The 121,896-nt window shown below is 37.2% G+C and overlaps 1 protein-coding gene and 1 non-coding gene across 2 annotated transcripts; both read left to right on the forward strand.

Annotated features, from left to right (window-relative positions):
• The first annotated feature begins 62,979 nt into the window (after positions 1-62,979).
• On the forward strand, positions 62,980-114,534 carry eif4g2b (eukaryotic translation initiation factor 4, gamma 2b). Its single transcript, XM_067389389.1, has 22 exons — positions 62,980-62,988; positions 66,136-66,280; positions 105,393-105,501; positions 106,210-106,275; positions 106,353-106,478; positions 106,704-106,806; positions 107,674-107,805; positions 108,309-108,375; positions 108,478-108,629; positions 108,727-108,837; positions 109,997-110,179; positions 110,311-110,449; positions 110,535-110,698; positions 110,794-110,904; positions 111,211-111,339; positions 111,474-111,578; positions 111,677-111,892; positions 111,984-112,242; positions 112,409-112,613; positions 112,717-112,925; positions 113,040-113,161; positions 113,272-114,534. The coding sequence occupies exons 1-22, from the start codon at positions 62,980-62,982 to the stop codon at positions 113,335-113,337; spliced, it is 2,928 nt and encodes a 975-aa protein (XP_067245490.1). The 3' UTR covers positions 113,338-114,534.
• LOC137023575 (small nucleolar RNA SNORD97) lies at positions 110,948-111,128 on the forward strand. The gene has a single exon (XR_010895569.1). It is a non-coding gene; the product is annotated as a small nucleolar RNA SNORD97 (small nucleolar RNA).
• Positions 114,535-121,896: the final 7,362 nt, after the last annotated feature.

Genomic DNA, 121,896 nt, shown 5'->3' on the forward strand with positions numbered 1-121,896 from the left:
CTTAAGGCAGCAAAATACTATGCAGGTCAATAGGTGATAAATTGAATATTCATGATCAAAAAGGAAAAACATGGTGAATACTGTGATGATTTTAATGCACTTATTACTCAGTATTCTAAAGAGCATGTCATAAGACTCTTCTTTGCATTACAAGTATCAAGGTGTTTTATAGGGTCTCTTGTCTAAATTTCAGTAGCAAAAACGGTGATACATTTTTGTGAATCAGTTCAAATGGTCTGTGAAATGAAACGATTGAAAACATATTGTATATGATTGGTGCATATACATTAAAATATCATTAAATCTGGAAATGAATGGGGAAAAATAAGCTTTTAATCATTTATTACTGTATACTGAATATCATTAAAAGCCTGGAAGATATTAAAATATATTTTCTTAGCTATATCACCAATCCCTATTACACTCTCAGGACACAAAACAAACAACATAAATGTCAAGGTGACTTGTATTATACGCCACAAATGAATAACCTTCTGACTCTAACCATGACCTCACAAGTCGAACCACTTTCATAAGAGGTTTTTTTTTCTTGATTATTCAAATGCATGTAGCTTTTATGAATTTCATGGGCTTGAAAGCAATCAAGTTTAAACAAAACCCTGAATGCTGAAATGAGTGCAATCACATAAGGCTATTGCTCTGCAGTTTAGTAATCTACCCTATTTTCTTCATTAATTTCAATAATTAAATAATTTGGGTTTTAAATCACCCTCTATAAACATCAAACACCAAAGACCAATTTAGAGAACGCAATAAGAAGATTTGAAATCCCTAACAGCCTGGTTTAAAATAATAAGCACAAACAGGGAAAAAACAGAAGCCAAATCCATGGAGAAACAAAACACTTTTACCCATTTGCTTTATTTAGCAGCCGTGACTCATTTGAATTATTCTGCCTTGTTTTCATAAAGATGTGCATGCATGTTACCTGTGAAACCATAACATTGTATGCCAAGAATGTGACTCAGTAAGTTGAAAGTGAGTTGAAAGTAACTGATAAAAGAGAAAAAGTGACCTTAAGTTATCGTGGTACATGTATATTTGGAGTGGCGAGGCTTGGTCGAACTCCACCACAAAACTGGATTTTAATAAAGGACATTTTAGGCCTTTTATATAGTGATTCGCTTTTCCCCTCTATTTCTCCAACACTTCCTGTGGCGATGGCTGCCTCCCATGAAGCTATAATGTATGAGATTTGTCAGTGTCAATTTTACAGCTAATCTCTCTGGTCCACCTAGGCCCTCCCATTCCCCGCCCATTAATTCTGTAGCCTTGTACACCAGATAGTAGATGAAACAGAGCGAGAGAAACTGCTACGCTTTCTCTAGACATGTATGTAGTGGAGTTATGTGGTTTGTGACACTGCAACCTCACAAAAACACTCCAAAAGGTAAAATTAAAGGAATAGTTTACCATAAAATTAAAGATCTATCATGATTTACTCACCCTCATGTCGTTCCAAAACTGTATGGCTTCCTTTTTTTCTGTTAAACACAAAAACAGATATTTTGAAGAATGTTGGTAGCCAAACAGTTTCGATTCATTGTATTTTTGTCAATGGAAACTGAAACTCTTTGGTTCCCAACATTTTTCAAAATATCTTCTTTTATGTTCCATAGAAGGAAGGAAATTATACAGATTTGGAATGACATGAGAGTGAGTAAATAATTCATTTTTGGAGTGGACTATCCTTTAAAGAATACACAGTTGTTGTGAAAAATCTTTGCTTAAAAGATTTTTACAATACTAGATTCCCAGAGTGGACTCTTAAACTTCTTCCAGTCACCAAACAGGTATATTAAAATTTTATTTTGCAAATGGCCAAGAAAGTGGGATCAATATCTCACAGGTGTAATATTCCTCTCATAAAGACTGTGTTTGCAGAGAATGAAATTGGCTGGTTGTTTGAGCTGATATATATTACACATCAGCAAATGCATAGTACAACCTGATAAAAATCCAGGTCTATTGATCTTCAATTTATATGAATATTAAAGCTTAAAAACACCCAATTTTTCATTTCCTACCACTTTTAACTCAAAGTGCAATTCAATAGACACTTACAAAGCATTTATACACGCACACACATACAATACCTCTGTGATCAATTGTGTTGTCAGGGTGAACTGAGGTTATCCAGCAGGGAGTTACTATGTACTTGGCCCAAAAGAACCACCTGACAAACACAACAAGACTTGTTTCACAGAAACTGAGCCGTATCCATGCATGAAATAAAAATGTAGAATGGCTGATGATACAATGATTAAATTCATGCAATGATGAGTTGCAATGATGAGTCACGCTTTGATTTTAATCAGCACACCATGCTGATCTAACCTTTATCCATACAGCAAAATTAAAATTATTACACAAAAATTATTATTGCACATTGTTTCATTCAAGTAAAGAGAAGCAAAAACATGGTTGCAAAGAAACAGTTGAAAATATACAAAAATGAAAATACTTTCATCCTCTACTCAACCTCCAGTGTTGTGTGACATTCACAATAGAAAGCCATTTAAATTTCAATTCAATTCCTAAATTTGAATTGCAATTCAAATTTGAATGTAAGGAAGTAGAATTAAAATTTATTTTTCTCCATATAGTGGATTTCAATGGGGACCAACAGGTTGAAGGTCCAAATTATAGTTTCAATGCAGCTTCAAATGGCTTTTCACGATCCCAGGCGAGAAATAAGGGTCTTGTCTAGCAAAACGATGTCATTAAAAAAAACAAAAAAAAAAAAACATTGTCTATATATATATATATATATATATATATATATATATATATATATATACATACAGTACAGTCCAAAAGTTTGGAACCACTAAGATTTTTAATGTTTTTAAAAGAAGTTTCGTCTGCTCACCAAGGCTACATTTATTTAATTAAAAATACAGTAAAAACAGTAATATTGTGAAATATTATTACAATTTAAAATAACTGTTTTCTATTTGAATATATTTGACAAAGTAATTTATTCCTGTGATGGCAAAGCTGAATTTTCAGCATCATTACTCCAGTCTTCAGTGTCACATGATCCTTCAGAAATCATTCTAATATGCTGATCTGCTGCTCAAGAAACATTTAATGTGTACAATTGTACAAAATATTTGTGTACAGTATTTTTTTCAGGATTATTTGATGAATAGAAAGTTCAAAAGAACAGTGTTTATCTGAAATCTAATCTTTTGTAACATTATAAATGTCTTTACTGCCCCTTTTGATTGATTTAATGCATCCTTGCTGAATAAAAGTATTCATTTCTTTAATTTCTTTTCAAAAAAATAAAAATAAAAATTCTTACTGACCCCAAACTTTTGAACGGTAGTGTATAATGCTACAGAAGCTTTGTATTTCAGATAAATGCTGTTCTTTTGAACTTTCTATTCATCAAGGAATCCTGAAAAAAAAAGTACACAACTGTTTTCAACATTGAAAATAATCATAAATGTTTCTTGAGCAGCAGATCAGCATATTAGAATGATTTCTGAAGGATCATGTGACACTGAAGACTGGAGTAACGATGCTGAAAATTCAGCTTTGCCATCGCAGGAATAAATTACTTTGTCAAATATATTTAAATAGTACACAGTTATTTTAAATTGTAATAATATTTCACAATATTACTGTTTTTTTACTGTATTTTTAATTAAATAAATGTAGCCTTGGTGAGCAGACGAAACTTCTTTTAAAAACATTAAAAATCTTAGTGGTTCCAAACTTTTGGACTGTACTGTATATATATAAGTTTTAACCACAAATGCTCGTCTTGCACTAGCTGTGTGATGCGCCACGCATTACGTAATCATGTTGGAAAGGTCACGCATGACGTAGGCAAAAGAACCGTTCCAGTGTTTACAAAGCGAATGTGCAAAGACTAAGTAAAACGCCCTTTAAAAAAAAAAAGGTAAAACAACGATGGATAATTCTGAAGTTGGTGGAGAAAATTAGATTTTGTGAGTTTTTCGCCCTACCGTGGTACTTCCACCTATGTCACGCATGACCTTTCCAACATGATTACGTAATACGTGACACATCGCAGAGCAGTCCAAGATGAGCATTTGTTGTTAAAAAGTATATAATAATAATAATAATAATAATTTGTTTATATAGCATCATTTATATAGCACTTTTCTGGGTACTCAAAGCGCTTTACATATTGAAGGTGGAATCTGCTCAACCACCACCAATGTGCAGTATCCACCTGGGTGATGCGACGGCAGCCATATTGTGACAGAATGCCCACCACACACCAGCTTATTAGTGGAGAGGAGACAGAGTGATGAAGCCAATCAGTGTATGGGGACAGAGGCCAATGGGCAAATTTGGCCAGGATGTCGGGGTTACACCCCTACTCTTTTCGAAAGTCATCCTGGGATTTTTAATGACCACAGAGAGTCAGGACCTCGGTTTAACGTCTCATCCAAAGGACGGTGCTTTTTGGACTTATAGTGTCCCCATCACTATACTAGGGCATTAGGACCCACACAGACCACAGGGTGAGCACCCCCTGCTTCAGTGGGCAACCAGTCTTGGGCTACAGGGTGATATGGCTGCTGGCCATAATGTAATGTAATGTAATATAAAATTACTTAAAAAAAAAAAAAAAAAAGGACAGATCATTTCACTAGATAAGACCTTGGCTAGGATCATGTAGAGCCCTTTGAAGCTGCACTGAAACTGCAATTTGGACCTTCAACCCAATGGTCCCTGTTGAAGTCCAATATATGGAGAAAAATCCTGGAATGTTTTCCTCAAAAACCTTAATTTATTTTCGACTGAAGAAAGAAAGACATAAACATCCTGAATGATATGGGGGTGAGTAAATTATCAGGAAATTTTAATTCTGAAATGAACTAACCCTTTAATGTATAACTATTTTATATACAAACAGACAGAAAGAAAGAAAGAAAGAAAGAAAGAAAGAAAGAAAGAAAGAAAGAAAGAAAGAAAGAAAGAAAGAAAGAAAGAAAGAAAGAAAGAAAGAAAGAAAGAAAGAAAGAAAGAAGCAAAACAGACCATCGATACAAGATGCAAACAAAAACAGACCACCGTAGTGTATAGAAAGTGCATGTTTATAAAGGCTATATGGAAAATTGGTGTATAAAAAGATTTTCAGAAAGCATATATCCTGACCCAAGGAGTTTATGTGCAATTTATATTCTGTACCCACCAATAAATGAAAAATAACACCAGAGGCTGAGGCAAATATGCGCTTAGTGGCCACTGAACTGTACCTAATCCACATGTAAACAGCCCCAGTCAGTGGGAACCACTAACATTTACATGTTCAGCATTCAGCAACCGTACAAGCTTTTTATACCGCAGATAAATTAGCATTTCACTCTTAAAGGTCATTGCTCTTTTCACTCTCTGTGCTGTTTTCCGTTATACAGAAAGACAAATATCAACCTGTCTATGAGATGTCTTAGACCTCTATATACCAAGCACCCACCCACCCACACAACAGCTGCATTTTACATCAGATGTATACAGCTTGAAAAATACACATTAGTTAGCACTCAACTCAGAAAAGCCATTTGCACAGGAGCATATAGAAAAGTGTGTCCATTAAAATTAAACGTGATGGATGGTCAATGGTGCATGAAATTGTAGTTTAGTCATTTCCCTGAAAGCTGTAGATACAGTTAGTATGAAGAATTTTAAATCTATAAAGTTCAATAACAGACAACTGTAATTAACTGTAATTATAATGCACATTAGTACAGAGTGGCAGAGTACATCGTGGCATACTGCATATTTTAAGAGATGAAGTTTTGTACCAAATTTAGGATTCCCAGGACCACCATCAGGACAGCTACTTAAGAGCATGTGAGCAAAACAGACCAAAAGAGGCTTCCTGTGCCTTTAATATATAATGAATGTGAAGTCCTGTATTGCTTAACTAGCAGCACTAGAGAAAGCAAACTATAGGCTGCACTAGACCTCACAAACCCCAGGGATCAGCACTATTCCTCACATATCTAGCAAAGACATTCTGCCAGCAGTCCAATTAGGAGAAAACAAGACTACCTGCACTCCCTTCTGCAAAATGTATGTCTTTGTAAGGGGGGAAATGGCAACTTATAGTTAATGTGTATAGAGATGTTCAAGAATATTTTAGTCTTAAATACCTATGGCTAAAAAAAAAACATTTCAAAAGTGAAAAAGGATGGCAATATTTTAAATGTTTTTGCAATTTTTCCAAGTGATATGAAACATTTTGAATATTTAGATTATTTTATTGTATTTTTGGTTTGGTTTAAACTAAATATATTATCACGTATTAGTTTAAACGACCCATTTAATGAATGAATAGTTTAATATATGAAAAAAGCAATGCTTTAATTCTATTTTAGAAAAAAAAGTTTCTGTTTATATTATACTTTGTGTTCATTTAGTGAAAAATAGTCTTAATAGGAAAACATGCCTTGACTATATTTAAAGCAGTTTTCAGTTTTTACTGAATTTTACATTGTCAAAAGACACATATACTGACCGTATGTGTTTTAGCTTTATCGTCCAGACCCACTCTTAAGCATTTACTGCATACAGTATGTTAACAGACTGTGTATAAAATAGAGATGTGTGAAAATTGTGGCAGGTGGAGAAAAGCTGACCTGGCGTAACCCACTTCTCACTGATTTATGGCGGTGGCCTGCCCCGCAGACAGCGCTTTGCCCTGGGTGTCATCAATCTCTCCAGATTTCCGATAACAGCCATCAGCAACACCCTGATCCAGCATCGGACCACCACACACCTAAAAACGTCCAACCTAAAGCTAAAGAGTACCTAACAGTGAGTAAAGCTCAAACTTTGCAAAGATAATGATCAAAATAAGGACTAAATGTATAGTTAAAATGTACATAAATACTCAAATGCATTTACTCTTTACATGTGAAAAGGGGTCAAATTTTCAGTTATTCACTGAATATCTTCTGAAGACTCAGAATATAGTGCATATAAGTCATATGTTCTACTTTTATGGTACCTTTATGGTGGGTTTGTCTTTTTTGGAGCTTGACAGTTATGGTCACAATGTTGTTATATGGAAAATAACTGCATGTTAATCCTTCAAAATTATCCTTTTGTGTACAACAGAAAAAATAATAAATCAGAAATTATATCATAGAGAGTAAATTTAAACAAGTTTAGAACAATTTTACAATTTTGGGTTGAACTGTTCCTTCAAGCAAACAGTATAGAAAAAGAAAGCTGAAGAAAGGCTGTGAAAGGGGTGTAAGTGAGAGGGGGAGATTTCCCATTCAGAGCTTAACAGCATCACAGCCTGAACTGTGAACACACAGGAAACCCATAACTTTTATTCCATCACAGAGAACAAGACAGTGAAGTGATTCCAAGAACTGTGGTTTGTGTATCAAAAAGAGTGATGGAGTAAAAGAGTGGGGGTAATATGTGAGAAATGGTCAGAATGCAGGAACAGGAATGCTTATAGTCATATATATATATATGTATGTGTGTGTGTGTGTGTGTGTGTGTGTGTGTGTGTAGCTCCCCACCTGCCTAAATGATCTCCATGACTCACACAGGAGCAGATAATTGGCTCACAAAAAAGTGCAGCAAACATTCATCATAATGGCAATGGCCTGCTGAAGCGAGCAGACACTCTTCTCTCAGTCTCTCTCTCCCGACTTTCTCTCTAATATGCACTCTTTCTGTCTCTCTGACATGTGTGTGTAAACCCTGCTCTTCACTGGCTTTCCTCCTATAGCACTTCATGTGGTATTAAAGATACAGTGCTTATCTGGCCCCTGTGGATTTTAGAATTAACCCTGATGGGACTCTGAACACTATGTGCTTAATTGGTATCAATAATTCACAGGATTCATTTAAGCACTGACAAATGAGTGTCTATAACTGGGGTCAGCAACCTTTTTGAGATGAAGGGCCAATTTGAACAAGAAATATTGCAGCTTTTAACCATTAAACTACATCAAGTAGATAAGCGATTCACTTGTGCAAAGTTTATTTTTCCACTGAATGTTTCGTTTCTAGTTAGGCATGTAAACTACAATCAATCAATCAATCAATCAATCAATCAATCAATAAATCTCTCTTGGTGGGACACATACCAAAGTTGCTGACTCCTGATCTAGAGTTGTGGTTGCCGTTTGATTGTGGTTGATTTTAATGCCAAGGACCCTCAAACAGAAAGAAAGCTTCAAATTTTTAAGTATAAAAGTGCCATTTATATCAGGTGAGAAAAATGTTAAGAGTGATGATAAAAAAGAATAGTCTTTTCATATTGTCATTTTGCTAAAGCCAAATGAAATGGTTAAATTGGTAAAATATAGTTGATATAGTAGTAGCATCTTAAAATTTAGTTGCTATATATGTGACCCGTGCTGGTAAAATGAGTCGGAATGCAAACAGGCTAATTTCGAGCTACAGGCAAAACAAGTGAAAAATGTCAATTTTGAAAAATTGTTTTGATTTTCACAAAAATTAGTTTATTAAGCCCTCATCTAGCAATCCCAATGCTCCAGATAACAATTAAACATCTAAGGGGCTGTTTACACAACATCGTTTTCAACTAAAAACTGAAAACGTTTTATGTGTTTTGGCCATTCATTTACACGATAATGGCATTTTGGGGGCCTGAAAATGCAAACTTTTGAAAATGGGTTTCAAACTGCATGTTTATGAAAACGATACAGGCATGCGAGTTTGGTGCGAGTTATCTGTAAAAGAATGCGTATGTGCGCAGGCGCGTAATCTTTCTTTAAAAAAAATGACATCGCCAACTACTTGTCTGGCATGCGTAATACAGCGTCATTTTCGCGAATCCATGTGAACGGGAATAGTTTTGATAACGTTGTCATCTGTACAAAGAAAAAACATTTTCTGTTTTTAGTACTTTTAGTACCCTAAAAGTATCTTTATTTGTACGTTTTCTGAGAAGAATACCTTTCCTTTGTCCATGAAAAACGTTTGGTTAACTTTCGGGGAAAAACATCTGATGTTTAACATAACATCATATTAGATCTGTTTGGTACAGTAGGTCTTAATATATAGGCCGTCTGTCTCATTAATGTTAAATCAAACAATTGTGGTATCATGGTAGATTAAGTTGAATATATATTTTTCCGATAGATGTGTGTTTTGACTTGGTGTGCGCCAAATTTGGAGGTATTACCATGGATTTTAATGTATATTGGTTGCTAGATGATTTTGTTTTGGAACCTTCAGAAAACTTTAACCCGATTTTTCTCAAAATTTACTTTGCTGACTCTATGGACTTCAAACAGGTGTAGCTCAGACATTTTTTGTCGAAATCATACATCATATTGAAGTTTTTTTTTTATTAGAGATTGAGAGAATAACAATCGCTCATTTTTGAAAATGTGCTAATTGCGACTCATTTTGCCAGCACGGTTCACATTCTGTATATTTAATATTACTCCAGTCTTTAGTGTCACATGATCCTTTAGAAATCATTCTAATATGTCGATTTGGTGCTCAAGAAACATTTCTTAATATCAATGTTGTGCTGCTTAATATTTTTTTATACATTTTTCAGGATTTTTTTGATGAAAAGAGTTCCGCATTTATTTGAAACTGAAATCTTTTGTGAAATTTTAAATGTCTTTACTGTCACTTAGATCAATATAACTCATCAGTGCTGAATAAAAGTATTAATTTCTTAAAAAAAATATATCTTACTGATCCCATACTTTTGAATGGTAGTGTATATAAACACTATATTTTGGAAATCTACATTTTTTTTTAGAACGAACAAACAAAATCTGTCTTGAAGGAGACACATGGATCTCCGCCATTTCAGGTAACTTACATCCTGCCCCTCTTCTGTCGATGATGATGCATTTATTTCTGAAGCAGTGTCTACGGAGCTGCAATCTAAACAGCTGTTGCCGGAGATTTGGCTCTTCAATAAATAACCGTTTCCAATATCCCACCCCCCACAACAAACACAGTTTTGCCTTTGTTCTTTCTTTCACTTCGATTGATGCATATTTCATGGAGAACTTTTACGTGCTTCCTTTGAGTTGAGAAGACAGCTCTAAGCTGACAGGCTGCCTATTACCAGACATTACAATCCGCACTGTCCCCATCGCACGGAACATCTTTCTGCTCCAGATAGGCATGCATTAACTTGTTTTTGTGAAGGTAATGAAATAGCAATGAAATAGTAATGAAATGTCTCTGTGCGACAAATGAGATACTAGCGTTTTTCATTACATTAGCCTAAATAATGTGGCTACTGATTTAGTACTGACAAGATGAGGAGTTTTACTGAAAAAGCAAGCACATCTTGGGGATATGTTGTGTCTGTTCTGCTGACTGTTACCTACAGGCACACATGTTGGGATGCAGGAGGGTTGGAAACGAGACAGCTCTTCTGAGCACGCTCACCTCTTCCTTTCATGTAAGTGCCAATACCCAAAACCCCTGAAGGCTGGATAGAGTAATGCATGGAATTAATGTGCTCCTTAATGGGCTACCTTTTGTAGTCTGAATACATTTTTCCTGATCATGCAAATAAAAGCCTTTTTACATGACGCAGACTGTATTGAAAGCAACATAATTTTGAAACTGGAACTACATAAATATACTGTACATTAGTATAAATGAGCAACACAAAATGAGAGGATTATTGTCAGTTTTGGAGATGTTTGAGATGAAAACAAAGAGGTCTATAGAAGTAAAAATTTTGCCTTACATTTTTAAGAGTTACAAGTTCATGTGCCATATTATATGACACTATAAACAAAAAGTTGTTTTTTTGTTTTGTTTTTGTCATTTCAACGAAACAATTGCTACAAAGACACCTTTTAGTTAGACTGAGATTCAAGATTTATCTGATTAAGACATTATTCTGATACTCTGTATACCAAATTTAAAAAAATTGCAGAAACACTTTACAATAAGGTCTTATTTGTTAACATTAGTTAATGCAGCTATGAGAAATATATTTTAACAGCATTACCTTTGTTAATGTTAGTTGGTAAAGTACAATGGTTTATTTTTTGTTCATGTTAACTAATGCCAGATACATCTTTTGATTTTAAAAAATGTAGTAGTAAATGAAGAAATTAATATTAGCTGTAGATTAATTGCTCATTGTTAGATAACCAATATTAACCAATTTAGTTAAAGGGATAGTTCACCCAAAAAATGAAACTTCTCTCATTATTTACTCCTGCTCAATTTGTCCAAACCTGTATACAGTGGCATGAAAAAGTATGTGAACCCCTTGCAGAATCTGTGAAAATGAGAATTATTTTAATAAAATAAGAGGGATAATAAAATGCATGTTATTTTTTGTTTAGTACTGTCCTGAGTAAGATATTTTACATAAAAGATGTTTGCATTTAGTTCACAAGACAAAACAATAGCTGAATTTATTAAAATAACCCCATTCATAAGTATGTGAACCATTGATTCTCAATACTGTGTGTGGTTACCTGATGATCCACGACTGTTTTTATGTTTTGTGATGGTTGTTCATGAGTCTCTTGTTTGTCCTGAGCAGTTAAACTGAGCTCTGTTCTTCAGAAAATTCCTCCAGCTCCTGCAGATTCATCAGTTTTCAAGCATTTTTGCATATTTGAACCCTTTCCAGCAGTGACTGTATGATTTTGAGATTCATCTTTTCACACTGAAGACAACTGAGGGACTCAAACACAACTATTAAAAAAGGTTCAAACATTCACTGATGCTCCAGAAGGAAACACGATGCATTAAGAGCCAAGGGGTGAAAACTTTTGAATTCAAATATCAAGATAAATTGTACTTAATTTTTCTGCCGGGAAACATGCAAGTATCTTCTGTTGTTTCTGAAGGGCAGTACTAAATGAAAAACAATGATATTTAAACAAAATAAGAAAAACTGTGACATCTTCATCCTGTTCAAAAGTTTTCACCCCCCGACTCTTAATGCATCATGTTTCCTTCTGGAGCGTCAGTGAATGTTTGAACCTTTTTTAATAGTTGTGTTTGAGTCCCTCAGTTGTCCTCAGTATGAAAACACAGATCTCAAAATCCTACAGCCACTGCTGGAAAGGGTTCAAATATGCAAAAATGCTTGAAAACTGCAGATGAATCTGCAGGAGCTGGAGGAATTTTCTGAAGAACAGAGCTCAGTTTAACTGCTCAGGACAAACAAGAGATTCATGAACAACCATCACAAAACAAAAAAACAGTCGTAGATCATCAGGTAACCACACACAGTATTGAGAATCAATGGTTCACATACTTATGAATGGGGTTATTTTAATAAATTCAGCTATTGTTTTGTCTTGTGAACTAAATGCAAACATCTTTTATGTAAAATATCTTACTCAGGACAGTACTAAACAAAAATAACATGCTTATTTTATTAAAATAATTCTCATTTTCAGAAATTCTGCAAGGGGTTCACATACTTTTTCATGCCACTGTAAATTTCGCTGTTCTGCTACACAAAGGAAAATATTTGGAAGAATGTTTGTAACCAAGCAGATCTTGCCCCCAGTTGACTACCATACTATTTTTTTTATCTACTATGATAGTCAATGGGAGATCTGCTTGGTTACAAACAACATTCTTCCAATTATCTTCCTTTGTGTACAGCAGAACAAAGAAATGTATACAGGTTTGGAACAACTTGAGGGGGATTAAATGATGACAGAATTTTCATTTTTGGGTGAACTATCCCTTTGTTAACAAATGTAACTTAAAGTGTTACCAAAACTACTTATTTATCCCCTGACCCATACGCTAGTAAATAATAAAAAAAATTGCCACCAAATAGTTGCATGTGTAGGAATACAACCAGCTAACCAAGGATTGTTGATTTGATATTATGCTACTGTAGCAAACGAGCCAATAACAGAGGGATGTCATGTCTTGTCACTCAAATGAGCAGCAGAAATAAGTCACACTGATGAGTCAGATACAATGAGTCACCTAAAGCAGGACACTACAGTGTTTGACCAAAACAACTGGCTGCCTTTTTCCTTCTGCAGCACTTACTACAAACCACATATGAAAGAGCCACTGAAAAAATAAAATGTTTCCATTGTGTAAAGGTACAAAGGTTCAAAATGTACAAAATGTATATAATAAGCGATCATGAATCCATCTTTCAAATCATGTTTTTATCTTATCCTTACCGGCTACAATGTTCTTTCGCAAGACGAATGCAATTTGGTTTCTTGACCGCTAGAGTTACATAGTGTACCTTTAATAAAACGCATTTCTGTCCAGTTTCTGTAGCACTTAGCGTTGCGTAAAATATAATGTACCGTGATTTGTGTCAGTGAACATGAGCTCTAAGAAACCAGGTTAAAATTCTACCTCCCACCTCAATTCTCCATTGTCTAACTTTAGGACAGCCAAGAGTATCTGAATTCTAATCTAACTCAGATCTAATTTTATCTAATCAAGAGCCCTTAATGTGCAAAACGATTAATTCCCTTAGACTAATAAAATAAACATTGTCATCACTTAATAATTGCCCCTCGTGTTGGCATTCAACACTGAAAACAAGATAATCATGATTAACAAAATAATCAAGGTCTTAATTATTACCCATGCTCAAGAAGCAATAACAATGTAAAACATCACAAAGCACAGTTTTTCAGACTATACCAAAACAGCTCAAGAACTGCACTGGTTAAGACCCATCCTCTCTCTTACCTTTCAGCAAACATGCCAATGTGTTAAAATTAGTTTCTGTGCTTTTCTCAATGCTACGAATGTTCATAGTACATAAACGTTTTTGTATAATACCCAACTTATCATTAAGATCCATTGTTTTTAACTCTCTAACCAGAGTTACCTGTTATCAAGGACAGCATAACTAACCAGCTATTCAAAGTCTTGCTTAAATTGCCACAAAAAGTTTACATTAGAGGATCAGAAGCAGCTAGCTAATTTGCAGTTAACCTTATACCTAATTTGCCCGCACTATTTGTTCCTACAGCAAGACCTAGTTAGTAGGTCATAAGCTCTAAGAATAGTAACATGCAGTCGCATAATATGATGTTTACCTTTATTTATCCAATAAGCAGCCTTCAAATCTGCAAACAAAAGTAGTGTTGCAAAGCCTGTTTAAATATTGATGCAGTTAAATATGTAAATAATAAATATTCAGGAGCTGTATGTAAAATTAATGAGGGGCACGAAATAAATACTAAACAAACTGGGAAAACCGACATTTATTTAGGAGGAGAAAGTGCACAGTTTAGATTCGTATCACCATTCATCACTTATCAAATGTAAGCCAGAGTAAATGTTAACATTATCAAATACTGTATGTAGGCCTGTCATGATCATGAATTTTGTGCTGACGATTAATTGTCATACAAATAATTGTGATTTATTCACGATCTCTGTTTTGATTCTGATCTTTTTGATGAAATCTGAGAGCTCTCTGTCTCTCCATTGTCAGCTATGCAACTGACATTTTGATGCTTCAAAAAGTTCATAAACAGATTGCAAAACTAATCCATATGAATTGAGCGGTTTAGTCCAAATTTTCTAAAGAGACTCGATTGCTTCATATTATGAACAGATTGAATTTAGGCCTATTATCTTGTAAGCCAAAATTTCAATATCATCAACACAATGTTTGCAAATCAAACAGACAGAGCAGGTTACTTGGATTAAATATGAACTTTGTCTTAAAAAGCGGAGACAGATTGTGAAGCCAAAGCACCTCTCTGACACTAACAAATCTGGCTTTGGCTTCAAGTTTCACAACAAAGCCTGTTTGAGCGCTTGAACGACGTCATCATTGCCCACAAAATATTACTTGCTAAGTCTAACAGATGGCCCAGATTCCTCCCACTTTCCTCCTCTTATGACTATACAGTGACTCTGCTTCTTCCTCACGCTCTCTCAGTCTGCATTCATCAAAACCACCGAGCCAAAACCTTGCTGCTTCCTCCCCATGCGAGGAAAATTAAATTCACCTGTCCTGAGAGTAATTTCACCTTTCACAGAGTGGAAGACAGACACAATTAACGCCTGCACATGCATCACATCAGTAGTCTTTCAACTGAACTCAGTGCACCCAAGCAACACCTTAACTTTGTTAAATCACACTCTTAAACAGAAAACAGTTCAAATCCTGGTTTAAGAAAGCATTTGTGATCTGTAAAAGTAAAGTTGAGGTCAAACTGGACTTTGTGCTCTATTCACTTTCATTTATCTGCAAATGCTGGAGAATGGAAAAGCAAGCTCATGCGAAGAAGTCTAGTATTTTTCTGTGTTTGGTGAACTATGATATGTGAATTTTTATAGAGAAATTTTTTTTTGACCAACATCACACAATGACCTCTTGGCTCAATACAAAGATTTAAAAAAAAAAAAGAAAAAAAAGTGAGCAATAGCCTTGTGGGCAGCGCTGACCCGAGTTCGAGTCCTGGCTTGAGGTCCAAAGATTTGTAAATACCTCTTCTCATTGGACTTTGTGTTCACGCGCTCATCAGATATGTCTATGATTGGCTACAATGATCAACACACGGGAGCGTTTGAATTTGAAAGCGGGAGTGAGAGAATTTGAAACCATCTGTATCTGTGTAAGCGCTCGGTGAAGAAATTTTACAGCATGTTTTTAAAGCATTGATTATTGTAGCCAATCACAGACATATCCGATGAGCATGTGAACAATTGCCAATCAGAGGTGCTTATGACTTGGTATAACGGTTGGTAATTTTGACAAAACTACACTATACTATCTATAGAATCTAATTGAGACATAAAAAATATAACTTAAAAAAAAAAGCTTCATGACTTGAAGAAAGTAGAACAGATGCTGTATTTTTCCACGTATTGATAATATAACTTATACATTTATATTATTATGAACTATTAGTAGTAGTATTACTACTAATATATGAACTGTTAGTAGTAGTAGTAGTAGTAGTAGTACATTACTCATTTATAATAATATAAATTAATGATGACAATAATAATTCAACATTACTAGTATTATAATTCAACATTACTAGTATTTTATTATTCTAAAATATATAATAATAATAATAATATAGTTATATATTTTTTGTGATTTATTATGATTTAAAACAGAAGTCCTACACCATGACATCATGTCCTGCTAATAATTGTTGCAGAAAAGTGGAGAAGATGCCATATTTTTCCATTTTTAATTATCATTCATTTAAATTAGAAATTATTGTTAGCAGTAGTAGTCATAAAATTATATTAATATTAATAATAATCATAATTATGATTATTATTATGTGATTTATTATTTATTTAAAGGTGCCCTAGAATTAAAAATTTAATTTACCTCGGCATATTTGAATAACAAGAGTTCAGTACATGGAAAAGAGTTTCAATCACCATTGTTTCCTCCTTCTTATATAAATCTCATTTGTTTAAAAGACCTTCGAAGAACATAATACCGACTGTTACGTAACAGTTGGGGTGTACGCCCCCAATATTTGCATATGCCAGCCCATGTTCCCAACATTATGAAAGGCATTAGACAAGGGCAGGACGTCTGGATGAGCACAGCTGAATCATCAGACTAGGTAAGCAAGCAAGAACAATAGCAAAAAATGGCAGATGGAGCAATAATAACTGACATGATCCATGATATCATGATATTTTTAGTGATATTTGTAAATTGTCTTTCTAAATGTTTCGTTAGCATGTTGCTAATGTACTGTTAAATGTGGTTAAAGTTACCATCGTTTCTTACTGTATTCATGGAGACAAGAGCCGTCGCTATTTTCATTTTTAAACACTTTCATAAACACAACTTAACATTCTTTATAAATCGCTCCAACAGTGTGTAATGTTAGCTTTAGCCACGGAGCACCATCAAACTCATTCAGAATCAGATGTTCTCTGAGTGAACTTTGTAAATGCACTGTATTATAGAGTCGCGAGCTCGATGGGCAGGGAGCATGAGATTTAAAGGGCCAGCAGCCCCTGAATCGGTGCATAGTTAATGATGCCCCAAAATAGGCAGTTAAAAAATTTAATTTTAAAAAATCTATGGGGTATTTTGAGCTGAAACTTCACATACACATTCAGGGGACACCTTAGATTTATATTACATCTTGTAAAAAAACGTTCGATGGCACCTTTAACACAGAAGCCCTACAACATGACATATGATTAACTCTAAGTCAAATTATGACAAATTTTTAGTAGTAGCATTAATAATTATTTGTAATTTGTTATTTATTTCAACCAGAACCCCTATAGTGTGACATCATATCATGTTGCCGATATTCAGATCCAAAAAAATTTGCATGCCTAAAGCCCAGTGTGCCCGAGTCAACGCACCTTTAGTCGCAGGACAACAGCTGCTTGAGGTGAGCATTCTTAGCGCTGAAGTGCCCAATCAGAGGTCAGTACTAGAACAGCAATGAAAACCGTGAATACACGCGAGAGCAGGGTGAGAAAACGTTGACACACCTTTTCCACCTGCTACACTTATTCACAGACACCTTAATCCTCTACCGCAGTCAAAGCCTAGCATCCTCATGTCAAAGCACATCTATAGTGGATTAAAATAGGACAGCTAATTACCATTTACCTCAGCAGGATCATGGCTGGATGTTGGGATTCTAGCTTTCGTAATGCGTGTAATTGTCTGTTGAATAATGCCGACCCACGCTCTTTATATCTGACTTGGCTCGCTCACTCATGAAAAGACACTCATGAGTTGATAAGCGGGATGCTGCAGCTTAAGCCTTTCGAGAAACACTAATGCCAAGTGCTGGTGTGGGTCCCCCATACCGTGTGAAATGCAGTTTATTAAAACTCCCTCAGGACTCCCACCGGTACAATTAGTGTTGAACTTTGCAATAAGGTAATCATATTTGTTTTCTGAACTTTCCTAAAACAACTTTTCCTCTTAGCAAAAGAAAATCCATCATATATAAGAGCATAATGTAAAACTCAATAAGCTGATTTTCTATGATTAAAGGTTTAAATCCAAAAAGCACAGCACAGGCCCTGAGTTTAACACAGAAGAGCTACTGAAATATACATGGTCTATTTTTCCTCAAAAAGCTTTGGATGTTACGGTGGCATTAATAACCTATGAGCCACACACTTCTAGTATGCCACATACTGAACATCATAACTTACACTTACATATCTAAAATCATTTGCTAATAATGTCATCCTTCAAAATGTTACAAATCTGAAAAAATAAAAGAGATAAAATTCATTACAGAACATCACTGTATACTATTAATGAAGGCTTTGTAGCTTTGATAGCCCAAAAGTGAGCTATATTTCTGTCTGAAATGAAAGTAAAATATACGGAGGGATTCGCTCCCTCTGTAAACCCTTCTTTTATTTAATCTCAGTCTCTCTGAGACTTTTACTCTCACAAAAGGGCTTTACTGCATCTAAAATACTATTCTCATTAGAAATGTTCTCTCTGAGCCACTTCTCCACATTCAACAGTCGAGGAGGGTAGAAATGCATTAAACATGGGCACCGGTTCCCAATCTAAAGTGCACGGAGTGCTTCTTTATGTCTGAATTGGTAATACTGCCCACAGGTCAAAAGTACTGAGGACAGAATAAGGAGTCCGCAGAAGACATGTCTTGCAAACCCCATCTGTTCCTTTAATGATATCATTTATCACAGTGCTGCTGTTCACTAACAAATCGTAATATCTTAATCATGATTGTTATGATAAGATATAAAGATATAAAATGTAACCATTCATTTGGCAATAGCAGCTTACCTTACATCTTGTAACATCATTTAATATAAAAGTATTGAATGTAGACTACTAAAAAAGACTGAACTTTTCATAAAAAATACCTGACACCTGATACGAGATCTGTTGAATTTGATCAAATATAGAGAGCCTTGACAGTATGATTGTATCTGTTGCAATGAATGATTTACCCCACTAGGGGAGGAACTAGTGGTCCAAAAGGCTCAAAGTATTTCATATGCTGATCTGAGGTTATGACAGGGCATTACCTTCATATAATTTACTGTGAAAGCTGGGTTTATTATAAACTATGTTTAAGACTGTAAATGGGTTGCTCACATAAAACATCTCCATTCATTTTTTATTATTCAACATCAATACTTTAAGATAAAATACACATACGTGTAAGAAAAAAGTATATATTCCCTGTAACAGATTACATTTAAAATCACGGTCTTGCTTTAACTTACTCATTTTGAATGGTCCTGCAGTGTGACAAATGAACTACCCAAACTACAGCCATTTTAACTTCTGATCTATTTAGTGAAATCTTAAACTAGCCACATTAATGTTAAGCCCCTGTTAAGTCACATTCACATCATTCCCAGAGAAATATTTGTCTAAAAAATCCATTAAGCAAGCACTTCTCTGACACTACATTCAGTTTCCACAAAGAAACTGAAGAAAAAACACTTAAAACGTAGAATTAGATACAGATAAACAGTATACAGAACCTTAATAAAGTTCATAATTCTCTAAATAAATCTCGCCCATTATAGCCATCAAGCTTCCAATGCCTTAAGGGCAATATGACACATGTAGGTTATATCTGTCCTTACTTTATGCCAGTTGAGTCGCCTATTATTTCTCTTAAAATATCCCAGAAGTCAACAGCGTACAGAGGAAATCTGACAACTTTGAGGCTTTGGGCATGAAACACAACACAGACTCGTGCAAACGACGGAGACTGTGGTAGATTGTTTTGATAGGAAGAGATTACATACACAGGTATGAGTAGCCTACCTATATGAAAATCAAGTTGGTAACAGTATTTGAATTCTATCATAATAAATACGTGTTCTTACCGTCGACCCAAGCGCACAGATGATTCAGAGTGGCATCTTCAACTTCTCCGCACGTTCACACATACTGTACGTGTGTGTGTGGACAGCGACAGTGAATGAATGCTGCCCGGAGCGCGCACGAACGCGGTATGGTGCCTAAAAAAGCTGTCTAGGTAGGCAGCTCACTAGATAGTCTGACGTCTTGCAGACTCCCTTTCCAGCCACGTTGCCTGCCCCGTGTTAATTAAAACAAAAAACTCGGATCCCCGTGCTGTTGCCTATATTGGTAGAAATCTCTTTCGGGTTGTAATTGTCGCGGCGCAGTCGGTTCTCTGCAGCCGCCGTGTCCTTCCTCTCATGCCGACTGAGGATGTGAGCGCAGCCGCCGAGATGCTCGATCGTGGTGCGACCCTAGGCAGCTTAGAGCGGTCACCCAATGTGATGAGCCTACTAGAAAGAGAGCGAAACAATGAAAACAACAGGCTGTTAGATCGTCTCATCCACTGACATGACAGCATGCTTGTTGTTAATTACAAAGGTGAGGCAGCGGCGAGCACATTTACAACGTTAAGTCAAAGTGATTTACACACGAGGAGTAGAAATAAAAAAGAAACAAGCTAAAAGATTTTTTTAAAAATCGTTTAAAAGAATAAAAACAAAAAACTCGGATTATATATATATATATATATATATATATATATATATATATATATATATATATATATATATATATATATATATATATATGTGTGTGTGTGTGTGTGTGTGTGTGTGTGTGTGTGTGTGTGATGAATATATTTAGTGTGTGAGGTATTACTAGTTCATCCAAAAACTACATTTTTCATTGTTTACTCACCGTCATGGCGTTCAAAATCCGTAAGACTTTCGTTCATTGTCGGAATTCAAATTAAGATATTTTTAATGAAATCTGAGAGATTTTTGTCCCTCTATTGACAATCTATGCAACTAAACGCTTTAAACAGTTCATAAAGAGATCGTAAAACTAATCCATAATCTGGCGGTTGAACAGCGAACATAAACTGAAGCTCAACCGTACTTGCTTGATGTGTGAGGGCAAATCAGAAGCTCAAACCAGAGCCGTGCATAACATGAGAATGAACCTCATTGGTTCTCTCACGTCTCGCATGTCACACATAATAATTTTTTACCATAACTGATGTGTGTTGATGAATGTTAATACGTTTGTGAATAAAAGCCTAAATTAAATCTATTTATTTTATAAAGTGATCGTGTCCATTCAGAAAATTTGGACTAAACTGCTCGATTCATATGGATTAGGTGAATAACGCTAATTCGAAGCACCTAACCCTGGGTGTAAGCCTAAACATGACATAAACTGTAAACCTGTCCTTCAAATCTGATTGGAATGTTGTTCCAGGATCAAAAAAGATGATCCAGGAACATGATGTACAGTAGGCTACTTGGTGAAATCATGTACCAAGAAATATATATATATATATATATATATATATATATATATATATATATATATATATATATATATATATATATATAAAAATAGTATTAAAAAAAACTTCTGTTCAGAATCCTGGCTGCCAGCAGCATTTTGTGAACTGCAGATGTCTAATGGTCTTTTTGGGAAAGCAGGTAAGGAGTCCATTGCAATAGTCCACCCTGCTGGTTATGATTGTGTGAATTTTTGTAATGTCTTGTTTGAATACAAAGCACCTAATTCTTGCTATGTTTTTTTAAATGATAGGCCTAGTAGCTGCTGAAATGGCTGCCAAGAGTTCTTTCTTGAAATAACATGTAACATGTAACATCAATTCAAATCACTTTTCCTACCTAAGTGTGCAGTTTTTGTCCAGAATAAGCTTCAGACTGGGTTTTTGTCAACTCATAGCTCATTTTAAAATATTACAGCACATTTTGATGATGTATTTGCATAATAACCTCATTGTGATAACAGTACGTTCTCAGTGCTTGATGATCTTCTATTATAATAAACATTGTTATGCTCTAAAACCATAGACATTATATAAAGAGAATAAAAACTCAAAATTCTTTGCAGAGATTGAGGTTTGACTCTCTGTCTCACCCTCTGCCTCTGGACCATTGTTTCTAAACAGGTGAATCACGAAATATACTTGCCACCCTTGCAAAGTCCTGTCCTTTTTCCCCCTACAGCCTCATTTGGAATGCGTCCACCAAAATATCTAATCAACAGATCAGTTTTATTCTTGGCCAGAACTATTCATTTCCACAGGCTATCACATTGTCATCAGTGTGAATTAGAGACCTCTTTAAATGAGGAAGTTTAATCATGCTCCCTCAAACCTAAGACACAATAGTTCAACTGAATTGAATGTCTCAACAGTCTGGGCACATCAAGGACACAGTCGACTACATGAAGAATGTACTGTATGTGTGCATGATTCAATCTCATTAGAACTAATGAGTTTAAAGTGCTATCGACCCAAAATAGCTTGCCCTCTTAAACATACAGGGGTCATAGGTCAATTTTGTTCAAAAGACTTATTTCCTTCTTATAACAAGCAAAAAAAAAATAGTATATGCAGTCATGAAACAGACAAACAATACGTGGTTGATAAGACATACAGCATCTTTTGAGATTCGGAAGTGTGCAACCACTGGACAGTTTGCTATCCCATAAGGCCACAGGTGCAAAGAAGCTGTCAGATTCTAAAATAAATAATAAAAAAAGCCAGAGAACTGTAAGCCGAGCAGCTCTTTTCAAGTCTAAGCACTTTAGGTAACATACAAGTTGTGCCTTGTTGCTAAATTGTACTTATTTAACAACACCAGAGCAAATACTACAGCTAAAGAATGTACTACAACAGTGAAAAATCTGAACATAGGGCACTTTTGGTCATTTTAATATGGCAAGTATGCTTTGCAGTAAATGATTTGAGTCACCTTTTATCGGAATAAATCCTTTTATGACTATCTTTTATCAGCTTCAAAGCCACTTTCCAACACCATGTTCCCTTTCCAAGAGTTTTTCAGCAAAACTTTGCTGTTGTTTGTTTGATGTTGTCTTGATTTGGTTTATATTCGTCCAGAAAGCTATGGAAATAATCTGTTTGAACCTCAACTTGCTTAAAAACAATCAGGGAAGTAAAAATGGCATGTATTCTCCCATGAGGCCATGTTCAAAGTATCTTTGTCCCACGAGTATATAAACCCAATTCATATTAATCCCAGTGGGGTTTCAACTAGAAAAGAAGTTTGCGGATTTATTTTTGAAACATTTTCTTTATCTACTTGAGAACAGTGTGCTATTAGTAGGGATGTTTTGATCATGGCCTCTTTTTACACAGGTAGGCCTATGTTGTGTTCAGTTTTGCGATTTCAATCTAAATATTTAATGATCTGTAACCACTGTCTGGATATTGTCTTTTCCATTGCCATTCTACTGAATTTGCAATTTGCTTTCCAATTATGTAAACCAAACTTTTGCAGGAACTGAAGTTTAATTTGGAAAAGCACATCCGTCATCTGCTTGTGCAGATTGTATGCTTCAATAACTCCATGCACTTCAAATTAGTCTAATGTTGATGAAGACAATATTTTTAATGACTGTAACCACAGTGCTAGCAGGTCGTACTGCTCTCTTGCCACCCCGTGTCCTTGTGTGTGTCACCCACAGCGGGAAAGGGTGTTGGGAAGGTTGGAGTCAAAGGTTGTGCTGGAATCATGGGTATGAAGATAATTGGCCTATTTGTGCAATGCCTACAAATTACAGAGTAGGGGAAGGCAAAGGACAAACCCTTTGGCATCTGATAACCATGCTGCTGTCAAAACAAACTCAACCCATGCAAAACTGCTTTGGAAAGGTACCAACTTGCTGCGCAAAACAGAGAGATTTATACTAAGCTAGTGCTATTTATATACTATATAGTGGGTGTAACTGTCACATTCATGTCTTGTTTAGTTAATTGATTCATTGTAATTTTCTGTTTAGTCACCGTTTGCCTGAGTTCTACCAGAAAGAATCAGGAAGCAAAGAAATGTTTGAATACAATTCATTCAACAGTATGAATGTAAATATCAAAGATAAATGATAATGTTCTTTGGCGTATGCCCCGTCCATAGTACAATCCGGAGAGTAGCAGACGTTTGCAGATCCTGCCTGAAGATGAAGGCAGGGGCGGAGCCTACCCCCGATTTATGGATAGGGACCGACCTGGTGGTGGTGGGGAGGATGGGGATGAACGCCGCCGATGGTATCTGCGAACACAATAGTGGGTGGGAACTGAACTTATATACTCAGGTGACGTGTTATGATTGGTTAGATAATGAGCAATGACGTGCATTAGAGTCTTCCGGGTAGAACTCCCGCTAAACGCTCCCATTTCTTGTTCATAAGTTGGTTACCATGGTTTCTAATTGAGTTACGCACCTGTTTCTTGTTCCGTTGATCATTCCATCTGTGTATTTAAGCCCTCAGTTCATGGTTCATGATCATGGTCGTCAATGTTAATGTGTAGTGTGTTTTTTGTTTCTTGGTGTTTATTAAAAGTATCTAACGTTCACTCTGCGTTACGCATCTCGCCTTTGGATTCAACTACATGTACCGTGACGGAAACACTGAAGATTGAAAACTACCATTCAAAAGTTTGGGGTTGGTAAGACTGTTTAGTGTTTCACCAAGGCTGCATTACATTAAAAATAGTAATATTGTGAAATACTACTAAAATGAAAATAACCGTTTTATATTTAAATTTATTTTAAAATGTCATGTATTACTGTGATGGCAAAGCTGAATTTTCAGCAGTCATTAATATAGTCTTCAATGTCACATGATCCTTCAGAAATCTAATATGTTGATTTGGTGTCTCCTAATTGTTCACTTGGTTACAGGTTAACTAAACGAAAGGGAGTATGATGTACAGCTGTAATCATGACAACTCATATTTACATATTAAATGGGAAGTTTACATGATCTTTCTAACATAATGTGTGGCTTCAAAAGCACATTTCTCTATAGCAAAACACAATGTCAATGTGAAATTAATTCAATTTAGTCCTTCTGTCCTCTAATACAGCTTAAAAATATGTACACTCCCTGAAGAATGACACCGCTTTATTTTCTCATCAGCTAGTTTATGTGTTGTTAAATAGAACAAGATTCAGTTTATACTCCAGAATGTTCTATGAGACAGTATAGCTATAAATTTCAGGTAAAGATTTGTCTGCAGCTCAAAAAAAAAAAAAAGATACAAACTGTTACTAAAATTAACAAGACGCAGAGGTTGAAAAACCCTTTCAACACATCACCCACAACCTTGACAGAGTAAAGGAACCAGAAAGAATTGATCCCAGAGGGAAACCATTGAAAGGAGTGTGAATATGTGCTATACCAGTAGAATCTAAGAGGTTTTAGCATTGTAGTTCATCTTAAAGATTGTCATTGATGCTCTGTAGTCCACAACATTCCCTGACAACAAACCCAATGAGCTCATGTTCCCAAGGGTATATGTGTGTGCATATATACGCCTGTCTGGGCAGGATTTCCCAGCATATTTAGAAAGCTAATGAATACATTATAAATCTCTAAGAATGTAAAATCTACAGTGGTGAGCGTATCCCACTAGAGGGCAATTTTATTTGAGCTATGCAGCTCGTATTGATTCTTCACAGCCATCGCTTTGCACAAAAGTACAGCTGGATGGAGGAAGTATCATGTTACAATGTGCACTATAATTACTTTAAAAACATGTAAATTGTAACACAGAGACATGCAAAATAAGTGGGGTTGTTCATTTGACAAGCAGATAAGTGATGCAGATCTTCATTTTCACCTAGTCAAGGGAAGCTATGAGGCTTTAAATTAGTCATGCACACAAAACACACTTTTTAGGGAGTGAGAGAGAGTGTTTTCGCCAACTTTACAAGCAAAATCTTGTTTTCTAATCACAGTTATACAGCAATCAAGACACCTCACTGATGTTATTATCTGTCAGTGTGTGTTCTTTAAAAATGTCACGGAGTGTGAAACAGATCTCATGCTGGATTTAATTGGGGGAGTTGTAACACAGCCTTACTGGATGTTTTAGCTTGTGAACAACCACAGTACATTTATAGGCACTTAACTGTTTTAAAGAGGTTATAGTTTTTACTGCTGATCGCTTCTGCTTGGTAGTACACCGCAGACTTTGCCGAATCATCATCGTTATTTAGGTCTAAAAAATGAGAGTGTGCTAGGTCACATCGATTCGGGTTTATCTAACCCTGTTCTCGGCGGGCTTGAAGATGAAGGTAGAAATTTTCAGGATTTGGTCAGAAACACAAAGCCTATTAAATCCAGTGACACAGGGAGATCGATACGCTCTTAAAGTGTTTACGCTTGTCCTTTGAGGTTGATATGCTCTCTGAATGCATTTGCATTGAATCGTGGTAGAGAGACTCGGAACCATCATTTGCTTGTCATTATATGGATCAGCCCCAACCCCGAGTTCAAACGCGTGCTAAGTGCCAAGTATGCGTGCTTAGAGTTTTATTCTCTAGCATTAATTAAACAGGGATGCAATATGGGGAAATCTACAGATGTGTATGCAACGAGAAGTTCTGGTTTTAGGAGATTCTATATGGTGAGAATGATGAAGGTGAAACATCTGTAAATAGGGTTTAATGACAACAGTGCCTTACAAATAAGCCAAACGCTTATCTTGCTGGTTGCACATTTGTCTCTAATGGGATAGACTGCTGCTTTTTTTCATTTTGAAGTGAACTCACATAACATTCTCACTTAGAACAACAAGCTAACTATCAAAATTATTTTGTCTCACTTTATCTCTCCTGCCAACAGGGACGATTTCATGCCAGATATTTGTTTGTCAGAGTTCCTTGACTCAACTCCATGTTGCCCAAGCCAATTCAGCATGCCCATCTGTGCTCTGCAGTAATCCACACTGTGCAGCAATGTAAATCAAAAGAACTAATTGTCTTAATTGCCAGAAATCTCTGTTTTCATCAAGTTTCTACTCTCTTGGATAAACCCTTTGCAATTTGATCTGCCTAATTGATTGGAGTGCTGAATTCTGCATTCTGAATTTCTCACGCATCACTATTTTGTTTGATAAGAACTTTTGCAAGTTACATACAAATTGCATTATTAGTGCGTAATTTCACAGATTTATTAAAGGGTTAGTTCACCAAAAAATTACAATTCTGTCATTAATTACTCATCCTCATGTCATTCCACACCCGTAAGACCTTCGTTCATCTTCAGAACACAAATTAAGATATTTTTGATGAAAATATAACCACCACTTTCAAGCTCCAGAAAGGTACTAAAGACATTGTTAAAACAGTCGACGTGACTGCAGTGGTTCAAACTTAATTTTATGAAGCGAAGAGAAAACTTTTTGTGCGCAAAAACAAATAAAAAATAATGACTTTATTCAACAGTCTCTTGTCTTCCTGTCATTATCCTTATGCAGGTGATGCAGTAGCGCAGTGAGGGCTTCCGTGTTTATGTCCAGTGCTTGGTTATACAGTACGTCAGAATGCCGGCTCAGTATTGGGTATTGGCCAAAGCTGATCACGTGGGCAGCTTGACGCATGTGTCTAATGCTGATGCAGGAGCCAGCCAATAAGGAGTCGGCATTCTGATATATAACCTGGAAGCGCTGGATGTAAACAATGTATGAGAATGACACAGAAGAGAAGATATTGTTGAATAAAGTCATTATTTTTTTTTTGTTTTTGTGCACAAAAAGTATCCTCATCGCTTCATAAAATTACGTTTGAACCACTGCAGTCACGTCAACTGTTTTAACGTTGTCTTTAGTACAAGTGTTGATTATATTGCCGTCTATGGACGAGTCAGACACCTTTCAGATTTCATCAAAAATATCTTCGTAATCCTCTGAACGAAGGTCTTATTAAGGGTGTGGAACGACATGAGGGTGAGTAAATAATGAAAAAAATTCACATTTTTGGGTGAACTAACCCCTTAAAAAACACTGATTCATTCAGGAATGAAACAAGTGAGTCAATGAAACACTCATTCAACCGATTTGTCCAAAAACATTGATTCATTCAGGAACAAAACATATGACTGAGTTACTGGCTGCGTCCCAATTCAGAGGCTGGATTCGAGAGGCTGTCCCAATTCAAAGGCTTCTTCAAATGTTGCCTCCAAATACGTCCTTAAAGTCCGCTTGAACCGGAAGTTGCAAACAACTTTTCTACAGTGTTGTGACATATTTCCAAGTGAAACGAAATATTGAATTCAGGGCAGGGTTTTACTTTAGCGCTCCTCTTCTCCATCTCTCGCTCATAGCAGACTAATGGTGGGAGGGGAGTGGTTTAAGCGATTTCAACCCAAGCCGTCATTTTCAGATTTTGATTAAATATAACGAAGCCAAACAATTTTTCTTTGTGTGAATTGACTTGCACGGATGAATTGTTCACCACAAAATTAGCAATTTGAGCTAACAAAATAAATAGGTCAATTTTGATTTCATGTGTACTTTAATTTCCCATGAAATGAAGGACACAACAGATGGATCCTTCACGGCCTTGCCTAACCCAGAATTCATTGCGCACCGGTGATGACAGGACAGAGCAGTACAAACTTTACTGCCATTCATCAACGGCATCTGTCACAATTGCTAGGTGACAAGAACAACTTAACAACGCTCGTTCTGACCTTCGTGGCCTTCAAAGGCATGGACTTTGAAGTCTGCATCCTTTGAAGGATGCAGCCTCTGAATTGGTATGCTGCTACTGAATAAGTCATTCAACTGTTTCAGTCAAAAACAGTACAAAGAAACAAATAAATGAGTCATTGCATCAGTCCTTCAACTGATTCATTTAAAAAGACCGAACTAATCAAGTGTGTGAATCATTGAATCAGAAACAATGATTCTCTCAGGAATGAAACAGTATACTGTACGCTGTGTTGCTTGGTGAAGCATGAAGGATCTGCTGCTTTTTTGTTAAGAACTTTTTGCTTTGACGAAGCAAAAATAGATAAAGTAACTGCAATATTGTATCAAAAAAAATGTCTTAGATCTTGAAGTGCTGCTATAAGCAATGTCATACTCACAATCGTGCTGTTTTGAGCCCTTAATAATTTTTAGCACGTTCTTGTTTTTTCTCACTTGTGATGAAGTTAAATGTACACAACATTAGTGTGGCTGTTCTGAGAATTGGCCATTATTTACATAACATTATGCACCGTCTCAAGCTCTTTTGCTATCTTCCTCAAATTTCAAAGAATATTACAGATATCAAAGCAAAACTTCCCCTGCTTCTCTTTATTTTTCACATGACAGACTCAGTGAGACTCAGAAAAGAGATGCGTATCAGCATCTTTAAAGAAATAACCTGAAATGCCATTTTTTTTTTCTTTTCACATTCTCTTTTTGAAGTAAGGTGTTTTGAAGTTAAAAGGAAGAGACAGTGTTAGCTCTGCCTGCTGTGTATGTGGCCTGCTAAAGGGATAGTGAGGAGACAAACAGACATGGGAAGCTGGGTATATTTTTCTGTGATTCACATTTATGTCCTTCTGTCATATCCAACCGAATGGAATATTATTAAGCTGATTTTTCAGGTCTTTTTCAAGATTATTCTGTGCTTTGTTATAAGATATTATAAAATCTCCTTTGATATAGCCTATGTATATACTATGGACTGCTGTGATTCTCTTCTGGTAGTAGTGGGGAAAACAATGCTAAATGCATCCATAGTGAAAATACCAAAATTTATAGGCTTATCAACTTCCAGTATCTTTTGTTGTTGACGTCAAATTCATCTGTCACTTGGTAATATGGCTAATACTAATGCAGTGTTTGTTCTCTGTGCTAGGCTGGTAAAAATCACACTTCTGCTGTTGTTTATGCATTTATAATGGCCAATGGTAGCAATTTTGCATATTATTGGGCCTATTTGTTCATGGAAATAAATTTCAGTGCTTGATTTAAATTAGACTTTTTGTTCTTTTTTATGCTAAATAAATGTAGTATGTTTTATCGCTACTTGATGTAAACAAAACCAGTAGAGAACCATAGCACTAGCAATAATATAAACCAGTAGACAGACAGGGCTCAGTCATGAGGAAATGGAGTAAAGTGGACGTCACATGTGCTCTTGCATGATGGATGGGACTCACCCAGGATGATAGCTGACTTTGAACTCTATTGTTTTCTTCCATGCAGAGCTGGAAAGCAAGACAACACAGCAGCTCTGGCGGCCCCCATGCTCTCTGACGATGGGAGTTTTGCCCTTGAAAGGTTGATAGCGATAGACAGAAATTCTGATACAAATTTCCTTCATGTTATTCCAAATCCACTACCCATTTCCCCTCCAAACATGAGAAGTGGCATTTCTTTCTGATGAATTCCAGCACTATCTTTTGTTTCGTCTTCTCAAAGCTGAATCCAAACAAACAGACCTAATTAAACACACGGAAAGCAATTAAAATCCCTCTATCAGCTATGAACAGCTTTGAGAGCTTTGTGAGACATGACACACACAAAGACTGTGTATAGTGTTCAAAGCCTGATTGAATATTTGTGTCAAATTTTTGTATTTTTCATGAAGACTGACAAAATATTCTCTGTTTTGCAGAAATTAGGGGGTATAATTTGACATTATTATTGCAATTGACTATGAAATTGGTCCCATTTTAATATGTAGGGTAAGGTGGGGGAGAAGCCCCTTCATGTACAATGCATTTACTGCTAAACTGCATATTTAAAAATGATTAGGACTATCCAATATATTATTTAAAGATAATAAAAAAGAAACATTTGCTGAATTCTCCCAACTGTCATATTGGCATACATATAATCTTTACAGAACATGTAAAATACATATGATCTTTTGTTTTGTAAAAAGGTGGTATAAATTAATGTATTTGCAATTGAGTTTGAATTAGCTAAATAATGTCAAATCCATTGACAGAATCCCAGTCAAAGAAACATATCGGAATTACACCAAATAATTCTATGAGTTACATATAAGCATATATTTTCAATGGAAAGGACTGTCATAATAGCAAAACTCAGTTGGCATATGGGTTATGATAAATAAATGTTTAAAACCTACTTCTAGATAGAACCCCAGTGTTTCTTTTCAAGTTTTGTCTTACACGGATGTATGTTAGGTGCTCATTCTGTTCTCTGGTTTTCTGTTCTGGTTTCGTTATTATTTATTTTTTTATTAAAATTATTGCGTATGGATCCAGCTGTTTTTTTTTTTTTTTTTTTGAGTTCACCCAGAATTACAGAAGACTCAACCAGGAACACAATAAACATTGGTGTTTAAATACACAAGAGGTAATTGGCAAACAGGACACACCTGGAAACAATCAAAGAACTAATCAACAAGAAAAACTACAAATGACTACAAAATATGCCGCAGAACAACAAAAGTCCACACAAGACCAGGGGCCTGTACCATGATGGTAGATGAACAAACTAAGGGTTATAGGATTAGTTTAGAGTTGACAAAGCCAAACCACTCCAATCCAGCTTTGTTGGTACCATGATGCTGATCATCAACTTTCTCTGTCAACTCAGGCTTTGATCCTGAGTTTGTGGAGCGCGTGCACATGAATCCGTGACATCAGTGGCAAACAGCCAATCACAAGCCTTGCAACAGAGAGAAACAATGATTCACTTCTTGTGAGAGAGCCAAATGATTCAAAACTCCTTTGCTGAAGATTAAGAGATTGAAGAAAATGAAGAATTTAAACACATTTACAAATAAAAGAAATGATCTTGCTCTGTCAGTGCAAGTGAAACTTGTGAAAGTTACTTTATTTAGTTGATAATATATAGTGATAGAGACTCATGGTCAGGTCACATGTAGTCATATTTAAAGTTTATTTACAGCTTATTTATATTACACATGATCTGTATATATTAATATTCATTGAAACGAAATAATTAATAATAACTGTTCAACTAAAATCACTTGTGTAATGGATTAATAATAATATATATCATTGAATTATTATAGAAATCATATATAAATCATAAAATCATTCTAAGTAATTATCATTAAAGCCAGACAATTTCATTGTTGAATTTTTTTTCTTTTTACTATATAGTGACCTTTAATTTGGAGGAAGAGAAACTGGGGGAGTGACTTTATTGCGTTGGATGTGTCAATGTCACTTTGCTCACATCTGATCGGTCCAAATTCATTTTGAGATCTCTAAACCAGAACATAACCTGCCCTGGAGCAGGTTAGCCGTGGATCGTAAGTTACAATGGCAATGAACACCACTAAAAGCCAAGTCACGGTACCTAAAACCCAGAATTGGTGCAAACTAATCTGAATCTTACCTGGCTAGCCAGCTAATCTGGCTTGGTACAGGCCCCAGGGGAACGCAGGCTGAGATCATGACACATGAATTATAATATTATTAAATTTAATAATAAAAACACCAGAAACAACATAATAAACAAATAAATAAATGAAACTACAAATCGTAATGACTTTCTAGTATTCTAGAGTCTACAAATGAACAAATAGACATGAAAATAATATTCAACATAAAAATAAAATTCACAGATCACACCATACAATAACAAAAGTCAATTTTTTAAACCTCAAAATACTGTTCAGATGGAATAAATCTTACAAATGTTAAAGGTGCCCTAGATTGTTTTTTTTACAAGATGTAATATAAGTCTAAGGTGTCCCCTGAATGTGTCTGTGAAGTTTCAGCTCAAAATACCCCATAGATTTTTTTTAATTAATTTTTTTAACTGCCTATTTTGGGGCATCATTAACTATGCACTGATTTTTTCAGCACGGCCCCTTTAAGAGATGCGTTCCCTCTGCCCCACGAGCTCTCAACTATACATCGCATAAACAAAGTTCACACAGCTAATATAACCCTCACAATGGATTTTTACAAGATGTTCGTCATGCATGCTGTATGCATGCTTCGAATTATGTGAGTAAAGTATTTATTTTGATGTTTACGTTTGATTTTGTGTGAGATTGAGGCTATGCTCTGTGGCTAACGTGTAATTCTACACTGTTGGAGAGATTTATAAAGAATGATGTTGTGTTTATGAATTATACAGACTGCAAGTGTTTAAAAATGAAAATAGCAACGACTCTCGTCTCCGTGAATACAGTAAGAAACGATGGTAATTTTAACCACATTTAACAGTATTAGCAACATGCTAACGAAACATTTAGAAAGACAATTTACAAATATCACTAAAAATATCATGATATCATGGATCATGTCAGTTATTATTGCTCCATCTGACATTTTTCGCTGTTGTTCTTGCTTGCTTACCTTGTCTGTGCACAGATCCAGCCGTTAATACTGCCTTTCCTTGTCTAATGCGTCGAATGGGCTGGCATTAGGCAAATATTGGGGTCATACATATTAATGATCCCGACTGTTACGTAACATTCGGTTATGTTGAGATCCGAGTGTTTTCAGGAAGTCTTGTAAACAAATGAGATTTACATAAGGAGGAGGAAACAATGGGGTTTGAAACTCACTGTATGTCTTTTCCATGTACTGAACTCTTGTTATTCAACTATACCGAGGTAAATTAAAATTCTGATTCTAGGGCACCTTTAATGGGTTAATTTGCAGATGTCAAAATTAGAGTGTAACCATCTTACCCAATATGCAATCAATCCAGTGCCACAGTTTAATTCAATGAATTTTTACCTTCATGACATTGTTAAATTATTATATACGAACAGATTAAGCATGTCTAGTAATTTATCGCATAACTTGGCATTAAATGTCAACCTGATGAATGCTGAGTTATGCCTGTGGTGGTCAAGTAAGCTTTAGCTTTGGTAGGCAGCCATGCAGGGGTGGGCAAACTCAGTCCTGGGCTGCGTTCCAGTTCGGTTTTAGACACGCACTCGCAAACTTCCCTAAACACTTCCCCTCGGGGGAATCCCTGCCGCCATTTTGAAGTGCGTTCCACTTTGTGAAGTGGACGAGGGAAGTTTATATGGACAGACCCTCGCTCCCACGATTTTGACAGAGGGAGCGAGTCTACTTCATATGTACACTTCAGGCAGCTCCATAACCCACAATGCAACACGATTGTGACGTCACCGCATATCGCATTTAATTTACCCCACCCAAAACAACTCTATGATATATTAATTATTTTTTAAACATTTAAAACACACATATATACATATAGAATGCTGTATTAAACAATTTTGTAAGGGGAAAAAATAAATAATAAATCAGCTCCATTGCGGATTCCAAGTGATCAAGGGCTTAGGACGTTCCAGTTCAGCCCATACAAAGGTTCCGCCAGAAGTGGGCACTCGTGCAACGTAAGCAATGACGTACATCCGAGTCAACGAGACCGTAGTTGTGTCCCAAATGAGGCACTATACACTATGCACTTATACACTATGTACTTGTGCACTATGCACTCATTCATGTAGTGCGTGAATTATATAAGGTTATTTTGTAATTTAACAATGGGGTCCAATCCTCCCTTCCCCTCCACTACGTAATTAAAGCTGCGACAGTTGAGTGCATGAAGTGTCCAACATTCCACACTTCGTTTTTTCCGTTAATTTAGTGCGTCATCCAGGTATTTAAAGTGTACTTTTTCTTTTTGGAATTTTCAGTGTGAACGCACTACTCACACTATTTATACTTAAAAACGTCATAGAATAGTGCATAAGTACGCGAATTGGGACGCACCTCGAGTGAAGTTAGCGAGGGAAGGGCATTTAAAAACCGAACTGGAACGCAGCCCTGGAGTTTTGCTCCAACTCTAATCAAACACATCTAATCAAGGTCTTCAGGATTACACGCATGTGAGTTTTATCAGGGTTGCAACTAAATTTTGCAGGGACAGCGGCCCTCCAGGACCGATTTTGCCCACCCCTGCTCTATAGGAACAATCATGATGTTCACTTACCCACCCAGTGTGCATTTTTTCTGTGACTGCTGTGATGAGGTTACAGTGTAAAGGGAGCTGTTTTACTTCAGGGTGGACTTATCTTCTCCAAACCTCAATTTAGCTTTACTCAGACACATTTTCTGAACAGGGAGGAGCTGTGAACAGATCTGTAGTCGGAAAATCAGCGTTAGCAGCGAAGGTGTTGGTAATATTCAGTGTTAGTAGACTTCCTTGAAGCTTTCTCGTAGTCTTTGCTGGCTTTCTTATGAGCTCTGCTTTAAATAATTCTTGCCTTGGGGTTTTGCTTGAAGAATGTAAAAAAACATTTACTTAGTTCACTGCTTGCATAGATTGCGGTTCAAAACAATGGCATTGGCTTGTGTTCTATTTGTGTTATTGGCTACTGTAATTTCCCCTGATCTTTGAGGCCTGATTTGCATATTACTTAGCCATTGGAATTCCTTTTAATGCCATTGCTGTTCAAGTCTCTTAGCTCAACTGCCCTTGTGTGATATGATGAAAAAATACCATAAAAAACAACAACAAACTTATTTGCTACTGAACAGTGTGATGTGGTGGTATAACAGATATCTGTTTTCAGCTAAAATTCAAATCCTAGAAAAAAAGCAATACATGAGTTAGTTAGATATTCAGTCACCATAGTGCTTCAACTCACATCAGATTATAGGCTTTTCCGAAGTAGGCTTGCCTAAATGTCAACAAACATAGATGTAGAGTGTTTAATCAAACCGTGTGACCTTTTAAATTGAAGTTTTAAGCTGACTTACAGTGCCATGATGATTGGCAATATGAAAACACTTTTGGTGTAAAATTGTTTTGATGTGTTTTTATTACATCACACTCAATGCAAACTGTAAACTCAGGAAATACAGGGAAACTTTTAACATGGTACATAAAAAAACAGGGCCTAAACTATGCTGTTGCATAAGTTAATTCAACAGAACGCAATGACACAAAGCACTAAAAAAAGCATTGAGTAAAAGATCAGCCTTGTAATTTTACAATTTTAACGGTAAAATGAAGATCGCAATTAATTGAAAAATCAATATTAATACCCAGACCTACTTAAGGCTTGACATTCCAGCCAGTGGGAGCCTATACCTGCAGTCATAAAATCACAGGAAGTAAGTCTTTCACGGCAGCTACAGTACAAACTCTCTTTTCGTGAATAAGAACGTGTGTTTGTGCATGGTGTAAGAGCAATTTTATTCTGGCTTCACTCAGTAATTACTTCTTTCTCCTCATTGCGATAAGGTTTAGGACAATTTCCTCCAGATTCATTTAACAGTATGTCTCCATCAATGGAAAACTGCACTTGAGAGGTAAATTGACTGAAAGAACAAAGAAATTCAATGGGTAATACCAAGAAACGTCTTAATATATTTTCTCAATTAAATTTTATGCAAAAATTACAGGACTAATTCACACAAAAATGAAAATTCTATCATTTACTCACCCTCATGTCGTATAAGACTTTTGTTCATCTTCAGAACTCAAATGAAGATATTTTTAATGAATCTGAGAGATTTCTGTCCCTTCATTAAAAGTCTATTCACCCTAAACTCTGACGGTTCAAAATGTTCATAAAGAGATATAAATCCATATGAATCGAGCAGTTTAATCCAAGTCCTCTGAAGAGACACGATCACTTTATATGATGAATAGATTATAGGCTTTTATTCACATAAACATTGATCAGCAAACAATGTTAACCGCATCTAAAATTGGTAAATGGCTTGCTTTATGCACAAGAATCAATGAAGTTCATTCTCTCCTGTTTGTTCCCATGCATTAAGCAATTGCGGTTGAGTTCTGTTTACAATATTTGAGTGATCTGTACATTCGCTGATCAATGTTTATATGTAAATAAAAGCCTAAATTAAAGGGTTAGTTCACCCAAAAGTGAAAATTCTGTCATTAATTACTGTCATCCCACACCCGAAAGACCTTTGTTCATCTTCGGAACACAAATTAAGATATTTTTGATAAAATCCGATGGCTCAGTGAGGCCTCCATTGACAGCAAGATAATAAACATTTTCAATGCTAGGGCTGGGTAGAAAAAAAAAAAAAAAAGATTTTTCGATTAATCGTTTTTTAAAATGTGGTCGATTCAAAATTGATTCTCAAAATTCTCAAAGATTCTCTTTTTTTTTCCATATTTATTTCCGCAAACATTGAACGTAAGATTAACGTTAATCTAATTACGAGTCTTCTCCACTAGATGTCACCCTTCTTTTTTGCCTTGCGCGATGTCACCAATGAGCGAGAGGCGAACCTGTCATTCATTCATTCAGTGCTTAAATGGCGGTTTCAGGTGCTTTGTCAACGCTGATGCCACCTTCACATAAAATTGAATCGAGAATCGAAAATCAAATCGATTTGAGAGCTTGTGAATCAAAATCGAATCGATCTGGAACATCTGAATCGATACCCAGCCCTATTCAATGCCCAGAAAGGTACTAAAGACATATTTAAAACAGTTCATGTGAGTACAATGGTTCAATCTCAATGTTATGAAGTGACGAGAAAACTTTTTGTGTGCCAAAAAAATCTAAATAACGACTTTATTCAACAATATCTAATGATGGGCGATTTCAAAACACTGCTTCATAAAGTTTCGAAGCTTTACGTATCTTTTGTTTCAAATCAGTGGTTCAAAGCGCGTATCAAACTGTCAAAGTCACGTGATTTCAGTAAATGAGGCTTCGTTACAACATAGGTGTTTCGAAATTTCAGTGGTTCACCACTAAGGGCCATGATGTTGATATGCTCCAAATCACTGATTCAAAACAAAAGATTCATAAAGCTTCGAAGCTTCATGAAGCAGTGTTTTGAAATCGCCCATAACTAATGTTGAATAAAGTTTTTTTTTTTTTTTTGGCACACAAAAAGTATTCTCATCGCTCCATAACATTAAGGTTGAACCACTGTAGTCACATGAACTGTTTTAAATACGTCTTTAGTAGCTTTCTGGGCATTGGAAATGTTAATTGTCTTGCTGGCAATGGAGGCCTCACTGAGCCATCGGATTTGATCAAAAATATATTAATTTGTGTTCCGAAGATGAACAAAGGTCTTACAGGTGTGGAACGATGTGAGGGTGAGTAATTAATGACAGAATTTTCATTTTTGGGTGAACTAACCCTTCAAGTCTCTATTCATCACATAAGGTGATCGTGTCTATTCAGAAGACTTGGATTTATCTTTTTATGAACACTTTTACCATCAGAGTTCTGGCTGAATAGACTTCTATGCTTCTATTCTACGAATAATAATAGTATTTAAAGCTTAGTATTTTTTTTTAGCATGCTATAACTGCTTGAATTCAGAGTGCATTCCCAGCACTGATGCGAGATACTGAGATATACAAGATCACAGTGGACAGTCTAATCTTCCAGTAAACATACACTTCACCACCACCCCAGAAAAAAAAAAATCTCTCATTATTTGTTTGCTCCTGGCGGCATTCTGTCGCAGTTTTCATTTTTATTTTTATTAAAGTCTCCTCACAAAATGCTAGCAGCAGCCTGCAAAGACCCGACAGCATGCTGGCACAATCGCTAATGTCATAAAATCACTGCAGAGGGGGTTGTCTTTTTGGACTTAGGATGGCTCTGGGGGGTGACGGGGCTGAACTAATGTGAGCTCGTAGACAGGACGCAAATACCTGACACATCAGTTAACACGTCTCTCAGCAGGGAGCTGTTCCAGCCCTGACACGGCCAATCACGTCTCTGTACTTGCTGACTTCCGGCACTGGCACCATTGCACCCATCATCTATCATTTACTGGACTTTTCTCAGAATCAGCAGCATTGCACCCAACCACCGGGCCTAGACAAGCCCACCGAGCCTAATCAAAGAAGGTGGAAGCCATATGGGTGCCAATAACAGAGAAAAGGAGATAAGTTGTCATGGTAGCCCAGTAATGTAATGGCTCTCTAGAATCAGAACAGACCTTGTCTAATTGTAATGGCAAGCTTTTAATGACTTCTTGCACTTTCGAACTATTACTTAAGAATAAAAAGCAGTTCACTAAGTTTTAACTAATAATCTGACTCCATATTGAAGTTACAATTACTACTATTACCAGCAATCATATGGAGAGAGGGGAAATGTTCATTTAACTACCTTGTAGAAAGCGTTGGACCTAATATCCTACATATCGCATAAATAGGCAATGAAACTCTTGCTAACGGCTTTAGAAACACCAGTGCAAAAAGAGTAAATAATTACCCCTATACTAAGTGGTTGAAGTAATGTAAAAATAACATAAGAAGATAAGCATTAAATTATAAAATTATACCAAACATGACCATAAAAAAGTTCCTGGTTATTAAGGCTGTGTCACACCAAGCCTAGTGGTGAAAAACGCTGACTATCTTGTCGCCTCATGTTAGCTGCGTCTCGGCCAAAAAGCTGTGCTAGAACACACCACAAAGACTACAGGTGACTGTTTGTATGTGAATAAAAGCCTAAATTCAATATGTTCATCATATAAAGTGATTGTGTCTCTTCAGAAAATTTGGACTAAACTGCTTGGTTCACCGATGATGTGAGGAGGATCCTATTGTAATTGCTCAGTCAATTATTCTTCTTCTCTCAACTGATCACATTTTTAAGGGCCTAAACATGCCTGAAAACTCATCCAGATATGGGTTTCAGAATAGCAAAATGGCTCGATAGCGCCACCTACAAAATTTCAATTAAGCGCCTTTCACACTACGTTTCACATACAGGTATGAAATTCGGTAGACACATCTAACAGCCCAATACCTATAAAAAAGTGTGCAAAATCTGTAAACCCAACAGGAAGTAAGATATTTTTAATTTTCTCTAACAAATTTGTGCAGTTTTTGCCATTTCCAGACGTTGTACTTTAATGAACTCCTCCTAGAACTTTAATCAGATCAATGTCATATTTGGTCAGTCTAATCTAAAGGCCTTTGTGACGTTAAATTGCGAAGATCTTGAGTTTTCACTGAAGGGCATGTCCGTGGCGGCCTGACAAAATTTGATGTTTCGCCATGAAACAGGAAGTTGTTGTAACTCAGGCATGTGTGTCTGATCTGCCCCAAACTTCACAATTTATTAGAGTCCTGGCCTGAAGCCACATGCTAATATTGAGTTACAGTAATAGCGCCACCTGTGGGCAACAGGAAATTACATGTTTTACACTGTGATTAATTCCTCATAGAGATTTAACACATTAAATCATGCCACACTTGGCTAAGTGCTAACGTTTGCGATTAACACCACGAAACAGGAAGTTGTTGTAACTCAGGCAAACGATGTCCGATCTGCTCCAAACTTCACATGATCGATAATAGTCTTAGCCTAAAGACACCTACATGGTAATATTCAGTAATTTGGAAAAAAAATTTTCCCTACTCATCTTTTCTGACTGTTATTCACTAGTTTTGCTAGGGTCAATGTCACTACTGGTAGCATGAGGCGATACCTGGACCCTACAGAGGTTACACAGGCAGTCCAACTCCTCAAGGATGGCACATCAATGCGTGCCATTGCCAGAAGTTTTGCTGTGTCTCCCAGCACAGTCTCAAGAGCTTGGAGGAGATTCCAGAAGACAGGCAGTTACTCTAGGAGAGCTGGACAGAGACGTAGAAGGTCATTAACCCATCAGCAGGACCGGCATCTGCTCCTTTGTGCAAGGAGGAACAGGATGAGCACTGCCAGAGCCCAACAAAATGACCTCCAGCAGGCCACTGGTGTGAATGTCTCTAACCAAACAATCAGAAACAGACTTCATGAGGGTGGTCTGAGGGCTGGACGTCCTCTAGTGGGCCCTGTGCTCACTGCCCGGCATCATGGAGCTCGATTAGCATTTGCCATTGAACACCAGAATTGGCAGGTCGGCCACTGGCGCCCTGTGCTTTTCACAGATGAGAGCAGGTTCACCCTGAGCATGTGACAGACGTGAAAGGGTCTGGAGAAGTTGTGGAGAATGTTATGCTGCCTGGATTCCTCCTGGTGCACGACAATGCCCAGCATCATGTGGCGAGAGTATGCAGGCAGTTCCTGGAGGATGAAGGAATTGATACCATTGAATGGCCCCTACGCTCGTCTGTCCTAAATCCAATAGAACACCTCTGGGACATTATGTTTCGGCCCATCCGACGCCGCCAGGTTTCAGCAAAATGGACTAGCCTGCTACATCATTTTTGATTACTTTGATTTTCGGGGTGTCCTTGAATTCAGTCCTCTGTAATTTGATCATTTTCATTTCCATCAAACGATGTGGCATCCTTTCATTCCTAACACATTACCCAGTCCATATCACTATAGATATGCAGCATGATATTTTCCCCATTGAGATCTGATGTGTTTTCAAAGTGTTCCTTAAATTTTTTTGAGCAGTGTATATTAAAATGGAAAATATTTCATGATATTACTGTTTTTGACTGTATTTTGAACAAATATATACAGAAAAAAGAGAGATCGGTTGCCGAGGACAGTGGTTAAATAAACAATTTATCCATTATTTATAAAATAAAATAAAAAATCTGAATAAATATTTCAGAGAGCCATATAATAATACTTTGTATTTGTACATGATGGTTCTCTATTAGACTTTTTTGTATAATTATATACTACAGCTAAGTCATTCTTGTAATTACTCATGTTAAACATTAAAATGACCAAGTTTCATCATTGTTATGCTGTGCAAGTTTCCCAACTTGAAGTGAGTCGAGGTCTAGACCTCCTGATGGTTCATTTGCTTTGCCCTGTACTCTGATTTGGACTCAAAAAGTATTATCTGCAAATCAGCATCTTAATTAAACTGGCATTTAATTAAAGGAGCCAAGGTGTTTACATTATCTCTCTCCTTCCTATGATAATGAGGAAAAGCAATTTAAAGGAGGATGAATGTTGGTGTGTAGTTAAATGGTTGAATGCAAATCACTACATGATTCTCTACTCAATACTGTGCGCTATTGGCTGGCATTACATTATGAGATGACAGATAGATTGGATGAATATTCGCTGAAAGAAACCTTGGCAGTCTGTCAGGTTGTAGCCTTTCTGATTTCCTGCACATATTAATGAACAGTTACTGTAATTAGTGCAAATGTAATTTGACATGTCTCAATAAAATATTATTTGCAGGCAAAGGGTACTAATGCAACTTGCATTACCATGCCTATTGGTGTCTTTAATAGGGGTAAATGAGCTAACATTAGCTGCACAGTGTAAAGTCACCTACCTTACCAATCATGACTTCATTCAAAACAAACAGTTTTTTATATAATGTAAAGTAAGGCATCTTAATTCAAATCAGTTTTCATGCTCTGTACAAAGTGAAACATGCTGTTGTTAGGGCTATTTCCACCTGATGTGGCCCATAAAAATGACTTTTGTTGCTGTCACCTAATGAAGTTAGGTTGATGCAGTAATATTTAATATCTGACTTGAATAGAGTTTTGTTGCACATCACATGAATCACATTTTCAAGTTTCAAGTGTGTAAACCTGTATGTCTTTCTTTCCACTACAGAATGCAAAAGGAAACATATTGACACATTTCTTACAATCACATTGAACAGGCTGAAGCTTTCAAGCTTGAAAAAGGACATAAAATGAAAGTATCTTCAAAGTGGTCCATACAGCTCTTTTGCTATATGTCTTCTGAAGCCATGATAGCTGAGTGAGAAAAGGAATTAAATTTAAGTTGTTTTTCTTACACTCTATCTGACTCATTTTTAGTTGGATTTTTTAAATTAATCTGTTGATTTGGTTCACAAAATCATGAATCAGACTGTTTTTGTTTTCAAGTTCAACTCACTAGCTGTTTCATTCCACCTATTTTAAGCACATTTTGGGATACTGCATAAAATACGCTATGGAAATGCCAAGATTTGCATAAATTCTAAAAAATATGCATAAAAACGTATGCGCTCAATTGAAGTGGATATATTTTTTATCGGATAAGAAGGAAAGTGCATAAGCTACGATGGAAACACATTTACCAAATAAATCCCTCAATGCGCAACAGAAAACTCGTGATTTTGCTTCAACAGAGGATGTGATTGGATAACTGGACTAACTAGAAGACCAATCGCATGTCACAGCATCTCAAAATGTTGGTCTGATCAGTCTAAAATGCCTGAGCCAATGTAGGTCATTAAAATTATATGGTTAAATTCCCTCCCAGAATCATCTCACATGATTGCATTGCCAAACACCAGGCATCCAAATGCAAGATAACAGGACAGTATTTATTGCATTTTGTCTGTGACACAAGTCATTTATGATCAAAACACATAAAATCTACAGTGGCTTCCTCAATTGCAGCAACTTCCATTTTTATTACAGATATTTTGCGCCAATTTCCCAGGAAGTAACGATTTTGTTCTCTTGAACACCTGGAATGGAAACAGTGCTTTATTTGCAACTGGTTAATACTACATTCCAATTTTGCGCATAAATTCACAACTTTGGATGGAAACATAGCTACTGACTCAATGATCCGGTGCCAACAATTAAGATATGTGACCCTGGACCACAAAACCAGTCATAAGGGTCAATTTTATTAAACTGAGCTGCATAAATAAGCTTCCCATGGTTTGTTATGATGGGACAATACTTCGCAGAGATACAACTGTTTGAAAATCTGGAATCTGACATTCAAAATATTCAGAAAATCGCCTTTAAAGTTGTCCAAATGAAGTCCTTAGCAACGCATATTACTTAAAAAATTAATTTACAAAAATAAATTTACAGTAGGAATTTTACAAAATATCTTCATGGAATATGATCTTTACTTAATATCCTAATGATTTTTGGCATAAAAGAAAAATCGATAATTTTGACCCATAGGCCTAAAATGTATTGCTGGCTATTGCTACAAATATACCCGAATGACTTATGACTGGTTTTGTGGGTCACATATATAAGGAATATTATCAGCGAATAACAAATTTCATCAATTTTTCAGATTTAGAATATCTCTTATATAGAGCCAGAATATGGGCATATCCCAAAACCAAATGCCAAAGCAGACCATTTGGTCTAGAAATTGCAGCTAAATGACCAGATCAGGGTCACTGATATACTTTAGAATGGAGAGCGTGGACATTGGCAACTGAACTGTGGAAATTGAGGCTTGTACATCAAAATAAGCTGTTACAGAATGTTACACTCATGCGTACTTCAGAGGCGACTGAGACTTTGCTCTGCAGTAAAGTGCATGTGTGCAACTCCACAAAAAGGAAAAGAAAAATGCAAATGAGATTCTAATAAGAATGGCAAGGTAGCAAATGGAAAAATTGCTTTTGTTCTGGTTGTTTTATGTAGCCAAAAGCAATGTCAACGAAAGTTGATGTGTTGAAATTCAGAGAAAGCTGATTTTCTGACGCAGTGCCACTGCCTCAAGCTCAGAGCAAAGAGAACAACAGCACGCCACATTACGCATTGCTCCAGGTCAACTGCCGGGTGTTCTACATCTCATCATTATGAGTGGGTGTGATCAGCCTCACCAAAGGGCACAGGCATCCAGCCATGAAACTAATACTTCACAATTAGTGGGAGTGCCCCTTCCTAAAACAGCAGTAAGAGACTTTGAACTGCTTATCTTAATGCAAGTGATGTGTGTGTGTGTGAGTGTGAGTGTGTGTGGTTAAGGTGGGTGGTATGACTAAAATCTCATACACTATCAGTCAAAAGTTTGGAAAAATATAATGAAGTCTCTTATGCTCACCATTCCTAATAATTCAGCACCAATAATAATTGATGAAGGATCATGTGACACTCAGCACTGGAGTAATGGCTGCTGAAAATTAAGCCTTTGATCAAATAAATGCAGCCTTGGAGCATAAGATATTTCTTTCAGAAACATAAAAAAAAATTATTCTAAATTTTGACCATTAGTATCACAGTTTTTTAAAGTCATTTTATATCATGATATAGTTATTTTTGCAAGAAATTCAACCCTAAAATGAAAACAAATGAATAAGTCAAGCAAAGCTACAAAAATGACTTGACATTATGTGACTCTAAAGGTTAAAAACAAGCCTTAACCCTTAAATGCATACCTCGGGTCTTTAGTGACCCGGGACGTCATTCACTACCCTCCTCCTCATTCATTTTTTAAAGTTAGACATCAACCTTCTTGGTATTCCTCAATCAATTCATTATAAAGAATATAACAAGAAAAAAAAACATAAAAATGCCTATTTTTGTATTCATTTTTTGTAAAAATTTTATAGGGTCGCAAACGACCCGAGGTGTGTATGAGTGTACGTATATTTTTCTGCACAACAATAATTTAATCTTAGATGACGGAATAAGTGCGATTCACCTTTATTCCACAAGGTGGCAATGTCTGATATACAATGCTAAAGTGACGACTCATTTAGACATAAAACGAAATAATAATAACAACATGAAATGGCTCAGCGATTTACTGCAGAGTAAGTACTGAACGCAATCAAATATGACTGTAACTGTTACTGGATTGATCTGGTGAAGCTGTTAGTGATAGAAATATTGATTTTGAAGATGTTGAAAATGAAATAGTTTTGAGAATACGTTTGAGATTGCGAATGGGCTCATATTCGTGACCTCAAACATAAAACTAGCCCATTATTTGCTGAATTTACTGGGAAATGAGCTCTGATGAGGACAGTGATGATGGCATAAAACATCTGCTCAGAATGAGCCCTTTCAAGCTCCAAAAGGTAACAAAATACAATTTATTTTATTCTTCTGTAATTGTTACTCTAATATCAGAGGAGTTTTATATTATCGCGACAGGTAGAGATCCTTCCGTGTTAGATAAAGTTCCGGGTCGATAAAGACCCGAATATGTAAGAATAAATCCTTACATAAATAAAACAGAAACACATCATAAATATGACTAGATGTGCTGCTTTTACACATTTCATGACACATTGACCGCATGTTATATGTGGCCACGCTGGCCAGCCCTAGCGGTTATGTCTGAGTGCATGGATGAGAGCACCTTCTGTCAGTTAATGTGTGTCAAAGACATTTACCTCTGCCCTTCACAGTTCGCTCCCTCATCCATCTGTTTTTCATCTTGTGTCCTAGTGCTAAGGACTGATTATATTCTTTAACAAAGTGAGAGGCACACATAATGCACACTTCAGGCTTCCCGCTGAGAATCATTATCTGAATCCCCATGATAATGCAAAAGGTCAGGCGGATTCCACCAGACTGACACACCGCTCTGGTGGGTCACTAAATCGTCGACATTAATCTCTCTACTTTGTTGTCAACCATTGAGGCATCTTTTGTAGTGGCCTACAAAAGTAAATGCATTAAAAGCATCTCTCTTTCTGTCTCTTTGAGACTATGCCTTACTGATAGCTGAAAGCATCTCTTTATATGCAGACGTAATGGATTCCCTTGAGGGCAAAAAAAAAAAAAAAGAAATTCACTATTTTATATTATCAACATAACAGATAGTGAAATAACCATAAGCATATGAGGTAACTAGAAATGCACTGAAATTTCAGCCATTAACATTTTTGCATCAAAATGGCATTGTCATTAAAATCTTCAAAATATTAACAAAAACTGTTAAGCATTACATGTATATTAAATTATTTGGGTTTAATTATGTAAATGTAAATCATGATGGATGATATATTGAAAGAAAAGACAACATCTCATGTAATACACGAAAAAACAGAAACTTCTTTTAATCATCAAACCTGTTACCTTTACTTTAGCAATGGAAAAATTGCCTTTTGACTTGTGTTGTGTATAAATCACTTTAACTGCCAACAGCGATGACACAACTTAAAAACATACATTGTGTTCTCTTCAAAAGTCTTTTATTATCTGAGAGTTTAGCCTGATGTTTGATGCCTGATGTAAAAACATTGAGGAAAAAAATGGCATCATAATTGTTGGTTCAGTCTGAGCAGACAGAAAACAGATCTTCCTTTGAAAAAGTCAATGATGGATTCAGTCACATTGCAAATATCAAAGTCAAAGGGTGTTATTCACCAAACACAAGCACGATGATTTTCTGTAAACGGTTCGTAAATACATTCTTATATAAAGTGTCCCATTAAATTTAATGCGACAGAAATACACCGAAAAATTTGTTTGGCTCAAGTTTTATGATTAAGGCCTTGTTTGACTGTAACCTTGAAATAAGATGTTAACAAACATCTGTTTTAAAATTGCTGATGTGTATGCATTAGATGAAATCTAATTAAAGATTAAAAAGGTCAAATAAAAACTGCAGATTAACTGAAAGCTCTCTTTTTGTACAATTTATTTCTAAGCTAAAACATCAACTGCAAGCAAGATCTCTCTTCCACAGTTTCCAGCTTTTGTTTACATTAATTATTTAGATTTTTTATATATTCTCAATTTAATGGTTTCAAAGCAGCCTGTCATTATCTCTAAGAGAAAATTTTAATCAAATGTATTAGACTGGTCATTTGCATTTGTCATTGTTAGTATCTTTCTCTTTTCATTTTAAAGGTTCCGTTCTTCGTGATCCCGTGTTTCAAACTTTAGTTAGTGTGTAATGTTGTTGTTAGAGTATAAATAAAATCTGTAAAATTTTAAAGCTCAAAGTTCAATGCCAAGCGAGATATTTTATTTAACAGAAGTCGCCTACATCGAACGGCCAGTTTGGACTACATCCCTCTACTTCCTTCTTTAATGACGTCACTAAAACAGTTTTTTGACTAACCTCCGCCCACAGGAATACACAAAAAAGGGGGCGTGGTCTTGTTGCGCTCCCACGGAGAAGAGCAAGAGTTGCGTTTGTAGAGTGTGTTTGTCGCCATGTCGTCGAAATGCTGTTATTTTCATCCCGCAGTCCAATCACCTTTGTTTGGCCTTCCCAGGGACGCTGTACTTAGAGATCAATGGTTACAATTTATGTTTAACTCGGTTCCCGAAAAGTATAGTTGTGGTATTCTTACTGCAATAGTTAATGTTGGACTGCAGTGCACATAATGACCACAAGAGGGGACTATGTTTATGTATATGGCTGTTTTCCGTATGAGGTACTCTTCTGAGTGAGTGCTAACGTTGTACATTTTCTGTCGCTGCTTATGGAAATTAAAGAGTTCAGTCTCTCGGGAATTATTGTCTTTTGTATTCATTCGGCACAACACCACAATAATCCACATGTAAAACTATGTGCAGCACACGTTATGGTAAGAGGCGTGACCTTTCCGGGCAAGGAGCGCTAAGCTGCTGTCGAATCACAACACAGGAACCGCTGGCACAATCAGAACTTGTTACGTATTTCTGAAGGAGGGACTTCATAGAACAAGGAAGTCATCAGCCCGTTTTTATGACAGTGGAAACAGCGGTATACAGATAAGTAAATTATGTGAAAAATACTGTGTTTTTTTACACGCGAAACATGAACACATGTTATATTGCACACTATAAACACAATCATAGCTTCAAAAAACCACAAAAAATGGGACCTTTAAAATAGCTTTTTTATAGTTTATTCTCAAAAGAAAATTGAATTGTTCTAATTGTTCTGACATTTTCAGGATCTGTTTTCAGTTTACAATGACAAGAAAAACATAGGCACCACCTGCTTGGTAAAACTATAAATACTTGCACTGCAACTACAATCAGTTAAACTCAACAGTAACACATGGGATTCTGTCCACTCCAATTTATCACATAAAGCATTTACTTTACAAAATGAATCATCATGTAGAAGCATTGGTTCCTACATTCAGTGGTTCCCAAACTGGGGGGCCGAAAGTTATAAAAAAAAAAAAAGGGGGGTATGACAAAGTTAATGAATAGTGTACAGCAAAGATGGGCAACATCAGTCCTGGAGGGATCCCTATAGGTCATGAATCTGTATATCGTATACATGAATTCGGGCACTGGTAAGGACAGTACTGGAAGGATTTTGTGATTAAGACATCCCTTAAAACGGCTGACTCCCTGATCAGTGCCCTGGTAATGAACTAGGGAGCTGATTGAGAAGCACCCACTGTCTTGTAGAGACCTCACCCGAACAAGCTAATCAACATCTTCATATTATATATATATATATATATATATATGTATATGTATATGTATGAAAAAATTTACCATATTTTTGAGAATGCAGTACACAAAACTCACTCACACACACACACACCTATCTTCGTAAATCTAAATGTGACTAAGTTTTTTGAATTTGACCCAATTCAAATATTTCACACTTGCTCAAAAGGATTTTTTAAAATCATGATTAATATTGCATTGCATAATGTGTGCTTATACAAACTGACAACCACAAATGAATCCCAATCAATTATTTAATATGAACTAATATATTTTTTTATTTGCAATTTCAAGTAGGCTATATACAACGACTAACCTTTGTATTGACAACTAAAATTAAGAAACCCTTAGAAAACAGTAAAAACACTGAGTTTACATGTGATTCATTTAAAATAATTTATTCCAATATCCTAATATGATTCTAAATCCTACAGGAAAAAAAAAAAAGGATTTCTATTTGTAACGTGTTGTCCTTGCATTTGATCATTGCACATTATAAAGAAGAAACATTCGCGGAATAAAAGATAGCCAATACAAACATATTTATAGTAAACAGTTGACAATGGATAGACATGACCCATAAGAGCAAAACGAATCGAGTATTCAAGAATATAAACACGAATGGATAATTCAAAATGCTTTCCGACAAAAAAATAACAAGCAAGAACAAAGTTTAAACCTAGAACATCAATTTTCATTTTACAATGATCTTCCCTCTCTGTGTGCGCGCGCGCGTTTGTGTTTATGAGCGAGAGCTCGCGCAGCACTGAGACAACGGTACTTTTAAATGCAAATGTTACGCCTGAAAATAGACGGAGAAAGATCACGACACGTAATGAGTGATGTTTTCACTATGATGACGTTTACTCATATATTCATATTAAACACACGACTCATATTAACAGACAAGTTGATCACAATCATATGCATATATATAACTTAGATATAGATATATATAACGTTAGTGCTCAACACGTCTCATTCTTTACATGAATATTCGTATATAACTCATAACCCGTTACAACAATAAACAGTATGAAACGTGATACATACTATATAAAACCCTTTAAGTTTTTCCACATGGCGAAATTATGTTAACATTACGTGACCATGCGTCAGGCCCAACATGTGCTTCGTGCATAATCACACACTAACACACTCTACATAAAACCTTTACACCTCCAGACAAGACACACACGTCATCAACATTTAAACTCATTTTTCCAACTGATTTACACTAACTTTAGTAATCCGTTACCTGAAAATAGACGGAGAAAGATCACGACACGTAATGAGTGATGTTTTCACTATGATGACGTTTACTCATATGAGCCAACTCTCGCGATCTCACCCGATAGCGCTCACCTGCATGGAGGAGCTCTCGCGATACCGCGAGAGAGAGCTCGACACGAGCAACCGATCTCAGATAAAAGGATCTACTCCAAACCCCACCATAACAACTAATCGATTTCAGACCAACGGCTCTATTAGAAAATTACAAAATAAAACAATAAAAAAAATAATAATGCCTAACTAAAATTACTTTAAAACAATCAACAACATCAAACCAAAACCACTCTATATATATGGAACAGAACTATAACTGCACCAACTCTCAGTATTAATGTCTATGATGAATAATATGAATACTACCCATTACATACTCCCCTTCAAAATAGATGTTGTCCCCAACATTCCAATATTCACTCTTAGTGCCCAATTTATGCTACATCAATGAAAATTCCAACCTTATAACATTTCATCCACTTATCCAAAATTTGCAGTATAGTTACAAGCTGGAACTCTTTTCATACATTCCTTTTCACATGGAAAAATACACATTGAACTTCAATGTCCATTTCAAATCCTTTTGTTTTCAAACCTTATAACATTTCATCCACTTATCCAACATTTGCCTTATAGTTACAAGCTGGAACTCTTTTCATACATTCCTTTTCACATAGAAAAATACACATTGTACTTCAATGACAAATCCCTTTTTTTTTTTTTTTTTTACTCTCTTCTTTCCAGTCCCCTGTATAGGTGCATTTGAGCTGTCATCCTAGTCTATGTTCAACATGTTCAACAGTCTATTGGAATGTAAGCGCTGTGTTTAACAATTTATTCTGCGCTACATGTATGTATAAACTCATGTTCAACAGTCAATTGGGATGTAAGCGCTGTGTTTAACAGTCCATTTGGATGTAAGTGCTGTGTTTAACAGTCCATTCTGAGCTAAATGCATTTCTTCAGTTCAAGGAGGTATATACTTTTGTCAACCTTTAGACTCTGTTTTAACAGTCCATTCTGTGCTAAGTGCATTTCTTCAGTTCCAAGAGGTCTATATTTTGGTAAACCTCTAAAATCTGTGTCTATCGGAATGGAAAAAGGGGTATGCGTACACTGTGGGTGTCCATAGCGTTTCAAAGTTTGTATGATGTGGTTGTGTGCTCATATTGTAACATGTTGGTGAGCCCAGCCTATCATATGTAAAGACCTTTGGTCTCCTATGTGGTCGTTGAGGTCGCTGAAATTCTCCCTCACTGAAGTTACTTGGAGCAGGTGAGTGGACGGTGTTTTCTACAGATTGGTCCTCAGTAAAACTGTCCTTCCTCTCTGGTTCCGTTTCCTCATTTTTTCTTTCACTATTTTTCTTTGACTGTGTCTGCACTGGAATCTCTACAGGTAGGTGGTCACATGGCAGGAGGAGGTTGCGATGTAAGATTCTTGATCGTTTTTTTCCTTTTTCAGGTCTGAGTTCGTAAACTGGGATATCTTTACTGACTTGACGCTAGGGCTGAACGATATTCTGTTTGAACATCGACATCGCGATGTGCGCGTGAGCGATAGTCACATCGCCGGAACATGCAATGTGAAGGGTAGTAGCCCATGGTGTATTAAGAGAACGTTAGCACCAGGGTAGCACAAACACAAGTTTGTTGTATGGCTTGTTGCTGGGGTGACATGCATGTTCCGCTGCTCACCGCTCACAGCCAACATTCAATGCTAAACAGGGGCGCCGTTGGCACGGGGGACAGGGGGGTCAGGACCCCCGCGGTTTTGAAAATTTAGAAGTCGACCCCTGCACTTTTGATAAGGGCTGCTTCAGTCACACTATATCACCTTTTAGCTTAGGATATTTTCTTTCAAATTAGACAATTTTCACGTTTCTGTGAGCTTTCGTTCATAAATAATCAGCTGTTTTGTCGCGGATGTGAACAGGAAATGCGCTCTCAAACGGAGAAACACGCGATCTCCAAACCATCGATCAAAGCCTGCTAACGTTTTAGGACAGGTCGATGGTATACAAATCATGTATATGGTCAATCAAGCCAAACCGTCAAATCATGTTTGTCAATCAAGCCAAACCGTCCATTCAGAAACCGAGAAATTTGACACTTTAAGGTAAGGAGGCTGATCTCTCAGGTTGACGCGCGAGCTGGCTTGACTGACGTTTTCATGAGGATTTATAGTTTATGGACTGTTTTGATTTCGGTAATTACATCTTGAAAGGCAAAAGCATTGATGGCATCCATAAAAGAGATATCTGAAATAGAAACGAAAGTGATATTGCCTCATCCAGTGGAGGACGCACGAGAGGAGATCTGTGCGTTTCATTGGTATGTGTATACTGTAATACTGTAATACTGCATTTCAATGCTTATCAGTGGCGTGCACTTTGATCGTGAAAGTGAAAGTGCCTTTTGCGGTCGCATCGCGGTCACTTGCCAACGAACCTGTCTCAAGCCTGCAAAGGTGGATAGACTTGTGTTCTTAGCTAAAAACCTTGAGTAAGCAAAACATACAGCATACATAAGCATGATCATGCTAAAGAATACTCAGTTTAGAAGTTTTATTTCATTTTGTTTAGCCATGATTATGATGATGACCAACACTGTTTTACTTTGGCACTTTTGCTAAGAAAAGTTGACTTAAAAACAAAAGATTGTGAACCAAAATGCTTATAAGTTGTTTTATAAAAAATATATTTATTTTAAGTTATTGACTTTATTGACTTTAGCCTGGATTGATGGCTCTCAATATCGCAATATATATCGTTGGGAAAAAAAATATCGCAATGTAATTTTTTTCCAATATCGTGCAGCCCTACTTGACGCACAACTGTGTGGATAATATCCTCCCAGTGATTTCTCAGTTTTCCTGGGCCGCCACGAGGTGTCAAATTTCTGATTAAAACACGATCACCTGGCTGTAGAACTGAACTTTTCACTTTACTGTCATAATGACGCTTGCTTTTCAATGCAGCCTCCTGAGCATTTTCTCTTGTGATCTTATGTGCTTCTTCCATGCCCTGCTTCCACTTTTCCATGTAGTTATGATAGTTACTGTCTCCCTGCTCAGAAGTCAAACTGAACAACATGTCGACTGGCAATCGGGGGGAGCGTCCATACAACAGGTAAAAGGGTGAGAAACCAGTTACTTCGCTTCGAGTGCAGTTATATGCATAAATCAGTTTGTTTAATGAGTCTTTCCAGCTGGCCTTTTGTCTCTCTGTTAGGGTCCTTAACATCTGGAGCAGTGTGCGGTTAAACCTCTCAACTTGTCCGTTCCCCTGAGGATGGTAGGGGGTTGTTCTCGACCCCGCCACTCCACAGTATGCTTTCAGTTGTTTGAACAGTTGATTTTCAAATTCACCACCCTGATCATGATGTATTCTGGTTGGGAATCCGAATCTCAGTGCATAGTCATTGAAAATCTTTTCTGCAACTTTTTTACCTGACTTGGAAGTTGTGGCATAAGCTTGTGCAAAGCGTGTGAAATGGTCGATAATTACCAGAATATACTCATAGCCACCTCTACATTTATCAAGATGCAGGAAATCAATTGACACAAGTTCAAACGGTTGAGTGGTAACAATGTTCGTTAGTGGTGCTCTTGTTTCATGGTGGGGTCTTTTATGTTTAAGGCACACACATCTCCTCATGACATAATCCTCTATTTCTTTTTGCATATAAGGCCAGTAAAACCGGTCCCGTATCAGTGATGCAGTCCTGTCGACACCTTGGTGGCCCATTTCATCATGGAGTTCTTTTAACACTGTACTCATGTGCTGTCCTGGAAGAACCAGTTGTTTTCTGTTTGCCGTCTTCCTGTACAGGATTCCACTCTCATCAATCTCCAGCTTATCCCACTCTCGAAGGAGACATGTCACCTGTGGACTGAGTTGTTTAAGTTGCGAACCTGAGGGCTTTTTTTCTGTCAGCTTACACTGAATAACTGGTCCCACAGTGGGGTCATTTCTTTGGTCATGTTTAATTTGTTCCGTTGTTAATGGAATGACAGATGTTGTTGCAGGTATTTCTGCAGGTGTGGCTGACACACCTATGGACCATCCCACACTGGATTCATCCTGATTTTCCACCGCTTGAGTAGCTGCCCCAATCACATCATATGCCATCTCCTCTGAACACTCTCTCATGAATGTTTCCATATCTACAGGCATTCTAGACAGGCTATCCGCATCAATATTTTCTCGTCCGGGGCGGTATTTGACCGTGAAGTGAAAGTCTGCCAGCTCTGCGACCCACCGGCACCCTGTTGCGTTCAATTTGGCAGTGGACAGTATATAGGTAAGTGGGTTATTATCACTATATACTGTGAAGAACGGGGTATAATATAAGTAATCCCTGAATTTTTCTGTAATTGCCCATTTGAGGGCTAAAAACTCCAACTTGCCTGAATGTAAATTATAATTTTTTTCTGCTGCAGTTAAGGTACGGGAGCCATAGGCAATCACCCGCAACTTTCCATCCTGCTTTTGGTACAATACAGCACCAAGCCCTTGATTAGAAGCATCAGTATGGAGAATAAACGGTTGGGAGAACTCTGGAAAACTCAGTACAGGAGGTTGGACGAGGCAATCGATCAACTGTTCCAGTGTTGACTGGTGTGCATCAGTCCAGTCAATGGGAGTGTTAGAGGGAACTCCACCCTTTTGTTTTGTTTGCCACTTTCTCTTTTGATTGGTCACTACTTCTGTTCCTCTGGGCGTTTTAAGCAAATCATATAGGGAGCTGGCTATACGTGAAAAATCCTTAACATACTGCCGATAATAGCTCAAAAGTCCCAAAATGGCTCTCAGCTCACCAACATTGCCTGGCTTTTTGTGTTTCAGTGCCCTTACTGCAGTTGTATCAGCAGGGTCCATCCTATTGCCTTCTGCCGTCACTATTCGTCCCAGGTACCGAACTTCAGCTCTGAACAGGTCACATTTTGTTGGTTTTAATTTGATCCCATGCTCCCTTAGCCGCTGCAACACCTTTCTGACATGGTTAACATGGTCCTCAAACGTCCTACTAAACACAAGAACATCATCCAGGTATGGCACACATATTTCATCCCTTAAGCCCTCTAAGCATTCTTCCATGCAGCACTGGAATGCTGCAGGTCCATTCATAAGTCCGAATGGAATCCGCACCCATTCGTATAGCCCCCAGGGGGTCACAAAAGCTGTTAGATGTCTACTTTCTTTGGCCATAAACCCCTGGTGATATGCCTTACCCTGGTCGAGCAGTGAAAAGAGTGTGTTTCCCCCCAGGTTATCCAGTACATCCTGAACCCTGGGGATTGGATGACGATCAGGATGAGTTTTTCTATTGAGCTCTCTGTAGTCAATGCATAAACGCAGGGTACTGTCTTTTTTCCGCACGCAGACGATGGGAGAGGAATATGAAGACATAGATTTTTCAACCCACCCCTGTGCTATCAGGTCCTGCAAATAGTCTTTCATTTCTTTATACAAAGGTTTTGGTACAGAGAGATATGTTTTTGTGACTGGTTCATTATCTTTTAGTGAAATGTTCATTCGCAAATTTGGTACGCAACCAATGTCATCATCAGTCCTGGAGAATGATCCTGATTCCTCTCTTAACATCTGAGTGACTATTTGTCTCTGTTGCTCGTTTAGGTGTGTTAGATCAACAGGAGGGTCCCACTGTTCGTACGCAGGGGTGCTTTCACTAGATGCTTGAGCCTGGATGTGATGGATGGACGGAGCAGGTAGGTGATTTGTATTAAATAGGTTAACTGGATACTCTGACTTGACTGACTGCACAGACCCAAGAACAGTCCTTCCTGGAAGTATAATTTCATGGTTTGTGGGATTCTGCACGCTGACAATGATTTTTGGGGCCATTTCTGCCTTCACTGACACCAAAGTTTCACAGAATTCCAGTCCTTCTGGCCACTGCGGTTCCTCATGGGGCTCAAAGATCAGGGTCGTATTCTCTTTGAAGGGTGGGGCATGTACTCGACACTCAATTTGAATGGAGCTACGTTTAGGCACACTGATTCGCTCATTTACTGTTCTCACTTTATATTCGTTTGTTCTAAGCTCACAGCGTTAATAAAGATCTTTGCTTTGTTCTTTCTAAGATGAGGGAATGCCATTTTTACTGCCTTGACCAACTCCTCTTTGTTTCTGTGCTCTACCTGATCTCCTTGGCTGTGCAGCACAATGTGTTCAATGACGTTAAATCCAATAATAGGGCATTGTTGTTGTTTGCCTTTTAGCACTAGCACAGGTATTAGCCACTCATTATCACTAGCAGTAAGTTGAAAGAGTACTTCCAGCCAACCAACATAAGGCATTTCAGTCCCATTGGCTGCTTCAAGTTGTAGGGGGTCATGGGGGTCAATTAGTTCTGTTATATCCCGTAGCGGCACGTTCGGTAAGTGGTTGTGTTTCCAGACCTCGTCGATAGCGCAAACTTGTGAACCTGTGTCCCAAAGTGCCTGTGTCTTTTGTCTGTGCAGGAAACATCGGATAAGACACTTCTTTCCTACTAATTCTCTTACAGTATTTGTATTTCCGACAGCAAAAACATTCTTTTTCTCAGATTTCCCACGAGACTGTATAACTTGTTTCTTCACACCTGAACATGCACGTAGCCCACAAACCCTTTTGTGTACAGGCCAATGGGCTTTCTGGCATTCTTTTGAACAGTATAATGTATTTTTACACACTGAACAACATTTTAATTGCTGTCTTTCTCTCTTTTTCTTGCAGCGTGCACAAGACTGGGACTGATTTATATATTTGGTTACCCCGTGTCCCTTGGGAGCAACCATTCTTAGTTTAAATGGCCCCGGCTTTCTAGTTTTGTCCGACTCTCTGCTCTACAGCCTGCCCTGAAATGCTCAGTGCTCCCACACCTAAAGCAGTGCTGACAGTACTCTTCACCAGCTTGGAAACATGCAACACACCTATGTTGAGGGCGGCGTGCTGGATAATATCGCTGCGGCGCAAATCTCTGCTGGAACTGCGTTGTCTCTCCCATCCGTCCTGGGCCAAATGTTGGTCGGTACTCCCGTGTCGCTGTTGGTTGTTGCTGGTGGTAATAGGGCATGGCATCGGATTCAATCCTATAAGGAGGGGACTGTGGAGTTGGAACCATTGGGCATGAGGCAGGCAATTTATGGCATCCCGTGCTTGGTGAGGGATACTGTGGGGGGGTGGTTTTTCGTATAGTTTCCATGATTTGGGAAACTTCAGCTTTCAGGTCTTTCAACAGTACCATGTCAGCGCGCATTTCTTTGATTTCACATAATAAATCAGGGGGTAGAGGGGGTGTGCTTTGCTGGCTGGTGCGTTTTTTTTCCACCGCAACCTCACTGGACTGCACTGTACTCACATTAGTGACTCGTGATGGGCCACTGTGTTTCTTTTTATCCTGTCTCTCTTTTTCATTGGCGCAGGCAATATTGACTCTCTCCAGCAGGAGCTCATCGGAGGTGTTAGTCTGCGAGAGGTAAGGCTGTAGGTCACTTTTAATATTGTCGTTCTGAAGGCCAGTCAGGACAGTATGCATAAATAGACTTTGCACTAAAGCTGGGTCGTACTTTAAACTTGACTCAGCTTCCTGAGAGGCAAACAGTATTTTCTGCCTCAGGTCCATTGCTCTCACCAGAAAGTTTTGAGGGGACTCTTTACTACTTTGAACCTCAGAAGTGAGCTGTTTGTATAAGTCTGTGGCACCTCTTTCTTGGTAGTGTGACCTGAGTATTCTACGAAGGGCAGGCAGTGTAAGGTTTTCTTTCCCTTCAAGGTAACTCCGTAACTGTAGGCCTGGGGTGATTGCGCGAATTACAGCGTCGATGATATCAGATTCTGGATAGCCTTTGCTAAGCCCACTTTCAATCTGCCTGGCCAGGCTAGAAAAGGTTAGCTTATCCTTCTGTCCTGGTTCACCTATTTGGCCTGCTATTTTGAAATCTTTGCGCCACATGGAACTATCTGGTGGTGCTAGACTCTTTGTGATGTATGAAGAAGGGTTCTTGTTTTTCTTTATTAAGCCCTGCATTGCATTCTCTTTCTCTTCTAATGACAGCCTGAGTGCCTCAACCTCTTTCTGCATTTTTTCTTGTTCATCAGTTTGATTTGGATTTTCTTTTTGTATTGTATCAATTATTTCCTGAACATTAAGAAGTACTGACATGCCCTCATCCTCTAGGTCAGTTAGTTCTTCCTGTTCAAGGTGTTTTGTGATAAAGGAAATCAGCTGACTGCGACTTTTACCAGTCACATGTTTCTCTTCAGGCCCCGAGATCTGAAGTGCATTGCATATTTTAGTTAATTGTCCTACAGTCAATTGATATAACGCTCCTTTAATTTCCAGCTGAAGCTTCTCTGATTCAGACTCCATTTTATCAGGAGCAGTGAAAATAGCAAGAGGTGAGGATGTATCTGACTTAACTGGCTTTTGCTGCCCCTAGTGGTCACTTAGCTCACTTCAGGATACAGATTACCAGCAACTGTCTGAAAACCACCGTGTCCACTTTGCTGCCGCTGGACTTCCACTGATGCCTGAGTAATTTTGGGGGATGATCGACACAAGGGTTCCACCTACGAGCTGGGGGCAGTCCTCAAGTCAAAAATCCCAGCAGTGCCTCCAAATGTTACGCCTGAAAATAGACGGAGAAAGATCACGACACGTAATGAGTGATGTTTTCACTATGATGACGTTTACTCATTGTGACGAGCAGGGCGGGCGAGAGCCGTGAGGGAACGGCGCGAGGCCAGTGACGCGAGTGATAATGAGCGTCACCTGCGAGGTGGCCGGCCTCGAGTCTCTCACGGAGGAGCTCCGGAGGCATAAAAGGAGGAGCGACATCAGTGAAGGACGAGAGAGGACCAGGCCTGGACTTTATTTTATGTTTTGTTATGTTTGTGTGGCCGGCAGACGTCCACGAGGGTCTGCCGGCATTATTTTCGTTTTGTTCTTTGTTTATTTTACATTAAAAGTTACGTTCAATGTTCGCCGGTTCCCGCTTCCTTCTTCCCATATCTACTAACCTCGTTACATTGGTGCCGAAACCCGGGAGGAAGGAGGGACATGCTGTCGGAGAGCCCTCGCTGCTGAGGGGGATCGCGGTGCTGTGGAGTTCGGGCAGCGCGGAAGTGAAGACCGCGAAAGGCTGCCCGAGGCGGTGGTGCTGGAGCCTTGTGAAAGGTGGGACGGAGACCCGGATGCCGTGCTCCTGGGACGAGGTGGGGTGGCTGCCGTCCTGGACCTGGAGGGAGCGGAGGAGTCGCCGCTGTCTGCCGTGGGCCGGAGCCTGCTGCCGTCCGCCATGAAGGGGAGGAGCAGGGGACGGGGGACTCGCTGCCGGCTGCCCTCAGTCGGAGGAGCCATCGCCGGCCGCCAGGAGGCGGTCGAGGATCGGGCCGTCCACCGAGCGTCCAGTGCCACCGCATGGCACCGCGAAGAAGAGCCTCTTGGCAGGCTGAGGACCGAGCGGCAGTGTGTCTGGGAGCCGGACCCAGCATTTTTTTTTCTTTCTTTTTCCTCTCTCCCCTCTCTCGTCCTGTCGCTCCCCTTGCTTCCGTCTCCTTTCTCTCGTCTCGTCTGTCCTTACCCCCAGGTGCTGCGGCCGCCGAGACAGGCCCCGGGGGGGAGTAAAGCGCAGTCTCGGAGGTACCCCCCGGCCTGCGAGGGGCGTTGGGGGTATGTGACGAGCAGGGCGGGCGAGAGCCGTGAGGGAACGGCGCGAGGCCGGTGACGCGAGTGATAATGAGCGTCACCTGCGAGGCGTGCCGGCCTCGAGTCTCTCACGGAGGAGCTCCGGAGGCATAAAAGGAGGAGCGACATCAGTGAAGGACGAGAGAGGACCAGGCCTGGACTTTATTTTATGTTTTGTTATGTTTGTGTGGCCGGCAGACGTCCGCGAGGGTCTGCCGGCATTACTTTCGTTTTGTTCTTTGTTTATTTTACATTAAAAGTTACGTTCAATGTTCGCCGGTTCCCGCCTCCTTCTTCCCATATCTACTAACCTCGTTACACTCATATATTCATATTAAACACACGACTCATATTAACAGACAAGTTGATCACAATCATATGCATATATATAACTTAGATATAGATATATATAACGTTAGTGCTCAACACGTCTCATTCTTTACATGAATATTCGTATATAACTCATAACCCGTTACAACAATAAACAGTATGAAACGTGATACATACTATATAAAACCCTTTAAGTTTTTCCACATGGCGAAATTATGTTAACATTACGTGACCATGCGTCAGGCCCAACATGTGCTTCGTGCATAATCACACACTAACACACTCTACATAAAACCTTTACACCTCCAGACAAGACACACACGTCATCAACATTTAAACTCATTTTTCCAACTGATTTACACTAACTTTAGTAATCCGTTACCTGAAAATAGACGGAGAAAGATCACGACACGTAATGAGTGATGTTTTCACTATGATGACGTTTACTCATATGAGCCAACTCTCGCGATCTCACCCGATAGCGCTCACCTGCATGGAGGAGCTCTCGCGATACCGCGAGAGAGAGCTCGACACGAGCAACCGATCTCAGATAAAAGGATCTACTCCAAACCCCACCATAACAACTAATCGATTTCAGACCAACGGCTCTATTAGAAAATTACAAAATAAAACAATAAAAAAAATAATAATGCCTAACTAAAATTACTTTAAAACAATCAACAATATCAAACCAAAACCCCATATGGAACAGAACTATAACTGCACCAACTCTCAGTATTAATGTCTATGATGAATAATATGAATACTACCCATTACACAAAAGTAACTAATGTGCTAGTTTTCATACAAAATAAGTAGGCTATGTAACATAATTACGTACTTTAGTTATTATTAACACAGTAACGCAACAAATAGGCTATACGTTTCTCAACGCTGAGAATGAATACGCCTGTTTCTCCAGACTCGCGCTTGTCAGTCATTCACACATCACAGCACTTTCATAATCACTAAGCCATATAGCGATTTCCATTTTATTTAGATTTGTTGTTCAACATTACTTGAGTAATTTATACCCGTTTACCTTAAGGAGTTAAAAGTGTGTGACTACTGTCCTCGCTTGAGAATTCAGTCACTGTCAGATGGCGGCAGCGGAAGGAGGGCTTTGCAGTCTCTTTTTAATGATAGGCCTTACGCATTTATTAGTCATCCCCTCTTGCTATTTGGGGAAATGAACCCAGCGTTAACTCTTCCATTGCACAGCAGCTTTGTTGTCCCCCATGTACCTCTGTAAAGATAGAATATTGCTATTCTTTGAGAAAATGAAAATTCTTTATTAAAAAGCGACAAAACATGAGTGAAAGGAAGAGACAAATGAATGTTAATTTGCAATAATGAACGATATTATTCAAAGCATCCAGAGCTTAAAATTCTCAATAATTCAGGACTCTGCTCTCTTCTAATTCCATATCGATTGCTCCGCTTTCTCTCTTAAAGGGATAAAAGGCCAGAATACATAATGAAAGCAATGTTTCACTGTGTTCAAAAGCGAGTTCTGTTCGCCTCTCAGTAATTTCCTTTACTTCAAATCGCTTAACTGGATTAAACACTGTGGTCTAAATGGTGCCATGCTATACCCAATATGTCATCCCATCCAATTTACGATTAAAAACACTGTATTATGCACGACAGACCAGTAGTTGGCGATGTCACTTTCTAAAGAAACACTACGCAAATACGTATGACGTCACCATTTTCAAAAATTCGTATTCGACAATAATGGAATCATTTTCAAAAACTTGCACTTTGAAACCCGTTTTCAAATGTTTGTGTTTAGAGGCTCTCAAAATGCCATTGTCATGTAAATGAAAGGCCAAAACGCATAAAAAGTTTTTAGTTGAAAACGGTGTCATGTAAACGGGCCCTTACTGTCTGTATGCGCAAACCTACGTAGGTTTGTAACAAATTTGCATAATGCCAGCCCATGGTCTTCATTGGCTGCCCACAAACAACATCTACTTTGACTCGCCCTCAAACACTAGTATTTGCTGAGGCCTGGGAGTGTTTGGTTCATGTTGTTGACATGTCGAGAAGATGCTGTTTTCTGAGCAGTGAAAGCATCTCCACAAGGATGATGACTCAAACTGATATGGTAAAACCGACTCGCTCATTACTGTTCGTATCACTGTGTATACAAGTGTTGAGGAAGCCTCCGCAGCTGAAATTCAGATATGGTAATGACCATTTCGTTTACAACTGACAAATCAGAGCAGAGTAGACCCTAGGAAGGGAGGGTTTTAGAGAGACCGAATCCTTTATTGAACCGTTTCAGACACTGTGAGAAAAAGGTGATGCTGGAATGTATATTTTTGACGTCAGATGCAGTGTAGGAGACCTCCAAAACAATATTGGGGCCTTTAAAATAGCATAATTAGGGCATGTTAAATTTTCTAAAGCTCTAATCTGGCCATTCAGGTTTACAACATGATTTGAACAGTCAGCATTACCTTTCTACAATTGGTTGTAAATACAACAACAGACTTGTGAGCTGCATGCTCCTCCAGTTTAATATGGAAAAAACAGCTCCTTGAAGATTGAATTAGTCTTTTTGATCTCTTAATCAATTTTGAAAGTGAAGAATAAGTAGCAGAATTCTACGTTCATACTCAAAGAAAATCAGTCAGGTTGGTTGTGGGCAATTGGGTGTCAGTGAGAACATTAATTTGCTTCTGCACTTATCGGGTGAACACTTATGGTACAACCATGCTTTTGATCTGCGCTGCCACACAATATGCTCGTAACACAAGCTGTAAGATGAATAATCTATAACTTCAGGAGACCTTAATGTGGCAGGTGATCTCGCTCAGCCTGGAGGATTTGTTCACAAGTAGAAATATGTGTGTGGAGGTCTGTTGCAAGCCCATATAAATCATAACCTAGGGCAGAGTCAGAGCATTTGCATATAGGTAATGGAATATTCAAATGTGCCAGAGCTCTCGTAGATGGAGCAGGTGAGTGTGTAATGATGACACAAAGCCCTGCGAGGAACAGAAGTGATTAATGAGGACTGAACGCAACTCACGCCAACCTTACGCGCACAGGCCAGAAAACTGGGTCAAACTCACAGGTTAACGCTCAGTCAAGCAGCAGAGCAGAGACTTCTGCGGTCTTCACGTTCCACAAGTGAACGACGATAATGGCATCAATCGATGTCTACTGAGTGCAAAAAGGAAGAAAATATAGAAAAGATGGAAGATCAAGAGGAAACCTTTTGCTGTGCAGGCGAGAGTAAAAACACTATATAAAAAACATCAACAACACTGAAAACAACATTTTTTAAATGAAATATTAATTTAAAAAAAAAAGCTAACTGCACTAAATTTTAATGTTTTTTAAAGAAGTCTATTATGCTCACCCAAGGCTGAATGTGTTTGAACAAAAATACAGTAAAAACTGTAATATTGTGACATATCATTAAAATTTAATCCTATTTTAATTTACTTTAAAATATAATTCATTGATTGCAAAGCTGAATTGTCCGCATCAATACTCCAGGCTTTAGTGTCACATGATCCTTCAGAACTTGGGCGTATTCTATGCTGATGGTTTTTTGTTGTCGTTGTTTATTTGTTTGTTTTGTTGCTCAGGAAACATTTCTTATTATTAGCCTATCAATGTTGAAATCAGTTGCTTAATATTTTTGTGGAAACCGGGATTTTTTTTTTTTTTTCAGGGGTTTTTGATGGATAGAAAGTTCAAAAGAACAGCGTTTTTTTAAAAATTAGAAAACATTTTTTGTAACATTATAAATGTCATTACTGTTTAGGGTGACCAGATGTCCTGTTTTTCCCGGGACAGTCCCGTATTTCAGCTCTATTTTTAGTGTCCCGACTTTGTCCCATATTTCATCTTTTCTAAAATTTAGTTACTAACTGGGTGATCATCGAACGAGTAGTAGTGTTCTGTCACGCAAGAACAGCCTAATAAATTCATCATAGAACAAAATTACCATCTAATCACAATTCATTATCGATTAGTGAAGGCGTGATAGGCGGAATCGCGCTGAATGACACAGACCAGAAGCACTCTCTCTTGCGCGCAATCAGTTTTCCTTTCGCCTGAATGGTCAAATGCACACAAAGTTGTCAAAATGTCCATCGTGTGGGGTATCTCACATAAATACAGTCGGTTATGGCTTAAGTGGACGTAAACAGGTGTGTGAAAACAGGATATGTCAGTATATTACATCCATGAATTCGGTCTTAAAGGGACAGTAGCCTAATTAAATATTTTACTGTCATGTTAATAAAACAACAAAAGATGTTAAATAAATGTACACATGGTAAATAAGCCTACTGTATCTGAAAAACAAGTTTATTGAATTCGTATCTCTATCATATTTGTTGTATTGTTTGTAATTTGTTTGTAAATTTCTTTTTTATATAACAAAATTTTTATATATATATATATATATATATATATATATATATATATATATATATATATATATATATATATAAAAATATCATGGTCATATTGCCCACCCCTTGCTCACCCGTCCCGTATTCCACCATAAGAAGAGTAGTGTAAAGGCCCTTTCACAAAAAGAACGATAACTATAAAGATAACTATAACGATAACTATATTTACATCCAGAGCAACGAACGATAACTTACCAGTCTGTTTATTATATGCTCACATGCTGCGGTCTCAAAGTGTGTGCATGTTTTTGCTTTTCTTTACACTGCTTTAACCAGCAGATGTCCTCGAGTGCTGTTTCGAGTGAATAGCTTTAGCTGACGAAGTCTGGGTGTAATAAAAACAACGCCTAGTCTTTTTCACTTCAAAGTAAGCACGACAATGTTGTCGAAACTAGGACTGGATACCTGAGGTAATTTTTATGTTACACTGTTTGCTAGCATAACGATCTCATCGTATTCTCACCATTTATTCAGAGGTTATGACTGATTGTTTTCCATATATCCATTTTCTTTAAAGTATCCTTCAAAAGGGGGGGTGACTTGTCAAAAAGTGGTGGCTTTTTCTGGACCTTCTCCGCAATGTCGTCTGCCATTTTAAATGCGCGAGCCCCTTCAATTAGAATGGATTCTGATTGGCTGTCAGTGTTTTATCGTGTAACAGCTGGAAAAAAAATACTTATGTATTTTTGATTTGTAGTGAAACCAACGATATATCGTTATCGTTATAGATGTGGTGTGGACAGTGCTATTCTTTTATATTTAGAACGATTTTTAGAACTAGATATCTTTATAGTTATGGTTCTTCAATTTCGGCTTTGTTTCTCACATTTACAACTGTATTTCTCATAATATGACTTTATTTCACATTTACCCATCTCATTTTTACTCCAAGGATGAAAACAGGCTTCCATAACATCGTGTTAAACCACATTTACAAAAATGTTTTGGTGTTGCCATGGTGATGTTATCAGATGATTAATACCATGGTACTATAGTACTATTTATATGTCATAGAACTTAATGACTACCATATTCATGTACTATGGTATTTACATGGAACTCCAAGTTTGTTCAAAGAATACCATGGTGCTGTGTCTAAAACATGGTATTACCATAGAGCCATGTCTAAAAAAAATATACTGTAACTTTCGAAAGTGAAAACTTTGCTTGCTTAAACTTCACTCAGAATGGCTCACCTACTTTTTTTCTTTTCTTTTCTTTCTTTTTTTAGAGAAGTCATGGAATTTTATCCGGATTCATTTACAATACTACCAACTCATTACTAGGGTCTCTGCCAAACGGTGACGGTGTCGGGAAACATCTAAATGTCTGAAAATACATCCTAGATACAAGCACAACTTGCTACATATACAGATCTTGCACTTTTCAAACTTCTAGAAACTTTTTGAAACAGCTGAAAAGAACAAAGCAGTCATATACTTGCCTGCTCCCTGAACAAAAACTAGAAATATTTATGTACATAATATCTACGCTTCATTAAGAGCCAAAAAATGAAAAGGGCTTGGCTAAGCTGCTTATATGCTTTATTGGCTGGCTTGATTAGACAGGAATTAATTTTTACCAAGATGGCAGGTCTCTGCAGAGCATCTTAGCGGTTTTCCCTTTTAAAACTGTCGAGGATCTCCAGACAGCAATTTAGCGCTTTAGCTCTTATAGCCCCGCTGTCTGAGATATAACTGGAGTCAGTCGCTGGAGACACCGACATTAAAGCCCAGCTCTTCCAGAGCATCTCATTGGCTGCCGGTGTACCAGCATGCAGATGAGGCCAGATGGCAGGAGGCCCCTGCTGAGGCCCTGTCAGGTGAGCACCAGAATTCTCAATGAGGGCGGAGAGGGGCGAAACTGAGCGGGAGACAGGTACTGCTGCTGCCCAGCTCAACCAACCTGACAGTTCCAAAAGAAAAAAACGCCTGCTGCCAGAGAGGATATGGGGCCCCTGGACGATGCAACGTGTCTCCCTCTATTTCGCCTCACGGTAGAACTAACAGGGCATGACTGGAGAAGGTGTGTGTCAGAGACCTCCCCACAGCCCTGTGAGCCGAGAATCCAGCTCTGATGAGAAGTGCTCGCCTGTTGACTTCACCTGCTTTCAAGCAAATGCAGCTAATGATAAAGCGGCGCATATTTAATAAGGGTCACTGATTACAGAGAAAACTGAACATTATCGTGCATTGGTGTGGATGCTAATATAGTTACTCGTTTATAGTTATCGTTCTTGGTGTGCATGGGCCTTTAGAATGATTTACAGGAAAATTAATGACATGTTATATCCCCACACTGTAAATCATGTTGATTATATTTACAGGAAAAGACTCTAGAAGTACTACAGTTAAAACATGTTAATTGATTCAATGTAAAATACCCTATGCAGTATATGTATTGGAAGTGTAATGTACAGTGAAAAATATACAGTGAAGTCCCTGCTTGACACATCGCATGTGTTTATATTATTGAAATAATTTTGTTTCTTCTCATTTTATATATTTGTAATGTATATTATTTTTTTTTGTTTTGTTTTTTTACATTTTATGTTATTTAGTTAAAGGTATAGTCCACCCAAAAATGAAAATTTGATGTTTATCTGCTTACCCCCAGGGCATCCAAGATGTAGGTGACTTTGTTTCTTCAGTAGAACACAAATGATGATTTTTAACTCCAACAACCGTTGTGGTCTGTCAGTCATATAATGCATGTCAATGGCAATTCCATCTATAAGAGTAAAAAAAAACATGCACAAACAAATCCAAATTAAACCCTGCGGCTCGTGACGACACATTGATGTCCTAAGACACGAAACGATCGGTTTGTGCGAGAAACCGAACAGTATTTATATAATATTTTACCTCTAATACACCACTATGTCCAACTGCCTTGCGCATCCATTGGTGAGATCTGAATGAAGCATACACGTGAGAGATCACTTCCGTCATCAGAACGCGTTTTTTGACCTCACCAACCGGATGCGCAAGGCAGTTGGACATAGTGGTGTATTAGTGGTAAAAAATCATATAAATACTGTTCGGGTTCTCGCACAAACCGTTCTTTTCATTTATTTATTTCTGCTGCAACTCAAACATATTAAGTTCAGCTTACTACAATGAAATTTCACGCAACTTTTTTTTATTAAGTACAATGAACTTCCATTATTATTTGAGTGAAACAAACTCACTTCATTTAATTAATTTCACTGTTTGGTTTTACAGTGGGGATAGAAGAAATTATTTTAACATTGTGTGAGAAAAATACATAAAATATAAAAGTAATGCAAATTTATTGTGCTTTGAATGTATTTTTACCTCTGTAAATGGAGTCTAGGGCACAGGATCATCATCCCTTCCTACTGCTTTTGTCAGGGAATTTTCATTATCCAGGATTATTTAGACAGAGGTGACTGGCCTTTCATCCACCACCCCTGCAATTAATCGAAAAGATTTCAAAAGGCACCGAGGCAGATCCCTTGATATAGCCATCCACTCTGTCTTAGCCAGCTAAGAAACTCCGCAACAGAGACAATGATTTAGTGGCTGTTCTTAAAGGAAAGGTCACAGCTTTCTGTATCACTGCAGTGGACCCCCTGTAAATACCTCACAGCTTCAGCTCACGCCAACCAAACTACCATGACTCACAGAGGTGCCTCATATTTCATTTTTCCCAAGAAAACAGGCTTGAGGGTGTGTATGTGTGTTTACAGCTTTCTTCACAATTCAGCTCATAAATTGTAGCTATTTGACAATAGGTACAGATGTTTGTAATGAACAGAATAATGTGTGTTTTCATGCATTTCAAGTCATTATTCTTATTATTTATTATTTTTCAACACTAATTCAATAAAAAAAATTCTACAAATAATATTGAAGGCACACTCAGTTTCCTAAACTATTAAAATGGAACGCTAATATATAAAATATTATTATTATTGGTATTAAAGGTGCCCTTGATTCAAAACTTGAATTTACCTCAGCATACTGTTACGTAACAGTCGGGGTGTACGCCCCCAATATTTGCATGTGCCAGCCCATGTTCCCAACATTATGAAAGGCATTAGACAAGGGCAGAACGTCTGGATGTGCACAGCTGAATCATCAGACAAGGTAAGCAAGCAAGGACAATAGCGAAAAATGGCAGATGGAGCAATAAAAACTGACATGATCCATGATATCATGATATTTTTAGTGATATTTGTAAATTGTCTTTCTAAATGTTTCGTTAGCATGTTGCTAATGTACTGTTAAATGTGGTTAAAGTTACCATCGTTTCTTACTGTATTCACGGAGACAAGAGCCATCGCTATTTTCATTTTTAAACACTTGCAGTCTGTATAATTCATAAACACAACTTCATTCTTTATAAATCTCTCCAACAGTGTAGCATTAGCCGTTAGCCACAGAGCATAGCCTCAAACTCATTCAGAATCAATGTAAACCAAAATAAACACTGTACTTACACGATTAGACATGCTGCATGACGAACACTTTGTAAAGATCCATTTTGAGGGTTATATTAGCTCTTTGAACTTTTTTTTATGTTGTTCAAGGCAAGCGCAAGCTCTTAGGGTGTGGAGCACGAGATTTAAAGGGCCACACACCCTGAATCGGCTCATTTCTAATTATGCCCCAAAATAGGCAGTTAAAAAAATGAATAAAAAAAAAATCTATTGGGTATTTTGAGCTGAAACTTCACAGACACATTCAGGGGACACCTTAGACTTATGTTACATCTTTTAAAAAAAGTTTTAGGGCACCTTTAAGTGTTACCATTACAAGTTTTGGAAAAAACTTGAAATTAGCAATACTTTCAAACAAATAAGGACTTAGCAGGCATGTAAAAAAAATACTAAATGCATTTTATTATTTGTCTAATTCCTTGTCCCAGGGTTCCCTGTTGCACTAGATCAGACAGAAGAAAGAGCCCTACAGTATGACTGAAGATCCCTATATGACTGATGACAGCAGATGCCTCTTTAAAGCAGTTGGAAATTACCTACAGGATATAGTAGCTGATATTAATCATTTAGGCCCTTTGAGATCTCTTCTAGGTATATACATCTCTATTCAAACCTCTTATATTTTCAAGTACCCAAGAGAATTTCTATCTCGGTGTAAGTTAGAATCGATTAGTGTCTCTGGTGTGCCTACAAAAGTAGATTGGCATATGCTGTAGGTTTCTTGTGAACATGAGTACCATGGGGACAGAAAGGAGCTCAGAGGATCAAGCACAGAAAATCGTATTGTCTGGTAAGAATGACAAGTGATGTGGTGCCCATCAAGTACTATACTGTTTGAATTTGGACACATAATGGATCCATACAACTGACTGATATAAAAGTATTGTATTAAATAATAGTCTTGTTTATAATATTTTAAAGTGCAGCTCTTTAGAGGTGGAACTGCATCTGAGAAATACAAAAAAAAAAAAAAAAATGCAGGGAAACAACTGATCGGAATTAGCCATAAATATTTGTATAATAAAGATAATAGTTTTTATTTCATTTTTAATTAACATTTATATAACATACAAATTACATATTTATACATATGTATAATATTTTATTTGATTGTAAATGTCTTAATATTAAGTAAAAATTACAAACAAAGAACAAATCCTTCTGAGAAAAAAAAAAGTATTTTCAGTCTTTTTCTTGAAACACAAGGAGTGATCAATAGAGAAAATTGAGCAATTATGGTGAGGGAACATACGCTCTCATAAAATACCTACACTTGAATCAATAAATCATAATTATAATAGAAGAGGTACAAGATGTAAAAAGTACTATAAAAAGCATTTACAGTTAATAATTTAACAGATGCTTTTATTCAGACTGACAAATAAGGAATGCTACAACACAAGCAATTCATCCTAATTAAGACAGCATGAGAAGTGCTGCAATGCAATATCCGAACATTAACACAGAAAGACACAAATAAAAGAAAGCTAAAACTGAGTGCAACATATGCTTACATTTATCTTTTGATAATGGTTACCCAGTTATTTGGAACATATATAGTCATATCTATGCTTGAATTGGTGGATTTTGATATATTATGTAAAAATGCCTGCAGTGAGCTGATAGCCACTCAACAAGAGCTGTCCAAAGATTGCAAAACTGGCTTTAAAGTATGCCTGAATATATGAACTAAACATTATCTGAGGCCTCATTGCATGCTCTACTTCACAGACTCTGAAAGCTCCCAGTCAATCAATGTTCTTCCTCTAAACAGCCTTCAAAGGACAGCTTTCTGAGGGACACAAGTTTTCAAAGAAGGGCAAATATGTAGGACAGAGGTCATTGGTCTGACTATGGGCATTTTGTTCTTTTGTAAATTTCATATTTTTAAATTCAATGACTTCTATTGCAATGAATCTGTACACTATTATTTGAAAAAAATTAACATTTAAGAGGTTCAGAAAAGGTGTCTTATAAGGGCTGATCTTAAAACTGTCTGCATGCATTTATTAAAAAAATAATTTTATGTTGCATGAATGGAGGGAATAAACCTATCTAAAATGTGGTTTGATGTAAATTCACTGAGCCACAGAAATCTCAACATCCATAGGCCTACCTGTTAAGTTAAATGTGTTTTTTTTTTTTTTTTTTTAAAGAAAAGCCACTATTTATTCACCGACAGGGGACTTGTTCAGAGCCGACTCAAATAAAATGCAATTTAAGCATAATAACTGCAATGTGCTTGAACAGATCGATCAACTACAGGAGAACCTTGAAAAAAAAAACAGTCAACATAAAACTGTTGTTTTATGAATTCTGCTCAAAGGGAATTGCTCACAAACAGTGCACAAGATGAGAAAGCCACGAAACTGACAGCAATGAACAACTAGCCGTTTACATCTCTTTTATTTTCTCACCATTTCAGTTTTTACTTTCACAGAGTACAAAATAACTCTGTCCAGAGAGCACACAGTGAGATTATGAATCCTTTTGTGGAAAATGTGCCAACATGTGCTGTCAAACAATGATTTAAACTAATTTAGTCTCCACTATTACATTATCTGAGGCAATACAAAGTGTCTTTTTTTGCAGACACACTACACAAAACAGCTTAATACTTCACTGTGTCATGCAAATCGTAACATTTAATAGTTGATGGTACAATTATCATTAATGTAACATGATAAAACATGCTAACTGTTTAAGAATGTCTAATAGAAATGCATTTGTACATGCATTTGTGTGTGACTGGATAGCATGTAACACAGAAACCTCAAATTTCTCAAACTGCAGGCTGAATATGGCCATTTTCATAGTCAATGTTATGCTGAGGCAGTATTCAATAGAATATGACTGCAATCCTCCTTGCCCTGAGTGTTAGAAAATGTCCACCTAGGCCTCAGAAATTCTGAAACCTATTCATCTAAAACTGCTTCCAGCTTTCTGTCAAATGTTAAAAGACTTCATTAAGGGACAAACTTATTTAAAATAAATCTATAATGAAAACCAGTAGCTGGTTGCAAGAAATTCCTTAAGTTAAAAAAATGTTACTCACCTTCATGTCGCTAAAAACCCATAAGATTTTCGCTCATCTTCAGAACACAAATGAAGATATTTTTAATGAAATCTGAGAGATTTCTGTCCCTCCATGGAAAGTCTATTCACCCAAAATGTCTTAGGATTGTGTATGTAACCCTGGTTCCCTGAGAAGGGAACGAGATGCTGCGTCATGGTGTTGACACTATGGGAACGCTTCCAGGCGTGACCGGTGTCTGAAGCATGTGTAAAAACATTGTATCAGTGTTGGGGAAAGTTCGACTACATGGGAGACAATATATGAGCTGCATACAGATTAATTCATGATTGAGATCTAGGTGGAATACAAGGCTCAGAGACTTATATACAGGGCAACGGAGAAGGCGGATTATAAATAACACCCGTCTCAACTCCCTCTGTATCGAATTCCTCAGATCTAGACACACCACATTATTATTCTCTCAGCCAGGTCAGAAGGGGCTCCAGAGTGGCTTCCTGAACTGATATGAGAGCAATGGTGTTTAATCAGTCTCCATTTTGGATCGGAAGAATTTGCTGAGTATCACAATCATCAGCTGGAGTGCCCTTGAGAGCCACCAGGGGGCACTCCACCCCAGACTATTGTCACTCTCTCACAAATTACATTCCCTATAATCCATTGCCTGGACTCATCACTGATTGTCTACAGCTGTGTCTAGTTACCTCATCAGTCTCACCCTATTTAAAGGGTCATGAAACAACAAACTTTTTTTGAGATGTAAACAGATATGTATAGGCTGCACATCATTGAAAACACTAAAGGTACTCATTAATGTTATTCATAAGTGAAAAATAGTTATTTTTCAATAGTTTAAAAAAGTCTCTTGTCATTCAGAGACATATCGTTGGTGTTCGTTTCCTCACTGCTACAATACAAAATTGTGTTTTCCTGTGACGCGACCAGACCAAAGGTTTGTGTGCATGTGGATTGTTTTGCTGTAATCTTCCAGCACAAATGGAAAATATGTTCACATGAGAGCGCATTACAGCGGAGAATTCAAATGTCACAAAAGTGCGGCTCACTCACATCATTCACGCGTTCAAACACAGTGTTTCCCTCAGCACAGCAGCACGTGTGTTGTTTGTATTTTGCTCGCGATGCACTCAGAACTGGAGTTTGAATACGAACACATGAAAAATACGCATGATATATGATTGGTTTCAGCGCGGAGCTTCACGTTGTTTAACAACACTAGCCAGGTGGCACATAGCTCATACAGAATAAAGTATCTGTGTTTAAAGTTTTTATTTCACACATTCTCCTGCACCAAACACACTCAAAAAAATGAACTTTCACTGTTGTTAGTTTCACTCAAATCACCCTTGTTCACATTACTACTTGAAAATCAATTGTAACTACATGAACGTAATTTAACTGCATTGTTTCTACTAAAATTGAGTATTGTCAGCTTTACTTAGTGTTTGTTCAGTCAACTTAACATTGCTGTGTGAAACGCACACATTATTGTTGACACAACTAACTGTGCAGTGGATCTGTAGTTCCCAGCATGCTTTGCAAGGGACTGCATTAGGAGAGTAAATTTAGGCATTAAAGTGTTATTTTATGTGTTTTTCAGTAAAGGGAAAGATGTTGTTAGTTTATGTTAGTGTTTAATGTTCAGTTATGTTGGACATTTAGAGTAGTTTCTGTAATGTTTTTGAATTTTGGTTACCATCATGCAGAAGAGTGTCGCCTGTGTTTAGGCTGTGAGCGCTCATATATGAATGTTTTTAGGATGAAATTCCTGCTCTCAATTCTATTGAGTTTGTTCAATTAGTCATTTTTTGAGTGCATTTTGGGGTGAGGGGCTGCATTCTGATATATTGTATCCTTTTTATTTAAATGATTATTCAAAAAATCAACATAACATTATTAAGTAAACTGTACATATAAATATTATGTAACAGTGATGTTCAAATCATTTGTATTTACTCAAAGAAATTTTGTCAGCTTTACTTGAATTCTTTTGTTCATTCAACTAAATAGTTTTTTGTACAAATTACTCAATATTGTTGCGTGGAACCACTTGACACTTATTTTTTAAGTAAATCCAACAATTAATTTTTTTGAGTGCATGAACCAGCACGGTGTAGTTATGCACACATATTTAATCAAGTCTTCTTCAAATTAATTATATGTGCAAACTGGATACAGTGGTGTAGCCTATCTGAACACGACGACACGATTATTCTAATAGACAAAAGACTGATTTTGAGTGCAGTGCTCGTAAACGTAATCAAAGTCTATTATTAGCCCTATTAAATATTCTTTTACATTTCACCCTTGTGCTTGGGAGTTTGTTGTAATTTTCTCCGTGCTCATATATTAATATTCATTATTCTGTATAATGAGTGTGTTCCATGTCTGTGCTTCATTGGTTGTTCTCTCCCCTCTTCTCCGCCTCTACACTCCCACTTTTCCAGAGCTTTACACACCCATTTTTACAGAGTTTTTGCAGCTCAGAGGTGTGAACGACCAGGGTAATAATCACCACGAGTTTAAAAAAATAGCAGAACATCTATTTAAAAACTCACCATAGGGACTGGTGATTCAATCAGCAGCGTTCTGCCCTTTTGGGATCCCTATCAGACAAAGCATGCAGGTTCAAACAGGTCAATTCAAGCTTTATCTTAGAAAAATATAAATGTTCTTGCCACTCTGATTGTTGGAAATAATTAGTATCTGATCACAGAGCTCAGAAGTGAACAGTGACAATGTGCAGAATTCAAATGACCACTATATGCTATCAGAATATAGCAGATATAAAGACTCAAAGTCAAAAGTATTATAGCAATCAAATGCTGGAAAGGTCAAAAAACCATGAGGGTGCTATATTCTATAACTTTCAGATAATCAGACACCAGCCAGGGCTCTAAAAATAAGTTTCTTTTTCCAATGTATAAAACTGTGTGATCTTAAAAAGAACTTGATTTGACTAAGCTGAGCAACTATTAAGACACATCGCTTTTGTTTGTATTTTTTTGTGCTTCCTTGATCGATTTTGCTTTTCGCATCTGTCTACATTTGGGATGATCTCTGTTTTGAGATCTTTTCATGTGAATTTAAAAATTTAAAAATATTGCATTGGGAATTGGAAGATGCAAAGGAGAGTCTTCAAAAGAGTAATCTTTAATCAGTGATTACTTTAACAGCTCTCTATAATGCCAACTGAGATTCAAGCTACTCATGGGAAGGTTGTCAAAGACAGTAATTTTTTAAAGGCCAATTGTTTGTTATAAAACTATCATTTTTGTTAGACCCATAATAATATATGTCATTTTAGTGGTAAAAAACACTTCAATAAAATCACTTAAAAAATTTACTGCTGCTAAAAGTGTTAGTATCATTTCCCATGTAGACTATTTGGGTGCTTTTGGTTTCCACAACACAACAATTATCTTGAAACAGGCATTGCCATAGCAACACTGACACTTTTGGAGCGATACTGTGAGAAGTGGGTTGTTTTCAGAGGGTTGGGACGAGTTTGAAGGTCGCTGACATGGACACAGGTCTTATATGGTAATTGTCATGGGCAGTAGCTGCACTAATAAGGGTTAGATATAGAATGGACCCACCAAGCTTTTCCAGGAAGGGTATTGATTTTGCTGTGTGCAGCTGATGGGCAAGTGGTGGATCAGCAGGAGGAGAAAATAGCAGGATTGAGCTCTAACGAGAGCAGGGCGTACACAGGAAGTGATGACATAGAATGGCGGCTGGCAGAGTGCGTAGGATACCATATCTGATCCATGTCTGCTCTGCTCTTTTAATAGTGGGCTGAATAATGATTTGGGAAGCCTGTTGGCAATTAAGAGAAGATAAGAACAATAGAGGGGGAGGGAACACAGGATGCTTCCGATAGCTGTGGCTTGAGATCAATGTCTTACTGAGATGCCTATTCCATATCATTGGGTTGGTAGCATTTGAGCATCTAAATACAAAGCTGTTGGGGCTTTTAGGACCATCTAATCAGGTCACAAAGTAGTCAAATAGGAAATTTCATGCAGTGGACATGACATTTTCTATTTGACTACTCTGAACCGTACTTTGAATAGCATTACTGGGTGAATTTACATCCTTGAGCCTCTTAAAGAAAATATAAGAGATAGTCATGCATTAAATAGCAGCATGCTTATATTCATTCTCTGTTAAACAACATTGCAACTGCATAAATATGATATTCCCAGGTCTCCTTTTTTGCCTCCTCTGCATATATATACCCTGGAGAAATAGGCAGACATGCAGGATCAATTTTTGAAAAGTGTTTGTCAAACTGCTGTCACAACATATTTGCTTGTGAATATTTGCTTTATCATCAGTCTCTGAGACTGGCATTCCATTCTTGCCCTGTGACTTTTGAATGTCAGAATATTATGATGTATGTTTCTGCTGTGCACCGGCATTGATCGTGCACAGTTAAACCAGAGCTATAGATCAAGCTTCAGCTTGTCCAGTGGCGAGTAATTGCTCTGTATTGCCAATCTCCGATCAATAACCATCTAACATAACCTATATGAGATGAATCTCTCTTACTATGCATATTTTCATTTAAAGGGTCTATTGACACTATGTTGGGGCCATCATGTGGTTTACTATCATTCAAAAACTGATGGTTATGAAAAACTTTTTAAAGACAGCCTCTTTAAAAATACATCATTTCAGAACAATGAAGCTGCAGCAAAAATGGGTTTACCAAAGTGCCAAGGGGAAAGATCCATTTCAGCAATGAAAAAGTGAAAGATAAGAAGCACAGAAAACTCAATTTTGAAACAGAAAATGTCAGGCTATCAAAAAATGATGAAACATAAAATGTTCATTCAAAGCTGCCACTTAAAGCCTGTTCACACCAAGGATGATAACTATAAAGTTTTAATAATCAATCTAGTCTGTAACAGTAACGACAGAGGAACGATGTATTGGAATCACTTTCGGAACAATTTTTTACAGCTGATGAATGATAAAAATAAAATTGAGAGCCAATCAGAATCTACTCCAGCAGTTAAAGCGACAGACAACATAACGGCAGTGCACACTCATAACTTTAGTGTCCATTGGCGTGGACGCTAATATAGTTAGCATTATTGTTATCTTAATAGCTATTGTTCTTGCCGTGAACGGGTTTTTGGACCTGGTTCATCAATTATACATTGCTGTTCTATAATTTATAGACACATTTTCTATCTTAATCTCTTTTCAGAATGTAGGCTGCATCTGGCCATATCATGGATGTAATTCATTGATAATTTCTATAGATAAGCTAGTTTAATGGCATTAACAATGTCTTTTAGAACCTCAGCATGAATTGCACTATAAAATTTGTTTGGCTGATATATCTTAAGAAAAAAAAGAAAATATACACACAGTAGGTTGCCACTGCCGAGTTCTAAACACAACGTAATGTAGATTATTAGCATATTTGCAAGGAGACTGCTATGTGTAGACAAGTCCTATTGAGACTTGTAAAATAGAAGCAGCGCTACAGCACTGTTTCGTCTCTTGGGTAAAGCAGTGAGTTTTGTCCATGCGGGCAAAAATGTTTCTTTTTCTTTTTTCATTCTATATTAACAAAATCTTGGAAGTAGGTTCAAATTACAACAGAATCAATTTCCATTGGAGAAGAAAAAAACACTTTAACTATAAACAAGATTAAGATGAATTCTTATCAAGTAATTTGGCCGAACTCTGATAAAGTTTTATGCGCAATCAATTTAATTTATGAATCCGTGGAGAGGCAGATGCCTTTTAAGGTGGTGGCCTGGGATATCAGGTAAGCCTCTGCTCTGGTTAGAATAATTTAATGAAAGTTATGGTAAGAGAGGTCAAGGCAATTTTATATAGATAACTAAATATTCATCAGTTTGACCCTAAAACCATGCAATGATTAATTGCATCCCTGATGTGATCAGAATTTAAATACAGTTTCAAAACCATGAACTCACTGAGCTGTGACATCCAAAATTAGCAATTTGTGCTTAATGCATAAAATATGCAGTGTGCGGTGCAGCTTTGCGTCGACCAGGTCATGATAGCTCTGAATGTTTCCTACCAGGATGTCCTTCAAGGGAAGGAAGTTTAAATGATTTTAGATACATAAGCATCTTTTGTTTTATAACCAAATTTTGCAAAAAGATGTACATAGGGTAAAATATTCAATTTGGTTAATTTGGTTTGTATAGTGCTTTTCCAAGAAACCAAAGCAGCTTTACAGAGAAAACCAAAGCAGCTTTATAGTGAAAGTGCATAAATGGAGCAGTTTTACAAAACTATACACACAACTTACAGGCATGCTAAGCAGAATTAATGCCTAGGTTTGAATGACATGAGGGTGAGTAAATGATGACAGAATTATCATTTTTGGGTGAAATGTCTCTTTAAGTATTCTACTCAACTTCTGTTCCTAACCAGTATTATGTGAACATTTGAGTCTGACCTAGTTTGCAGGTCTATGTGGTGTGTAAGGTTGGTGTGGGTTGCGTTCAGTCCTCATTAATCACTTCTGGTTCTCTTAGGGCTTTGTGTCATCATTACACACTCACCTGCTCCATCCATCCACATTTCAATATGCCGTCACTTGCATGCAAATTTCTAAAGTCTGCCCTGTAAAATGATTAATATTACTTAATATGGACCTGTAAATAAATATGCATATGGAGAGTAAATAGCAGTATCTTAAAAGTATGGTCAGTTTGGGTTTGTTATTCCAAACATTGTAATCAAACAGTACATAAATCAAATTTACACTTTTCCAAAGTCAACGCTGGAAATTACATTCATACATCATCATGACAAACTCTGAATATTCATCATATTGAATAAGGCTGTGAAGTATCCGTACACCAGTTTGAAAAACAGGTGAAAAGAATCACATTTTCCCCACAGCTTCTTACGGCCAGCAGCCACAAGTGATTTATTTCTTACATGCTTGCTAGTTGAAAACTCCAGTGTTTCTTTTTCTTAGCTTTCCAAATCAATTAGTAGATCAAAAGACTAATTCAATCCTTGAGGAGCTGTGCTTAGACAGATATTCCCAAGGAGCCCCGAGGAACTCATCCATAAAACATTGAAGTCAGCTGTGTCATTCACGTCTCCGCTGTTACACCCCGGCTAGCCACCCCAACCATTCTGATCACGTTGCTGCAAGTCAGCCCTCTTAGTGTTTGCTTTTGAGGTAATTAAACTGCATTTGATGGATAACCTTGTTAAAGTGAGAAGTTTAGGTAATGATAATCCAATTAGATGTTTTTATCTACTGGAACTAATTCAAATATAGTCGAAATTACAGCACAAGCTGCTGATGTTGACATACCAAGAGAATTTTTGCATGATATTTTGACAGATTTCAGAAGTGTACCAACATATTAGCAACTGTCTTTAGAAGAAGAAAAACTACATGCATTTAAAGAAGCCATGATTTCACTACTGACAAGAGCTTGACTGAAAACAAGCGAGAATTGTCTATTTCAATGGGCTATAATGCCATACATAATGACATTTGGCACAGACAATTTGTTGTTTTAATGATGAGCTCCAAGGCTCTCTGTAATAACTTAAGGACAATTGGACGGCATCTGTTGTTATGGAGGAGGCTTATCTCAGAGGCTTGAGAAATCTCTCAGAGACAGTGTGATTTCCCATTATGTTTCGTTGTTTAGCACCAGCGAGGTGCAAACTCTGTTTAACACTCTTAGACAGACTGACTGCCCTCATGGGGAGAAAATGGTATTAGAAATGACTCTGCCGCTTATGAAAAATATTTATCTGTCTGAGAAGTTTCTGAATTACTCCCCAAGCACAACAAAGTTTCATGTTCTAGTATTAAAAAGTACTGACAAGTGTGACCATTCCTTTTTTTTTCAGTACAATGTTTCTGTTTTTTTCCCTTATGTACAGCTTAAACAAGTACTCACATACAGCTGATTTATTATACTTAAATTTAATAAACTTAAAGGGGACCTATTATGTAAAAATCACTTTTATAAGGTATTTGAACACTAATGTGTCTCAGCAGTGTGTGAGAACAACCAGCCTAAAATGGTAAAAATCCACTCACTCAAAAGCAGCTGATTTAGATTCCCCCCTACAATGACGTCATTGTAGGGAGAAGCCCCGCCCACAGACGGTGACGATCTGCCCTATTAGCATAGACACAGCTCCTAGTGAGAATCACAGAGTCCACCTTTTTTGTATCCTCGCTGTAGAAGCTTAAATTGTACAATGTCTGCGCCAAAGAGGCATTACAAGTGGTGTGTTTTGGGACATAAGAGTCTCCATAGACACCCGCCATCTGAGTCACTAAGATCATCCTGGTTAAATTTCATTTTCAAAGGAAATGTCCCAAAGAAAATCTGTAAAGACTTATACATTGTTGCCAAGCATTTTGCACTGGACTGCTTCTCAAATGTGGGTCTTTTCGAACATATAAGGCTGAACACTGCTACTGACATTTTCAGTGCGTGAGATTGTCCTGTTTTGTTGTTGCCAGTGTTGTGGCAATCTGTCCTACATCGGTATGCCAGAGCATAAGTTTTTGAAACTCCGCCCTCTTCTTGAGAGGGGGCCAGAAGCACCAGCTAATTTGCATTTAAAGGTGCCCACGAACGTTTTTTTACAAGATGTAATATAAGTCTAAGGTGTCTCCTGAATGTGTCTGTGAAGTTTCAGCTCAAAATACCCCATAGATTTTTTTTAATTAATTTTTTTAACTGCCTATTTTGGGGCATCATTAACTATGCACTGATTTCACTCGACGCCGCCCCTTTAAGACGCGAGCTTCCTGCCACACGAGCTGTCAACTATATTACAGCCCATTTACAAAGTTCACACAGCTAATATAACCCTCAAATGGATCTTTACAAGATGTTCGTCATGCATGCTGTATGCATGCTTCGAATTATGTAAGTAAAGTATTTATTTTGATGTTAAAAGTTTAATTCTGAGTGAATCTGAGGCTGGGCTCCGTGGCTAACGGCTAATCCTACACTGTTGGAGAGATTTATAAAGAATGAAGTTGTGTTTATGAATTATACAGACTGCAAGTGTTTAAAAAATGAAAATAACGACAGTCTTGTCTCCGTGAATACAGTAAGAAACGATGGTAACTTTAACCACATTTAACAGTACATTAGCAACATGCTAACGAAACATTTAGAAAGACAATTTACAAATATCACTAAAAATATCATGATATCATGGATCAGGTCAGTTATTATTGCTCCATCTGCCATTTTTCGCTGTTATTCTTGCTTACCTAGTCTGATGATTCGGCTGTGTGCAGATCCAGACGTTAACTGGCTGCCCTTGTGTAATGCATTGCCTTTGATAATGTTGGGAACATGGGCTGGCATTATGCAAATATTGGGGCGTACACCCCGACTGTTACGTAACAGTCGGTGTTATGTTGAGATTCGCCTGTTCTTCGGAGGTCGTTTAAACAAATGAGATTTATATAAGAAGGAGGAAACAATGGAGTTTGAGACTCACTGTATGTCTTTTCCATGTACTGAACTCTTGTTATTTAACTATGCCAGGGTAAATTCAATTTTTGAGTCAAGGGCACCTTTAAAGAGACACATGCAGAAAACGTTTTTGCTCACCCCCAAAAAGTGGCAATTTTAACATGCTATACAAAAAATATCTGTTATTATTTTGAGCTAAAACTTCACATACACACTCGGGGGACATCAGAGACTTATTTTACATCTTGTAAAAAGGGGCATAATAGGTCCCCTTTAAAACCTAATTCCGACTCGGACTGCATTTCTAAACTTTGCAATGCCGCAAATTACATTGCACATAATGTCTATTCAAATACCTTACAATTAAAGGTATTACAATAAAAGAAACCAAACTGAATCTCTTGTAGTTTATTAACAGCAAGCAATAATATTTTAACAAATGCAAAAAGTGTAACAGGAAGAAGAGACTGGTCACGATGACAATTCAACAGTAATTGCTTCTTTGAGTATAACACACACCTATTCTCATTCTAAGCTGTGCAAGATTTACTCTTCACCAAAATAGTAAATAATGACACTCTTCTAAATCCTTTTCCCATCTTAATCAAAAATAGCACTTTTTTTCAGTATTTACACATCTAAAGCATGCTGGGAAATGGAAATTACCTTTCTGGTGTCTACAATGCATTAACACCAATGGGAATTTTTCATACACATGGATTATGGAATCTTCATATAACAAATCTAAATGCACTGCATGAAACAAAAGATGCAACTAAAAGTAGTGCACTTGTTAGTGACAAATAAGACTCACTTGGACCAAAGTCTTTGTCCTATACATAAACATCTAAAAACAATTGAGAATGCAATATAAATAATTTTCTGAGTGAAAGTTTCAGCACAATATCTCATTTTGCTCACTGTTAAGTTGTTCACAGCAGACGTCGAGTAAATATATTGGCTAGATGATTTGATGATGAGTTGATTAGATTTTTCTGTATCCTTGCGCTCCAGGATATCTGGCAGGTAAGACCCAATCACTACTCTTCAGGACAACTAAAGCATGGGGAAAAGTATTATAAATGCAAATTCCCTGTAAGAGCCCTGAATCTATGTTGAAAGGTCCTCTCCAGGAGATAATTGCAGCCTGCTTTGATTACATTCAAAAGACAAGATTGCCATAAAACTCATAAATAATTCAAAGCAACAAAAACACAATTTTTTTTTACAAGTCCTAGGGTGAGTCCATCACAGCATGCTTTCATTCCACATGTTAGAATCATTGACATGTACACAAGTCTGTTTGCTTCTTTTCCAGATTTTAGGATTAAGTACACTTCTTGACACTTATATATAATTCATAACACTTCTTTATTTGAAGTGTTGGTCACCCTTTGGGCTAAAAACTTTTAATTTACTCTAAAGCATAATTCATGAGCAAGTGTGAAATGTTTATTATGATTTTTTTTTTTTTTTTTTTTTAAATGATTCAGGCTTTATTTTTGCATGCATGTTTAAGAGAGACAGTTATTGAGATCTTCTAAAGGAACAAAACCAACCATCATTGAAGTCTCGTAACGAAACAAAACTGTCTTTGAAATCTCGTAATGGAACAAAACTGACAATGAAAACTAGATCTAGCTTATCCAATTTAAAACCACATTTTAATCACTATTTCCAACTATAATCTCTGATTGGACTAAACTTTAAAGTCACTGTAAAATTACCATATATGTAATCCATGAATATATCACTATACACCTGTGACTTCCCCTGCTATATTAAATGTTCTGGGTCAATAAGATCACAGACAGCATGTTGCATAATGTTTATTACGCTAAGATTATTTTTTTTTAGACTTCACGCAGCAAAAATCAGGGTTACAGTAAAGCACTTACGATGGAAGATAAAGAACTTGTATCATTCCCAAAAATTCCGGAAAAAAGTACATTATTTGACATGCAACAATGTGTTGTGTAAAAGGACTCTTATATTTAAAAGATGCAAAATGGAAAAAGTAGTGTGACTTTTAAATGCGTATGTCTAGCACGTTTATGACAATAAATGAGAACGCAATTTTTAGCAGCACATTGGAACACAAAAACCTGTGTGTGTGATTCGGCTCTAAAGCTGTTTGTGGTGTTTGTGGTTAATCTTTTTGTGGTTGCAATCCTGTTTTATTCGGATTAACTTCAAATTTTTTGTAATGAATGTAATTTCAGTGGCTGTTGCCAGTATCAACAAAGATGTGATGTTTCGCACCTGATGTCAGGTATAGAGACAGTAGACGCACAATTGATTGGACACTTTCTGGCTGTTGGCCTAGTGCACAGCACAACTATATTTAAACAGCAAACACAAACACAAACCACAACACAAAAGGAACAAGTCACAACACAATGAAAGCAAACCACAACACAATGGAAACAAGTCACAACACAATGAAAACATACCCCAACACAAAAGAACAAGTCACAATACAACAAAAACAAACCACAACACAAAAGGAACAAGTCACAACACAATGGAAACAAGTCACAACACAATGGAAACAAACCACAACACAATGGAAACAAGTCACAACACAATGAAAACAAACCCCAACACAAAAGGAACAAGTCACAACACAATGGAAACAAACCACAACACAATGGAAACAAGTCACAACACAATGAAAACAAACCCCAACACAAAAGGAACAAGTCACAACACAATGGAAACAAGTCACAACACAATGGAAACAAACCACAACACAATGGAAACAAGTCACAACACAATGAAAACATACCCCAACACAAAAGGAACAAGTCACAACACATTGAAAACAAACCACAACACAAAAGAACAAGTAACAACACAATGAAAACAAACCACAACACAAAAGAACAAGTCACAACACATTGAAAACAAACCACAACACAATGGAAACAAGTCACAACACAATGAAAACATACCACAACACAATGGAAACAAGTCACAACACAATGAAAACAAACCACAACACAATGGAAACAAACCACAACACAAAAGAACAAGTCACAATACAACAAAAACAAACCACAACACAAAAGGAACAAGTCACAACACAATGGAAACAAGTCACAACACAATGGAAACAAACCACAACACAAAAGAACAAGTCACAACACAATGAAAACAAACCACAACACAATGGAAACAAGTCACAACACAATGAAAACAAACCACAACACAATGGAAACAAGTCACAACACAATGAAAACAAACCACAACACAATGGAAACAAGTCACAACACAATGAAAACATACCCCAACACAAAAGGAACAAGTCACAACACATTGAAAACAAACCACAACACAAAAGAACAAGTCACAATACAACAAAAACAAACCACAACACAAAAGGAACAAGTCACAACACAATGAAAACAAACCACAACACAAAAGAACAAGTCACAACACAATGAAAACAAACCACAACACAATGGAAACAAACCACAACACAATGGAAACAAGTCACAACATAATGAAAACAAACCACAACACAATGGAAACAAGTCACAACACAATGAAAACAAACCACAACACAATGGAAACAAGTCACAACACAATGAAAACAAACCACAACACAATGGAAACAAGTCACAACACAATGAAAACAAACCACAACACAATGAAAACAAACCACAACACAATGAAAACAAACCACAACACAATGGAAACAAGTCACAACACAATGGAAACAAACCACAACACAATGGAAACAAGTCACAACACAATGAAAACAAACCACAACACAATGGAAACAAACCACAACACAATGGAAACAAACCACAACACAATGGAAACAAGTCACAACACAATGAAAACAAACCACAACACAATGGAAACAAGTCACAACACAATGAAAACAAACCACAACACAATGAAAACAAACCACAACACAATGGAAACAAGTCACAACACAATGGAAACAAACCACAACACAATGGAAACAAGTCACAACACAATGAAAACAAACCACAACACAATGAAAACAAACCACAACACAATGGAAACAAGTCACAACACAATGGAAACAAACCACAACACAATGGAAACAAGTCACAACACAATGAAAACATACCCCAACACAAAAGAACAAGTAACAACACATTGAAAACAAACCACAACACAAAAGAACAAGTCACAATACAACAAAAACAAACCACAACACAAAAGGAACAAGTCACAACACAATGAAAACAAACCACAACACAATGGAAACAAGTCACAACACAATGAAAACAAACCACAACACAATGGAAACAAGTCACAACACAATGAAAACAAACCACAACACAATGGAAACAAGTCACAACACAATGAAAACATACCCCAACACAAAAGGAACAAGTCACAACACATTGAAAACAAACCACAACACAAAAAAACAAGTAACAACACAATGAAAACAAACCACAACACAAAAGAACAAGTAACAACACAATGGAAACAAGTCACAACACAATGAAAACAAACCACTACACAAAAGAACAAGTCACAACACAATGAAAACAAACCACAACACAAAAGAACAAGTAACAACACAATGGAAACAAGTCACAACACAATGGAAACAAACCACTACACAAAAGAACAAGTCACAACACAATGGAAACAAACCACAACACAAAAGGAACAAGTCACAACACAACAGAAACAAGTCACAACACAATGGAAACAAGTCACAACACAAAAGAACAAGTCACAACACAATGGAAACAAGTCACAACACAAAGAACAAGTCACAACACAATGGAAACAAGTCCCAACACAATTGAAACAAACCACTACACAAAAGAACAAGTCACAACACAATGGAAACAAACCACAACACAAAAGAACAAGTCACAATACAACAGAAACAAGTCACAACACAATGGAAACAAACCACAACACAAAAGAACAAGTCACAATACAACAGAAACAAGTCACAACACAATGGAAACAAACCACAACACAAAAGAACAAGTCACAATACAACAGAAACAAGTCACAACACAAAAGAACAAGTCACAACACAATGGAAACAAGTCACAACACAACAGAAACAAGTCACAACACAAAAGAACAAGTCACAACACAATGAAAACAAACCACAACACAAAAGAACAAGTAACAACACAATGAAAACAAGTCCCAACACAATTGAAACAAACCACTACACAAAAGAACAAGTCACAACACAATGGAAACAAACCACAACACAAAAGGAACAAGTCACAACACAACAGAAACAAGTCACAACACAATGGAAACAAGTCACAACACAAAAGAACAAGTCACAACACAATGGAAACAAGTCACAACACAACAGAAACAAGTCACAACACAACAGAAACAAGTCACAACACAAAAGAACAAGTCACAACACAATGAAAACAAACCACAACACAAAAGAACAAGTAACAACACAATGAAAACAAGTCACAACACAATGAAAACAAACCACTACACAAAAGAACAAGTCACAACACAATGAAAACAAACCACAACACAAAAGAACAAGTAACAACACAATGAAAACAAACCACTACACAAAAGAACAAGTAACAACACAATGGAAACAAGTCACAACACAATGGAAACAAACCACTACACAAAAGAACAAGTCACAACACAATGGAAACAAACCACAACACAAAAGGAACAAGTCACAACACAACAGAAACAAGTCACAACACAATGGAAACAAGTCACAACACAACAGAAACAAGTCGCAACACAACAAAAACAAACCACAACACAAAAGAAGCAAGTCACAACACAAGGAAAACAAACCACAACACAAAAGGAACAAGTCACAACACAACGGAAACAAATCACAACACAACGAAAACAAACCACAACACAAAAGAACAAGTCGCAACACAACAAAAACAAACCATAACACAAAAGAAGCAAGTCACAACGAAAACAAACCACAACACAAAAGAACAAGTCGCAACACAACGGAATCAAATCACAACACAACAAACCACAGCACAAAAGAAACAAGTCACACAATGGAGTCTTTGGAGACTCAAAAATGTATTTTTTTTTTTAATTAAGCACTGTTAGTTGAATGAGCAGAGTAGTTTCTTGCAGGGTATAATGATCTAATGATATCTAATTTCTGAACAGTTTTTTACTGTAACAATATATTTTTATGAAGCCTTGAAGTTCCTGTGGTCCATTGCATACAAATCGTTCTATCATGCAATCAGACATTTCGCGATGCCGTTTCTATATTAGAGGGTGCGTTAAAGCTAAACATGCAATCTTTATACTAGTGGCAATGGAGTGACGAATCAAATTTTTATTGATAACAGACAACAGACCTTCTAAGCTGAAATTTCAAATAAGTTTTGCCAATATGACTAGTAAGTGCATTACTGTAACCGCAGTTGTTTTGTTTTATAAATGGCCCTTGACAGTATTAACTAATGAACATGAACTAAGATTAATGGGTAATTTGTTTATTTTAATAAGAAAAAAATAACAATATGCATATTACAAAAGAGTTTAGAGAATGTAATGAAAAGATTTTTTTCTTCATTGTTCACTGTTAAGGAAAACATACAAGCACAAGCTTGCAGTGAGAACGTATACATAATGCATAATGCTGAAAGTGTTTCACTATGCAGTGAACAAACAGTTTATGAATACAATCTGAAAAATCATCAAAATAAATAAATCAGTTTTATTCTCCAGGTTTATCAAGGGCCTTGTTGAAATGCAAATTTTAGCCTGAATTCACAGGGCTCTGTCTTTGGGATTCAGTGTGTACCTCTGTAAAACTGGGGCTCCTGCTGGTGAGCTTGTTTGTCTTGTGCATTCATTCTTCAATAATTGCAGTAATTTGTACTATTTAATAATGGTTAATTATTAACATGATTCATTTTCTCCTTTCCTCTGTTTCCACTTGGCTAAAAACATCTAAGTCTCTAGTATCTCTCACATCATCGAAAAACATGGTGGGTGGTTCAGTGGTGAATTACGCATTCCAGACTATTGATTGGGGTCATGTGATATGGCCTCAGAGTGTGTCAAGCTCCTTTATCAGTTGTAACTGTCCTTATTGATTCGGATACCAAGTGTGTGGGATGGAGCCAATCACAGAGAGAACTTTGTGGAAGTGACCCTTGAAGCAAATGTCTAACCATCAAACCTCTGACCTTTTCCCACATGCATATTTTATATCAGCCCAATTGTCTTCGGTTAACACGAATCAGCCATGCATGGTGGATAATATGGCAGCGTACGATGTCATGATATTTTCTCCCGCATACGTCTGTTCTGAGATCCTCACAGTAGATATGAAATGTCAAGGGTGTGTTTGGAATATTGCCCGATACACTGAAGTTTTCTGTAATGACAAAGAGATATATCTTTGCAGCACATCTGAATATTGCCTGTAAATGTCTCTCTTTTCTCACTGTCTCCTCTGTGCAGAGAGAAGAGCGGTTGGCCTTCTTTTGGATTCCATGAACTGCCAGGCTGGAGGCTTTCGCGGGATCCCTCAGGGCTCTCTCTCTTCGCATACATACATACTCATTTACAAACCCATCATTCCTTTTGATAATGCCCTCCAAGCTCTATCAAGCAGATGACTTTATTTTAATACAACAGGATAAATGAATAACAATGCACAATCTTCAGAGAATAACACTGTAATGATTGAGACGTTGCAGAGGATGATTTATCAGAATATGAGATTATGCAATTTGCCTGTTGCAGTTTTCACAATTGGAAATAATGGCGAACAATATTGTGTAAATATTAAAATTCAAAAGTCACAGGTTTTATGAGTTTTTATGAGTGATTGTCAGTCAGGGTCATCACAAAGATAAGATGATATGATATATTCTCTATGCTCTAAAATAATTTTCCTGCACACTTTCAGGTCTGTATTGCGATTGCTGGAGGGCTACTGAGAATTGGAAATGTACATCAGACAGAACAACAGACATGATGTTCAGCTTGTTGTTCAGCCTTTAGAAAAACTTATTTTATGGAATGGCATTAACTTGCCCTTAAAATGCTTCAGGGGACTGTTCAAAGTATTTCATAAATCAACTCAATATTGAAAGAATCAATAGCAACAACAAAACTATAAAACTATATACCTGGCATTTTGTTTACATTGAACATCATTTAAAGGCACAATATGTAAGATTTTTAAATTAAAATACTCAAAAAACACTAACAATGCTATATATTTTGTTGACTTTTGTTATTACATTATCCCAAATGTTTCCAACAATGTTTAAATCCAGAGAAATTAGCTATTTTAACCATTGTAATGGCCGTGTCATTGTGTCATCTGTTAATAATGTCATATCAGCGCTACCCTTGATTTCTCGATTTTTACTTCTGTAGAATCCATGGAAACACCAAAGATGCTTTAATATATTATGTTTTTTTATTAGACAGGTGAGCAACTGTTTGGATACTTTTATAGACAGAAAACTATAATCATTGTTATAGATCAACACTGTTATGACGCTTTTCCAATGCGTGGTACTATTCGTCTCGTCTCGTCTCGGCATGGCACGGCACGGCACGGCACGGCATGGCTCAGCTCGCTTTACTTTCGGTTTGCTTTTCCATTGCAGTTAGTGCTGCTTCAAAGTGGGTGGGATTATAGACTGATTGTTATAGTTGCACCGTCTCTTCTGCCGTGGATTCGCTCCCCGTCTACCAATGAGTCTGCACTTCATCTACTGACCACGGTAAAGCCATTTCTTTTTTTAAATTTTGTGCGACAGTATATAGTTTAAAGGGTTAGTTCACCTAAAAATGAAAATTCTGTCAATTATTACTTACCCTTATGCCATTCCACACCCGTAAGACCTTTTTTAATCTTCGGAACACAAATTCAGATATTTTAGTTGAAATCCGATAGCTCAGTGAGACTTCCATGGGGAGCAATAGGGATTCATTATGCTCCGATGCTTCCTGAAGCAATGTTTTGAAATCGGCCATCACTATATAAATTGTTATTTTGTTTTTTTTGGCATACCAAAAATATTCTCGTCGCTTTATATTATTAATATTGAACCACTGTACTCACATGAACCGATTTAAATATGTTTTTAGTACCTTTATGGATCTTGAGAGAGGAAGTGTCATTGCTCCCTATGAAGGCCTCACGGAGCCATCGGATTTCAAATAAATATCTTAATTTGTGTTCCGCAGGTCTTACGGGTGTGGAACGGCATGAGGGTAAGTAATAAATGACTTAAGTAATAAAGGGTTAGTTTTGGGTGAACTAACCCTTTAAAGCAAGTCGTTTCACGAACAAATGATACTGTGGTGGCTGTTACTGACTATTTAAATCTAGCGGGTTCAGTGTTTTATGTTTCAAATCCAATGACGCTGGTAGTGACAATTTTTTCTAATCAATCAGTGATCTGCAGTGTTTACACGTCACATTTAGTATTGGAACGGCTCGCTTGGAACCTCAACCAAGGTGGTACTACTTAAGCGAGCCGTACCGTTCCATACCGAGCCGTCCCATGCAGTAGAAAAGCACCAAAAAGTGAGCTGTATCGAGCCGTACCGAACTGTACCATGCAGTGGAAAAGCGCCATTAATCTTATTGTTTGAATCTCTTGTTTTCTTGATTTATTGTGAGTAATAGTGTTGTCAAAAGTATCAGCTTCGGTACCAAGTCGGTGCTGAAATTTTAAAAATGTGATGATACCAGCATTTCCCCTTAGCATTTTGAGCGCTGTTGACTGGATTCTTAAACACCTCTGATTGGCCATTGTGTTCATGCGCTCAACAGATATGTCTGTGATTGGCTACAATGATCAACGCTTCAAAAACATGTTGTAAATAGAACCTAAGATGGATCCACTGACAGACGCCTGCTTTCAGACGTGTGTATCTGTGTAAGCGTTCAGTGAAGAGCATCGAAGATATCCATTTACAGCATGTTTTTGAAGCGTTGTAGCCAATCACATAAATCTTTAATACATTAGTTTATTCATGAACGCGATTTCTGCCTGAGTCCCGTCGGATTGCTTTCCATCAGCTGTGGAGGTGAAGACGATACCTTCCATGATGCCATGCTCATTATGGCATCATCAAGCTTTATTAATATTTTTTTCATTATCTTTCATTATTAATAATCGACCTCTAGCAGCAAAACCTACTGTGTTGTTTTGTCTAGAATTAATTGGACTCAAACCTCAAAAGGGCTATTTCCTGTCTGTTTTTGATCCTGGAGAATAAATAGATTGATCTACACAAATCTTTTCAAAACTTAAAGGGATACTCCACCGTTTTTTCATATTAAACTATGTTATTCCCTTAACTAAGACGAGTTGATACATACCTCTCTCGTCTCAGTGCGTGCACTAAATCGCTCTGTCTTACGGCAAAACTTTGTTAGCACTTAGCTTAGCCCAGTTCATTCAATAGGGGCCAAGCAGAGAAGCTACCAAACACCTCCACGTTTTCCCTATTTAAATACAGTTACTCAAGTAGTGTAACTCGACCTAGGACGGTGACACAAAACAAAACGTTGCGCTTTTCTAAGCGTGTAACATGGATAACTATATTGTATGGCGGAATACCACAGCAAGTGCTCGGGAGCACTTTGACTTGGCGCAGTATTATCTTCATTCGTGAAAAGTCCCCCGATCCCTCTCCTGTAAAAGTCACGTTGGTTCTATTGACGGAAATGAGAGGGAGGAGGACAGAGAGCGGGGGCCGGTGAGAGGACTTTTCACGAGTGAAGATATTACTACGCCTAGTCAAAGTGCTCCCGAGCACTTGCTGTGGTATTCCGCCATACAATATAGTTATCCATTTTACACGCTTAGAAAAGCGCAACGTTTTGTTTTGTGTCACCGTCCTAGGTCGAGTTACACTACTCGAGTAACTGTAAGTGCTAACAAAGTTTCGCCGCGAGACAGAGGGATTTAGTGCACGCACTGGGACGAGAGAGGTATGTATCAACTCGTCTTAGTTAAGGGAATAACATAGTTTAATATGAAAAAACGGTGGGGTATCCCTTTAAGGGTAAAACTTAAGGTATTTATTCCTTTTAACATTACATAAAAAGTGTACAATAGAAACACTGTATATTATGCCATTGGGTTATATTCTAAGTATAAAACATGTAGCAATAACAGTACAAACACGGTTCCCAGCAGGCATATAGACAGTAGTAGAAAACAAAATATAAGGCAATGCCTTTATTTATTGAAAATAGTCTCAGTGGAATGGATTCTGCATTCTGTTGAATAATGAAAAGACAAAACTGTACAGAGCAGGTATGCAAAATACATATTCCTTAGAGAACTACCATACTATTTTCTGCAAAAATGATAAATCTTTATCGTTCTATGAAGTACATAATGCATTAACTTAGAGTGTTATGTTGATCTTAACTTGTCTTAATTGGATGATGTCGAATTTAGCTGCTGTAAGCTTGGAACACCAGGAACATTTAACTAATCACTGACTCTTATGGTTTGAATCATTCACGTTGTCCTTGAGGCATGCCCCTCCAGCTCTTACAACAATTTGCTGAAGTGGCTGACCTCACAAAGCAAAACACCTGAATATAGCTTTAGGAAAGAGGAATAGAAAACAAACTGTTTTAGTCCCTTTTTGGTGTTTGGTTTTATTTGATTGCCTGGAGTGAATTTATCTGTGGGATTTGCTAAAATGGAGTGGTTTAGAAACATCTTTTCAGGGAAAGTATCACCACATTAGTTGGTAAAGTCCAGGTGATTGCAATTTGCAAAGGAAGTAGTCAAAACACCCACATGAACCAAAATTAACACCATTGCACCCACAAACATGGCAGTAACAGGCAATGCACAAGACGTGAAATATCAGAATGAGCTGGTGCACAGCATGGCTATCCCTCAATGGCTCTCTTGCTGCAGATTTATGGGACAACCTCCAATCATTTCCCCCTGGAATCCATTATTTCTGCCTCTTTTCTTCTGTCAAGGTTGTGGGTGTCGAGTTGAAACGACTTTTCAACCCAAGCTTACAGTTAAATTTAGCAACTGTTTGCATTTCACTTTCTGTTGGTTATGTGCACCTGAGCCATAAACAACAGAAATGAAGTTGGCAGAAAAGAAGCTAGACCTGGCATATGTTTTATTCTATTTTCCACCTTTTTTTGTCCAAATTTAGTTTTACTGTGACAGAACATTGTGAAAAAATAAACTCGACTGGTAATACATGAACACTTATAGATCAAGTCCAGTGGCAGATTGACTTTCTTCATCTTAACTGGAAAAATTGTGGCTTTATGAGCTCTTGATTGAATCCTGATAGAAATGTAGATTAAGTAAATTTCTTTTAAGGATGTGTGGCAATTGAAGTTACATCCAATAAAGCATTTCTTCAAAAAATAATGAAGCTCAGAACAGAATGACCCTAAACTGCATATCATCAATTTTGTTGATTAAAATTATACCTCACGGGAAGCTCGGAAGTTTTATTGCAATGGATCTGATAGTGCTGAAAACTACACATGGTATGATTGCACAGGTGTATTTGATTAATGAATTCATAAATCATGAATGGGTTTTATGTTGTTGCGTTGGTTAAATGCTGTAAAGATCTAGATTAAGGGGTGATGTGAAAGATATTCATATTTGTGTATACATCTAATTTTGAATGCAGTATCAAAAGCAAACCTTCTGTGTGGCAATCATTCAGCTTTGTCAGATCTTAAGCGTGGCCCTTAACATCTGAGGAAATCAAGGAGGCCATAATCTTAAAGAAATTACTCTGTGTTTGAATCACAGTGTCTGAACGGTGTTTTTCATGTATTATCACAAAGCCTATCAAAAGTTCTGTTCATCATTTTAATTCTTTGAAGTTAAAAAATGTCCCTTTTTTGTTGAAGAAAGAGTACTGGCCTTTCATGTGCAAATCTAAAAGGATGATATTTCCAATACAGGAAATAAAAGGCCCTGGGGTCATCATGCTAATGCAGAAACTCACAGAAAAAGTATATACTTTCCACTCATACAACCGATTTTGTGTTTCTTCTCAGTCTTTCATGTACTTTGTGTCTGTACCGTAAAATAAAGAATCTCCCTTGAACCTCAGACATGAATATTAACACTCCTATGTGTACCAATAAATATATGCCAATTGTATAATAATGCTGAGGGCAGATGAAAGAAAATCCCATTTCCTTGCGAGTCCTATATTTGAATACAAATCAGTTGATGATATGATGAATTTCTCATTTTATTGCTGTACTCTCAAAAGAATTATTTCAAGATATTATTATTTCACGAATACGAGCAATGTTTTTGTATATAGAATATGCATGACTCATTTAAAGTCAACATGAAATCAAAATTTACCCTATTTGCTTTTTCTGATGCTGGTCACACTGTGCAGTTTATCAGTAGATGTTGTTTGCCTTTGTAAACTTTAAAAATGACTATAAATATATCAAATCTTATAAAATGTCAGTAACATTAGCCAATAGCCAATTTTCAAAATGAGAAACATCATCAGTCTGGCTCCATTCTGGTACATAACTTTTCACGATCCAGTTGATTTCTGCCCTAATTTTTTCAAGTTGAATAATCATGGAAGTAAAATAGTAAAAAAAAACAGCAACTTAATAAATGTTTAAATTATACAATGGGGCCGTTGAATGCTTGAATCTGATTGGTTGACGAACGTTCGGCTAAAGTATAGTTCTAGGCAGGTCTTGACCGCATTACAGTTCCATATCACTACGCCAAATTATTTCAGTTATTTCAAAAGGTCCTTACAGCCTACAACAGCAAAAGAAACAAAACCCACAATGACACTGACCAAGCAAATAAATATAGTAAAAAAGAGGATAAAAATGACAAATTATTTAGATGTTTTTCGACACAAAATATGCTTTATTATGTCCTAAGAGCACACTTTCTCCCGCTATATCTCTCGCTCAAACACACACACTCGCACAGAAACATGTTGTCCGCGCTGCTCTGACAAATTAATCAGTAAAATAGTTTAGCAACTTAAAGGCTACATGACATTTTTCACCAGTGAGGTAATAACTGAGCAGTTATTGAGGTAGATAAACGTACAGTTTCGCTATTAGAGACACTGCTGCCGAACACTGTTGTACAAGCACAGAAGTACAGGCAGGCTAATTCACATATGCCTCTCTCCCTCTCCCTCTCCCTCTCCCTCTCCCTCTCGCTCTCTCTCTCTCATAACTGCATTAATAACTGTATCAATGGTTCAAGCCTCCGTTACTAGTTCTGAAATTACATTTTGGAATTAGCAGGCTTGGGGTGAGATGCGTAAGAAATTAGTCCCACACACAAGAGTGTTCTAAGGACAAAAACCTGACAAATGTCTTGAAATACAACATATGAATAGTGTCTTGAGGTGTAGTAACCATAGTATAAGTGGAATAATTGAATCCGGGCCATTGAATTATCAGAAAATAACTCTGCTTCGCATCGTGGCCGCATTACCACCTCGGGTGTGCATTATTTTCTAATAATTAAACAACCCCTCGTCAATTATTCCTCACATATTCTACCAATTTTATCTATTGCTCACATGAATCATGGCTGATTGTGAATATCACATTTCTACAATGACATTCTTACAGTTTTTGCCTATTGTTTGAACACTATAGACACATGCTTAGACAAAAGTAACAAAACTTGACCTTAAACACAGTGTAACCATACCTTAAACAAAAGTGCTGCTTTGCACTTCAGTTGCAAATCTGAAAACATTTGCTCCTGCACACTACACATTTCATACATGAAATCTCATGGGTACCATTGGGAAAACACATCTATTTAAAATACAAAACACATTGGGTGATTGAAAACACTTAGACACACACCTGAAAACACTTACTTACCAAACTGATCACCAATCAGCCAAACACAAATAGGCCTCAGTTGAACCATTGTGAGAAATTTGCAAGCATAGAGGCAGCGAGAGCAAGAGGTAGAGGAAGAGGAAGACGAAGACAAAGAGAGAGAGAGAGAGGAGTAGGACATGGTCGAAGAGGCTATGCACGGAACAATATTTCAGATGATATTAGAGCAACGTTGGTGGATCATGTGATAAATCATGGCCTGACAATGAGGGAAGCTGGGCAGAGAGTCCACCCACATCTAAGCCAGTTCACAGTTGCATCACAATACTATATCACATGTACTGTATTGCAAGTTGGCTAGTGCTCCTTTTGTAACAAAAAATGGTAGTTTTGTGGAACATACAGTACAGTATATACATAGCACTGTACCATTGAGATGTTACAGTACTGTGTACAGTATACAGTACTGTAAAAAAGAACCAAACCAATAACAATTAGTGGCTGCATTTTTCTACAGAATGACTAGAAGACCTTCTGGTGGTGGTCGGCAACACCTGTTCACCCAATAGCAGGAACTTGGCATTGTGGAAATGTTCAGAGCAAACAATGCAATCCGTCTCCACCAGCTACGGGAACAAATACTTGCAGATAGGCAAGTATTCATCAACATCAATCAAGTAGGCATTACCACAATCAGACGTGTCTTGGTAAAGCACAAAATCACAATGAAGCAAAAGTACAAGGTCCCATTTGAGAGGAACTGTATCAGGGTCAAAGGACTTTGACAAGAATATGTACAGGTAAGTGTTGCAGTCATTTACATTTACAATACAGTATATATGTAATCCAGTACAGTAATAGCTGAATATGTACCATTGTATCAGTACCACATAGGTGTGTGTGGCAGGATTCTGTATGTGTAGTACTGTAGTTGTGTGTTTTGAGTAATGCCAGCCATCAATGCTATGTATTATTTACATTGATGAGGCTGGTTTCAACCTCACCAAAAGAAGACGATGGGGTCGTAATTTAATTGGCCAAAAGGCAATTGTGCACGTCCCAGAGCAGCGTGCACTGTAAAAAAATATCCTGTTGTTTCTACGGAAAAATACTGGCAGCTGTGGTTACCAGAACAATACTGTTAAAATGACATCAAACCGTAAACATACTTATGGAGTTACATGTGAATTTTACATTTTAAATATGTATATTTAACATTGGATTTCAGTACACTGTAAAAAAATCCCAGTAAAATTTACGGTAAAATAACATATTTCATTAACGGATATAATGTTAATTTACCAACCTAATGAATTACTAATATGTTTTGTATCTTTATAATACACTGACAGTCACCAAACACAGTGGTGATAAGAGTCACATGATGAATCAAAGTTCATCACAATCAGCTTTTCCACAAGCTGAGGAGGACAACACTAACATAGAAGGTGCACACAGTGTCATTCACACACACACTAAACACCATCATGGTAACATGCATGAAATTTTAAAAATGCAATAAACATTAATTTAACAACATTAGATGTAACATAAAACCCTAATGTACATAATTGATTAGAAAAAAAATGAGAAACTAAGAAGAAACAGAGTTATTTCAACGAAAATATATCAAATGTGAAGTGTCACGCAGGGAATTGTGGGAATGTCAATTTACAGTTTTTCACTGTAAATTTTACAATGAATTGTTACTTTTCACTTTCAAAAACTGTGAATTTAACGGTATTTTACCGTAAAATTACATTAAATGTACCGTTAGATCTATTACAGTTATTCACCGTATATAGTACGGAAACTTTCTGTGAACCAATTAACAGTTTTTCACCGCAGCATTTTTACAGTCTTTTACTGTTAAAATCACGGTCATTTTTTTACAGTGTGGGGGGAAACATCACAATGTGTGCCGCCATAAGCCTTTGAGGGCTACTACACCATCATGCCAAACTAGGTCCCTACAATACGCAACATATACTCACATTTCTCGATGCACTTCATGATGCAGTTGTCACGACAGATCAGAGCAGCCCAGGTTTGTTATCTGGGATAATGTTAGTTTCCACCGGGCTGTTCTGGTCCGGGACTGGTTGGCGGTCATATGGTATAGGAGACAGTAACGTCAATCCATGGATGGATGGATTCAGCACACAAGGCGTTATTTTCCCCCTTGCTTAGCAGGAGAAAATATCGCTTGTGACGTTGATGAGATCCTGTGGCCAGGCCCAAACAGATGGCAGGATCTGTAATCCCACTCACGCACAATTGGCCTGTTTTTCTATATTTACAGTAGCGTATTTTGTTTTAGTTTTGTATTATTTTTGCGTTACTGCATTTACTGTACTGTAAAGTATAGTACTGTGATGTGCAGTATTGAGTTGATGTCATTTGTGACCTTTCAGTACTTTCATTTTTTGGTTGTTGTGAAAACCAAATGTTACAAAGGAAAGCTGTTTAAGACTGACACATTGTCTCAATCCGTGATTCTTTGTGGTTCTTAATTCCACTATAGCCCTCCTTGTCCTTTCTTGATTTTTGTCCATTTTTACAGCTCTTAATCACCTACTATTCATCCTTTTGATTACTAGTGTGTGATCATGTTAAAACAGGCCAAAATCCAACCTTTACAAAACCTTGAAGCCACAATTCATCTCCTAATTTAGAGGTGACGCTATCAACTGAAGCACGGCCCTCTGGCTGCCACCCTACTGGTGCACATTCCCTCCAGCAGATAAAATCTATGAGCTTGAAGGGTTTTAATGAGGCAGAAGATTCCTGTTAGCGATGGCTTTTTAATTATCACAAGGACCACTTCGCTCTTCTTCAGGAGGGGAATGAAATGATTGGATGCATCAAATCTTGGTGAGGTTTTTGGCACTATTATGGCAGGACCTGGAGAAATACACAGAGGTTCAGCCTTTTATTCAACCTCAGTGACTGTGATTTCACAAGTCAGATACAGGGTAAAAATATGAGGGTCCCCGGCGACCAATGTTTCATTTCATCTTTATGACTATAGAAGCAGACAGAAGGAGAAGTTTTGTGCAAACATTGGAAATAACCCAAGGAAAACATTCTCTGCAAAGATCAATTGTCAACAAGGCCATCCTTGAATATTTGAGAATATGTGTGCAATGGATCTATGTTGCTGCTGTCGAGGACTGGGCAACTTTTGTCTTCAGCAGGGTTCACACAAATTTGTTATCTCACAAAAACGTGCACTCTTACACATGCAAACTGACAGCAAAAGCTCATTTGCTGAATACGTATGAAATTTTTATGTCCCAACAAGACACAACAGTAAAAAAAAAAAAAAAAACTGTGTGTTAAATATTGCCATTTTTACTTTGAACTGATGCAATACATTGCAAAACAACACTATTCTGTAATCAGAAAAATCTTTATTATTGTTTTGCTTTGCTCAACATTATGCAAAATTAATTTCTCCCTAGGTAAAAAAAGGGGGGGGGGGGCAGTCAGGGACCATTTATGTTACACTGAACACATTTTTTTATACAAGTGCTTGAGTTAGCACATCTGAAAACAAATAAGGTGTCTTTAGTTTACATCATTACTTTTAAATCATGTCGCAGTTGAAGGACACAACAGCGGTGGGACGTAAACAAGGAATCAAGTGGCTGTTACCAAAGCAAATTTATTTTTGTCACTGTGTGTATCCTTCGTAGTTCAACGGGCCTGCAGTACAAACACAATGCAAAGTCATACTGTGAGGGACACCCGAGAGACTAGCTTTGACTTTGAACATTATTACATCAGGGACCTTATGAACATATTGTTTTATGAGGTAATGTGTTTGAATCTCTCTCATGATGAAGGCATGTTCTTTGATTGTGTGGAAGCAATCTCTGCAGATAAAGCCGATTCCTAATTTCAGAAACTTGTGTGTGGTTTACTTGGTACTGGCTTATGGGCCTTTGAAATACCGATTAAAGAACTCTCATTCTCAGGAAAGAGAACGGCAAATTATAAAGGAACAACAAGGGAACGCAGTGCACCGTGAGAGCTGACTGTATACTCTACAGGGCAGCTTAACATTTTCACACTGTATTTAAGTTCACACTTGCATTGTACAATACAGACATTGTAAGTATCCAGGATTTCAGCAACTGAAATCATAGCTAAGCTGATACGCTACAAGCCTTTGAATTAATGGATTAATTCAAATATAATATAACTTGTGAGTATAATGGATTTGATGCCACTATTTTGATGGGCTTTATATCCTATCTCCATCTTTGGGGGGAGAATAAGATAAAATAATCTCAGTTTAAAAAAACTAAGATTATCGGTCTTGAAGGTATTTAATTAACAAGAGTAAACTGTCATGCTCAGTTGTGTTGTGTGTCATGTACATGCAGTGCTGGGTAGATTACTTACAAATTGTACTCACACTCTAAAAAATGCTGGGTTAAAAACAACCCAAGTTGGGTTAAAAATGGACAAACCCAGCGATTGGGTTGTTTTGACCCAGCTGTTGGGTTGAATTTTAAACCCAACCTGCTGGGTAGATTTATTTAACTCAACTAATGTTTAAAAATGACTTTATTTATCACTTAAAATGAACACAAAATAGGTTGGAAATTAACATTTATTAATATGTTTAATTAATAATAATTAAATAATAAACATGTATTAAATAGCTTTTTAATGAATGTTCACCTTTTGATATTATTGTTGCCTCTAGTAATTATGTGTCTGATTTTTAATTTACAACATATTTTGGGCTCATTTTAACCCAGCCATATAGTCATTTTTAAACAATAGTTGGGTTAAATAAAACTACCCAGCACACTGGGCAAACATTTAACCCAACCACTGGGCCAAAACAACCCAATCACTGTGTTTGTCCATATTTAACCCAACTTGGGTTGTTTTTAACCCAGCATTTTACATCCATTACATTGCACATTTAAGGTAATATAATATGAATACTTTTGACCAAGCATCACATTGATTTGAATTGGACAATCTTGTACCATATTGATATAAAAGTACAAAAAGAAAGAAAATATATTCCATTCTTTGTTATCAACAACATAAAGTGCATTAAATATTACATCATGTCAGGGTTTCCTAGATGGTTCTTGATGGAACTGCAGGGCTTTGTGAGTTCAATGAAAAGCTCAAAAGTAATTAAATCATAAAATGTAAAATTTAAATAAACAGTCACTTGCTAAAAAGATTAAAAATATTTTATTTGTTTACCTGCATGCCATGTGAAAATTAATGGTAGTCAATAGCAGCCATATCCATAACTAGGAAAATTTTGAAATTTGGCACAATTGTAGTGATGGTATTCAAAAGTAATTTGACCAAATTTGGAGCATCTATAGGATCATACAACTTAAAAAAAAAAAAAAAAAAAAAAAAGTACTATAGGGAGAATCAATGAATTATGAATAATTATTTCTGCCATTGTAAAAATTACTGTCATTGTGGGAATAATATGTAATCATGTAATCAATAAAAAAGTAACTGTAGTCTGAAAGTAAAGTAAAATGTAATATAATTAATTACAAGTACTTCATTTTTGGAATTTGCACTGTGCTGCATGGATGCCTACATTTAGGACATCCCGTTATACCAAAACAAATGTTTGACTCTTTTTGCAATTATTGAACATTAAGCTCCTGTGGATTTAAAAAAATAAAACGCAATCAATGGCAGAAAATGGTAGTGGTATACACAAATAAAATATGAAAACACACACACACAGACACTCAAGAATACATTGTAAGATTAAAAGAGTTCAAAGTGTTCATTCAGTGCAGATTTATAACCTACAGTTGAATTATTAAAGTGCTGTGCAACTTATCTGTCCGTAGAGCTACTTTTGGGGGCCACTGTATTACACATACTTGGGCTTTTTCTTTTTTGAAAAGATATTTAGGTTTCTACTGCCATTTAGTGGCTAAAGTCAGAAATGCAATTTCACCTGAATATTTGATGGGATATTGGAATAATGTTCTGTTGTTTTTGCAGACAGTTTTTTTCTAAAAAGATATACATTTCCTTTCTATACTTTTAAATGTTTGTTTTTCTTTTTTTAATTTTTATATTTACATTACGTTGTTTGACCTCTAAAACTGAGTGAATCAAAATAATTTATACTTATATTTAACTATTTATATTAATAAAAGTAAAAGAAAAAAGTTGTGCTAATGCATTGATTTGACTGGTATTTTTTTTTTAATCTTTATTCTGAAACATCCAAAAGAACATTTTAGTTTATGAACATTTTTATTAATTTTACACTATGTTACCTACATTATATTCAAAGTGAAAGAACATTCAATAACAACATATTTCAAGCAGCAATGATACTGTGTGCATGTTATCCATTCAATGAGCATGCCATGTGACCATGTTATTAGTCCCCACCCATGCATCTTGTAAAACTACAAAAAGCAGTTCCCGTTTAACATGATGCAACAAAGTATCTGTTGCTCATGATCCAGTTGTTCCATCACAGCCAAGGTACTCCCAAATCAAGCCTGTAGGCAATTCTGTCCAAGCACACCTGATCAGACACACTGCTCCACTTTTCTTATCTTCTCTTCCTGGGTTTCAGTCACACAAATATAAGTGTTCCCTTTTGCTTGATGCTGCTGGCCTTGTTCTCTCTGTATAGACAATGAGCAGTTTCTGTCCTGAATCCACTAAACACACACCTGCTCAAGCCTTCGTTTTCCAATTCCCTTCCTTTTTCTCTGACTCAAATTGGTTCTCACTTTGATCATTGGATGAGTTAATTCTGCACTGTTCTACTTGTCTGTTCCATAGAAGAGGGATTATTTTTTTTCTGACAGAAGAAACGATAACACTTTACAATAAGGTTTTATTTGTTAATGTTGATTAATGCATTAACTAGCATTTTATTATGATAGCTCATGTATTACCCTTTTTAAAACTTAGTACAAATGTTCATGTTAGCTCAAAGTGCATTAACTAATGTTAACAGATACAACTTTTGATAAAATTGTATTAGTAAATGTTGAGGTTAACATTAATAAATGCTGTAGAACTTAAAGTATTTTTCAATGTTAGTTCATTTTAACTAATGTAGCTAACTAATGTCAACAAATAAAACCTAACTAGTGTGACCGAAGAAACATAAATCATGCTAGTCGTTTATGTATTATACGGTATTACTATAAATACATCCAAATAAATAAATAAATGCAATCTAATTGATATATAAGTGATGTTATTACCTATTAAAATTCATTATTTTGAAAACAAAAAGCTTTAAAGACATTAAAGGATTAGTCCACTTTCAAATAAAATTTTCCTGATAATTTACTCACCCCATGTCATCCAATATGTTCATGTCTTTCTTTCTTCATTCGAAAAGAAATTAAGGTTTTTAATGAAAACATTCCAGGATTATTCTCCTTTTAGTGGACTTCAATGGACTCCACTGTTGATGGTCAAAATTACAGTTTCAGTGCAGCTTCAAAGGGCTTTAAACGATACCAAACGAGGAATAAGGGTCTTATCTAGCGAAACGATCGGTCATTTTCGAACTGTATGTGCTTTATAAACACAAATGATCGCCTTGCACGTGCTTCCACTTTCCATATTCTTCAAAAAGCATACGCCGTATGTCTTACGCCTTCCCTATTCAACTTACGGAAAAAAACGAAACTGATGCTGTGTTCGTTCCATAAGTTGAATAGGGAAGGCGTAGGACAGATGTCTTTATTACTCGTCTGGTATCGTTTAAAGCCATTTGAAGCTGCACTGAAACTGTAATTTTGATCTTCAACTGTCTGGAGGCCATTGAAGTCCACTATAAAGAGAATAATCCTGGAATGTTTTCATCAAAAACCTTAATTTCTTTTCGTCTGACGAAACAAAGACATGAACATCTTGGATGACATGGGGGTGAGTAAATTATCAGGAAAATTTTATTTGAAAGTGGACTAATCCTTTAAATGAGCAGTGATTTGTTAAGAGCACTTGAATCTTCATTGTAAAAGAGATTCATCATTTGGGTAAAAAAAACAACAACAATTTGGAGGGTCTACAATAACATTGGATTCATAGAATATGTGTAAACCAAACTGACCAACCGTATTGTTTATAATAAAATCAAAGACTCTAAAATTAATTTTAAAACAAATTACACACAAAACAAATGAGATCATTCCAAAATATCTGTAGCCTATGTGGTTAATAACGGAAAAATACTGACAACGAAGTCCTGACGAATACAAATCAAGTTCCTGTGTGACGTCAAGCAGTCAGTCAGGAGGTGGCTCGCGCATAACATTTTCTTACCCACAGTGAGCTGCGATCGTGCCTGACCGGTTACTCTTTCAATACTCCCAAAACATATCTATTTTTATATTCATCCTTTTTTCTCTTTGAGAAGAATAAAACCAAAATCAAAACTGAGGTTGCCTTAGTAAAGGTAGGTACTTTTGTATATAACGTATGATAAAATGGCTGCTCTTATGAGAGCGTGAATGCAGAAAATGGCGTCGTTATAGAACAAACACCTGAAAGCCTTTCTGTTTGTATTCTGTTAATATAAAATATTAAAATACGTGTCAGTCGTTAGACAGTTTAATATATGTCTATTTTGGCCTTTCTCCGTGTCCTGAAGCGTGACCAAAAGCAGCATGCTAGCTAGCCATTACGCCAAAGAAATGTTGGTACGTTACATATATATATTTATATCTGTTTACGTTTTGTTATTTAGTAATTCGGTCATGTTTCAGGCTTAGAGAATAATAAAAAAAAAAATTCAGGCGTTGTTCAGTGTTTTCCGTTTTTTCTTTGTTGCCTCTGTTACTGTGTTAGCAAGCTAAAGGTCTCGCCTCTTTTGTTATGAAAGAGGAAAACCAGTTGTTTCCGGCCAGATATTCGTACAATAAAATATTCGTTTGCTCAATCTCTGATGTAGGCCTTTTCGTCTTAAGGAAGAGTAAATCAGTAAATCTCTAATCAAACTAGTACTTCCTGTGTGTGTGTAATACGCAATAATTTCTTAACCTGTTAGTTGTGTTTTCTCATGTTTCCTTGACTCTTCTTTCTCTCGTTTCTTCTTTATCTCTCATACAGTTCGGATTTCCCCACCCCGCCCTTTGATTATTATTCTTTTGAAGATTCTTCGTTGTCAAGCCGCCAAAGTGGAGAGTGTGATTGCAGAAGGGGGTGCTTCTCGTTTCAGGTGAGATCAAACATCAAGCACTGGCCAGGACTTTGCTACCAGTCTTTCTTAACATCAATAGAAGAAACATAGCTTAGCTATAGCTTATAATATCACTTGTTATCCTAGAAATGCATTTACATCATTTATTGTTCAGCAAAATGCTTCATTTTGAGGCACCCAATTTAAATGGGATTTCCCAATGTTGAAGCTTTTCAGGTCAAAATGATATGTATAGGTCTACTCTCAGATTAAACACCATGAACATTGTGTTAATGACTGGCATTTCTCTCTATCGCACACTGGTTCAGTTGCGTTTTAGACCCGAGCATCTGCATTGACGCCGCACCAATCGCCTTGAGCAAGTGGACAGTTCAGTCGATTTAACTTAACTCATGAAAGAGGGGTAAAGCATTTGCCTGAATTTTTAAAAGGATTTTTGAATTTAAATAATTGATCGTCTTTGAACAAGATGGGGGAGTTCTTTTTAGATGGGTGTCTTAAAATGTCCTGACTAGAGTCACTCAGATATTGGGGTTCTTTCCACGTTAAAGATAAAGTCATAAGGTGTATTAACTGGTCCACTAGTTCCCTTTTCTGCTATTTAAACTGGTGAAAATAGTTTCCACACCACAAAAAAATTGGATAAGTGTAAGCCAGTTAAGTATTGGTGGTGGTTGTGTGAAAAGCATTCTGAAGTTGTATAATCTAATATTGCTTTTGTTGTAGTGCTTCTTCGGGCGGAGGAGGAGGTAGGGGTGCATCTCAGCACTATCCCAAGACTGTCGGCAACAGGTATGCCTTGCTAAAGTCAAGAACAGTCCTGCTTTTTAACATGCTTTAGACGCACTAATTGCGTTGTTTCTCTTTAGCGAGTACCTGGGGAAAACCCCAGGGCCTAGCGTTCAGAGATGGGTTCCTTCACGAAGCACTAGACGAGATGTCAACTCCTCCAATGAAAAAGAACATCACGATGCAATATTTAGGAAAGTGAGAGGGTAAGTGTCCTTAAGGAGCATGAATATTCACTTCAGCAGTGATGAGCTTAAAGAAGCCTTTGTTTTTGAGCTCTTTTGTTCATTGTGCTTTGGGCCGTTTGAGCATGTTTTTTGTGGTTGTGTCAGCTGATGCTCTCAAGCTCAAGATAAGCACAAATCTTTACATGTGGTAAACTGTGGTCTTTGTTTTAACTGGTACAAGATGTTTATTCTTTTTTCTTTTAGCATACTTAATAAGCTGACCCCTGAAAAGTTTGACAAGCTATGCCTTGAGCTTCTCAATGTGGGTGTAGACTCTAAACTTGTCCTCAAAGGAATCATCTTGCTGGTAAGATGCTTTTGCGTCATTTTAATGCATACATAACTTGATTTCTGGCTGTTTTATCATTTTCATCTGGCTTCATAACGGTGTTCATGAATTTTATTAGACCAGGTTTACATTTAGCATTGCTCTTTATATAGAATGGCCAAAATATAGGTCAATTTACACCACCTTTTAAAAGTTGATGTGATTTAAAAAAATAAAGAAAAATATATTGTCTTTGCTCACCAAGGCTGCGTTTATTTGATCAAATACAGTAAAAATAGTAATAATGTGAAATTATTGTAATTTTAAAAAAGGACTTTTCTATTTTCATATATTTTAAAATGTATGTATTCTTGTGATGCATAGCTGAATTTTCAGCAGCCATTACTACACTCTACAGTGTCAGATGATCCTTTATGAATCATTCATTGCATTTAAAGTTAAAATCCTTTGTTACATTCTTTACTGTTGATTAATTTAAGGTACCCTTCTTGATTAAAGTATTAATTTCTCTCAAATAAAAATAATCTTACTGACCTCAAACATTGTAATGGTGGTGTTTGTTTTGCTCATGTAATTGACTGATTCATTGTGGTGGTAATTATTATAATACATATTTAGAATGTATCATATAACCCTGCTCAGATATTAGTTTTAAGACAGATTACATTGCCACTGCTAAAAAAAATAAACAGTTCTGAGGAATATTTTAATGCCAAAGGTCTTAAAAGCAACAACAAAGCATTTCATGTGTTTGAAATTCCGAACCATCTTGACTAAGTGTAAAAGACATGTTAGGATAATGAAATAAACTTATAAATATAGCTACACATACCATACATTACTGAAATACATGTGGTTACATATAATTTCTGTTGTTTCCTGTAGATCGTAGACAAAGCCCTAGAAGAGCCCAAATACAGCTCACTCTATGCTCAGCTATGTCTGCGTTTGGCAGAGGATGCACCAAACTTTGATGGCCCAACACCTGAAATCCAGTCATCACAAAAGCAGAGCACAGTGAGTACCTAAATGCCATTATAAATAGGGCTGCACGATATATCGCATGAGATTGGCACGCGCATTTCGTCAGTAAAGCCGGTTCCCTGATTACTGCTAAATCGCCATCAAATGGAGCGGCATTTAATAGACAGAGCCGTAGTTCACTGACAAGCCATGCAATATCACGTTCATATCGCAGATGAATCGCCTTCGATAATGAACGCGATATTGCGTGGCTTGTCAGTGATGTACGGCTCTGTCTATTAAATGCCGCTCCATTTGAAAGCAGGTTATGGCGATTTAGCGGTAATCGGGGAACCGGCTTTACTGACAAAATGCGTGTGTAATCTCATGCGACGTATCGTGCAGCCCTAATTATAAATTGAATGTCATATCTGTGTGTTGACTGTCATATCAGGGTTTGTTGACTCTGGAAGAGCTGTCCAAAAACATTGCTTGCCAAGCTAATTAGTTTAATTTTCTTATTGTGCACCATATTTATTTTCATAACTTGCCTGCAGACTTTCAGAAGACTTCTAATTACCAAGCTTCAAGATGAATTTGAGAACCGCGCCAAAAATGTTGACAGTGAGTCACTTTTTTTTCCCCCTCACATCCTTGTTTTGTTTTATTGCAAGGCATTATGCTCTGTGGCAGGTTTCTAATATTCAAATGTATCTTTGCACTTAGTCTACGACAAACAAGACAACCCTCTCACCTCTGAGGAGGAGGAGCAGCGTGCCATTGCCAAGATCAAGATGCTTGGCAATATCAAATTCATCGGAGAACTCGGCAAACTTGACCTCATCCATGAATCTATCCTTCATAAGTGCATCAAAACAGTGTGTATCCCACTCAAAATTTAGTTCCACTCTATTTTGTGCTTTGGTTAATGGTGAGTCAGTGATTTTGATTAGTCGCACTCTACACTTTCTGTAGCTTTTGGAGAAAAAGAAGAGGGTCCAGCTCAAGGACATGGGAGAGGATCTGGAGTGTCTCTGTCAGATAATGAGGACTGTGGGGCCCAGACTCGACCATGAAAAAGCCAAGGTACAACCTAGCCCAAGAACCTTATTAAGGGTTACTATTCTTATTCAGCAGTGGAGAAGGGGATTGACTGAATTGAAACACCAATTTCATGTCTCAAGTTTTTTACTATTTTTAATTAAATAATTTTGTTACAAGTAGCATTACAGGATTAATTTTAAAATACACAATTATATCAGTTAAATAATGCTCATATGTAGGCATTAAAGGGGTGGTTAAAGGTGCTAAAGAGGATGTTTTGTTTTATACATTTTTGCAATATTACTTGAAACTTACTAACTGATAAAAGACTCTTTATTAGGTGCACTGAAAGGAATAATATTAATTTATACGACTTTTGGGAGGCGTTCCCTCTAAATGAGCTGTGTAGGAGGGGGGTTGTTCTTACGCATGCGCTCATTTCAAAAACTCAGTAACAGTCTTTGGTTTCTCAGTCGACGAAAAGATCCTCTTTATCACCTTTAAGTGTTTTTTTTCTAGCCATCCAGCATTGAACTCGTGTAGATTCTGGAAGCTGTCTTCAGCGCTGCATCCAATGTAGAAAATATGACTGATTATAATGGGTTCTATTATCTTTTGACGCGTCGCGCCGCTCGCGTCCGGTGTACACAACTCTTCGCTTCCACATGCTGCACCACATGGCCTCGCCCACTTTGTTGTGAGTTCCCGGGGGCGTTTTAAGGGTTTATGATGTCACCAACCCGTTGTAGTCCAAAACAGGTTGTTTTTGTAGGCAGTAAACTGCCATGACTTTAAAAGACAATATCTCCGTTTGCATTGAACTTTCAGCGCTGTAACTTTGCAGATACTGTTTATGCTCAAGCAGCAACATTACACACTAACTAAAGTTAAAAAGTGAAAATGCATTTAACCACCCCTTTAAGTTCCACTCTAAGTTCTGTTGGTGATTTGTGAGGGATAAGTTTCAACCATAAAACAATTGTTGCAGGCTCCTATATAAAATTGAATACTGAATGGTGTACTTCCCTTCCTAAAATTGGTCAAAACAATTGGTTTTCATGGACAAAACATCCATCTTAGACAGAGATGGAATTAGGTTTTTTTTTCTTCCAAAGCAAGTTTAAGAGGATGATAAAGCCATTGAGTAGCATGATTGTCATTTGCGGAAATGCGCCCTCATTTATTGTTGCCTTTCCCACAGTCTTTAATGGATCAGTACTTTGGCCGAATGCGATCCTTAATGAACAACAAGGATTTGCCTGCAAGGATTCGTTTCCTACTGCAGGACACCGTGGAGCTGAGAGAGAACAATTGGGTTCCTCGCAAAGCTTTTATTGACAACGGACCAAAGACGATTAACCAGATTCGTCAAGATGCAGTGAAGGTGAGTCAGTGAGGGTTTTTACAAAAACTTTAAATATTATTTTTAGGCTAAGGAGTCACAAACTCTGCTATTAGAAACGAATAAGTTCATACAATGTTTGTTATTGGAAGTTTTTCTTTCCCTTTGTGAAGGATTTGGGTGTTTTCATTCCACCCATGAACCAGGGAATGAGAATGGACTTCTTCCTAGAAGGCCCCTTCATGCCGAACAGGATGAAACTGGATAGAGAAACTCTTGGGGGATTGGCCGATATGTTTGGTCAGATTCCAGGTGAGTTTAGAACCTGTGAATTGTATTTATCAATTGTCTCTTAAAAAAAGCCATGTCTTCATATTACATGCATTTGTATATGCAGGTATTGGCATAGGGACTGGTCCAGGTGTGATCCAGGACAGATTTTCCCCCACCCTTGGACGTCATCGTACAAATCCTCTTTTCAATGGCCACAGTGGACACATGACTTCCCAACCACAGTCACAGTTTGACTTGGGTATGAAGCCCTTCATCAAGTCTAACCAGGTAAGCATAAACATTTTTTTTTTTCAGCACTAACAGCAATAATTTACCTTTTTCAAAGCAGTTTATGAGATTGCTAAATAATTGTATATCGTTAGGGACAGAATCAGCATTTTCACAATCAAAACCAGAACCATTCGAACCAGCAACAAGCTCAATCTAAAGACATGCCTCCGCGCTTCAAGAAAGGGCAGCTCAATGCAGATGAGGTAAACCAGAGACACTAAACACTGAGTAAACCCAAAACCTCTTGCACCCTGTGATTATAAAAAGACGCGTTATTCTGAGGGACTCAACTGGATGGTAGTTTTCTTTCTTTCTCTTTGTCTGATCTGTTTCTTCCTTTTCTTTCTCCTCCTTATGCCTCTCTCCTATCCCTCTTTCTTAAGCTCCTATCCAGTCCGCTGACTGCGATTATGAGATATGAGGGTGTGAATTGGCACAATGGTCTTAAACATTTTAATCTTTGTTATTAACCTAACATTGTTTGTTTTTTCCATGATCCATTCTTGCAGATCAGCCTTAGACCTGCTCAGTCCTTCCTTTTGAATAAAAACCAAGTGCCAAAACTTCAGCCCCAGATTCCCACCATGATTCCTCCCAGTGCTCAGCCTCCACGGACACAGACTCCACCACTTGGACAGGTAGAAATCTCTCAAAGCTTTGCTGAACTTTCTCTTTTTGACAACTGATTACATTTGGGAGCAAACTGATTTTTTTTTTTTTTTTTTTTTTTATCTTGCCAGTGTGTTGCTCATCTTTCATGTGTTCTTTTTAGCCTCCTCAACTTGGTCTTAAAACCAACCCCCCTCTGATCCAGGAGAAACCTCAGAAGACTACTAAGAAACCAGCACCTGCTAAGGAAGAACTGCTGAAAATGACTGTGGGTGTCTTTGTTTTGTTGTGCTACTTGTGTTCAAAGCATTTTCATCACTGGTTGCTAGAGACTTTCTAATGGTTTACTGACTTTGTTTACAACAGGAGAACATTGTGACTGAGTATCTGAACAGTAAGAACATGGAGGATGCTGTCAGTGGTGTGAAAGAGATGAAAGCTCCCAAACATTTTCTGCCAGAGATGTTGAGTAAGATCATCCTCTGTTCTCTGGAGAGGGCTGATGAAGACCGGGAACAAGCTAGCACTCTTATCAACACACTGCGTGCTGACGGCGTCATCACTGGGGAAAACTTCATGCATGTAAGTAACCTTGCTTTTTTTTTCTTAAGCAATCAAAAGACTTTCATTTAGCACTTCACTGCTAATTCCAATAATTGTACTTTGTCATCAGGCTCTGCTGAATGTCTTGGATCAGTGCCCTAAGATTGAGGTGGACATTCCTCTGGTAAAGTCATACCTAGCCCAGTTTGCAGCACGAGCCATCATTGCTGAGCTGGTCAGTGTGGCAGAACTGGCTCATCCACTCGAGAATGGCAACCACTTTCCTCTTTTCCTGCTTTGCCTGCAGCAAGCTTCCAAGCTCAAGGACCGTGAGTGGCTCACAGATCTTTTTCAGCAGAGCAAGGTCAACATGCAGAAGATGCTTCCTGGTAAGTCTTCCTCCTACACTTAAGTTTTTATTATGTAACTCTCCCAGAATACTTGATTCTGACTGGACAGTTGCTGCATTTGATTTTTTTTTTTAATAGATATTTTGTTATTAAATGGGATTGGTTTGGATTACATCCGGTCTTGAACTAGATTTGTGTTTCTCAGAAATTGACCAGAATAAGGACCGTATGCTGGAGGTTCTTGAGGGGAAAGGTTTGAGTTTCCTCTTCCCCTTGCTGAAACTGGAAAAGGAACTGCTGAAGCAAATCAAAGCAGACCCCTCCCCTCAGACCATCTACAAGTGGATCAAAGACAATATTTCTCCCAAACTCCACACAGACAAGGGCTTCGTCAACATACTTATGACAAGGTACAACCCACTCTATCTGCATCACATCCATAAACGCATATATATGCAAGACTTTGTTATAATTGATGTCGTAGTTAACATGTCTTGTTTTTCTATTTAACAGCTTCCTGCAGTACATCTTTGCTGAGCTTGGTGTGACCGAGGGTGACGAGCAACTGTCTTCCCCTTCTAAAGAGCAGCTGGACCAGGAGAAGGCACTATTACTCGCCTTCAAACCAGTCCTGCAGAAGTTCCTCCACGATCACACTGACCTGCAGGTCAGTGCCCTGTATGCCCTGCAGGTGCACTGCAATGCCAACGCTTTCCCAAAAGGTACAGAAACTATTCAGATTGTAACATTCTCTCCCTGTTGAGATCGATTTAAAACCATGACTTTTTTTTTTTAAATTGAGGTTTGAGGCTCTTTTTTTTTTTATTGCAATTTAGGTATGTTGCTTCGCTACTTTGTCAACTTGTATGACATGGAGATCATTGAGGAGGAAGCTTTCCTTTCTTGGAAAGAAGACATTTCCCAAGAATTTCCTGGAAAAGGAAAAGCCTTATTCCAGGTGTTTATTTAACTCCTTCAAACTTTACAGTATTCTCAAACATAACATTGTTTTTTTTTCCCCTCTCTCGGAGTACAAGCATGTATATTTACAGATCTTTTTCTTTTCAGGTGAACCAGTGGCTGACTTGGCTTGAGACGGCTGAGGAAGAGGAGTCAGAGGAGGAAGCCGACTGAGTAGGGACTAATCCTCATAGTACATATTAATTTCCTGCAACATGACTTGCTGTCTTCTCTTTGGTTCCCACACTCTTTGCAGTAGCTCACACTCAGCCAGCTATATTACACTGCTGCTAGGCTCATGAATGAAATATAAGACCTAGTAATACCAATATCATAATGTCTCTGTTTCCTTGTATCCTAACCAATGTCCGGCTTGTTATTTTATTTTTAGATGATAAATCAACCACTATGCTTTTTCAGTAGAAAGTGTTAGTCAAATCTTCCTTACATGTTCTGCCTGGTTTAATCTGTGTTTTTGTTTCACAAGGCACAGGACAGGAAACCTTTCAGTGTCTCAGCGAAAGTGAAGCTGTCACTATATAGAACCAATGATTTGTTTGCAGTCTTGGGGATTGATTAAAATTAATCATGAGATCCTAGTTGAATGGCCTTTTATAGGTTACGCTGTAGACACTTTTATTAGTGTTATTCTGGGTCGGTTGCAATATCCTTCAACCCTCGTGCATGATTTAAACATCCAAACCTGTAATCACTGTAACTTTAGCAGATTCCACTTCTACCTCCTACTGAATAAGCGTTATTTAGTGCAGGCTTCTGATATGTCTAAAGTTTTAGTCTTGAATTAAGATCCAGAACAACTGCCTAGTCATTCAGTTTTGCACAACACACTACCTAATATCTCAGCTTGCAGTAGAGTTTAAGTGCTTTCCATTGAAGATTCAGATATCAAGCTACTAGTGTCAACTTAATGCCTCTGCTGCCCCAGCCTTACTTCCTTAATGTTGTCTGCAGTGTGTTCTGACAAGGTAACAGAGACGTATTCTCTGTCTAATGGCAGTAGTAATGTTGCGCTTCAGGTCCCACTGATCTGCAGCAAATTTTCAATCTTAAACCTCAAACTGGTGGATAATTTTAACCTGCCTTTTAATTAAACGTACATAAAATCCTTGATGCCCATTAAAGAGGAAAGGCTTTTGCCCTTGTCAATAAGGGGTTCTCAAACAACCTTTTATTGACAGGTGTTTAATTGTATTTGACAGTCGATCTTGTTAAACTTACATTTGCCAACATGTTAACTGCAGTCCAACTGTCAAATGAAATGGCTTATGATCATGTCATTGTAAGGCTGTTTAGTGCTGTATTCACCAATATTGCTGAATTTACAATAAAGGAAAAACTTGATCAGCTTAAGTGTTTGTTTTAAGTGCAATTATTCCTCATCAGTGGGGATCCAGAAATATTCCACTTTCCTGTTTCTCCTTGAAAATCCAGAATCGTGGGAGTCTGCCATTGGTGACAGCTCACTGAAGTGGGCTGGGCCAGTGTCTCTTCCAACTCGAGGTGCGGCTACCCTGAACATTGTTCTGCTGGATAAGACAAATTAACAGTCAAGACATTTATTCATCTTAGTTAAGCATTGGTATTTTCTTTTAAAAAAAGACTTGCCTCCCTGACCTCCTCTCTGAATCCTCACTTTTGAGGTCAGGTGTGGAGATGTACACAGGGTCTCCTTCCTGTTGGGTGCATATTGTTTAATGCTATTATTTAGTAACAAAACTGTTTATTAATATTTTCTTAATATGCTGAAAAGAAACTTTACCGTAAAGTTCCTTGGTGTGCCATCTTGATTTTTTAGGATCTTAACCCTCTGGTCGCTTTCAGTCATACACAGGAAGTAGCTCTTAATATTAGCTTGACACTGAAGTGAGATGAGTACATGTTGTTAGTGCCATCAAAGAAAATTCTAAAGATTCATTTCACAAGGTGAGTGACGTTTCAATTTTGAATTTGTTTAGGCTTACTTCGCTAAGGCTTTTTATTGCATTATAATTGTTCATGTTTTGTCAACTAAGATTTCATTTAAAAATGGTGGTATAAACACTAATATTATTAAAAAAAAAAAAAAAAAAAATTACTTTCCATTTTTATATATTTTAAAATTCCTGTGATGGCGAAGCTGAATTTTCAGCATTCAGTGTCACATGATCCTTCAGAAATCATTCTAATATGCTGATTTGGTGCTCAAGAAATGTATTATCAGTGTTGAAAACAGTTGTGCTGATTAATATTTTTGTATGAAACCGTAATACTTTTTTTCAGGATTCTTTGATAAATATAAAGTCTTTGAAAAACAGAACAGCGTTTATTTGAAACACATATTTTGTTAAATTATCTCTTTTGTCACTTTTGAAATGCAGAGCACAAATTCCAAGTATGGGACACCATACTTGGCCACACATCACTTCAGCATCATCATAATCATAATTTAATATATTTTACTGAATATTTGTTGAATTGTGAACATAAAAATGCCTATAATAAAACACAAGTAAAAGTAATAAAATGCAAAAGGAACTCTCTTCATGGACTGACCCTATAATCAAGAGGACTTACTGCTTTGGTCTGCCTTAGAGACTTGAGCTCTTCCTGTGCTCTGATGACTTCTGCCAGGGCCTGGTGTTTCTCTCTCCAGCTGAGACACTCCCTGGTGCGATCCTGCCTCTCCTGCTCAGCTAAATGTCTTTCCTGCTCAGCTTCCTGCTGGGCTTTATTGGCTCTCTCACTCTGCTCTTCAGCAACCAAAGCTCTGCGTCTGGAGTTCACCTCCCTACGGAGGGGGAGAATGACAATGACAGACAGCATCATGAGCCATTCCTATTTAGCTTTTATTGCATTATAATGGCCTGAATTCTGTCATGCCAGGCAGGACCTTTTGTTTAAATTACCAAAGATGAATGGCATTGCTGAATGCTTGTGAGCTTACTTTTCCATTATCTTCACATTCTCCTCAGTCAGTTCTTTGAGTTTGTGTCGTAACGTGTTCCTCTCATCTTCCAGTATTCTGTTCTCCTCCAGGAGAGCATGCTTTTCTCCTGACGCCCTGTCTAGTTTAAGCTTAGTCTCAAAGTAATTCTTTTCAGCCTGTGCTAAAAGTAGCTGGACATCATTGTGCTATGGATGACAGTATGCAAATGAATTCAGTGGAGGCATATATAGCATTATTTTGCATCCTGTGTGTATACTTGTATGATACTGTATGTGTACCTCTTTCTTCAGCAGCTGTAGCTCATCGCTGAACCGTCTTTTGTCAGCTAATGCAAGATCCTTTTCTTGCCTGCTGTCTAGTGCTCGGGCCTCTGCCAGTGCCCTGCCCTTGTCCGCCTCTGCTCGTGCTCTATCAGCATCCTCAGCTGCCCTGGAACACAGTGTCGCCCTCTGCTGGCTGAGATGGAGCTTCTGTTTCAGCTTATAACAAAGGAAAGAAGGGACAGAATCATGGTTTCATTTGTATTATTTTTTCTCTTGTTCTTCTACATCTATGATTCAAGATGTGTAATGTGAACACCTCTTTAACTTGGGCCTGGAGTTCCTGATTGAGATTCCGCAGGTTTCTCATGGTGAGCTCACTCTCAGTTCTCATCATTATCCTTTCCATGTGAATTTCGTTAGACAGATACTTGTTCTCCTTTTTCAAGTCCTCACATTCCTGAACACAGATACAGTGACAATGAGGGTCACTAGGCATCCAAGACACAAATGTTTCAACTACTTATTTTTTAAAGCAACAGCATGGAACATTTGCTCACGGTTCCCCCATGTGGTCAATAAGTGCAACTGACCCTTCGCCTGGAGTTTGATTGACAAGTGATCTAACCAATCAAAATGCAGAATCCACCATTTTGTCCAACAAAGCAGTCAGGAGTTAGAAGATTAACCTCAGTGGCGTTGAACTTGAAAAATGGTGTGCACTGACGTCTTTCCTAGTTTGAAACAACTTTCCTTCTCATGTTCATTCATGTTTATTTGATGCTAGTAGGAAGAGATGATCGGTTCACACGCCACTTGAACTGAGGCGTTACAGCAATCTGTCACAACCATGGTCACGACAGATTATAGAGCCACAAAACGGCTTTTATTGTTTGAATTTCTTAAATTACACAATTTAAGTAACCTGCTCTGTCTTGTCTGTCGACATGTTGTCAGTGTCCTCTTTGCTCCGCGATGTATTTTACACTGCATGACAGCACCATGGCTTGTCAGACAAAGCAACAGTAACTAAGGGGGGCGGGGTCTTTGCGAAGGGTCAATTGACTGACAATAAAAACTGTTTATTATTTTATTGTACTGTATTGTATTTATCTCTTTAATGTGTCGTGACAGATTGCTGTAGTGCCTCAGCTCAAGCAGCCCATGAACCGATCATCTCTTCTTACTAGTTAATTTATAGCATCAAATAAACATGAATGAACATCAGAAGGAATGTTATTTCAAACACAAAAAGACGTCAATACACACAATTTTTCAAGTTCAAGTCCACCGAGGTTAATCTTCTAACTCCTAAATGCTTTGTCGGACAAAATGGCCGAACCAGAGATTGTATTATTATAGGGAGATAAGAGGGTCTGTATCTCTTACCACGGCTAACTTAATCACATGCGACACCTCTCAGCCTATCATGTCGCCATTCAAAACTCCTCCCTGCGTACCGCCAATGCATACCGCCAGTTAGCAGTACAGTAGGTGTCCACTGGCGCGGGACGGGCAGAGCAGAGCGATCGTTTTCAAATAATTCCTATGGAAGTCGAGCTTCACGCTCGCGAGGTGCATTGTAGGATTGCGAAGCTCGACTTCCATAGGAATTAATTGAAAACGCTCGCTCTGCTCCGCCTGCCCACACTAGTGGACACCTACCGTTAGCCGTTAAGCTTTTTTGGCTAAAGGTTGCAGACAGTCTTGCCTTCCAGTGACTTAGACCGAAACATGAAGAAACCTCATTTGGAAACCATGTCCACCGACAGGGTAAAGTAGCCCGTGTGCTATGCTCTGTGGCTAACAGCTAATGCTACACTGTTAGAGAGATTTATAAAGAATTAAGTTGTTTATGAATTATACAGACTGCACATGTTTAAAAATGAAAATAGCGACGCTCTTGTCTCCGTGAATACAGTAAGAAACGATGGTAACTTTAACCATATTTAACAGTACATTAGCAACATGCTAACGAAACATTTAGAAAGACAATTTACAAATATCACTAAAAATATCATGTTATCATGGATCATGTCAGTTATTATTGCTACATCTGCCATTTTTCGCTGTTGTTCTTGCTGGCTTACCTTGTCTGTGCACAGATCCAGCCGTGAATACTGCCTTTCCTTGTCTAATGCCTTGAACATGGGCTGGCATATATGCAAATATTGGGGTCATACATATTAATGATCCCGACTGTTACGTAACAGTTGGTGTTATGTTGAGATACGCGTGTTTTCCGGAAGTCTTTTAAACAAATGAGATTTATATATGAAGGAGGAAGTCTTTTCCATGTACTGAACTCTTGTTATTTAACTATGCTGAGGTAAATTCAAATTTTGATTCTAGGGCACATTTAAGAGTTATTCTACCACTGAAATAATGTTAGAGACATTATTTTGAGGTCGAAAAACTACATAGTATTGCTTTAACTCTTAATTTATATATATATATACACACACATGTCAGAAAAAGTGAAAAACACCTCAAATACAGAATTCCAAACATTCTAATGTTGCCAGAATGTGCCCTATATTGTTCTCCATCATGTCTGCACCTACCTTCCTCTTCCTCACTAGTTCTCCCTGCAGGTGGTTGATCTGCAGGAAGGAGCCGCTGCCACTCAGAGCACTGACAGGTCGGACTGCACGTACAGGTCTTCGAGGAGGGTGTGTGGGTTTCGAAATTCCTTTAATCTCCTCAATGCTTTCGAATCGTCCCCCCATGTTGTTGCTGCTGTGAGAAAGGGACTTAAAAATACCGCTGTCGGAAGCAGAGGTCTTCATTGAAGTCAGAGCCTGGAGCTCTCCATGAGAGGTGGCCCTTAGGGTCATCGCTCTGACAGAAACCAGTTTCAAAGTTTGAAATTTTGAAGTGTTAAAATGTTGTTTTTTTTGGCTCCTGCTGACCCAGAGTTCCTGTAGAAATGAATGCAATGGGAACTAAGGAGACTCACCAACATATGCAGCCTAGTTCAAATATTTATGAGGAAATGTTATACCACCTCAGAGGGAGCAGAAACTCTATGCTACCATAAGGATTGAAACACAGCTCACCTCATCCTTGACTAATTGAACCATAGTGCCTCTCAACATCCTGAAATGAGCTGGGTAGGGTTAATAGCATATTGATAACGATGCCAAGGCTGAAGACTGACTCGATTTTTACATTTGCTGAAGAAAATGTGAGTGCTATTTAGCAGGCAAATTCCACTACGCTAGGGTGTCTGGGTGGTTCCTCAGCAGTGTCTATAATATTCTGATCATAAAATATAGATCACCCTACATAAGTCTCTTGGAAATATCCCATTTTATTGTCCAAATCTTGAGCCTGATCACTTAGAAAAATAATAGCAAACCTCTACATAAAATAAACCACACAATCTGAGTTATCATTCATGTTTGAACCACAATCAGTGCTGGACAAAATGACATAGCAAAGTTCAAGGTTATTTACAAGCACCACCATTTAATGCACTGCATTATTACAGGGGTCTCTGAAATACTCGATTTAGACTTTTCAACTACACCGTATAGTGGTCTGATATTTGTTTTGTACATGGTGAGTTGTTTTACCATGTTTTGTTTATGGTATAACAGTTGTTTTATACATGGTAAGGGACAATTCACAAAGAATGCATTTTCCATATTGCACTGTTTTCCATTGTTTTTCTATGGAAACTTTAAACCTATTTTATATTTAACCGCAAAAAATACATTCGTTGTGAACAGGCCCTAAGTGACCCTTCATACAGAACGCATTTGTGCAGTCCACTGCAGTGCTTTTCCACATGTCCTGATTTTGCTGACATATTTTGTTGATCCTGGAACAAAATTCCTGTCCAAAAATTAATCATAACCATATCCCTACCCCAAGTTATTCCTAAAATCAGAGGGAAATTATGTAGAAGAACCTAACCCTGGTTATAAGCCTAAACTTGACATGAACTGTCCCTCAAATCTGATTGGTTGATTTGAATGTTGTTCCAGGATGTTGATTCAGGAACATGTTGCACTGGATGAAATCAGGTTCTGCCTGCTTTTCATTGTTTTCTATGTAAACACATGCTAGACGGATGTCTTTAACCATTGCGCTTGCGTCTTTTCCAACATCTCATGTAAAAATTAGTTCTGTATGAACGGCCCATGTTGCATTCCACTGCATTGCTTTTCCATTGTAAACATACCCTAGACACCAGACGGACTTCTTTGAGCATTGCGTCTTTTGCAGCATCTCACGTATGACAGCATTATAAGGGCTCGTTCACACAGAACATATTTTTGCTTTGGGCAGTGGAATGGGGAACAATGCAAGGTTTACATAGAAAAACAATGGAAAAGTAGTGCATTGGAATGGAAAAAAAACCCTAAAAACACAACATTCAGGTTAAAATATGTTTCTTGCATGTTTTCATTACACTGGTCTGCGTCTCACATCTTTAAACACAAAAACATGTTCTGTGTAAATGAATGGCCCCTTTAAATTAGAGGAATATTAAGATAGGCTGATATTAAAAATAGTCTAAAATCAAATCAGTATATCATGTCCATGTATTTATTTATTTTTCGATTACTCATTATCACACCTTTAAGATGATCATTCTTACAAGCAATTTTCTCCGAAACTGATTAACACACTAAAATTGATAAATAGCATACACCAGATCCTTTACAAACCGTGTTGGGGGAAGTTATGCATTATAATATTGTGTTACTCCCTTTGTTGCATTCTGGATCACAGAAGAATAGAAATAAGGGGAAGAAAGTTCAACACTTTTAAGCAATAAAAACAAAAATAAATAAATGAACGCAAATGTAGTGTTGAAGTCATTTTTGCTTATTTGTATGAGTGAATTGGATCATCTAAGGTCAGCAACATAGACATTGGTTAATAAAGTGAGATTAAATACATAAAGTATATTTGTATTATTTAACATATTTAATTATTGCTGGTTTACGAGTTTCCATTTCACTGTTAATTATTAATTTTGGATACTGAATCTGTTTTTGTGCAAGTGACATGAATAAATGCATGCTTGCATTTAGTCTAAAACTACAATAACCATCATGTTCACACAGCACACACAACTCTGCACTTACTCATGAAAACAAAGTAACTTGTGTTACTTAAAAAAAGAAAAAAAAGTAACTCAAATATTTTGATGTAAGTTTAAAAGTAACGCGTTACTTTACTGGTTACTTGAAAAAGTAATCTGATTACTTAACCCATGTTACTTGTAATGTGTTTTTATCTACCTATTGAAGAAAAAGACAGCCCAGATTGTATTTAGTATTTTTCACGACCAATTCAGATTCTTATTTATTTATTTTTACAAGCAAATTGGCAGATTCCGATACTGATTGCAGATATTATTATTATTATTATTATTATTGTAATAAACAAAAATATCTAGCCATTTCAAATTAGAGGTAGCCACTGCTTTTTAATCACAATCCAAACAAAAATGCTACACACGTTGCATGAGCAGTTGTTTTATATTTGAATTAGATTTAATTTTAAGAT

This window comes from Chanodichthys erythropterus, chromosome 7, assembly GCF_024489055.1.
Source record: "Chanodichthys erythropterus isolate Z2021 chromosome 7, ASM2448905v1, whole genome shotgun sequence".
In the NCBI taxonomy this organism is placed as follows: domain Eukaryota; kingdom Metazoa; phylum Chordata; class Actinopteri; order Cypriniformes; family Xenocyprididae; genus Chanodichthys; species Chanodichthys erythropterus.

Excerpts from the sequence above, each read along its gene's own strand:
- eif4g2b (XM_067389389.1), top strand. Across the intron at positions 66,281-105,392 it reads CCCTGCTGAGGCCCTGTCAG|TTCGGATTTCCCCACCCCGC; the intron begins GTGAGCACCAGA and ends TCTCTCATACAG. Across the intron at positions 112,614-112,716 it reads GTCAACATACTTATGACAAG|CTTCCTGCAGTACATCTTTG; the intron begins GTACAACCCACT and ends TCTATTTAACAG.